The sequence below is a fragment of the Siphateles boraxobius genome, unplaced genomic scaffold, assembly GCF_051911475.1.
Source record: "Siphateles boraxobius isolate OS27281-9 unplaced genomic scaffold, OSU_SipBor_1 5, whole genome shotgun sequence".
Classification (NCBI taxonomy): Eukaryota; Metazoa; Chordata; class Actinopteri; order Cypriniformes; family Leuciscidae; genus Siphateles; species Siphateles boraxobius.
The window spans coordinates 7,708,014-7,840,000 of record NW_027509141.1 but is presented as its reverse complement, the minus strand read 5'-3'; the positions used below and the strand labels follow the sequence as shown (position 1 = coordinate 7,840,000).

Sequence of the window (131,987 nt, the reverse complement as noted above, 5' to 3'; positions counted from 1 at the left end):
CGTACGAATGACTTACCCCTGACCCCGCCCCTAAACCTACCCATCACTGGGGTTTAGACAAATCCTACGAATTCATACAAATTAGCCACCTTGTACTCTATTCGTGGATTTTTTTGTGAGATAGCATTGTTCAGATCATTTGTTTGCCCAGTGTATTTAGTCCTGTGTTTTCCTCAGTTCTTGGTCTATCCTTGTCCGTACCATGTTGGTTGTTCAGTTCCATGATCTCTTCAGTGTTTTGTGAAGTTAAGTTTGTTTAATAAAACGTCTCAGGTTACGTATGTAACCCTGGTTCCCTGATAGGGAACGAGACGCTGCGTTTGAGACGCGGTGGGAACGCTCTGCGTGATTACGTCGTGAAGCACGTGTAAAATCAGTCCAATGGAAGCCCGCTACGACATAGGTGACGTCATAGACCAGGAAACTATAAAGCAACCCTGAAATCAGACCGCGATAGCTTCTGAAAAACCTGAAGCAACTCGATCAGGGCATGCAGGAAGTATGGCAGGCAAACGCAGCGTCTCGTTCCCTATCAGGGAACCAGGGTTACATACGTAACCTGAGACGTTCCCTTTCAAGGGAACTCGAGCTGCGTTTGAGACGCGGTGGGAACCCTATGCCCACTACGCCATAATGACAAATGCCCGTTCTGTGTGAGGTCCTGCGCACACTAAGAAGCAAGCAACCTCGCCCCAGGAGTGGAGAGGTCAAGGTCATAAAACCTGACAAATGTATGCGGAGAGGACCATCCTGCCGCATTACATACGTCAAGAAGGGAAACTCCCGAAATTAAGGCCATAGAGGCCGCCATACTCCGAGTAGAATGGGCCCGCACAGCCATAGGTGAAGGCTGTCCGGCTGCTTCATAAGCCAATGAAATAGCCTCGACTATCCATTTACTCATAACCTGCTTAGATGCAGGGCATCCTCTCTTGAGTGACCCAAAACAAACAAATAGTTGCTCAGATTTACGCCACAGGGCAGCTCTGTGAACGTAGGCATCTAAAGCCCGGACTGGACATAACAGGTTAAGCTGTTCCTGGTCAGGGGTATTAAAGGGTGGAGGATAAAAGGCCTGCAGCACTATTGGGCATCCAACATTCAGTGGGACCTTAGGAATATAACCCGGCCTGGGGTAGAGAAATGCCTTCACCATACCAGGTGCAAATTCCAGACATGAAGGAGCAACCGACAAAGCATGTAAATCACCAATTCTCTTGATAGATGAGATAGCAAGGAGAAATAAAGTCTTTAGAGTGAGTAACTTTTCAGAAACCTCCTCGATGGGCTCAAAGGGAGCTAAAGCCAGACCCTCGAGTACAATGGCCAAGTCCCAAGCCGGTGCTCTAGAGTGCAGTGCAGGTCTCAACCTCAATGTACCACAGAGAAAGCGCGTAATTAGAGGGTTTCTCCCAATAGAAGTACCCCCCAGAGGGGTGTGGTAGGCAGATATAGCCGCCACGTAAACCTTTAGGGTGGAAGGAGATAACCTGGCCGAGAAACGGTCTTGCAGAAAATCAAGAACTGAACCAACAGGGCAGTTAACAGGATCTAACTGACGTTCAACACACCACGTGGTGAAAAGTTTCCATTTTAGCGCATACAGCCTTCTCGTGGAAGGAGCTCTGGATTGAAGAATGGTTTCTACAACATCGGTCGAAAGACCGGTCTCCCTGAGCCTGGCCCCCTCAGAGGCCAGGCCCACAGTTTCCACAACTCCGGCCGAGGGTGAAATATCGTGCCCCCGGCCTGAGACAGGAGGTCCACCCTGATTGGGATCTCCAAGGGGGAGCCGTCCAGAAGAGACACCAAGTCCGAGAACCAAACTCGGGTCGGCCAATAAGGGGCTACTAGAAGCAGACCAACCCCTTCTCGGCGAACCCTCTCCAGAACCCCCGGAAGCAAAGATATCGGGGGAAAGGCGTACAGGTGCAGCCTCGGCCACACCTGCACCATAGCATCCAGACCGAGAGGAGCTGGGTGCGTTAGAGAGAACCACATGGGACAATGGGTTGAATCTGATGATGCGAAAAGGTCTACCTGAGCACGACCGAACTTTTCCCACAGGAACTCCACCACTTCTGGGTGAAGTCTCCACTCCCCGGGCCTCAGCCCCTGTCTCGACAGAATATCTGCTCCCACATTCTGACGCCCCGGAAAATATATACCGCCTTGAGCGACAGTAACTTCCCCTGGGCCCATAGGAGGATCTGATGGGCCAATTTGCAAAGGTGACGTGACCTCAGACCCCCCTGATGGTTGATATAGGAGACCACCGAAGTGTTGTCTGTGCGGACCAACACGTGATGGCCTCTCAGGTCTGGCAGGAAATATTTGATTGCTCGAAATACCGCCATCAACTCTAAACGATTTATGTGCCAGGAACATTGATGGTCCTGCCACAGACCTTGCGCCGAGCGGCCACTCATGACCGCCCCCCATCCCGTGAGGGAAGCATCCGTCGAAAGCGTGACGCGTCGACAAGGAGCCCCCAACACTGGGCCCTGGGCGAGGAACCAAGGTTTCTTCCACAAGGCCAAGGCACGAAGGCATAGCCGCGTGACCTTGATCTTGCGGAACGGATTTCCCCTCGGAGAAAACCCCTTGGTCCTGAGCCACCACTGCAGGGGTCTCATGTACAGAAGGCCAAAAGTAATAACGTTGGACGCAGCTGCCATGAGACCCAACAGTCTCTGAAACTGTTTCACAGTGAGTGACTGGCCTAGTTTCACATTCTTTGCGGCTGTGAGAATCACAGAAATACGAGCAGGAGACAGGCGTGCCTGCATTGTGGTCGAATCCCAAATTACACCTAGAAAAGTGGTCCTCTGAGCAGGGAGGAGCACACTCTTTTTGGTGTTTAGCCGCAACCCCAAACTCTTTATGTGGGACAGAACAGCATCTCGATGCTGAACCGCCACCTGCTCTGACTGAGCTAAAATCAACCAATCGTCGATGTAATTTAATACGCGGATGCCCTGGAGTCTCAATGGAGCCAGAGCTGCATCCACGCATTTTGTAAAAGTGCGGGGAGATAAACCTAGGCCAAATGGAAGAACCCGATATTGGTATGTTTCGCCCCCGAAAGCGAACCTCAGGAACCTCCTGTGATGAGGATGGATAGATACATGGAAGTACGCGTCCTTCAAGTCTATTGTGACAAACCAGTCCTCGGACTGAACTTGTGATACAATCTGTTTTGGTGTAAGCATTCTGAACTTGAGTTTCTGAACCCTGCTGTTTAACTGGCGCAGGTCTAGAATAGGACGCAGCCCTCCATCCTTCTTTGGAACAATGAAGTAACGGCTGTAAAACCCTGACTCTCTGCTGGGAGGAGAAACCCTTTCTATAGCTCCCTTTCGAAGAAGTGTCAGTACTTCTTGCTCCATTACCAGAGCCTGCTGTGAGTCCACCACCGTGGGGAGGACTCCTTGAAATCTGGGCGGACGAGAACCGAACTGAATTCTGTAACCCTTTTCTATTATGTGCAGGACCCATAGAGAAATATTTGGCAGAAGTTTCCACGCTGCCAGAAATTCCGATAAGGGAACCAGTCTCTCGAGACTGGCCTCTGGATTTGATTGAACAATCGTTTCGGCGCCCTGAAGCGGCGAACCGGCAGGGAACAACCGAACTGACCGTTCTACAACCCTCCTCAGAGGATTGCACGGGTACGCTGACACCTCGGTGCCCTGAAGCGGCGAACCGGCAGGGAACAACCGAAGTGGCAGCGCTGCGGCTCTCCTCGGAGAGTCGCCCCCCGGAGGGTGCCAAGAAGGGACGGTTCCTCGGAACCGTTCCTCCCTGGAGGGGACCACCCTCAGAAGCCTGATAGCCTTGGCGTCAGGACTTCTTCTTAGCCCAAGCTCTCCTAGAGATAAGAGTCCTCAGATCTTGTCTACCCCTAACAGGTCTGGGCTGCGAGCGCCACTCAGGAACCGTAGATTGCTTTTTTTTTCTTTTTTTTTTGTTTTCTTTCTTTTTTTATCATCTTTCTTTTTTCTTTTTTTCTTTTTTCTGATAAATTTAACCATAAATGGCTCGGAGAGATAAATCTGTTGTGCGACGCAATTCTCGAATTGCGTCAGCACTAACTTCCTCACTATCGTCTATGTCCTTCAGCAGGTCAGCCTGGTACGCTTGGAGAATCGACATAGTGTGCAAACATGCTGCGGCCTGACCTGCTGCCGAATACCATTTACCCACCAACAAAGATGTGTTTTTTAATGGTTTGGTGGGTAACGTCGGGGCTTTCAGAGAAGAAGAAGACTCAGGGGAGAGATAGCTCGCTAGTGTGTCTTCAGCACGAGGCATAGTCAAATAACCATAATGATCAATCCCTTGAACTTTACTATAATTCTTAGTTTGTGGGTTATGCACTCTGAAAGACGCCGGTTTAATCCACGATCTCGAAACCTCGGCGTGGAGATCGGGAAAAAACGGGAGTTCCCGACGAGGAGGTCGTGATCTAGATGGTAAATAACGTTCATCTAAAAAGACTCTTTCTAGATTCAACATCGAAATCATCGGCTGGCCACTCAATATTTAATTTAGTAACAGCACGAGATAAAACCTCCATAAGCTCCTCATCAGCAGGGGTATGAGCTGGCGAACACTCAATATCCCCCATACTACCGACATCCAGATCCTCAGAACTGGATAGCCGTAATATTGGTGCCTCAGCCTGGGAAGGAGAAGCCGCAGAGCGGGCTCCTTCCTGGGCAAAGACACCGAATCCAGTAGGTAAGGGCTGAGAAAGGGCGGGGCCCGTCTCAAACCCCGCTACTAGATCCATCTGCGAACCCCAAGATGAAATTCGACGCTGTGCCTCGGCAGCAGCGGGACCCGCACCTCGGGGAGCGCGAACCGAACCGTCCTCCTCAAAGAACGCTCGGCGAGAGCGGAGAGTTTTCATAGACAAACTCAAGCAATGCTCACAGTCAGCCCCCTCGAGGACTGACTGGGCATGCTCCACTCCCAAACAAGCAATACACATAGGATGTGTGTCCCCACCCGTGATATAACGAGGGCAGGGCACAACACAAGGTTTATAACTTTGCTTGCTCGCCATAGTGATATATATATATATATATATATATATATATATAGAAGGGGCTTGACAGACAACAATAAATAGACAAGGACAGATATACAGAGAGCGCTTGCTGAAGGTGCAGAAGCTATCGCGGTCTGATTTCAGGGTTGCTTTATAGTTTCCTGGTCTATGACGTCACCTATGTCGTAGCGGGCTTCCATTGGACTGATTTTACACGTGCTTCACGACGTAATCACGCAGAGCGTTCCCACCGCGTCTCAAACGCAGCTCGAGTTCCCTTGAAAGGGAACTAGCTGCTGCATCTAGATCCTGCCAACTTTCCATTGTGCTGTGACCATGACACATATGCTTACATATAAATTCCTTTACGGTGCTTTCATTCCTTGTTTGAATCCAGCAAATTTGTGAGGAAGTAAAACTAAGATTTAACATTTTGGTTGCTACATAATTCATATTCTTTAATGTGTCATAGTTTTGGTGGCTTTACTGTTATTCTCAAATGTGGAAAATATAATAATGAACAACAATTAAGTGAGTTCAAACTTTAAAGGATACTAAATACGTGATCCATGATAGAGATGATGCCTCTGACAGTTCGCCAACAACAGGCCTCACCCCAGTATGTGAACCCCAGCATAGGTGTTGCTGCACGGGCACTTGCACAACTTCATAGATGAGAGCCAAGTATAAATGAGGCAGAAAAAGAAGCAGATAGAATAGAGGAAAGAAGCACATCTTTGAATAATGAGATCATCATAATGACCGATTCCTCTGCACGAAGCCGAGTTTCATACTGACCTAACAAACAGCACTGATACAGTAATTAACGTCAGATTGGGAGAGAAGCACTTGAAAAGGGGCTTTTAACGAGTCTTGCTGTGCAGGCAGCCGAAAGGTCCTCTTGACAAAGAGCAAAGCTGACAGTAATTAAGTGTGCATTGCTGGCAAAGACAGGGCCACCGCTCTCTGAACATTTCATCTAAAAACAACAGTGAGACGTCCTTTAGCGTTAAAGATGTGTATGCGTGTGTGCTGGTTTAAACTGCTAGTTGCTACTTAGTGCCAGAATGTCTGTTTGTAATTCAGCTGTATAAACAGTAGATGACTTTACAGAACTCCAGGTGATGTCTACAGGAAGGACACACAGGTTATGACTAAAACAGAAATATAACTCTATCATTCAGCCAGTTGTCCTCTAAAATCAGCCATTCGTTTTCTCTGAAAACATGTAATCTCCACCTGATTTCCCTAGATCAGCCACGTGTAAAAGGTTCTATGTAGCCTCCACCTCCTTTGTTCAGGATTAAAAAAAGATGGACAATGCACCTTCACTCTCTTTCACTGTAGTAAGTGAAGCCGCCAGTGTCATAATATGGCGCCGACATCTTGAGTCTCGAGTCTGCGCAGTAGTGAACTTGAACTTGAATCATTATGTCGGTGTGAAATAAATGAAGCTCAAAATGTATAAGTTCGGGAGGAGCCATAAACATTCAGTCCTGTCAATCATCATTACCAGCATACTATATAAGCAGCATAATGCCACCACATCATTCTTCCGGCAGCCCTCCTCCTCCCCTTCTTCTACAGTAAATTATCTCTATCCACATATGTGCAACTCCATCATGGGATGGGGGGGGGGGCTGGTTGGGTCGGGGGTGGGCGGGGGTAACTCGGAGCTCAAGCCGAGCCTCGGGTTAAAGCCTCCTCCAAGGATAGCAAGCCAAGTTAGTTTACTATTAACCTTCAAGGTTGAATGGGCAGGCGAACTAGTGAAACAGTTATGGAAATATAGATATTAAAGGTAAAGCTCTAATCTCCTCCTCCTGAAGTTCCAGAGAAAAGTCTGTGGGCGCCTCAGTGACTACTTCACTCAGAGAACCTGTCAATCTCAGCTGTCGATCCTGACGTCATAGAGAAAGAGCACATTTAGGCCACGCCCACACCGGAGGGGGCGGGACAATCAAACCGTCTCTATTGACTTTGCATTGCGAGAAGCTGCCTCCTTGTCATTTCTGACTTGTAATGAAAAATAAAACAATGTCTAAAAGCTGCTATGTGACAAGGTGTACAGCAAACAAGCTAAAAAACCCAGAAATAAGTTTTTATAATCTGTCGACCCCAAAAAAACAAGCATTTAAGGACACAAAGGTGGATACCTTTGAAAGAGCGTAACGTGTCATATTACTCTGAAAACTACATCCACTGGAGGGGAATGTTATCGGCGACAGGGATAGCTAAGCTTACAGAAATACAATATATAAAACTGGCATTTGGATATTGGACTTACCAGTGACAAAATGTTTATTGCACACGTTGTGTATTTTTAGTGCATACTGAGTGTCAGGATCCCAGAATTTATCCATTCGTTCCAGCCTGTATCCACTTTTGTGTCCTTAAACGCTTGTTATTTGGGGTCGACAGCTTAGAAAAACGTATTTCTGGGTTTTTTAGCTTGTTTTTTGTACACCTTGTCACATAGCAGCTTTTAGACATTGTTTTGTTTTTTGTTATAAGTCAGGGAAATGACAAGGACGCAGCTTCTCGCAATGCAAAGTCAATAGAGACTTGTTGTTCACCCGGTGGGCGTGTGTAGCAAGGTTAGATGTTATGGGAAGAAGGAGGCGGGAACTGGCGAACATTCAAAGACTTTAATAAACCTAAATAAACAAATACAAAATTAAAGTAAAGACAGCAGCCCCTCACGGACGACTGCTGTCACATATAACAAAACACAACATAAATCCAGGCCTGGCCTCTCTCGTCCTTCACCGTCGTCGCTCCTCCTGTGTGAGAGATACGAGACCGGTGCGTCGCACAGGTGTCGCTCATTATTAATCACGCCTCCGGCCTCGCTGTTCTCCCACGGCCTCATCCTGCTCGCCACAGCGTGGTTTTAAGATTATGACGCGTGTTGTTCTGTCTCTATACCCCTTTTTTATAGTATCAAATAACTAACTAAAACCCAATTTTTTTAAAAATTGAACACTTGAATTAACATCTGCGTGATAATAAGTGCCTAAAATGACAGAACCCATCTTTGGAATAAATGAATTGAAGTGTAATTTGATTGCTTCGTTGCCCTTAATTTTTCAGGACTCCTAGCTGAATTTTGATGTGAATTTGGTAAACCTGTGCTGTGTGAAAGGAACTGCAGTCAAACTGGTTGTCAGGTTTTAGACCTAATTGCCGTCTTACCATCAGAACTGATGTCATAGATGTTGTGGTCAAATGATGCCAAATGATACTATAAATAACACTTACACCAATAAAAAAAAAGAATTTGAAGCTGTTGTCAGTTAATTAAGGTTTGACAGATGAACTCACACCTCATTTGGACTTGTTTATTAAATAACGTTGTGTCGATTATGACAAGTCTTTTTTATTGTTATGAAAATCATCTTGACTTTTTTAATCACTATGGTTACAGATGTTATTTACAAAAGAGAAAAAAACACTTGACTTTAGTTTTTTTTGTTCATGCCACCATTCGAGTGTCACACCAATTAGTAAACACTGTCAATTATAAACACTGACTGTGTGAATGTAGCCTTTGATATTCTGGTTCCTAGATATGTTTCAAGAACCTCTTCAATGTAAGTCCATGGGACTGTTTACATGTTTTATCATCTACCAATTGAAAAACGAGTACATAGCAAGAAAGTACTTTAAAAGAAAACGCATCAAAAACACTGTAAACCAAACTCCCTCTCAAAACAATATGATAATTTCCAGCAGGGTATCACTCTTGTAATCTGTAGACTTAACTGCCAGCAGCTTCAGGAAAGTTATTAGAGGCTGGGTGTGTCTTGGTTATCACTACCGTGTTCTGGGTCCCAGACCTCTATGGCTTTTAAACTGCACCAGTGTCTCACTAAGGACAGTCAGAATCTCATCAGCCCAGACAGAGTACCCGAGATGGAATCCGCTGATAAGTTTTATAGCCCTTCCCTTAGGATATGGACCCAGAAAATCTGACAAGAGGAAGGTAGAGACAAGCGTGGGGTGATTTCTTTTCTCCAGAAATTGACAAAATAGGCCTCATCCTAAAGTTTTTCTGTGGAGCAACAAGACTTTGCGGGCAGTTAATGTATTCAAAGGGATACATTTTACTTGCCGAATGAGAGAATAGACCCATTGTGCTCAAAATTCGGGCTCAGATTGTCATATTCAGTCCCCTTCGAATTTGCTTTGCGAAATGGTGAATGGATTATGCTTTATTTGGCAATCTTTATCTGGCATGCAGTACATCTGAATAAAAAAAAGGACAAAATGGGCTACAGCATAATAGAGCGCCCAAATCAGTTGCTGGTTTTGCCAGTTTGGATTAAACATTATCTATTCAGCTCATTTTTATGGAACTATTCAGAGGCATTTAACCAGGCTTTTATAATGGGGAAAAAGTCATGTTTGCAGTCATGATTTGAGCTCTTACAGCTTTAAATTTTTTACCATAGAAGGCATCTATAAGCCTTTACTATAATAGGTTTTTTTTTTGGGGGTTTTTTTGCCGTGCACTTTGTTTCTGTGGTAACAGTGATTGTTCTGTCTCAGTAGCCTTATAATAAAATACAAGGTCACCTACATTTTATTCTTCCTCTCGTTGTTTTACTTTTTATATATAAATGGAACATTTCGGTACATCAGTGTATATATATGTTTATGATGCTTTGAGTTGTTTGGTCTGTATGTAAAACAAAAAATAATAATAAATTCTGGAAATCCAACCCTGTCTAATACATGACAACAGTGACACCACTGGATGAGAGATGGCTATGAATTTATAACATATTACTTTGAAATGTAATCCACAGGGCCTTGTTTGTATATTAAATACATTATTTACTCCAATACAGTTAGAAAATATCTCCTCAAATGACATGCAGCGCACGTATGAAGGTCCTTAAAAGCACAATGGACACTCTGTCATGGAAATTGACATATAGTATATTCATCATTGTGTTGATTTCTAATGAGCTCATGTAGGGGAGACTGGGGACATATTTTGTTTCATAACTCACAGCCTATTACAAATATACCTGGCATCTTTTGTTATCAGAACCATTTAGGTGCCTAAAATGACTGTACCACTACTAGATTTACAACCAGAAAGACTATTTGATTATATTGAATTTCTATTTGAATTTTATATTTGGCTGTAGGGAATTTTGGGTGGCAAAAATAAATTATATGAAACCATTTCATAAAACGTATGTCTCAAATAAAAGTAACTGCTTTTATACGTATTATTGCTTTTAATATTGCAGTATAGTTTCATTTGTATGAATAATTTAGCTGTCAAGAATAGGATTATTTTTTTTAAAGGATTTAACTAATTTCTTCTTATTTTAATCATAATCATAAATGTGTGTGTGTGTGTGTGTGTGTGTGTGTGTGTGTGTGTGTGTGTGTGTGTGTGTGTGTGTGTGTGTGTGTGTGTGTGTGTGTGTGTGTGTGTGTGTGTGTGTGTGTGTCTGTGTGTGTGTGTGTGAATTTTTTATTTATTTTTAATTAAATTGCATTTAAAACTATCCAGACACATATAGAGCCTTAGACTTTAGACATTAGAAAAGAGCAAACACACGTCTGAGAAATTGGTGCACGGCAACATTTGCTACTGATCAGTAATGTTTTTAAGAAAGCAAAGGGTCAACTGCCTTTAGTTAGAACTGTTACTTACATTTAAATGGAAGATGTATTTAAAACCAGTCATGATGAGTACACTCAGTTGTTAATTTTAGTTGTGAACATATTGACACACTTTAACAGGATGTTCACATTTTCCTCTTTGGTGAACGTACAGTATCAGCACGTCTCACATCTGCTGGTAAGCTTTATGTTACAGTTGTCTCATCTCAAACTGATTTTCTGACCGTTTCTGAATACACATCCAAACGCAAATACAAGATGATAACATTAGACCCGTTTCCAACAGGTGGTCTTTGCTATCTCTGTCTTTCTCTTCTTAAATGTGGTGTCTGGCCAAGATTTAAAGAGCTATCCGAGGGAACTGCAAAAGGTAGATTAGGTTTGTTACTCTGTGAGCAATCATTCTCCTTTCCCTTTCTCGCATAGACAGCTAATCAGCACCTTCAATTACCCAAATAAATGAATCTGCTCTCTTTCCAGCCAGCATGAATTAAAGTTCACCATCCAGTCTCAGCAAAATAAAGACCGCTCTAATTAGCTTCTGCACTTTATTTTAACTGTCAGAGCAGTTGAAATTTCAGGTCTATCTGTTTATCCAAATCATGTGATGCACCATGACCGTTTCAGAGGAAATGCAGTGTTTCAATTGCCTATAGGCGTCCTGTCGATATACAACAATGTTCAAAATGATTTCATTTTGTTTAAAATTTATTTGTTGTACTATTGTTTTTTTTTCAAAATTAAAGTTTTTTTTGCAAAAGAAGAGTTCAAATCAAGTCAAATCAAACTGAGCAAAAAAGAAAAAATAGAAACTTTATGATCACATTATGATTGGCTATTGCGCTGTACACATGATAAATCCTGTCTCTTTTAGTTCCGCATTTACAAAATGGTCTGAATTAATAAATAATGTAATTAAGGGGAAGACTAACTAAAACTGTCATGATTCTGCCATCATGTCTTTTGATTTCTCTGGTCTTGTGGCAGAATCATGACAGACCCATGTTTTGTGTTGTCTCGTTACGTAACCTCGCCCCCTTGTTATCCTCGTCTTGTCATTATTGTCTAGTCAGTTTCACCTGTCCTCGTCATAAGGGTTCCCTATTTAATCCCCTTGTGTTTACTGTCCTGTGTTGGTTCACTGTGTCAAACAATGTGTGTATCATTCTCCGTGCTTATCTTACCTGTGAGTACTTTTTGGAAGGTCGTGTCGTTGTGAACATTTTATTAGTAGTATAGTTTGTTTTCGTACAGTCATAGTCTAGTCTTGTCAGTCTAAGTTTCCCTGTCTGTATTTTGCCCCCTCGTGGGTTTTATTTTCTTGTTTGTTACCAATAAACCTTGTGTTCATCGCACTCTGTCTGCATTTGGGTTCACCTCCTGCATCCACATAACAGAATGAACCGACCAAAACCGAACCCTGCAGACCGTTTGCCCGTCCCTGCCAAGTGTTATCCGGACCCCCTTAGAGAAGTCTGGTTGTCTTCTCCCCTCAACAAGAGGAGTGTCACCCTTCCAAACTCACCCGAGGGTGAGTGCATCTTGTCGAACTTCTCTCGTCTGTATGACCACTTCTCCCGGGAGGAGTCCGAGGCGGCATCCTCGAGGTCTTCACCTTCTGCCCGCCTACCTATCATTCCCGAGGGTCGAATGATAGGGGCTGCGACGCTTGGGGACCAGGCTGGTTCCGCCACGACTCCAGAGGCGTCTTCCACACCCGCTGACCTCCGTGGGAAACGAGGGTGACGGGTTTCTTGGGATTCCTCCTTGGAGTCATCGTCATCTGACCTCACCCAACCAGAAGTGGCCTTCCCTGTTCCCGTTTCGTCTTCTGTTGAGCCCGGCCAGCCGATCGCGAGCCCTGCTGTGACCACTGCCCCGCGGCCAAAGAGAAAGAGGAGAAAGAAGGGAGCTTCCCGTTTTCCATCGCCATCTTCTCCTGAGTCTGCTGCCGCGAGTGCTGTTAATGAAGCTGCGACTAAGCGCTGTTCCTGAATCTGCAGCCGCGACCGCTGTTCCTGAGGCTGCAACAGTAAACACTGTTCCTGAGGCTGCAACAGTAAGCGCTGTTCCTGAGTCTGCAGCTGTGACCGCTGTTCCTGAGGCGGCATCTGTGATCGCTTGTCCTGAATCTGCTGCTGGAAGCGCGATTCTTGAGCCCGCGGTTGAGAGGGCGAGATCTGATGCAGTGAAGCCTGCCATGAGAGCCGTCTCCGATCGAGGGGCCGATGCAGTTTTGCAGTCTGTTTCGTCTCAACATGAAATGCCTGTCATCATAGCTGCCAGGACACTGTCTGATTATTTGTCGTGTCTAGTCAAGATCCTCGAAGTCCCTGTCCGTCCTGTCTTGCCCTCAGTCCCCGAGCCTGCCGCCGAGAGCGCTGCACCCGAGCCTGCCGCCGAGAGCGCTGCACCCGAGCCTGCCGCCGAGAGCCTGCCGCCGAGAGCGCTGCACCCGAGCCTGCCGCCGAGAGCGCTGCAGTTTCAGAGCCTATGGCGGTCACCGAATCGGAGTTCTGGAGCGTTGATTCTGGGTCTGCCTCTGGGAGCTCTGTTCTTGTTCCCGCCCCCTTACAGCCTGATAATCCCCTTGTCTCCGTTCCACTACCTGCTGCGGCAGTCCCCGCTGTCTCCGGTCATCCGTTTGTTTCCTCTGTCATGTCCAATCCCCGGACTGTTTCCCCGTTCGTCCCTGTCGCCACTAGTCCCCGTACTATTTCCCTTGTCGCCACTAGTCCCCGGGCTGTTCCCCCTGTCACCTCGAAACCCCGGACTGTTTTGCCCAAGTCTCGTCCTTTATGTGTCTCCCTCCAAGCCTGCCCGGATTCTTCGGTCCCCGCCCTCATCTCGTGGACCTAAGACCCCCAGCACACCCATCCACCCTGGACCAACCCCCATGAACTCTGTTATTCCTCCACCTCCCCTGCCATGTTTGTTTCTATTGTTCCATCCCAACCCTGTTGTTGTTTTTTCTTGTATGCCTTTATTAGTGTTTTCCATGTTTTGTTGGTTTTTATCCATGTCACGGTATGTCTTGTGTTTAGTTTTCCTTTGAGTGTCTGGTAGCCGCTCCTTAAGGTGGGGGTTCTGTCATGATTCTGCCATCATGTCTTTTGATTTATCTGGTCTTGTGGCAGAATCATGACAGACCCATGTTTTGTGTACAAGCACATGGCCTTTTGTTTGGGCCATGTGCTTGTGTTGTCTCGTTACGTAACCCCGCCCTCTTGTTATCCTCGTCTTGTCATTATTGTCTAGTCAGTTTCACCTGTCCTCGTCATTAGTGTTCCCTTTTTAATCCCCTTGTGTTTGCTGTCCTGTGTCGGTTCATTGTGTCAAACAATGTGTGTATCATTCTCTGTGCTTATCTTACCTGTGAGTACTTTGTGGAAGGTCGTGTCGTTGTGAACATTTTATTAGTAGTATAGGTTGTTTTCGTACAGTCATAGTCTTGTCAGTCTAAGTTTCCCTGTTCTGTCCGTATTTTGCCCCCTTGTGGGTTTTGTTTTCTTGTTTGTTACCAATAAACCTTGTGTTCATCGCACTCTGTCAGCATTTGGGTTCACCTCCTGCATCCTCATAACAAAAACATGAGTAGACAACTCAACAATACTAAAAACGTAAACCTTTTTCCTTTGCGTTTTTCACATACAGACGACAACATTGTCAAAACGATCTCCGTTATTATCCACAATAATGACTAAAAATGCTGTATTCTGCTGCCAGGCCAGTAGTTGGCGATGTCAGTTTCTAAAGAAACACTACGCACGAGGGGTTTGCTCACGAGACGAGGCGTGATATTGAGTTTACAAGAACGAGACAAGATTTTTACACAGTATTTTTAAGAAACCCTTAATTTTGAAATACTAGAATATGTAGTCAATATGAATGACTAGAAAAAAATAGTCTGCAGGTGCATTTGAAATGTTTTAACTAATCATTTTGCAATAAATGTCATTTCAGTTCTACTTTATGAGTATGAATTATCAAATGCAGTAAAAGACAAAAATACTCAAGCACGTTAAAGGGGTTTGCCACAAACTCAACTAACTGGCTTCTCTCCAGATTTCACACGAGTCTCTTTAGACCTCACTGTATGATTTATGAGCTTCTACAACTTTTGACCTTAACTAAACTCCTTTCCCCAAATTGATCATAGAAATAAAAACAAATAACAGTTTTCTATTAGTCTTATTAAATGCAAACAAAAAGTGCAACCTTAATTAAAAGTACTCTCTCAATATTCAAAGTGCAAATAGAGCTTTTGAATGTGCGCTAGCGTTTTACTTTTGATTTCGCTATCATGCATACTCTTGAATGGGGAGCGGCTTTACTGAGCGTGCATTCTATAAGATAAGACATTTTGTCAGACGCTTAGGCCGTGTGTCCACCAAAGCGTTTTTAGCCAACTGAAAACGCCTTGCTATGGTCCCTTGAGAGCGTTTTGGCAGCGCAGCATTTTTTTTTTTTTTCAGTAGAGACACTTTGCTTGTTATGATACGGAATATCCGCGAAAGTTTTACTAGTATCTCATTTCACACATATTTTGTTCCCTTTCGTTCGGGAACTCCTACGTCTCGTTGGGAGAGTTACCAACGAATTGGGATCACGCTAGGGAGACCAATTGCCTTCGAGTAAAACTAAAACGAGCCAATAAAGATTGACATGCAAGACTTGCATTCCGCGCCCCGCCTGCCACTGCGGGTATAAAGCGGAAGCGAGCGCACACACATCTGCTTTTTGCTTCGGAGCCGACTGGTTGTTTCCTCTGAGTGGATAAGCTTTACGGAAGAATTTCCCTCACGCTCTAGGAGTCTCTGTGTTGGTGTGACGGCGCTTCAGTGATCTTCGTGAGCTCCCAGGTGCCAGTTGTGACTACACGCGTCTGTCTGCATCTGCATCTTTCAAAAGAGCTGTTTTCACAGCTGGTTCTCGGTTGAGTGCGCACAGCGGGCTTGCAGTTTCCCCGCTGTGTTGCCGCGTTGATCCCTGTGTACTTCAGCACAATAGAGAGTATTGTTCTGTGAAAGAGCAACACGGGTGAAGATCGCGTCCTTTTCAGGATGACGTTTCATCCGTGTGTTTCTGGATGCGGTCAAATTCTGCCGCAGGTTGATGGTCATGATCACAGCCTCTCGTGCTTGGGCCTCGCGCACGCTGAGGCAGCGTTCGTGAACGAGTCATGTTCTCACTGCGGGAGCATGACCGTTGCGGTGCTAAGATCGAGACTGAGAACCCTCAAGCGAGAGGGAGTCCCTTTGGAGATTCTCCGATCTAGTTCTTCTTATGGTTCACTTCAGAAGAAGACTACTTCTGCTAATCCCATTGGTGGTCTGAGGATTACAGTGAGGAATGATCCGCCGGGGTGAAAGACCCCCGCGGGCTCCTCACTCCTCTGCATCGCTGCCATTGGAGCCTCTGAAGCAGCGCGCTGGGCCATCTCGTATGGTCCCAGTCGTTTCCTTCGGGGCTCCGCCGGAGGACCAGATGTCGATCGCTGCATCGGAGAGAGAGCGGTCATCTTCTGGAGATGACAACCCAGCTGCGCTGCCCCCTTCGGGTGTGGCAGCGTTGCCCGAGCCGGATCCACAAATGGTCGCTATGCTTTCCCGGGCGGCCGAGAGTGTCGGGCTCGTGTGGAACCCTCCATCGTGTCCCGAACCCTTACGGCCCGACGATTGGTTCCTTTATTTACGGAGGTGCATGAAGAGGTGACGAGATCACAGCCAGACACAGGTCGACCAGACGCAGGTCCTCCTCCCTCACCACTCTCGATGGCGGGGCAGTGAAGGGATATGAAGGCGTCCCCCCAGTGGAACGGTCGGTTGTGATGCAATTGTGTCCTAACACCGCGTCCACCTAGCGGGGTAACCCTACGCTCCCCTCCCGCGCATTTAGCTATCTTCCAGTCTGACTGGGAAGGCTTACAGTGCGTGTGGAGAAGCTGCTTCTGCCCTGCATGCCATGGTGCTCCTCCAGGTCTACCAGGCCAAGGCGCTCTGTGACATGCAGGAGAGTGGTACCAACCCAGGGGTGCTCCAAGAGCTGCGCCCTCCGGGCGATGAAAGTCACCGGCCCGTTCCCTGGGCCGGGCGATGTCCACTCTTGTGGTCCAGGAGTGACACCTGTGGCTCACCCTGGCCGATATGAGGGAGTTGGACAAGAGTAGGTTCCTGAACTCCCCCAAATCCCAGTGTGGCCTCTTCGGCGACGCGGTGGAGAGCTACGCCCAACAGTTCTCTGCCGCCCAGAAGCAGTCAAAGGTCATCGGAGACAGGCTGCTGCTACCCCGTCCCTGTCGGCTGTGCCTCCGGCTGCTCATCGCCGAGGGCGCCCCCCTGCTGCCGCCTATGCCCCTGCCCAGCCTAAGCAGCAGTGTTCAAGGCAACAGGGTGCCGGCCGCACACCAGGGTGCCGGCCGCACACCTCAACTGCATTGGCACATCAACTGCCTAGAGTTGCAAGCAGTATGCCTAGCTTTGTGCCGCCTCAAGGGGCTGCTCCTGCACAAGCATGTACTGGTCCGTACGGACAGCACTGCAACAGTTGCGTACATCAACCTCCAAGGTGGTCTACACTCCCGTCGTATATTGCGACTCGCCCGCCATCTCCTCCTATGGAGTCAGAAGCATCTGAGGTCGCTTCGGGCCATTCACATCCCTGGTGTGCTCAACCGTCTAGTCGATGAGCTCTCACGGCAGCTGCCTCTTCTGGGAGAATGGCGACTCCATCCCCTGGTGGTTCAGCTGATATGGGGAATCTTCAGAGCCGCTCAGATAGATCAGTTTGCCTCTCCGAACACGACCCATTGCCGGTTGTTTTATTCCCTGACCGAAGGACCCCTCGGCAAGGATGCACTGGCTCACAGCTGGCCCCAGGGCCTTCGCAAATATGCGTTTCCCCCAGTGAGCCTTCTCACACAGACTTTTTGCAAGGTCAGGGAGGATGAGGAGCAGGTCCTGCTTGTTGCGCCGTATTGGCCCAACCGGACTTGGTTCGTGGAACTCATGCTTCTCGCGACAGCCCCTCATTGGCCCATACCTCTGAGGAAGGACCTGCTTTCTCAGAGACGGGGCACCCTATGGCACCCGCGTCCAGACCTCTGGAATCTTCATGTCTGGTCCCTGGACGGGACATGGAGGTTCTAGGTGGCCGACCACAGGCCGTGGTAGACACCATCACTTCCGCTAGAAACCTCTACGAGGCGCCTCTATGCGTTGAAGTGGAACCTATTAGTCGATTGGTGTTCTTCCCACAGGGAAGACCCCCTCCTTCCTGCAAGATGGGTTGGAGCGAAGGCTGTCTCCCTCCACCCTCAAAGTGTATGTTGCCGCAATAGCCGCTCATCAAAATGCAGTAGAAGGTAAGTCATTGGGAAAGCACGACCTGGTCATCAGATTCCTCAGGGGTGCCAGGAGGCTAAATCCGCCTCGTAATCTGCACCCCTTACCCTCTTGGGACTTAACTCTAGTGCTCAGACCACTCTAGAGGCCCCTTTTTGAGCCCTTGCCTACGGTTGAGTTAAATATCCTGTCTATGAAGACAGTTCTCCTGTTGGCTTTGGCCTCTTTTAAGAGGGTAGGGGATCTGCAGGCTTTTTGGGTCAATGAATCGTGCCTTAAGTTTGGGCCGGGCCTTTCTCACGTTGTTCTGAGACCCCGGCTCGGATATGTGCCCAAGGTTCCTACCACTCCGTTTGTACATCAGGTTGTGAACCTGCAAACGCTGCCCCCGGAGGAGGCAGACCCATCCCTGGCTTTTCTCTGTCCCGTCCATGCCCTGCGTTGTTAGGTGGACAGAACGCAAAGCTTCAGGACCTCAGATCAGCTCTTCATCTGTTACGGAGGCCAGCAGAAGGGGAAGCCCACTGGCTAGTGGATGCTATAGTCCGGGCTTATGAGTCCCAGAACATGCCTTGCCCACCCAGGTTGACGGCACACTCTACTAGGAGTGTCGCCTCCTCCTGGGCGTTGGCGCAAGGTGCCTCGCTGACAGACATCTGTAGAGCTGCGGGCTGGGCGACACCTAACACGTTCGCTAGATTTTATAGCCTCCCTGTTGAACCTGTTTCCTCACGTGTACTCGCTACAGCCAGTAGCGCAAGGAATTAGGTTACGTCGGCTTGCTACGCCATACCCGCCAAATGGCCGGATACGTGCGTCTTTTGCTCCGTTGGTTCCCAACATATGGTAAACCTTGTGAGTTCCTCCATCACCCCTTCGGCTCCAGGCAAAGCGGATTGCCCGGCGGTTGGTCTATTACCTCTCGTAGGAGTTGCTATTAGATTGGGTGGCTCAGTAGTCCCTACGGCGACCCATTTTTTCCACGTTCCAGCTACCTTCCGGGTTAGCATCGTGTCTTTACCCAAAGTTGAACATTTTTCAACTTTCGGCGACCAGTAAAAAATGCCGGGCGCTCAGCGCTTCAGCGTGAAAAAACGCTCAGCGCCTCTTTACGCTCATGGCGTTTAAAAAACGTGGCGCTCCTATTGAAAACAACTGGAAAAATACGCCAGCTGCGTGAAAAACCGCTTTGGTGGACACGCGGCCTTAGGCTCTGTTTTAAAACGCTTTGGTGGACACACAGGCTTAGGCTCTGTTGTGCAACGAATCCTCTGCCATGGTCTTGTTAGACATCTCGTCACGTGATCAGTGAACTCTGATTCCTGCTGCACTATGTACGAGACAATAACAATATAGGTTTAAAAAAAACATGCACTTTAAAAGCCCTTTTCAAAAGTTTGCGTTTCCTGGTTTACAAAGGGTGTTACATTAACGGCCAAAGCGCATAAAAGTTTTCCGTTTTTAGTTGAAAATGTAATTGATTTAACGGCCCCTAAAAGCACATCTCCAATTTTCGGCATTTATGAGACAACACTTCCCAGCCATTGACAGAAATTTCCGTCATTTATGAGACAACGCTTTCTTGCCATTGACGGAATTTTCCTGTTTTCCATGTTTTCACTTATATACGGTAGGAGGTACTATGACACATCTTCTGAAAGAACACAGAATCTTCTGATCAAAACACAGGCGAAGAAGAAGCAGAATCAAGCGATAGCATATGTAAGCAGATGCTATGGCTGGGCAACTAGATTTTTCGATTAATCGTTTTTGAAATTCGGTCGGTTCAAAATCGATTCTCAATGGTCACGAATCGATTTTTTCCATATTCAGCGCTCGAATTTCGGCGAGCGCACAATTTTATTAATTCCCGCAGGTCTACCATTTAAAATGTGGGAAATTCACGCAAACATTTATTCACTTGTAGATTGTGAGTAAATTTAATCCACACAGATTATAAAATCAAATCAGTCATTTTAAAACTTTCTCTGAGACGCAATTTCACAAACAGGATGTGTGTTCAGCAGTGCTGTGTCCTCTCAGCACAAGGCAAGCGTCAAGCGCTGCAGGTGTCGATAAACACTCACGTTTGGGAGTCGGGGACATGACAGAATATTCACTTGCACAATCAGGCCAGCATTGCATCGTTTATCTTTTTCACGTCTTTTTAAGTTTTACCAGTTTAAACATGCAAGCGATTTTAAACTATCCAGTGCTCGCGCGCTCTCAGAGATATTTTTCACTGCGTGCACATACATTAAAGCCTAAATCCGCCTCACAAACAGCTTGACAGTAACAGTAGTACAGGCAGTAACAAGAGTTGCAGTAACAAAAGGTTTTTTTCGCGGATTATATTGCTTTAACGGTCAAAAACACGCAAAATTATGTCAAAACTCTGGTCTTGGCGAGTAACCTCGTAAAGACAGTCGGTTAGGTCTTAAATGAGCATAAAATGCGTATGACAGACAGTAGTATAATGAAACAGAAATGGATCCGTGCACTAGTTCCTATATTAATTGAGTCGAATCAAGAATCAAGAATCGAATCGTGGGGGGGGGGGGGGGGGGGGGTCGAATCGAAAATCGAAATCGAATCGAATTGAGAGCTTGCGAATCGAAATCGAATCGAATTTGAACATCTGAATCGATACCCAGCCCTAGCAGATGCATATGTAAAATAAGGTGATTGTCAACATTAAACAGCATATAAATCAAAACTTCCTAATGTTACAGAATGAAACGTAGACCTAAGACGAGTGTCCATCTGTGTTTTGATCATCGTTCTGAATCTGATATGGATGTAGTCTTTGACAAAAACATGTTTTTCTCAACTTTTTGCTCAAAATGTTGTTGTTTTTTATGAAACTTACATACATTCAAGTGTTGATAAAAAAAGAATGTATTAAGCTAGAATAAAACAGTTTTTTTGTTTAAAATCAGAGGTGCTGTTTTTTCTTTTGATATATTGCATGTTCAGATATTCATACAACAAAATATTCTGAGGACCATTACATTTTTGTGAAATTGATCAAAAATGCTGGCAGTGGCTGGCAACTTTTTTTTAATGCTGGCGGGGGAAAGAGTTAAAAAAGAACAGCTGAACATGAATTAACAAATAAAATATGAAATTATTTATGCATTGTTATTATTTATTATTATTTTGGAATAAATGTAAAAATGAGAAAGCTTGATGAGAAATAAATCTTCTTTAATAAATAATAAAATATGATAGAAAATTTGATAGTGTAAGTGCTGTTTATTTAACCTGATAAAAAAATGTTTTTAAAAAATCATTTAACTTAATAGAATACCACCTAGATTTAATATCTACAACCACAAATCAGAAAAAGTTGGGACATTTTGTAAAATGCAATAAAATCAAGAATCTGTGATTTGTTCATTCTATTTAACCTTGTATTAACTGACAAAAGTACAAAGAAACATTTTCCAATGTTTTCACTGGCCAACATAATTGTATTTTGTAAATATGAACACATTTTGATTTTGATGGCTGCAACACACCCCAAAAAAGTTGGGACAGAGACCAAATAAAAGTGAAAAGATTATCCAAATTAGATTATCCAACTCTTTTGAAACAGTCCACAATGAGCAGGTGAATTGGTAATAGTTTAGGGTATCATGTTTGGGTGTAAAAGTGCTTCTCAGTCTTTTTAAGCAAAGATGGGTCATGGCTCATCACTTTGTGCCAAATATCATGAGAGAATTGTCACACAATTAAAAAATCACATTTCCCAATTCAAGATTGAAAAGAATTTATGCCTTTCATCATCTTCCATACATAATATTGTCACAATATTCAGGGAATCCAGAGAAATCTCAGTCTGTGTTGGTTAAGGCAGTAGACCTCTGTTGAATGTGTGTGACCTTTGAGCCCTCAGATGGCATTGCACAAGATACCGTCATGCTAATCCGTTAAATACAGCCACATGTGCTCAGGAGTAATTTGGAAAACCGTTTTCACTGAACACAGTCTGACTCTGCATTAAGAAATGCCACTTGAATCTCTGTTACGCAAGGAGAAAGCTTTACATGAGTTCTATGTGGAGATGCCGGCAAGTTCTCTGGGCCTGAGCTCATCTCAGATGGTCTAGAAGACAGTGGAAATGTGTGCTGTGGTCAGATGAGTCCATGTTTCAGCTTGTTTTTGGGAGAAATTGGACATCGAGTTCTCAGTCCTAAAGACGAAAGGGACCAACCAGACTTTCACCAGCGGCAGGTGCAAAAGCAAACATCTGTGCTGGTATTGAGGTGCATCATTGCAAACGGTATGGGTAACTTGCATTATTGTGAAGGTACCATTGACATGGAGGCATATATTTGGATTGTAAAGAGACATAAACTGCCATCAAGATAACATCTTTCCTGGGAAGCAAGACAATGCCAGGCCTCATTCTGCACGTGCTAAAACTCAGAGGTTTCTAGACACTCTGCACCATAGAAGGGATGTCCCTGCCTGTTTACTGCAGTCCAGATATGTCTCTTATGGAAAATGTATGACCCATCATGAAAAGGAGAATCAGGCAAGGATGACCATAGACTGTTGAGCAGCTGTCATGTATCAGACAAGATTGGGCAAATATTCCATTAGCAAAACTCCAACAATTAGTATCCTCAACTCCCAAATGATTACAAAAAACAATTATGTTGGTCAGTGAAAACATTGGAAAACATTTCTTTGTACTTTTGTCTGTTAATAAAAGGTTAAATAGAATGAACAAATCACAGATTCTTGATTGTATTGCATTTTACAAAATGTCCCAACTTTTTCTGATTTGGGGTTGTACTTTAATATGTACATTATTCAACTAAATTATTTAAATTCCATATTATTAATGTGCTCTCCAATTTTTGGATTTCTGTCCGGATAATGATAAAGAAATAGATAAGCATGTCATTGTTGTTTATTTGTTGGTAGTCTGGCACTGTGGGAGTGTCACTGAAATGGGAACAAATGCAGTACATCAAATTCAGGGACTGTATGGTGTAATCTCTCTCCCCTGATGCAATGCGAAAATCGAAATCCTGCCACAACTGGGGATTAGCCAAGGCCAAGAGAAAATAATGATAATAATTACAAATATTGATCTCCTGTACCGTGTGTGCAAATGGAGTAAACCAGGGTCTATGCTGCTCATTCTCCTTCCACCAGTGAGAGTTTGCAGCTTTGGTGGGATAGATAGTACACTACCTTAAGCATTAGATGTCATACTTGAACATTTTTGATAAACACATAAAAGGAGAAAGAGAGAGGAGGGAAAGAGAGCAGTGACTTGGTTAGCCAGACTTTTCACTGTTGCCATAAAGTCTGGGTCACACTGTAAATTAACCCACAAGAAGAGAAAATCTGACATTTATCTGACAGTTTTGTTTTAATGTGTCATTTACGTCTTTTGTACGTTTGGATGTACTCTGAAGCAATGTGGATGTGCTAACAGCATGAAAACATAATTATTTACATATTTACGGGTGTGTATTTATTGGTTCAAAGAATGAAACCATAATAATGTCAAATTAGGTAAATATATTACAAATATGTGGTGGTATTAAACATTTAATAATCTCATTGATTAAATACAATACAATCATGAATTCAAGATTATGTGATACGAAAATGATCCAGATTTATATCCTATATTGTTTGTGCAGCACGACTTGTGTATGCTGTGTTATGGGTAACATCAACATAGAGTTACTATAACTAACTTATAGATATCAATGTGAGAATGACTGCATCATAAATCATTCAAACCATTTGACTGGTCATAAGCAGCAAAGCATAGCATTTCTGGTATTGAATTCACAAGTAAAACAATATAGAGATTCTTCATATTCACACAAAAACTCTGCATGCATATCAAGACCAAAACAATAAGCTGATTAATAACAACAGTGCAACCATTTTGTCAACATAACAAGTGCTTTAGGTTAAGTTTAATGTGAAACAGTGATCCAATAACAGAAACTGGAGTGAGGAATGAGTTTGGTGGTTTCGAGCCTGGAAAGAGCTTCACATTAAAAGACATGTTCATTCAGTCAGTCATGCAGAGACTGTTTTATAGACAGCAGATGCCCATCTTCCTCTGTATGTCTCTTTCTTTGTCGCCAATGACTTGGAGTTGCTGAAATTTGAATGTCACAGTGCTACAAACTGAAACATTGAGTACCGTCTGTAAGTCTGGTTTGGTTCAATAGACTGAAAAATCAGTCACTCAAACAGGTGAATGAATGTTTGGATGAAGGAATAGTTGAAGGACATCAAGTAGAAACAAACGAGTAAATGAATAGATCAAAATAATTAATATGTTAATATATTGTATTTTAAACAAAGAGTAAACTAATGAAGACAAGGTGTTGCATGACGTTCTCAGCTCTGTCAAAATATAAGTCCCACTTCTGGCACTTGTCAGCCAAACAGTAAAACTCATCGGCCGATGTGATAATTAAAAAAGGGGCAAATATCAGTCAACCACAATTATTTTTAATCATTTTTAAATAGACAGTAACAATTGACCTTTGTACATGAACATATATAAATGGATTGCTTTCATATTTGGGGATCCTTGGCATCAAACGCAAAATTTAAATATGTTGGGTGTCACATTCAAATATGGCAGGCTGAATATTGCAGTATATAGTCCTTAGGTTTAGAGGTTTGTTCAAATCCATAACTTGCTGTATTAGGGAAAATAATAGCGATTCATGTCTTATCAAGCACCACACTAAAAAGTCATGACAACATATTTTTACATTGCTTTAACTCATCAAAATAAGTTAAGCAATTTTTGACTTTTTTATAAGTTATACAAGATTCAAATCATCTTCATAAGTTAATGTAATATAAGTTGAAATGTTTAAGGCAGTAACTTTTTTTTACAGTGCAATAATAATCGAAAGAGTCATAGAAACAAATGAGAGATAGTTTAGACTTAATGGCTATCTATTTGCCATTTTGCAGGAGGATTTCTTTCAAATCTTATTTCCTGCTCAAATTAATGTGGTTGAGGAAATCTGTGCCTTCCAAACGCACCTGACCTTTCTCTGATGAGCTAGCTGTGGTAGCCCACTGTTTTCCGGTGCTTCCGACGAGGCGAGAGGAACGCGCACTGATCCATAATTTAGAGAGCAGACCAAAAATCAGACGACAGGGACTGCTTTGAAAACAAAAAGACAGACAAACAAGAGTTCACTGAACCACAGGAAGGAAACCACAACAAATGGCAGACACTGGCTCAAACACGCAGAGCCTCATCGAGCTCTGAGAGGCCCAGAGCTGGAGGCATTGCACAACAACACCATAGATGAGGTCACAGAGTTTTGAAGCTAAAAGACTTCATATCTGGAGGACACCATTCAGTTATTTCGGACAGCAGACCTCTTCACCCTGTCTGCCTTTATCTCACTCACATATGAAGAACAGTCGCTTGCCTTCAGAATTGTAATACGAGGCATTCGCCTCTCGCATCCCAAGTGGCTTTGCTCAAGATATCAAGGGGTATGGCTGTAAAAGCGCTTGTTTAGATTCAACTCCAGCCAAGCATACATTTACTCCACGGGAGCTGATCTACTGCGTTCCAAGAATGCAATTAATGCTTGGGTAACCCTGCATTTCGTTTCAGGCTCTGAAGGACGGCAGCCCGAATCCGAAACCATTCCATTCTTATGAGCCTCTACACACCTGATTACTTCAACTTCTCTATCTTAAGTATCCGGTTCTGTCACAGCGCCTCTGCTAAAGACTTTAGCCTTGCTAATTAGCCAGCAACCACTACGTTCGATGAATAAACCGTAGCCAACGACCTTGACTGGTTTACCTTGGTTTACCTTGTGTCTGCAAGCAATACGATTCAGTCATTAAAGGGATAGTTAACCTGAAATGAAAATCCTGTCATTATTTTCTAACCCTCATATTGCTCAAAGCCTGAATTACTTTGTTTCTTCTGTGGAACATTAAAGATATTTTGAGAAAATTGTATACATATTTTGGTTTGGTAACCAAAATTTTCTTCAAGATATCTTTTGTGTTCCACAGAAGAAATAAAGTCATTCAGGTTTGGAGAGGAAATTAGGTGAGCCTCAGATTCCAAACCTGAATTACTTTATTTCTTCTGTGGAACTGAATTACTTTAAATGTTGTCAGGATTTTCTTTTTCTTTTCTTTTTTCTTCTTTGTTCCCCTTTAAGATTGAATCTAAAAGGCAATTTAAAGGTCAGAAACAATATTTCACTTAATGGAAATTAGGCATATTATTCACAGTATTATATTGTGAATTGTATTGTATCACAATATTTTCAGTGGTGATTCTCATTAGATTACCCTTCATATAATACAGTATTTGTTACTGTAAATTACTTAATTAATAAATTGATTGGTTAATTAATTTTAAAAAAAGAAGAAGAAAAAAGGAAGAATGTGATTTTGGCAGAAAAAGGGCTTAATTTACTTACAATGCAAATTTATTTATTCATTCATTCATTCATTTATTTATTTATTTAAATGCGATTTCAGGACATATCTTGACAGTTTTTGCGAGTCAACCATTCAAGGGCTGTAGCTACAGCAATTATATTTTGCATCGGTCACTGTCATTTGATTTGCATATTAAAGAGGTGACCAAAGTAGCCTTCTTTCATCTCTGAAAAATCGCAAAGATTAGATCAATATTGGCACTGAAAGATGCTGAGGCCCTTATCCATGCCTTTGTTACATCTAGGCTGGATTATTGTAATGCACCTTTCTCGGGGCTGCCTAAGAAAAGTTTGCGAGGTCTGCAGATAGTCCAGAATGCTGCAGCTCGTATTCTGACTAGATCATATAAATACATGCATATAACTCCTGTGCTGGCCTCACTGCATTGGCTCCCTGTTCAGGTTAGAGCTGATTTTAAGGTTTTGTTGTTAACATACAAAATAGTGAATGGCCTTGCACCATTATATTTGTCTGATCTTCTAAATTCTTATGGGCCTACACGGTTGCTGCGCTCCCACGGGACAGGACTTCTGACTGTACCTAAGGTTAGGAAGAAAACGGTTGGTGAGCGAGCCTTTTCGTTTCGTGCTCCAACACTATGGAACAGTCTTCCGGCAGATATTAGGCTGGCATGTCCGATTGAGGTTTTTAAATCAAAGCTTAAGACCTACTTATTCACTGCTGCGTATGAGTCCTAAATGTTCAGTTATCTTTGATGTTTTTTTATAGTGGTATTACTTTTTACGGTCTTAATGTACTGCAAGGGACTGGTAACCTGTCTGGAGTGTACCTCGCCTTTTTCGTTAATGTGGGATGGGATTGGCTGCAGCCCCCTGCGGCCCTGTGTGATGGGTGGGATGAATGTATGGATGTCTCGATTTTAAATTGTTATTGTACTGTTTGTATTTTAACTATATTCTTTTTGTAAAGCACTTTGATTGAAAGCGCTCTATAAATAAATGTATTATTATTATTATTAGATGTTGCTACAGTAGATTCATTTCTTGAGCTGTTTGCTGGGGTTGTTTGTCAAGCCGATGGGACATAAAAGATCCTCGTGCCTGTATCTGTGTTGCTATCTTAATAACCTTACCCTGTCCATTCTCCCAGCACCACCCACCCTCATTACTCCCTGATCTGATGAGAATAACCTCTTAACCATCATTTTTGTGCCAGTATGTGTAGATACTGTTCTACAGTTGTGCGTATCTACATCATAAATCACAAGTTATTAGCAATGAATTGCAGGTTAGAGGAACGGCTACAACATATGTACAAAAAAAGAAGAATTGTGATGTAAACATTGCTTTATAAGTTATCTCAAAAAGTAAGTCACGTAAAAAAACGATCATTAAAGAAAACATTGTGATTTCTAGAACGATCCAATGACCCCTCAATCATTGTGATTCTTCATTTGTTTGGAATTGCGGCTGGTTTTAATGGCATGCTGCATCACTGTTTTCTGCAGTCTTGCCACAAAGTCCATTAAGTTGTTTCCATTCATTTTAAAGTAGGCAAACAGACTGGCAGCAGCGCTGGTATAGGCAGAATACCTAATAACTGTTATCTGCAGGAAAGAAACAGCCAAAGAGAGAGCAGGCAGATACAGAAAATGCCAATGGTGCAGAAAGCTGTTATATGGAACTTTATAGAAGACTAAGAGGTCAGAGACTCAGTCTCATGGTACTGTAACTAATCAGTATGGCTGTACAAATAGGACCTATTCGGTGAACGTGATTTCACCAAGTACCACATGTTCCTGGATCAACATCTTTGTAGATCCTGGAACAACTTTCAGATCAACCAATCAGATTTGAGTTTACAGTTTATGTCAAGTTTAGGCTTAGATCCAGGGTAAGGTGCTTCAACATCAGTGTTATTCACATATCATTTCCCTCTGATTTTAGGGAAAAGTTATGGGTAGGGTTAGTTTTAGGGGTAGGGATAGGGTAAGGACGAAATTTTGGGACAAAATGTTGTTCCAGGATCAACTAAATATGTTGATCCAGGAACATGTCTTGGCAAAATCACGATGACCGAATGTATTCATAAATGCACTGTAAGAATGCTTCTGAGTGCTTAATCTTGTTCTGTAGACACAAACTTTGATTATTTATGATACGGAAACCTGCATTTACATAGCAATCACGTAGTTTGTACAGAACCAAACTGAGCTGGTCTGTCTCTCACCATTGTAATTACTCCCATCAGCCACGTGTTCTAGGGGTAAAGCCCCTTATTATTCATCTTCTAGGTATGTAAAGATTAAGGAACTCTTCAGCTTTTACAAGTACACTATGGTAAAATGATGAAAATTTCATCATCATCATCATCATCATGATCATCATAGTATGCGCACAGTCAGATTTTCTAACCACACTTACAATGTTCACTTAGCTCGCACATGCTAATTATTTTGTCCAAAATGTAGCAACACTACCCAAAACAAGTAATTCAGTCTAAAAAGAAACCAGTGGGATTGAAAAACGTCTCGGTTACGTATGTAACCCTCGTTCCCTGAGTAGGGAACGGAGACGTTACGTCGGATGACGACCAATGGGGTTTCGCTTAGAACACCTATCGACTTCGGTTATTACAAAACGAGCCAATGGCAAAGAAATGCCATGGGTCTACGGAATTTGCATAGCGTATCTCCGCCTTACCTCGTGGGTATAAAAGGAGGACACCGGCAACATGCAGATATGTTTCTTCGCTGAGGAGCCGAGACTGAACTCAGGCGATCCCCGCGGCACAGCAGAAAGTGGCAGGAAGACGTAACGTCTCCGTTCCCTACTCAGGGAACGAGGGTTACATACGTAACCGAGACGTTCCCTTTCGTTGTCACTCCGGGTTACGTCGGATGACGCCGAATGGGGTTACCAGTCTAATCACGCCACCTTCACAGCTGTCTTCCAGTGCCCTGCGTAAATCTGAGATCCCTGTCGTAAGACTAGCAAGGACCCCTATTTAATACAGGAATAACAAGGTACACTGGGGAGCATATCACATAGTTTAGAGGAAATATGCAAATGTTGCCAGCCCAAATGGGGGGGACTTAGAGAATACACATATGACCCGAAGGATGCATATGGAGAACACTGGGGTGTCCAGCGGCAGGTGGAATATTTCAACCCCAGGGGTGGCAAGGTGGCTTGCCAAGGGAAAGACACATGCTCAGAGAGGCTTACAGTGGAAATACACATGTGGGGTCGCTCAGAGGAGGGACCATGCACACGGGAGGCACCTAGCCGACACGCAGGCAATAGACATTGGCGCCGACGTCAGGAGTGCTGGAGGAACACAGGGCTTTCGGAGAAGCTCACCTGAGGAGAATATTGCAAGTATCCAGTCTGTGGAGTGGAATGGCGAGCAAGCGAAGACACCTGAGCGGGTCCAGTACTAGCTGGTTGAAGCGAGTACATGAGAGGACACTGGCTCCACTCGGAGATTGTAGAGTCTGACGAATGTGTTAGGTGTCGCCCAGCCTGCAGCTCTGCAGATGCCTGTTAGCGAGGCGCCATGCGCTAGAGCCCAAGAGGACGCCACACTCCGGGTGGAGTGGGCAGTCACACCAAGGGGGCACGGTCGACCTTGCTGCTGGTATGCCAAGCAATGGCATCCACTATCCAGTGAGACAACCTCTGCTTGGAGAGAGCCTTTCCCTTCAGCTTCCTACCATAACAGACAAGAGCTGGTCTGAGGTCCTAAAACACTGCGTTCTGTCTACATAGGTGCGGAGAGCACATACTGGACAGAGCAGTGCCAAGGCTGGGTCTGCCTCCTAGGGGGGCAGCGCTTGCATGTTCACCACCTGGTCCCGGAAGGGAGTGGTAGGAACCTTGGGAACATATCCAGGCCGGGGTCTCAGGATCACGTGAGAGTAAGCCGGCCCGAACTCCAGGCACGCTTCATCAACTGAGAATGGCGTGCAGGTCCCCTACCCTCTTGATAGAGGCCAGTGCAACCAGGAGCGCTGTCTTCATCGACAGGAGCTTAAGCTCCACTGATTGCAAAGGCTCAAAGGGAGCACTCTGCAGGGCAGTTAGAACCACCGTAAGGTCTCAAGAGGGAACGAGAGGAGGGCGAGGAGGATTCAGTCTCCTCGCTCCTCTCAGGAACCTGATGATCAGGTCGTGCTTCCCCAAGGACTTACCTTCTACCAAGTCATGGAGTGCGGCAATAGCGGCAACATAGACTTTGAGGGTGGAGGGAGACAGCCTTCTCTCCAACCCTTCTTGAAGGAAGGAAAGCACAACACCGACCGAGCATCTCCGGGGGTCTTCTCGGCGGGAAGAGCACCAGCTGACGAAGAGGTTCCACTTCAACGCGTAGACGTGTCTCGAGGACGACGCTCTAGCGGAAGTGATGGTAGCCACCACCGCAGGTGGTAGGGTACTCAAACCTGCCTGGTCCCGCCCAGGAGCCACACGTGGAGGCTCCAAAGATCGGACGAGGGTGCCACAGGGTGCCCCGTCCCTGAGAAAGAAGGTCCTTCCTCAGAGGAATGGGCCATGGACGTGCTGTCGCGAGGAGTATGAACTCGGAGAACCAGGTCCGTGTGGGCCAGTAGGACGCAACCAGAAGGACCTGCTCCTCGACCTCCTTGACTTTGCGCAAAATCTGCGCAAGAAGGCTCACTGGGGGAACGCATATTTGCGGCCCCGCGGCCAGCTGTGCGCCAGTGCATCCGTGCCGAGCGTGCCCTCGGTCAGGGAATAATACAGGTCGCAATGGGTCGAGTCGTGAGAGGCAAACAGATCTATCTGTGCATCCCCGAACTGGTCCCAAATCAGCTGAACCGACTTGGGATGGAGTCGCCATTCTCCAGGGAGGGGCTGAAGCCGTGAGAGCACATCGGCTGCACAGTTCAGGACTCCGGGAATGAAAATTGCTCGAAGCGACCTCAGATGCTTCTGACTCCATAAGAGGAGGTGGCGGGCGAGTTGCGACATACGGCGTGAGCGTAGACCACCTTGACGGTTGATGTACGCTACTGTGGCGGTATTGTCTGATCGGACTAGGGAAGCTCTAGGCAGGCTCCCAACTGTGCCAGCGGCGTCAAGAACCACAGACGCCCCCCCGGTGGTGCAGCGAAGCGGAATGACCGGCCCAGATGTGGACGGCATAGCGGCCCGGTGTGGGGGAAAGGTCATAACCGCACCCTGACAGAGGAGGCCAGGGAAGGACCAGCGTTCCACGGGGGCCTGCTCTGTCAGGGGTCTGGCGACAGAGGGTGACAGGGGCCAAGCAGTCTGTGGACGGCACGCCGTGTCAACCGCCTCTGGGACAGAGGGGGACGAGGAGAGCATGGCTTGTGGGCGGCGCTCTGTGTCGTCCGAGAACTCTGTATGCTCAGAGACGAGAGAGTCAGCTCTTTCTGAATAAGGATTCATCCCCAGCCCTCTACCGGGGAAAGGAGTGGCCCTGCTACCAACTCCTGGAAAGAACTGAGTCTCATCTCAGAGCAGCCCATCTCAAAAGTGCCGCTTAACCCGGAATTTAGCGGGGGCAGGGCTGGAGAGGGCTGTGGCATCCCCCCTACTGTCTTCCAGAGCCAGACCCGGGTGAACGGGCGGGGTTGGAACCGTGGGAGGGCGCCTTCGGCAGTGGGCAGACTGAGGGATCTGAGCGGACGGCGGGGCCGTCGGGCAGAATAACCTCAATTTGCTCACGGGCGGTTGAGAACTGTTGGGCAGAAGCACTCAACCGCACCGCCGAAGAGGCCGACCTTGGAGATGGGGGTGTCGAGCAGACGGGTCCGCCCGACATTGTGAACATCAGACCGGTCAGCCCCAGACTGGTGAACATCACCTGACTCCGAGAGCGTACGGCCACTTTCGTCGCTCGGAGAGCAAGGTCAGTGGCGGCGCGCAGCTCAATGAAGAGCCTCGGGTCAGTCCCGCCCTCCTGCATGTCCATGAGCATCTGGGTCAGGTAGACCAGCAGAACGGTCATAGGATGCAGTGAGGCGGCTGCCTGTCCTATGGCACTATAGAATTTCGCCACAGGTAGTGTAGACGAAAAGAACTACAGGCTTAGGACGGGTGCTTAGGATTGCGCCGGGAACAACAGAGCGTTCAACCGGGGGGACCCCAGTGTACCCATGGGCAGCGGCCCCTGAGGGGAGGAAAGGCGGATGAGACCAACGAGAGGACCCGTGATCTCATCATGCACGTCCGGGAGGAAAGATATTGGGGTTTGCCGTGGACGCGGGTCGGCGGCCTCATCCAAAAACCAATCGTCCCGGGAAAGCATGTCCGTCATCTCCGGATCAGACTCAGGCACAGCCGTATGCACACCAGAAGGTGGCAGCTGTGACGAGTCATCATTTCCAAAAGAATCAAGCCCACCTAGTGATGCTGCTACAGACACAGCATCATCCTCTGTAGCTTCAAATGAAAACACACGGGCCACCCGAGGGTAGACTCGTGGAATCATCAGTTCGCTAGCGGGCACCGTCATTAAAGAGGGGGGGGGGGGGCTGGGGCGTGGACACAGAGTCGGCGCCTTGTGGTGGATGAGGGGCTCTCACTCTTGCGAGTTCACCGAGTCTCGACCTATATATGACGCGATGATCATCCACGAGCGCTGTTCAAGCATGATCAAAGCCCAAACATACTAGACAGCGCTCGTGCCCATCAGAGTCCTATACTAGTCCGCTGCAACCAGAAATGCACGGGCGAGCCGTCTTTAAAAAGACGTGATGCGTGCGAGCTCTTTTATGAGAGGAGAAAAAAAACTCTGCGATGTTGAAGCGCACAGGGAGACACACACACACTGGCAGATCACTGCACAGATCAGCAGGCACTGTGATCTCGCTGCCGATCGCCGTCACACCAACACCGGAGAGAGAAGCTCGTCTCGTAGAGCGAAGTCAGAGATGGCTGTGGAGTCAAGAAATGTTCTTGGCTCCGAAACGAAAACATATCTGCATGTTGCCGGCGTCCTCCTTTTATACCCACGAGGTAAGGCGGAGATACGCTATGCAAATTCCGCAGACCCATGGCATTTCTTTGCCATTGGCTCGTTTTGTAATACTCAAAGTCGATAGGTGTTCTAAGCGAAACCCCATTCGTCGTCATCCGACGTAACTCGGAGTGATAACGAAAGGGAACAACAAATTACTAGTGACGCGACATCAATTGACTAGTAAAAACAAAAAAATTATCGCTTATAAATTTGAAAGTTAAAAACTTTTATAACTTTTAAAACGCTTATAAAAATTAAACTTTCTATTTATTATGTAGTATGCGTTTTGGTCAACCGGATCATAAGTAGACGCGGGAGACTCATTCATGTTCACACCTGGTTTTAATCCATCTCTTTTGTCCACTTCCAACCATTTCTGTCCATCTAGTGGACAAAATAAGCCCACGCAATTTACATTTGAACATGACAGAGAGCTGCAGCTTTCGTTTCTACTCTGAGCCGCAAGACCACCGAATGCTGTGAGTGTGTGTTTGAAATCAGGAATGGTGAGACAACATTGTGCTTGGCACGTTTTTCATCTTTAAATCCAATCTTGTGTGATCAGTTGGCAAAGCGCCTTTCCCGTAATGTTTAGGCATTAGGTCAGTAGGCGGAGAGTAGACGGTCTTTTGTGGCTGTCCAAACACATTCAACCACATGAGCGTTTACACTACGAAAGTGGTCAAAAGTGGACAAACATAAAACATTTTAGACCTTGTTTACACCTGTATTTAGCTTCGTCCAATTGTGATCCAAACAACCAAAACACATCTTAATACCAGGTGTAAACAGCGCCTTAATGAACACTAACAAAACATGTGTCTAAACGGTTCACTCAAAATTGCGAAACAAATCCAGTCATTAACATTAGTTTTATCAAAAGCATCCATGTTTATAGTTTAAAGTCTAGATGATGACGACACGACGACAACGCAGTCCTGAAGTGTCAACTAGGCTCTCCCCTGTGAAGGCCTCCTTCCCTTCCCTTCACCTCCGTACAGATAAAACGTTGTTGGGATAATTCCGGTTCACGTGGCTACGCGGAAGCGATAAATAATTGTTTATTATACATTTTTAATGCCAGACAAGTAGTTTGTTGAGGGTTGGTTTGTAAAAAAGGACTACATGCCTGCGCACATATATATTCAAACGTGCATACCTATAGAGTAAACATGATGCGCATGTGCACGCTGTCTGCGTTTTCGCGGGTTTGCGTTTTTGAGGTTTGTGTAAAGATAAACTTTTTTTTCAAAAATGTTCAAGGCTTGCACCTTGGAATCTATTTCAGGGTTTGCATTCTCGATCCACCAGGCACTGTTTTCAGCGGATGGGCGGCCGGAGTGCGTTGAGTCTTTAACTAATGATCTCCGCAACGGAAGTGAATCAATCAATCAAAACTAACTTTAGCTGGACAACAAATTTATTCTAGAGCTCCTGTAAAGCCAAAATAATCTCTGTTACTGTAATTTCCTATTATCACTGTAAAGCTGCTTTAAAACAATCTATATTGTTAAAAACACTATATAAATTAAGGTGACTTGACTTGAATTGACTTGACTTCATAATTGCAAAAATAATTCGCAATAAATGCGTTGTTAAGGCCTGTTCACACCAAGATAAATGTTTGTGGTGACAATTTGTGCACAATTTGAATGAACTGCTTAATGTGTCTGTTTAGACTGATGCTAATATTTGTATGCCATCTATGCAACAGAAATACAGAGAGGTGTAATAAACAGATTTGTCTTGCTGTACGCTATCTAGGGTCTTTGGGAGGATATTCTATACGATTTTCTTGGTGGCAGCGGTTGTAGGCTGAGGCTGTGGAGGATAATGCCAATCAGATTCACATGTTTGGTCACATGCCCAGAGCTGCTGCTGGTACATAAACCTACAACTTGGTGGCCCTCATGAACAGTATTTTGTTAAGCGATAATGAATGGCAGGGATATTTCCAACGCTACACGACTGAGTGAGTACGAGGTGGCTAAACCCCAGTGATGGGTAGGTTTAGGGGCAGGGGTCAGGGGTAGGTCATTCATATGAATTCATTAGAATTGGGCAACTCATAAAATATGTACGATTTAGCAAACATCATACAAATTCGTAGGAGTATTCGTCGTTGTATTAATTTGTACTAATTGGCCACCTCGTAAAATACGAACGAATTGCCATGAAATCGTGTTGGTATTTATGCTTTTCAATAGGCGGCACCTACTGTCAGAGAGTGAATTTGCATTTTCATTCAGCCTGTCTGACGTTTATTATGCATTGATTTGATCAGATAAATTGCATGCAAAAAATCAGACCAAAGTTTGTGTTGGTATACTCTCCAAACTTTGCAGTAACCTAAACATTTTTAGAATCAAACAGGGTAGCAACCATTGTATCATTATATAGAGAGGTGGGACGCTGCAGTCAATCTGAGAAATAAAAGGAAATTTAAAAAAAATCAATTTTTAAATGTACAAAATCCAAAATGTTAAATAGTTTACATGTGTCATCATTTTGTTGGATTAGAGATTCTGTGTGATGTAAACAAAAATAATTTTCCAACTGACAGAGCTGCGATTTTGTTTTAACTACAAAAAAAAATCTTTATAGCACACAGAATATTTAAATATAAATTATATCATCTATTTAATAAAAATATCTTAAGAGTTTTAATTTTGGTTGACAGATTAACATGAGTGAAGCATTACTTCACCTAATTAATATTCATGCCACAGGCTTAAAATATGCCAAGTTTTTGTTGCAGGAAATCACTGTAGGCCTATATAAACTCCACAGCAATGTGGAACGAACCAAAATGACAAAATGTGACAAATTTCCTTCAGCCTAATTCATCATCATGACTAACTAAATAAGACATTTTTTTTATGCATAACTATTCAAAGAATATCTCAAAATGGCATAACGCTTTACAAATTATATGATGTTTTAGCCTGCAAAGCGAACATTTCAACTCATTTTATCATCATAGGTCTGCTTTGCTTCCATGTTAGTCTACCATGACAAACCCAATACCTGCCTCTTTCAGCGCTTCACTGGAGGCTTCAGAGTTGCTACGTGATAAAAATAACCCATTTGCAGCTTTGAGGAGCCTACCTCTACCTGTGTCTACAAAGCAGAAACAATTCTCTTTCAGCGTCAGGTCCTTTCAGTCTGCCATGAATTAGAATCTGCCTCTGGCTGATATGTAAGGGTTCAGTGTCCCAAAAATGCTGTGGCTGGATCTCTGTTATCTACTCACGATGCCTAATGCTGAGAGAAGCCCTCCTCTGGAGCTGCCTGAGACGCGGATCACTGTAAACTCACACTAACACTTCCATTTACTGCTACCTTGTTTAATAAACTTGTCGCAGAGAATAGGCCTGAAAAAAACACAAACGCTCTGAATTTGTTTCTCTCGTTGCTATTCAATCTCCCTCTCTTCAACCTATTGTTGTTTAGCATAGTGTTTGTGCATAGGAACAGGAGTGTGGGTGTCTCCACAAGGGCCGCCGAGTTGTGAAAGCACTCTTTGCATCTTAATGTCCTTGCTTTCAATAAATGACCGGAGAGAGCAGCACAGCGGTGCGACTAAAACAAAAAGCATAATTTTGCATTGTGCCGAAGCTTGTCCTCGTTCCAGCTGTGCATTGAGAATTAAGGCTCACTGGTTCCCCCTGCTGAATCAATAGAGATGTACAGGCAGACAAGTTTGCTCTTTGTTACATCTCTTCAAGGCACAATACATCTCTCAGGTCTTTGTATTGTGTATACTGTACATAGTATTATCATTATTATTACAAGGCTGCATTTATTTGATCAAAAATACAGTAATTTTTAATATTATTAAATATTATTACAATTTAAATTAACTAGTTTCTGTTGTAATATATATTAAAATCTAATTTATTCCTGTGATTGTAAAGCTGAATTTTCAGCAGCTATTACTCCAGTCTTCAGTGTCACATGATCTTTCAGATGTCATTCTAAGATCATTTCTTATTATTATCAATGTTAAACAATTTTTTTGAAAAAAATCATGATACACTGCCATTCAAAAGTTTGGGTCGAGATTTAAAAAAAGAAGAAGAAATAAATACTTTTATTTAGCAAAGACACAGTCAATTGTTTAAACATACATTAAAGACATGTATTAATTAATAGAAATGAATAAATATTTTTAAAAAAATTATATTCATCATAAATGCTGTTCTTTTGAACTTTCTATTTATCAAAGAATCCTGAGGAGGGAAATCACAGTTTCACAGGAAAAGCAGCTCAACTGTGTTTATATTATATTATATTATGTTTTTTAATACAATTAAAAAAAATACATTGACATTAACCTCTGGTATATTAACAAAAGGTTTCTAACAACATTCAGTGCATAACATTAATTTTAAATGACGAGTCAAACCTTCATTTGTGTGATGTGAGTTTCTGTATGAGGATTATCAATGTCTGACTGTGTGAATGATTCTCTTTGACGGAGTGCATGATGGGAAGGAGACAGGGAGAGATTACACATCATCAAAGCGATGTTTGCCAGAAGAAATGTGTTTGCCTTTCAAGCAAGAGATCTATTAGAAAAATGCAGAGGCATATCAAACGTGCTAGCCCTCCCTCAGTTTAATGCACGGAACCAAATTGCTGATTCAAAATTGCAACTTTTGTAATTACATCTCCAGAAATACCTCCTCCACCAATTACATTACAGAAGGAGGTGAGAAATGAGATTCTATATTTATCTTATTAGATTTATCTTTTAATTACACATTTGATCACAATCGTGAGACTAATCTAAGCGATTTCCATTTGGATCATTCAAATCGTTGGCCCATTTCCGAGCGAGTTGTAAAGCCCATAGGCCTGCACGTATTCAACATGTTTTCAGATGTTGGAAACAGGGACTGAAATGCATACTGAGGAGATGGAGAAAGAACAACCTTCACATCAAAGCAAAGAGGATATTGCTGGGAGCCGCCGCTTGGAGCTCCAGGCACAGGAGAAATATCTGATAATCACTATCTCAGAAAGCAAGTGAACTTCAGCCAGCTTCAGAAAACTCAAATCGGTGCAATTACACAGACCATGTCCCGAGCTTCCCACACAATGTACTTTTGAAAACAAAAGGTTAGTTCTTTCTGTATTTATCTGAAGGTCTATCTAAGGATTCAACTTAGGAGAGTGAGAGGCTAAGTACTTTCTTTTTTTTCACGTGTAAGCCGCTAGAACAGTCTTTCAGCAACAACAAAAGACATAATACAATAACACAGGAATAATGGGACAGTCTGTCTCTATACCATATCTGTCATTTTTTAAAATGTATGTATTACCTTACTCTATACGTATTCATTATCTGAAGGTAGGACTAAACTTCTCCAATGCAACAGACTAAACTTTACATATAGTTCTGGCTTTTTTTTTTCAATGCGGAACGAACACATTTTTAATAGATTGAATCCATTCTATGCTGAGTCTGTCATGGTTGCAAAAAGTGTGTGATCATTTTTATTAAAGAAAGAATCAAGGTTTGCAGTTGCATCTTTCTCTGTCTTGGCCATTCAAAATGCATTTATTTCTATCAAATCATTTTGCAAGTAGCATATATTTAAAATACTATATATTCATCTGTAGTTATGTATTTGTTTCTATTCATTAAAGAATCCTGAAATATTAAGCAGCACAACTTTTGTCAACATCTATAATTATAAGAAATGAGCACCAAACCAGCATATTAGAATGATTTCTGAAGGATCTTGTGACACTGAAAACCGGAATAATGGCTTTGCCATTACAGGAATAAATTACATTTTAAAATATTTTATGCATGTGTGTGATGAAAAAGTGGCTAGGACTATGTTAGTACTTGCAATGCCATCATCCAATCACATTGTTGTGATATTCTGTCTCCTGGGTAATTTTTACTGCTCTTTCTTTATTGGAATATCTTATTGGTAGCTATTCAAAAAAAAAAAAGGTATGACGGCCATACAAATGTGAGATGTTCTCTATTCATGTAAAATCAAGTGAGAGTGCTACAGTTCTCCGTTTCTGAGAGGATGACCTCCAAACATATGTCATCTCCCTGAAGAAGGAAGTGGTAAAGTAATGACCTTGGGAGCCTGCTGTCCTCATATCAGTTTCCTTTCACTTTAGGTTAATATCAGGATGCTTCTGGGCCTTGCGTATTGATTCAGTGAGATTTGCGCAGCAAAGTGGTAGTCAAAATGTTCCCGTTCTAGGAACTATAATGCACATTTAGCAAACACTGACAAAATGTTTTTAGATTTTTTTTTCTCTGTGAAGAGAAAGAGAGCATGAGGGGAACGGTCTAATTTACCCACACTGCCTGTGTGATGAGGGTCCATCCATTATACCCAGCACACACACACACACGCATGAGTCCTAAGAGGATCTTCACGTAATTACTGTGGGTACGCTAGATTAAATTGGGCCCGTGTCCAGCTCTGAGCAAAAATACTGAGGACCATTTTCAGTCAAACAATTCAAGCCAGCTGATAAGTCATTCAGCACACAATGCTTGGCAGGGCAGGTTAGTGCCCTTAAATTATCCGTTTACATTTTCATTGGATTTCACATTGAACCCAGTCACCCTCACCCGATTTCTCCTTCCTTTAGATTTTCTGTATTGCTACAAAAATGTGTGATCACATTGTTCTCGTGTGTGTCATATCTGTCTCTCACACTAGCTGTGGAAAATGGCCTTGTTAGTTGAATTACATATCACAGTGTTTCTCATTGCTTTATTTCCTCTCTAGATTGGATGTTTTCCATTACATCTGGAGAGCATACATCAAAACCTTCCTGTTTGTCAGGCTATTAATGGCTTGTACTCTGAAACTTCCCCTATCCTATTCGTCTGTCAATAATCCCAGCTTTTCACTTTAACTGATTGGATTTGATGGGTTGTATTGAGGGTCCAGAGTTGAAGTTGTAGTGAGCAAAGGGGAAAAGCTAATAGGGTTGCCAGTTGAGAGTGCACTGTAAAAAACGAAAAACAAAAACGGCAGCTGTGGTTGCTAGACCTTTACCGTACAAAATACGGCAAAATTTTAGGTTTTATGGATTTAACTTAAAGTGCCCCTACTATGCTATTTTAACGGTTCCTAATTTTGTTTAGGAGATCTCCTACATCCATCAAGCATCAAAGCTCAAAAAACACTTTCATTTTCTTATAATATATTGCACATCACCATATTTTTCAAAGTTTCTCAAAAGTCTAGTCCAGATTCAGACTTCTGATTGGCCAGATGGCCCAGTCTGTTGTGATTGGTCTAACGCTTACAGCACGTGTCGGAAATGTAACGCCTATTATCGTAACCGAACTTCAGCTCCATAGGCTTCCTCAGTCCCCAGCGATTGTACACACTGTGAGGACAACAACAATGACGACGACTTGAGCAGGACGTTTCTCAGTGATACGCAGTGATCATTTTGAGGTACATTATTATATGTTTCAACTGTAATTTCTCACCATCAGCCTTTAACACTTTTATCTTTAAACATTTGCAGACCTTTTACATACACAAACAGCTATATTACAAACTGCATGAAAATTAATATCTAAAAAAGCATAATAGGGGCAGTTTAAAATTACATTTAAAAAAAACATATTTGTTTAACTGATATTATGTTAAAATGGCAAGCTACTAAAGTACTAAAATCTGTTTTGTACCATTATAATACACTAGCAACCACTAAAAACCACAGGTGGTAATAAGAAAACCACATAATGAACCAAAGTTCATTTCAAATGGCTTGGCCACAAGCTGAGGTAATTACTCATTTATAACAGGGTTTTTTTCATAGCATTTTTATTCTTTTACCATATAAAATTACAACAAGTTTTTTTCATATACTCAGCTTCATTGTTGGTCATATTGTGCATGATGCTTCAGCATACATTATACCACAGAAAAATAAATATTTGTCTTTGTAATATTTTATTAAACCACAATAGCTTGCCCCACTTTTGAAATAACTTTCTATTCCTATTTATGTCATTCACGGTAGCTACTTGATCCCACTGTAACAAACCTGACTTTCTCACTTGTATTTGTGTCATATCAAAAAGCATCACAGCAGGTTTGATATCATTGAATGATCTATGACGTCAAATCTTGTAATGCATCTTGATGCACCATATTCAATTGCACGCAAACATGAATGAGAATTGAAAATAAATGTAATTGTAGAAAACCTGAAATAAAGCACAATAGTTTTGTTTGATAATACATTTTTGGCGCTTGACATCTCCGGTCCCCATTCACATGCATGGCATGGAAATGAAAAGCTCAGACATTCTTTAAAATATATTTTCTCTTTTACGGAAGAAAGAAAGTCTTACAGGGTTCGGAATGACATGAGTGTGAGTAAATAATAAAATAATTATAATTTTTGGGTGAACTAACCAATTAACTTTTTGATGTATGTACTGAAAGACCAACAATAATGTAATAGTTGTTACATCAGACTCTTGTCTTTGTTCAAAGCAATAAGGCACCACTGAGACTGAGAGGGGAAACGATAGAGATTGTTCTTTACAGTGAGACTTGGTTATATAGCTATTTCTAAGAACACACCGACTTGAAAAGTAAATGAATTTTTACTGAGATCTGACTCACTCTGTGTGGTGTGATGGACCTGAGGCACTGGCCTGGTCTGCAGTATACAATGTTAAACTAGTTGTGAAGGCAACGCAGATCTCTAGAGATCTTCCAAACATGAAATGAATCAAAGTAGTGTATGTGTACGACTGTTGTATTATATTAAAAAGTCCTATTTGGATGCTTTACACAAGAACTTGATTTCTTAACCTCTGCTTTTGAAATCACTGAAGAGATATTCAATCAAAAATCACAGTCTTGATGCATGTTCCTGGTCTTATTGAGCACGATTCATAAGAATTCACACAAAAAAAAGATCTTTTATCATTATATAATAACTTGCTCGACTTTTAAAATGACTTTCCATTGATGTCATTATCTGCCACTATGACAAATTCACATTTATCGTGGCTCCATTTTTGACCATCCAATCAATTCTTGATGGATAAAATCTAGTCCTCTCCTATGATGTTGTTCTTTTTCATTTGAAAATGTGACATTACAGAAATAAATGATTTTTGAATGCCATTTATTGTTTACTGTTAAAGGGACAGTTAACCCCCAAAACAACTGAAAAGCCCATGATTTACTCACCCTCAAGCCATCCTAGGTGTATATGACATTCTTCTTTCAGACGAATACATTAAAAAATGTCCTGTCTCTTCCAAGCTTTATAATGGGGGTTAATAAAGGCCTTCTGAAGTGAAGCGATGCGTTCGTGTAAGAAAAATATCCATATTTAAAACTTTATCAACTAAAATAACTAGCAGACGGCAGACGGCTGTACGCATCGATTTACGGCGAAAGAGTAAACCTTCACCTTGACGGACAACGTAATGACGAACGGGGAAGTTTAGAGGATAGACCAAAACGAAACTCCAGTCATTACACCAGCCAGTTTAATTAGACGTCCAAAACGAGAATTTTTAAAGAGAAATGTCGGAGGAGCTTGAGTTTGTTGCCCAGCCCTGTTTGTTTGAACTGCGAGAAGCGTCAAAGCTTACGCTACATCCTACGGCTACGTCATACATCATACATCGTCAAGTTACTGTATTGTTGTTACTGTATCATGTTACTCTTTTGGCTTAAGTCGACTTGCGTAGGCCGTCGGCTGGAAGCCAGTTATTTTAGTCAATAAAGTTTTACATATAGATATTTTTCTCACACGAACACATCGCTTCACTTCAGAAGGCCTTTATTAACCCCCGGAGCCGTGTGGAGTGTTTTTTATGATGGATAGATGCACTTTTATGGACTTCAAAACAGAAACAGCCATTCATTGCCATTATAAAGCTATGAAGAGCCAGGACATTTTTTAATATAACTCCGATTGTATTCGTCTGAAGGAAGAATGTCATATGCACCTAAGAAGGCTTGATGGTGAGTAAATAATGGGCTAATTTTCATTTTTGGGTGAACTATCCCTTTAATGTTTTTTTTGTTTTTTTTCTGTAGCAAAATATACTTTTGAATAGTAGCCATATTGTACCCGCCCTCTAAATCCTAACAAACATCTTTTTGTGAAATTTTGCTTGAAAATTGTTCTTGGGATTTTTCTTTGAAATAAATGACATTTGTTTTGATATTTTATCTAATGCAATAACATTCATTTTTAAGTGTACACAAACTCATGCTCATTCAATATCCTGCATTAGAGTGCATGTGTTTACTTGTCTGACAAAAAAAAAAAATGTTTAATTGTATTATTCATCTACTGAAAGGTCTTTCTTTATAGCCCTAAAGGAGAATTTATCTAGTGGGTTAAATATAGCCTTGCTAGTGGTAGAAGTTTTAAGACGGTCTCAGAGGGGCAGGTGAGTCTGACACCGGTACCACTGGAACTGATTATTTCAGCAAGTCAACAGAGAAAAGGGTTTCCCTGCAGATATTCTCAGTCAAATTCAAAAAGACAGTTAGATTGAATTGCTAATGTACTTGGATATGATGAGATATAATACCTAAAATGTACTTCCCAATGCTTCACTTTTCGGTGTAATAGGTAAGTAGTCTATAGGCTGCTGAAACATATAATAAGTAATGAGAGTTTTTTGTCCTTCTGCTAGTTCAAGGACAGGGAACATAAAATAAATCTCAGACCAGAAGGGTGAAGTGAACAGAGTTTACTTGTAATGAGCAGTCAAATTATATATTTTATATATTTCTTCTTAAAGAGAAAGCAACAGGAATCTCAGAGGAATGTCACGGCATTTCCGATGTGGGACAAAATTAACGTCTGTATTGACTTTCAGTGCAAAACAAAATGAACTGTCTTTGTAATGTTGAGCTGTGCCAACATGTGTTTAAATTGAGAGAAGGACTGCATAATACGGCTGAAGGATTCACATTTATTACAGATTAATGGATGATGTCCACGTGGCCTTCCATTTTTTTAAAATGTTCATGTTCTTAGTGCATTTCATATTCTTGTGCTATTCCCTGAGTGATAAATTAGCTTGATTTCGGTCCCAAAAGCAGCTTGTATGAATTATTGCAGTATGTTGCAATGGGAGAGAAAAAATTGCATTTGTGTCATTTTCACTGGCAAAGACACAGAGACTCAATGCATGTACATGTGCATTTGCTTTGCTTTTTTTCATGATGCAATTAAAAAAGTACTTTAGTTTGGTTAAAAAAAAAAATTTGTGTGTTCATAAATCCGACTTCCCCTAAGTACAAGTGGCAAAGCAAAGGCAAGAACAGGATTTTTGTCCTCATCAGTGATGCAAAGGCATGTTAGAGTCAATTATGGACTGTGTCGCTTTTTAAATGCATCCGAGAAGCAGAAGGGATGTGAGAACAGAGGAGAAAAAAGGTGACTTAACATCTACTAAAAGCCACGGTGATCTAATAGGCCTAGACTTGCAACTGATTTTGACTAAACATGTCCCAAAGTTTTACCTGTCATCAGTTTTGGAAACAACAACATTTCCACTCTGACATTAATAAATTGACAATTTATTTAAGTTGTTATTTCTTAATAACTTGTGCTTATTTTGTGTTTCAAAACCTGATAAATCAAGATATTGAGAATCATTTGCTGATTTTTTTTATTTTAAGTATTTTAAGTATAAACAAAACGTCTCGGGTTATGACTATAACCCTTGTTCCCTGAGAAGGGAACGAGACACTGCGTCGAGAACTCAACACTTTGGGGACGCTCCCTTAGCGTGCACCTCTGAAGTAAAAATGAAACTATTCCAATCCTGATTGGCGTTACGTCCTGACGTAACATGTGACGGCATAACCGGAATTATAAAGGTGACGCTGAAACACACACATACCAGCCTCGCGATGAAGCAAGACGCTCTAAGGCCTCGATGGGCGTGGCAGAGCGACGCAGTATCTCGTTCCCTTCTCAGGGAACAAGGATTATAGTATAAGGGTTATACACCACTCTCAAGGCTGGCCTCAGGTGTTTCTCGAGCACTGTTCTCGACCTTCTGAAGCAGCGAACTGGCAGGAAGCGGACGAGAATAATTTTTCGACCATAGGTGGTGCTCTTTTGCAAGCTCTTGGGGCGAGCGCCACGGTGGGCGTTCGCTGGAAATTGATGCGACCCGAGGCGTCAGTTACGGCGGGATAACATCTTTTTCCGAAGGGCTCCGCTGGGAAAACAACCTCGGTTGCCTCACAGCTGGGGGGACAGCCCTTAGAGGTCCTATTACTCTGGCTAGGACCTCTTTCCTGAAGCCCTCTTAGCCTTAATGACGGCCCTCAAGTCGCCCTTCTGGCCAGCGGATTTAGAATGAGAGCCTTTTTCTCTGTTGCCAAGCTCCCGTAGGAGGGGCTCGAGAGGAAACGCTGTCCTTTTGCTCCAGGCGATGAGAGGAGCTGGCTGACGGCTGAGGCTGGCCACTTGGACCAGCCCTCCCAGATCTAGAACGGCGGGGGAGGTACTGCTGAAAAGCTGCCGACTGTTTTTTCGCCTCCTGAAACCTGTCGACGAAAGTAGATACTGCGTTGCCGAACAGGCCAGAAGGCGATATCGGAGCATCTAACAAAAAGGAACGATCTTTATCTTTTGTGCCTGACACATTTAACCACAAATGCCTCTCCGTGGCCACCAAAGCTGACATGGATTGGCCAATAGCTCTTCTTAGCTCAGCAATATTAGAAGGTGTTGGTCCCTCCCCCTCATCTAGATCTTTGAGAATATCGGCTTGGTACGCCTGCAGAATAGCCATCGAGTGCAGGGACGCACCAGCTCGACCAGCCACCATATACGCCATGCCCACCAATGCAGAGGTGTCCCTACATGGTTTGCTGGGCAGCGCCGGGGCTTTAAGCGAGGATGCCGCTTCGGGAGAAAGGTAGCTCGCTAAAGCTTCCTCCAGACACGGCATCCTGCCATACCCCGCCTCTCTCGCACACACAACATTACTATAATCACATGATGTATTATGTGAGATGCTAGACGAGTGGGGCTTTTCACAGGATCTAACTATCTCTTTATGGAGATCTGGGAAAAAAGGCAAGCCCTGCCGCTGAGGTTGTAAACGGTGCTGAAGGAATCTCTTGTCTAAATTACTCTGACGAGATTCCTCCTGCTTATCTTGTGGCCAGCTGATGTTGAGTCTGGCCACAGCACGCGTTACAACCTCCACCAGTTCCTCATAAGCGGGAACATGAGCTGGTGAGTGAGACTCATGTTCCGCGCTCCCGATGCTGAGCACATCCACTTCCTCGGAAGCAGACAGCTCAAGCACCGGGCACTCGTCACGGGCAGAAGAAGCCGCAGCGCGGGCTTCTGCACCATGAGCGAGCATTATAGAATCCGCAGATGACGAACGAGAAAGTGCCTCGGCAGTCTCGTTCTCATCTGCTAGATCCTTCTGCGATCCACACGATCTAAGCCTCCACGCCGCCTCAACAGACGCAGGACCTGAACCGCAAGGATCGCGAGCTTGGCCATCTTTACAAAAAATTGCCAAACGGGAGCGCAGCACTCTTAGTGGGAGTGCTTCACAGTGTTCACAGGGCTCACAAGCAGCTCCCTCGAGAGCTGCCTGTGCGTGCTGCACTCCCAAACAATTTACACATAACGGATGCGTGTCTCAACCCGTAATAAATCTAGGACAGGGGTGCACACATCTCGTAAATTGTTCACTCGCCATACTTTCAAGGACAGACAACAGTAAATAGCACAGACAGTTTCAACATAGAGCGCTTGCTGAAGAGCGATAGCTGGTATGTGTGTGTTTCAGCGTCACCTTTATACTTCCGGTTATGCCGTCACATGTTACGTCAGGACGTAACGCCAATCAGGATTGGAATAGTTTCATTCTTACTTCAGAGGCGCAAGCTAAGGGAGCGTTCCCAAAGTGTCGAGTTCTCGACGCAGTGTTGAGTTCCCTCGAAAAGGAACCACATTTGTGAGAGTTCAAAAAGATGGAGCTGAAAATATTTTTTTTTATATTGCAAATGAAAGGATACAGACATTAACAGTGAGAAGGGGGAAAAAAAGGTTACACTTTATTTCGATAGTCCACTTTAGACATTCTACTAACTATAAGTAACTTTGCAGCTACATGTCAACTAACTGTCATTAGAGTATTAGTAGACTGTACTAGACTGTCAGTAGACTGTTAGGTTATGGTTAGGTGTTAGGGTTCGGGTTAGGAGAATAGGTTGACTTGTAGTTGCCAAGTTACTTATAGTCAGTAGAATATCTGTTGGAGGAACAACAAAATAACGTGTTAGCAGATATTAAGCAGACAGTCTACTAATACTCTAATGACAGTTAGTTGACATGTAGCTGCAAAGTTACTTATAGTTATAGAATGTCTAAAGTGGACTATCGAAATAAAGTGTTACCAAAAAAAATAATACAGTCCCAGTTGTAAATCAGGTCTCAGCATTCAATCAAATGCTAAGTTTGTAATTATTTCTGATGGGGGGTTTGAGAATATGCCACAAAAAAAGTTGTTTAATATATATGTATACACTATTTAGTTGCTTTTGCCTCAGTATTCTGTTTGTACTGGTCTATCTCAGGTAAACATGTTTTTCTCTTAATGCCATTCTATTTAAGGAGTAAAACAGTGTTTCAGAGGTGAAAAGAAAAGAAAAATTACTCTTTAATGAGGCTTTCAAGGTAAATTGGCTCTATGAATGATTGGGTACAGAATGGCGGTGGCAAATATTGTTAATAATGAGTTATGTTTTTTTCAACACACACTCGTGTCATGACCCTTTAGTATTAGTTGTCTTACTGTAACTTCAAAATCAAAATAAAATCTCCATGTGTATTCATTGCAAATTAATGCAAGTCACAATATGTGGGATTGAAAAAAGAGTGCCATTTTACTGCTTGCTTCATATTTTCTCAGTGGTCCATTAAAATGATAGGTGTACTATAGGATAGACCAACCAAAGACACCCAAAGATGACTGATGATAGAGTAATGTAAACTAAGCAGTTTTTTTTTTTGTATAAATTTGTATTACAGTTTTTCTCCATTGGTTTGGCTCATTTCTTGAAACAGAAATTACATTCTCAAAACAACATGGACAAACCTCCAAACCACTTGGCAATTGTTCACAACAGAATTTAATTTCTCATTCATTTCATCAAATTGCCAATGTCTAAGTACATGTCTCAATGTCTCAATTCATCTTTCCAAATGATTAAGTACAGGTAGCCTACATTTAGCACAATTTCCAAGTGTATAGATCTTGTTGATTGTTAATTCTCAGTCTAATGGTTGTTCGCTCCAAAACATGTCAGCGTCATTTCATTGTATAAGTCATCACATGCACAATTATCTGTTCAATTGTCAAAATTAGGCAAGAACATAATACCATGAATACCATATATGAATCCCTTGGAACATTTGATACATTTATTACAACAATTGACAGTCAGGTGTAACTAGAACTTGACTACGAAGGAGGAGTTTCACACAACTCAGATGACCAATCTAACCGTATGTTTAGTTTCCATGACTGTGAATGCTGCCAAACATGTATGTAAAGAGCTTGACTATGCAGGACTAGTACAATTTCTGAACATGGAGGCACTTGGCCAAGTAAATGAAAAAGGGCAACTGCCTGCTTGAAGGAAGAGGAAGAAGAAGAAGAAGAAGAAGAAGAAGAAGAGGAGGAGGAGGAGGAGGAGGAGTAAGGGTGTGGAATGGGGGAAGAGGCCGAGGAGCATGAAGACACCATGCTTTCCCGGATGAAATTCGGGCCACAATTATAGACCATGTCATCAACCATGGCCTCACAATGGCGGAGGCAGGTCGCCGAGTGCAGCCTAATGTGCCTCGCTCTACAGTCTCCTCCATCATCCAAACCTTTCGCAGGGAAAACAGGTATGTGGTCAGTCAGTGATGGAATTATATGTTGTAAAGGACAGGACACTGTGCATAGAGCAAGAAATATATTTATTTACACATTTACCTATTCATTTAGTGTGTGTGTGTGTGTGTGTGTGTGTGTGTGTGTGTGTGTGTGTGTGTGTGTGTGTGTGTGTGTGTGTGTGTGTGTGTGTGTGTATGTTTGTGTGTGTGTGTGTGTGTGTGTGTGTGTGTGTGTGTGTGTGTGTGTGTGTGTGTGTGTGTGTGTGTGTGTGTGTGTGTGTGTGTGTGTGTGATAGGCCTACAGTAATATCTTACTTCAATGGGATGTTATGATACTAAAAATGACAAGAAAAAACACTGGAGAAAATAAACTATGGAATAATTTATTTTCTACAGTATTGATGATACAGTTTACAGTAGTATTCCAGTCACTGTGCAGTGATGCATTAGAATTGTTGTAAAGTTACTGTAAGTAAAACAACAATACTATTACATAGGTAACACATTCTGTAAGGAATACATAAGGAATGCATTATGAATGGAGTGTTGTCCTTTGAATTCTATGTCTAGGATTGGACGACAACCTTACACGGGTGGCAGAGGAAAACTTCTCAATGAACAACAAGAACAAGAGATCAAATAATGCCATCACATTGAGACAGATCCGCGCTGCAATCCTACAAGACAATGCCATATTCCAAAATGTCAACTATATAAGCATCTTCACAATAGACCGGATATTGAAGAAGCATCAGATGACAATTTAGCAAATTTATAGGGTACCATTTGAGAGGAACTCTGATAGAGTAAAAGAGCTGCAGTACCAGTATGTACATGTAAGTCAGTTACTGGTTGTCCATCGTTATAACCATTTTACAATTAAACAGTGGTTCCCAAACTTTTTTGGCTTCAGTACCAACTTTACCTGATTTGTGTATCCAGGTTATCCAGGTATGCAAGTATTTGATTTATCTGACTTCAACATTTTGCCTAAAAACTTCAGCTTACTGTATGATGAAATTATCATTATAATCCTTATTTTGAAGAATTTAACATACAATAAGAAAAGGGGTCAAAGAGCTGCAATTAGTACCTCCCATGTAAATCTATCTAATACTGTGGGTTTTCCTGTTACATTTCAGTAAGTCTAGTCATTGATGATTTTACCCCTCCCCTTTCTGTCTAATACCCTCTGTAGTACCTCTGCATAGGGGTACATGTACCCCAGGTTTGGAGCCACTGGAGTAGTGGCCAGTAGTATATTGAAATTGTGGAGAACATATAACATTCTAACGCATTCTCATCCTTTGGCGTCATTTTTGACGCCATATGACAAAACGGCGAAATACTACGCACATGGCACCCTTTATCGTCAATATAACACGCACTGTGATGGGTAGGTTTAGGTGTGGGGTAGGGTCTGCGTCTCATATTCACGCTAAAGGATGCCAGTCAACTTTATGACGCCTTGGGTTCGCGTGTTATATTCACGCTAAAGGGTGCCATGTGCGTAGTATTTCGCCGTTTTGTCATATGGCGTCACATATGCCGCCAAAGGATGAGAACGGGCTCAACATTCCTATGTAATTGTCTGTAACTGTAGTGTATGACTCTTCTGTATGACTGATTTGATATTTTCTTTTTTTTACGCCATTGTAGAGAATAATGGCATTGGAAGGAAACGAGACCCATCACATCCTCGTGTTTGTGGATGAAGCTGGCTTCAACCTGGCCAAGGGCCGAAGACGTGGCCGTAATATTATTGGCCACCGGGCCATGGTGGATGTCCCAGGTCAGCGAGGGGGGCAATATTACTATGTGTGCTGCCATATCTGAGAATGGTGTGGCCACTTACATCCCCAGTCTTGGCCCATACAATACACAGAATCTCCTCATCTTATAGGACTGCCTTCATTTTGTTTTGATCCCTGAAAATGAGAGAGGTTTCGTAGGCCCTCACCTACCATAATATGCCATTGTATGGGACAATGTGGATTTCCACCGTGGCCCGCTCATCAGGGTCTGGTTCACTACTCATCCAAGGATGGTCATGGTGTTCCTACCACCTTACTCTCCTTTCCTCAATCCTATTGAGGAGTATTCCGCTTGGAGGTGGAGAGTGTATGAGCATCAGGCTTAAGATCAGAGGTCCCTGCTCTGTGCAATGGACGCTGCGTGTGAGGATATTACATGAGATCAGTCTAGGGGATGGTTGCGACATGCACGCCGTTTCTTCCCTCGTTGCATCGCAAGGGAGAATATACGCTGTTATGTGGACGAGGATCTGTGGCCAGACAGACAGCAGCGTGTGGATGGCCAGGAGGGTGAGGACGGTGGCCAGGAGAGGGAGGGTGAAGACAGTGACCAGAGCGAACTGTTAGTTGTGAAACTCCAGGTTTATTTATAGCACTGTAGGCTGCATATAATTTTCATTGTTTTTTGTTTGTGTGTTTATATTACAGTATATTATGCTATATACATGTTCTTTTTTCTCTGATGTATCGAAGTTACTTTATGTGTGTGAATGATAATGGATACAATTTCCTTGGCAGTATGAGTGCAATGTGTGATGTCAAACCTTTCAGTTTTATACACAATTGTATTCTGTTAGCTAGACAAAAAACAGTACAGTAACCATTGTCAATAAAGGACAGGGCTAAGACTGAAAGGTGGACATGAGGGATATTTCAATGGTCTTCTGCCATAGTGACAAAACATCTAAACATTTTGACTTGCAGTGCTTACACAATGCCAAAGGGACGAAGCACTTTGGGGGCACTGACTGTTTAAATGAGAAGGAAATTTAGTTTTGACACAAGGGGGTAACTGTTTTGGAAGAGGTATAAGCTTTTGCAGGTGAACCATGGTGTTGTGCTGAACCATCCACGTTATTTTGGCAAAAGCACCAAGAGTGTTGAGAATGTCCGGTCTGTTTCAAAAAATGAGTCAAAGCAAATGAGAAGGATCGTTGCCATTTTCATGGCACTGACTCTTTATATGGGAAAGGAATTTAGTTTTGAAGCATGAGTGAAAAGTTTTGGGAGAGATATGAGCTTTTGCAAGTGAGCTATAGTGTTCTGCTGAACTGTAAGACCGTTTTGCCAAATGATGAGGTTTGAGAATGTAATTTCTGTTTCAATAAATGAGCCAAACCAATGGAGAAAAACTGTAATTACATTTACAGTAATTAGATTGAAGGTGCATGTGTCCATCATATTTCATTACAGTAATTCACCTCTTATACACCTGCCTCTAATTTCCAAATCACTTCAATCTCAATAAGCCAGTTTTTCTGTGTTTGATTACTAGGATATGCAAACTCTGCACGGTTAGTTTGGTCTCAGAAGCAAGTGTTCATCAAAGAGAAATCTGTCCATCCCCAGCAGATGGCAGCACTGCTCTGTTTGTTTTTGTACGATAGATAGATAGATAGATAGATAGATAGATAGATAGATAGATAGATAGATAGATAGATAGATAGATAGATAGATAGATAGATAGATAGATAGATAGATAGATAGATAGATTCTTATTACAATTAATTAAACAATTAATTTGTTAAATAAAAGCATCTCATGAGAAAAAAAAAACATGTTTATTCATGTTAGTATTTGTGCAGGATGGCAAAAAGAAATAATGATAAATGTGTGAACTGTACTCGGCATATCCTACTTTTAATTAAACTGTTGTTTAAAATTATTATCGCACTTGCAGGTGTCAGACTTGTGTCTAAAATTAAATAGTTAAATTATAAAATTAAGTGGTTAATTTGTTTTTGTTTTATGTGTATTGCATAAAAAATCATACAAATCAGCCTTTTAAAATGTATTACGGCACATGCCGGATTATTCTATACAATTTTATTTTATCACCTGACATTAATGTGATTAGAATGTGATTAGACTGGCTCACTTTCCTGGGCCATGGCTGGATTCCCAAAGTAGAGGACATTGCACATGTCTCCATATGTAAAACAAAGCAGACCACCCATGCCTTGATTATCCCGGCAAAAATCATAAAAAAAAATCAACCCCTTCCCTGAATTCTGACAGTTATTCTGAGTCCGTCCCACCATGAGCTTTTCCCAAGACTTGCTTCTCTGTCACCGCCAATTAGCATAATCTTGAGGCAGTGGATAAATCCTGTAAGGAAAGCGGAGTAACAGGTGCCACGGATGGTCTGGTTTACTCTGACTCAGTTTGATTCCAGTTTGTTTAAAGCTTAGAAACCCAAGATGACAAACTAGCTACCTCATGTTTACAAGCTGGTCCTTTTTGTCAATCCAAAGAATGTCAGAGAGACTTAGTCATTATAATCTAACCCAACTGGTCACTTTTGCCAGACTACCCCACATCTGATCTGCCAGAGGGAGCGAGAGGGTTTTTCTGTCTTCACCCCCTCCCTTCCTCCTCCTCTCCCTGGTGGAGCCCAAGTGGACACGGATCAAGTCAAGGAGAAGAGTAGAGTTTGGACTCACGAAGAAATCTCTGACATCTGGGCCTAGCGGACATACAGCAACCTCATCCCACCCCAAAGTCTCAGCATGGGGGCGTCCTATGGAAAAAAAGTAAGTATGCTTTGTTCTTTTTGTGGAGCAGTTTAGGTAACTGATGTAGTGAGTGGATGACACAGGCCATGGCTTGTTTTCAACACTTGACGTGTATTAAGAGTGTCTTGTTCTCATCAGAATCATCACCAAGCATTCAAGCCACTGCTATTTTGTCTTTAATTATTAATATTGAACAATTAAAACATCTAAAGTAATAACTTTTTTCAATGTAACCATTTAATGTGTGAATGAGTGCTGATTTTAACGTTATTTTGTTTGTTATAGTCAACATTAATGATAATGCTTTGATATTTTCAAATGATGCATTTGAGTCCAGGACGGTAAATGCTGTTTACGGTTGGCGTAATATAAAACAGAATTGCTCTCATTTCCACGAGTTTCGGATTAACCCAAGAGCCCAGTGTTGGTCTTTTTAATGTTTAGCCCATTTTCAGTGAAGTATTGTAGTAGTAACACTGACACATATTTGAGCTATGTGGGAAGGGGTGCATGCTGGGAAGGTGTGGATGGAGGGTGTGGTGGTGACTGAAGTTGACTCATTGCTGACAGCTGCTGTAGAGAGGGTTACTAGAGGATTATAAGATACAAGAGCCTCTTCTGATTACCTATGTCTAAGCCATTTGTCTGTACAATCAAGCGTCAGGTTTATTAGGGTGAAGAGTCACAGTCAGAATTAAATAGATCTTGATCCATATCATGGATAAGGAACTGTTCTGTATAGGCATGTAGCTAAATGTTTTGTAAATTGGCCGGTTATGGATCAATCTTCATACAGAACAGGGCTGTGTTTCTTAAAAGCATTGTGAGCTAAGTTGATCATATTAGAGACCATTGGTGGCAATGATTCTACGATCTTAGTCTTTGCCCTGGACCATAACTGGTTGTCTAATTGTAAAATATTTTCTAGTATTGTGTCTCTGGGTGTCTCTTTGGGCACTTTTATGTTACTAAATTGAATGTCTTTCCCCTTTTTTCTTTTTGTTATATGAGAATCACATTAAAAGTAACTTTATCATGCCTTGATCATTTATTTGTGCTACTTTTCATATGACTTTTATGTATAGACTTGTTTTTCAGACCCAGATTTTTAATTTTTAATTAGGAAATGCGTCATGAAATGTTAATTATTATATATGAATATATGAAAATTATGATAATACAAAGAGTATAATAAACATAAACCATTTCATGTGCTTACTTACACCTACTTTCTTACACCCTCACTCAGACACTTACTTACACTCACACTCATTCAGTGACTTACACTCACACACACACACACACTCACTCACTTACTTACTTACTTACTTACTTACTTACTGTGGTGTAATTTCCACCATACAGCAGTTTTGTACTAAGTAGAACGCAGTCAGTCAAAAGCTTGAGATTAAATATGATGTGTGAAAAAACAAACAAACAAAAGAAAAGACCAAGTAAAATTCCCTTGCAGGCAGAATATTTAAAGTAATTATAGTCAAATCTGAAATCATTTGGTCATATTGGAAAGAAGTGTGAAGTTAATGTAGAATTTTGTGCATTTAGGATGCATAAAAAGCTAGGCTATTAAGTTGTCATGGGGTGGAGAATTTTCTTTTTTTATATATAACTTTCAGAATAATAGTAATAACAATAAACTGTGTAAGATTCAGAGTGACAGAAAGTGTGTTTTAAGAAGTATATCCTTTGAAAGAAATATATATATATATATATATATATATATATATATATATATATATATATATATATATATATATATATATATATATTCCCTTAATTCTAGCAGTGGGGCAGAAGTCATGGATTTATGATGATTTACTTTCAAGACACAATATCAAAAAGCAGCCAATAATAGTCTAGCAATGACCTTGCAAATTCCTTTAGTCCCACATGCAAACTGGTGCCAGACCAATTCAGTATCCCATAATCTCTCGAAATATCGACTTAAGGTTCACAGCCGTCTCATTCTGTTCAACCAGCATGGCGGATCATACAGCCTGCACTTCAAAACTTACAGTATATCTGAAGTAAAGCAAGAACGGTGGCCCCCCGGTGAGCAGATTGTTGCTTTGATAGTCCAGCAGTTATTGGAATGTGAGTTGTTCAGTAATGTATAAGGTGCAGCAGAGAAACCAGTGCTCAGTGAGAGCTGAAAATGTCAGCTTGTCAGAGCTGTAATTTCACCCTCTCTGCCAGCTTCCGGGACTCTTGGCATGAGCTGAATACCTAGACAGGACCTCGCAGTTATAGACGCTCACATTATAAGACCCCTCTTTCCCTTTTTCAAATAGGCTGTTGAACGGAGGCCTAACTGGAAGAGAGATCATCCAAACATTTGTGATTGTTAAAGTCCCCCTGTCAATCATTTTATCCCTTAAAACTCAACTTTAATCACCAAAATTACATATTTAAAGTTTTTTCTTTGATTTTTTTTTCATTGCTTAAAGTAGCTTGATTGTAATGCTACACCCTTGCCTTTAGTATACGTGGTTCGATGAATATGCAAATTAGCCCCGCCTCCACTCAGCTCCAGCTCAGAAATTCACTCGTTGATGATCACACGTTGACCTGATTGGTTGCAAGGTTTTTTATGACGTCAGAAACAACATCAATTTCAAACTGCATTTTTTTGAGACTGTCTAATTAGTTCACTGCAGTATTATAGAGAAAATGTTCAGCAATAGTGTTTGAATAGACTTATGAATTTGCACATGTTTTTTTTTTTTTTCTTAAAGCACATTAAAAACACTACACAGACATATAAACAACATTAAAAGCTTGATTTTCACCACAGGGGGACTTTAATAAAACCTAATGCGGCGACATAATCTGTTTTGTTGTGTCTTGTAAACGCAATTGATTTTGATTGGAACTTTGTTCTGTGTTCATCCTGTTACAAGCTTTCTTCCACTGAAGCGTGTGTCTCCACTGTGACATTTCATGCATGGGTAGGATGAGACTGCACAAAGCTCACTCAAACACGAGTGAATATGGAGTGATTAGGAAACTGGTTGTAATCCAAGCAAATTAAATCATACGAAAAATAAGTGGGCCTATACTTTTTTGGTGTATACAAGTATACTTTTGAAGTATACTTTAAGTATAAAAGTAGTAAACTGTGAGTACACAACAAGTTTACAGCTAAGTTTTTATTTGTATTGCTACTATACAAGTGAAATTATAGGTATACTGATAGTTTTCTAGTCTAATACTTTTGCACATTTTTTGGTTTATGAAAGTACACTTTGAAGTATACTCTCTACTCCCAAGTATACTAAGTTTTCATTAAGTGAACATAACATCATTCGTATAATTTGCTATTTATATATTATTTTTGCACTTTAAAGTATCTACTATGTTCCTATTTAGGTATTACTATTATTTTATATTTGAAACATACATTTAACTGTGCTTTTACTCTTTTCCAACTCTTTTTATTCTAGCTTTATGCATTCTTTTTTTATCAACACTGGAATGTGGGTAAGTTTAATATAAAAAGCAACATTTTAAACATAAAGCTGAGAAAATCACAATTTTGTCAAAGACTACATCCGGATCAGATTCAAAACGATGATCAAAACACAGGTGGAGTAGATCGAGTCCAAAGCTTCACAGTTTCCTCTTCATGGGTTCAACATTTCATTTGGTAATGCTGGGCAGTTTTGCTGTTTATATGCTGTTTAATGGTGATGATCGTGTTATTATACATTTGTGCAGACAATCTTCTATCACTTGTCTCTGTTTCTTCGCCTGTTTTGATCCGGAAGATGTGTCATAGCGCCCCCTACCGTATAACAGCGTAAAACATGGATAGCTGGGAAAATCAGTCAATGGCAAGGGAAGAGTAAAGTAGATTTGCAGTCAATTCCTGTACACTACATTGGACGTTCACACCAACTATAGTAATGTTGACACATAGGAATGATATATTTGGAATCAATTTTAGAATGATTTTTCTCCCCAGATGTTGTATCTGGGGCCGGCCATTACCAGAAGCCAGTGATTATAGTTTATAAAGTTATAAATATGGATATTTTTCTTAAAAAAATACATCCCTTCACTTCAGAAGGCTTTTATTAACCCCCTGGAGCCGGTCGGATTACTTTTATGATGGATGGATGGATGGATGGATGGATGGATGGATGGATGGATGGATGGATGGAAGGATGGATGGATGGATGGATGGATGGAAGGATGGATGGATGGATGGATGGATGGATGGATGGATGGATGGAAGGATGGATGGATGGATGGATGGATGGATGGATGGATGGATGGATGGATGGATGGATGGAAGGATGGATGGATGGATGGATGGATGGATGGATGGATGGATGGATGGATGCGCTTTTTTGGGCTCTACTCACACCCATTAAAAAGCTTGGAAGAGCCAGAATATTTTTTAATATAACTCCGATTGTTTTTGGCTGATAAAAGAAAGGCATGTACACATAGGATGGCTTGGGGGTGAGCAAATTAAATTTTTTGGTGAACTATCCCTTTAAAATAAATACTTACATTGGTGTGGATGCATATGTAGTTATTGTTTTTGATGTGAATTGGTCTTTATTCTATACTGGACACTGTTTGTATACGGAGCATTATGTAGTAAACAGCATACTCGGTTTCATTCCAAACATAGCCTCTGTTTTGGCATTTTACGTGCTTTGGGTGGAAACTATTTAGGAACAATAAAGCTCAGACTGATCTTGAATGTGCATCTCTGCTCCTAAATTATAATGAGTAACAACAAAGCTGGTCTAGAATCAGGATTAATACGGTTATATCAGCCAACTCCTGAGCAGAGCACTTGCATGTGATTTCCCTACTGCTAAATGGGATGTCAAGTTGTGCTAATGCTTCCTGTGCCAGAGACCTACTGAGGAAGATTAGACCAATCAGACAAATCCTTTCTAAATGAACCAACAGTCAAGCTAAAAATAATTACACACTCTGGGGCGGAATTTAACACTGAAAGTACAGGTGTTTATGTATATTTATATAAAAGTTATCTGAGACAGTACAAATGTCTAAAGTTTTTTTTTTAAAGTTTATTCAGGTTTTTTTTATTTATTTTTTATAAATGGATTAAAGTAGCTTTTGTAAAGGTGTACAAGGTCTGTCTTCCGCTCACTGAGTCACCAGTGATGTTGGACTTCTGACATCTAGTGGTGTGGATGAAGCATCAGGCAAAAGCAAGTTTTCAGTTGCCATTGCCATCGGAATACAATGACGGTCGTATTTGTCACCCATGATTAATTTATTCCACAATTAAAAGTTAAGCTGGTCATGTGATCTCAACATAACAGCCACCGTGATGAGGCAACCCGCTTTATGTTATACTTTTATTGGCTACTGATATGACTGGTCTTTGACTGTTATAGTGCATCTATAAGTTACACCAGGTTGATTTTATAATTAACTAGTTATAATTAGCCATATAAAGATTATATTATATTATATTATATTATATTATATTATATTATATTATATTATATTATATTATATTATATTATATTATATTATCAGGTATTATAAAACAACATGCTTTGCTGGAGGACAGCTTGAAATCCCCTAATATAGCTTTTTGAAAGTTTTATTTGTTGTGTTATTTTTCTGCTATACACCAAATATGGGCTTTTATTAATAATTGAAAGCATTAACATTACAGTAGCTTTTTGTTTTAATGTAATGTTAATTGGATCACATGTGTGTTTTCACAGTTGTTGTAACATTTTGTTATAAAAAAAAAAAAGAGGAATCCTAAATAGTTAACTGCTGAATTCTGGAGTTTAGCAGCTTCCGGTTGGTTGATGCCAGACAGTGAATGTGTAGGAGAAAAAGTGGGTCAGATTCAAAGTAAGATGGGTCCAGACACCAGAATGTATAAGAACCCTGGAGACGAGTAACTGAACCTGTCCGAGCTGTACTTCAGCCTCTGCAACAAATGAGTCTCTTACACAGCAGAAATCCTTTTCTCTCTCACTGTCTCTCTCTTTCAGCATTAGCACAGGTCTCATTTCACTCCATTAAGAGAAAAACAAACCTCTGAAATAAGAAACAACACTTCAATTTGAAGGCTAAACTGTGGGTTGCAGGCAGAGATAGAGGTTCATCTGAGACTCTGGAATGTTGAAGTTTCAAATGACTGCTCGGATGTTTCACTTTACATTAGATATTTGTTTCACTAAATTACACTTAGTTGTCCTTGGTTTTAATTTATGTACAGTTAAAAACTTTTTAAATACTTTCCTTTTGCTGTATGTTCTTGAAAATGATGTAAAAGACAGAATGAATGATCAAGCATGTCAACATGTCCATTAAACTCGGTCAAATTATGGAATTTATACAAAAGTGAAGTGAGGGAAAAGGTTCACCACTCATCATAAAAAAAGAAAACAATGTAATCAACTTATGAATAGTGTGGCAGACTGTTTAAAACATGAAATATTCTAGAATGTCTACAGCAATGCATGATCATGGTGTTATGAATATAACTTTGCATATGGTTTTTAGGAATTTTTATTGTGGTCAGATATATTTGCAAAATCCTAAAAGTTGATTTGACCATCTAAATCTGTACTGATAAAGAGCATGTTTGTCTGCAAGTTAATAATTCCAGCCTAAAATCAATTGTCTCTTTCATTATTTTGGTTTTGACCTTAAATATTATATACTAATGTGTTCCTCCCACACGGTTTCCTCCAACACAAAGCAGTTGTAGCCTAGAACAAATTGGGTTTCAGATATTGTTTTTGAAGGATATTTTTCTCATTTTCTGGAAAAGAATCACTTATACTATGGGAATCATACATTTGACCCAGTGCAGCTGATCAACTGTTGATCAAAATCCATGCTCGCATGCATTGCAAGTAAATGAGTAGTCTATAACTCGTTAATTGTCGTTACAGAAATCCCCAGAGCTTTGTAACTGACAAGTCGTGATTCATTGAGAGCTTAAAAAGCACAGCTGCATATGGCTGATTTGCCCTTTGGCATATGTTTGATGACGTTTGACGCAGTTCAGGTTTTATTTATAACCGTTTTTACTGCATTTACATGTATAGCATTGAATGTCTCGGTTTGGGGCATGACGTAAGCTGTGTGGAGATGTACTGATCTAGCACTTTATTCCCCACCAGGTGGCACAGTCGCTCCAAATGTTAAAATGCCTTCAAGTATTACGTATCAACATATGACATTTAAAAACTGTGGTTTACTATAAAACAATTTTGTGTAACAACATAAGGCAAATATCCTACAGCTAAAAAAAAAAAAAAAAAAAAAAAACTTTTTTAGCAGATTTTACTTTACATTTAGCATTATACTGTTCATAGAAATTTGGGAATTCCAGGCTAGGTTAGGCTATATTATTTTTTAAAACCCCTGCAAACAGCATTCAGTATATTTAGGCTCTGTGTCATGATTCCTGTCTTGTGTTCCACTTGTCTTGTGTGTACTTTTGTCATTTCCTGTCTTGCGCTAAGTTTTGTAGTCCTATGTAGTTTTTCATGTTGATTAGTCTCCCCAGGTGTATCTTGTTTCCTCGTTATCTAGTTAAGCTTGTTTGCCCCTGTGTATTTATAGCCCTTGTTTTTCACTTTGGTTGGTCAGTTGTTGTAAGTGTATTGGTTGTCTCTGTGATCCCCCTGGTTTTGTTCCTTTGTTCTTCAAGTTCTGTGTTCTCAGTTTTATGTGTTACTTTATTAAATAACCCTGCGTTTAGATCCTCGTCTTCGCCTGCTTTCCTCAGCTCATCACACTCTGTTTCCTACAGAATGATGTCAAACATCACTTTTTACAAATATATGACCAGGATATTAACACAGGATATTATTTTTTTTTTATTTTTCTTTAATGTTAAATCAATTTAATGTTTATCCAACTGCAACCATACATAGGACAGTTGATTTGGAGAATGGATGGATAGATTAGTGTTTATTCACTTATTTTATTTTAATTAATTTGTTTGGGATAAATTTAAAGATGTAAATTCAATAAAGGTTTAAAATTGGTTACAGTTTAACATATCCAAATTCACCCATTTTTAGGCAGTCAAAAAATATTACTGCCAAAAAAAAGTCTGTTGTTGTACTGCTATTACAGTACAGATATGTTCTCTAAAGATGAGCCGCATTTGAAGTTGTGATGAATAAAAGTCTCACATTACAGTTAAAAGACCCCAAATTTTGTCCGTTTGTTGTAAAACATGCATGTGCATTAGCTGGACAAGCCTAAAAAACATATTTTTCTTATTTTTTGTGAGTGATTGACTTGTTGTTTTGGATGCAAATTTGAGTCTTTCCATAGTCAAGTAGATAAAAGATATATTTGTAGTGTTGAAAAATGCCTGCTTGGGGACATTACGGGTTGGTTTGCACAAGGACAAGTGTATGCTAGTTATATGTGCACACACTTGACTACACACATGTACAGCTGTTTAATAGAGTGGCTCCAAGCAGCCCAAGATTTATCACCATTTCCACTTACTTTCATCTCAACGGGAAACGGGAAGATGGATTCTGATCTTGTGTAGTTTACCAGGTCTTAGCTCCCATTAAAACACATAATGACCATTAGGGGAATGGAAAATGCTTAACTGTGTAAGGAAAGAAGCATTTAGGGGTCTTTAATGTCTGTTTCATTGCAACATTTAGATTCATATTCATATTCAGGCCCAGCCAGCAGATCAGGACCATGGGAATCTGCAGAACGGTGTCACATGTCACAAACAGAATGATAAACGAATAAACAATATTTTATCGTACATGAAATCATTCCTTATCATTGTTTGTCTGTGTGCCACATCGGGTCCCAGCAGAAGACTGGAGCGTTGATCCGTGCCCATGTTCTCCAGTAGGTCCCGTGGATAATTAGCAGGCTGTCTCTCCCCTCCGTGGCCTCCGCTAATTGTTTGTGTTGTCTAGGAAACCTGAGAACCCTCAGCTTGAAACCAGAGCTGCAACGCAGGGCCAAAATCTATTAAAAACACCCTTTTTGTTTGTGGCTTATGCGTGAGGATGCAATATCACTTTGCAGTATATGGGTACAGAGACAGGTTCTGAACAGCGTAAATAAAACATGAGAGATCAGAACGGGCCACAAGCAGAAAGGTCAAGCGATCACTTCGGCCAGTAACTGGACACTACAGGTGAGGCGCTGTGGCATTCAGCCCATCTTGGAAGACAATGGTGCATTCTGGAGGAGGTCACGCTTGGAGGGCACGCAAGGTTTAGTGATGCCAGATTGCTTTGGCTGTGGCCTATATTCTGTCCCTTGTGATAGACGAGAGGACAACTTTGATTTCAGAGAGGTTGATGTTCTTTTCTACATTAGGCTACTACATCATACTGCACTAGATGAAACTACACTGTAAAAAATGATCATGATTTTAACGATAGAAAACTGTAAACATGCTATGGGGAAAAACTGTTAATTGGTTAATAGAAAGTTTCCGTACTATATACGGTGAATAACTGTGATAGATCTAACCGTACATTTAATGTAATTTTACAGTTAAATACAATTACATTTATAGTTTTTGGAAGTGAAAAAGAATAAGTCATTGTATCATTTGCAGTGAAGAAACGTAAACGTGACAAGTCCCTGCGTGATGCTTCACATTTGATATATTTTTGTTGAAATAACTGTTTCCTCAGTTTTTCTTAGTTTTTTTCTAATCAGTTATGTACATTAGGTGTTATTTTACATTGAATGTTGTTAAATTAATGTTTATTGCATTTTTAAAATGTCATGAGTGTTATCATGATGGTGTAAATATGGCTCTCATCACCACTGTGATTTGTGGTTGTCATTGTATTACAATGGTACAGAACAGATATTAGTACTTCAATAGATCGGTAAATCGACATTATATCAGATAATGAAATAAGTGTTTTACTGAAAATGTAAGTTAAGTCTGTAAAACCTAAAATGTTGCTAGCATATTTTTTACAGTAAATTTCTGCCAACCACAGCTGCAAGTTTTTGCCGTAAATTTAACGGAATTTTTTTTTGTACTGTATCTTTATACACTTACCCATAATATCCTTCATTTTGCTACCATTGTAAAAAAAAAAAATATATATATATATATATATATATATATATATATATATATATATATTTATGGTTGCCAGAGATTTGCCAGAAATGTATTGGTTACACGGTTTATGATTTTACTGGATGGCTATAGCTGGGTTTCCATCCAAATGTGAAGTGAATCTTTTCAAAGTTCGCAAAAAAACAAACAAATGCGAGTTAGGTGTGTTTCCATCAAATTGTTCGATTGGATCACGGTGGTATTTGTAACCAAGAAACCAACAGTAAAGAAAACATCATCATTGGAAAAATACCATAATAAGTTTACATAAATAACATAAAATGCAACGCAATACACAATATAATTCCCAGTGTGCATTACTAACAAAAAAAAAAGTTATTTTAATAAAACATAATATATGTTGTGTTTGCATGGGAATGTCCTTGTACTGTTTTTCACCATAAAATAATATGGTTATTCATATTTTTTGCTTCTAAAAACGTCTCAGGTTACTACTGTAACCATAGTTCCCTGAGAAAGGGAACGAGACGATGCGTCACTTGACGCTTTGGGAACGCCCCCAGCGTGCATGCGTCTGAGCATCAATGTCAACTAGTCCAATGGAAAAAATGAGCGTCACGGGCGGGTGACGTCATGACCAGGAAGGGATAAAGGCTCACCCGGTGAAACGCGGCATTAGCTTCAAAAAGTCGAAGCAAGCCGATCACAGGGAATCAGGAAGTATGGCAGGGTGACGCATCGTCTCGTTCCCTTTCTCAGGGAACTATGGTTACAGTAGTAACCTGAGACGTTCCCTTTCGAGGGAACTCGCGATGCGTCACTTGACGCTTTGGGAACGAGAATACCCAAAACGCCAGAATTCCAAGTACCTGAGTGTCAGTCTGTTGGAACTAAGCACTAAGCACCTGAGAACCTGGGGCAGCATCCAGGTCCAAACTGTAAAACCTGACGAATGTGAGCGGTGAGGACCAGCCTGCCGCATCACAAACGTCTTGGAGGGAAACCCCAAATAACAAGGCTTTAGAGGCCGCCATACCCCTCGTTGAGTGAGCTCTGACCACCAAGGGACACGGATGGTCAGAGTACTCGTATGCAAGTGAAATAGCCTCGACTATCCACTTGCTAACCGTCTGTTTAGAAGCAGGAAGACCCTTCTTAGGTGATCCAAAGCAAATAAATAACTGGTCGGACTTCCTCATAGAAGATGTCCGATGAACATAAGTATCCAGTGCTCGCACTGGACACAAGAGGTTCAGCCTTTCCTGGTCCGCAGATGTAAAAGGAGGAGGACAGAAAGCCTGCAGCACGATAGGCCTCGGAATCAAGGTCGGCACCTTAGGGACGTATCCCTGTTTTGGATATAAGAATGCCTTGACCATCCCCGGTGCAAACTCAAGGCAAGTGGGGGAAACCGAAAGGGCCTGAAGGTCTCCAACTCTCTTAAGGGACGAAATAGCTAGCAGAAAGATAGTCTTAAGGGTAAGAAATTTCTCTGAAACCGAATCTAAGGGCTCGAATGGAGCCCTAGACAGGCCTTCTAGTACTAATGCCAAATCCCAAGCTGGCACCCTAGTGCGAGTTGCAGGCCTCAGCCTCAGTGTGCCACGAAGGAAACGTGTAATCAGGGGGTCTCGACCCAACGATGTACCCCCAACCAGGGCGTGGTAAGCCGCAATGGCCGCCACGTAAACCTTAAGTGTGGAAGGACATAAACCTGACGTAAAGCGCTCCTGCAAGAACTCGAGTACTGTGTTTACAGAACAGTTAACCGGATCCCACTGATGTCGGTGACACCATACAGAAAAAACTTTCCACTTCAGCGCATATAGTTTCCTAGTAGCTGGAGCTCTGGAGCTTAGGATGGTCTCAGCAGCCTCAGCTGAGAGACCACTCTCTATGAGTTGGGCCCCCTCAGAGGCCAAACCCACAGGTTCCAAATCTCTGGCCGAGGGTGAAATATTGTGCCCCCGGCCTGAGACAGAAGGTCTCTCCTGATCGGGATCTCCAAGGGAGGACCGTCTAAGAGATGGATCAGGTCCGCAAACCAGATCCGACTCGGCCAGCGTGGTGCTACAAGCAGTAGGCTTATTCCGTACTGGCGGACTCGTTCCAGAACTCCTGGGAGCAGAGCAACAGGGGGAAATGCGTACAGACGTAGCCTCGGCCACGTCTGCACCATAGCATCCAGCCCCAGGGGGGCTGGGTGAGTAAGGGAGAACCAAAGTGGACAGTGCGTCGTGTGCTGAGACGCAAACAGATCCACCTCTGCTTGGCCGTAAAACTCCCAAATTTTCTCCACCGCCTCGGGGTGGAGTCTCCAGTCCCCTGGCCTCAGCTCCTGCCTCGACAGGATGTCTGCCCCCACATTCTGGTCCCCAGGAATATACACTGCCCTCAGGGAGAGTACCTTCCCCAGAGACCACAGGAGGATCTGGTGCGCCAGTTTGCAGAGCGGACGCGACCGCAGACCCCCCTGACGGTTCAGATAAGAGACCACTGATGTGTTGTCTGTTCGTACAAGCACATGATGGCCCCTCAGGTCTGGGAGAAACTGTCTCAACGCATTGAAGACAGCCATCATCTCCAGGCAATTGATGTGCCACGAAAGATGATGACTTTTCCACAGACCCTGAACCGAGCGGCCTTCCATTACCGCTCCCCAGCCGGTGAGGGAAGCATCTGTCGAGATCGTAACACGATGGCAAAGAGCTCCCAATACCGGACCCTGGGTTAAGAACCAATGTTTCCTCCATATAATTAAGGCACGAAGGCACCGCCGTGTGACCTTGATCATACGAAGTGGGTTTCCCCTCGGGGAGAACCCTCTGGTCCTTAGCCACCACTGTAAAGGTCTCATGTACAGCAGGCCAAAAGGAATCACGTTGGACGCTGCCGCCAAGAGACCCAACAGTCTCTCGAACTGTTTCACAGTGCGTGACTGGCCTAGCTTTAGCTCTTTGGTGGCTGTCAGGATAGCAGCTACACGAACGGGCGATAGAGTGGCCCGCATCGTCACTGAATCCCATACCACACCAAGGAAAGTGGTTCTCTGTACTGGAGAAAGAACACTCTTCTTGGCGTTGAGCCTCAACCCCAACATCTGCATATGAGCGAGAACGACACCTCGGTGCCGAACCGCCGACTGCTCTGATTCCGCCAGAACCAGCCAGTCGTCGATGTAGTTCAGAATACGTATGCCCTGAAGCCTGAGAGGGGCTAGAGCTGCATCCACGCATTTCGTGAACGTGCGGGGTGATAAAGCTAGACCGAAAGGAAGAACCCGATATTGGTATTCTTTGCCCCCGAAAGAAAACCTTAGGAACTTCCTGTGCTGAGGGAGGATGGAGATATGGAAGTAGGCGTCCTTCAGATCTATCGTGACAAACCAGTCCTCGGATCTGATTTGAGTCGCGATCTGTTTGAGTGTCAGCATCTTGAACTTGAGTTTCTGTACTGAACGATTCAACAGACGAAGATCTAAAATGGGACGCAACCCCCCATTCTTTTTTGGAACAATGAAATAACGGCTGTAAAAACCCGACTCTCTGTCGGGTGAGTACACCTGTTCTATAGCTTCCTTTGCTAACAGGGCCTTTACCTCTTGCTCCATTACCAGAGCCTGCTCGGGATGCACCACTGTGGGCAGCACCCCGTTGTAACGAGGAGGACGAGAACCAAACTGGATTCTGTATCCTTTCTCTACAATCTGCAGGACCCAATGAGAAATATTCGGCAGAAGCTTCCACGCTGCCAGAAAATTTACTAAGGGAACCAGCCTCTCGAGGCTGGTCTCTGGTGTTATCGAGACAGCCAATTCCGGAGCCTGAAACATAATGGCAGGAACTACCTGAACTGGCCGCTCTAAGGCCCCCCTCAGAGGGCGCGAAACCGATGCTGTGCCGCAGCATAGCATCAGCGACTCGCTGGAGACCGCTGCGCCCTGAAGCACCGAGGGTGGCAGGGTTGGCAGAACGGTCTCGTGAGGACCCCGAAATGGAACAGGCACCGTAAAATCAGGTTTACACCGCTCCACTTCGGTCGGGGCTGTCCTCACAGGCCTGATGCGTGAACATCAGGACCTTTTTTTTTTTAACCGAAGTCTTCTTCGCCTGAAGAACGGTCCTCAGATCCGGCTTCGACTTAGAAGACTTCGGTTGAGAGGGTTGCGTCCGTCTCCAGTCTCTACGTGGAGGTGCACGAGATGCAACACTCTCTTTCTGATGCACACGATATGATGAGCTCGACGGCTGGGGCTGCTCACGCCCAGCAGCCCCAGGGGGCTGGACCCGGCGAGGGATAAACTTTTTAAAAACGTCCGCTTGTTTTTTTCTACGAATATCGTCATGACTGACTCCCTCACTACTATCCAGATCCCCCAGCAGGTCAGCTTGATAAGCCTGGAGCACTGCCATAGTATGCAGACATGCTCCAGCTTGACCTGCTGCCGTATAAGCTTTGCCCACTAACACCGAAGTGGCTTTAAGCTGTCTAGTGGGCAAAGCCGAGGCTTTCAGAGACGATGCGGGACCAGGGGAAAGATAACTGGCTAAATTCTCTTCCGCCTGGGGCATCGCCTCATAACCATACTCTTTCAGCCCTCTTATTCTCGAATAAGTGTTAACATGAGGGCTGAAAAGACGTGATGAGTATGGTTTATTCCACGATTTAGAAATCTCATTGTGCAAATCGGGAAAAAATGGAAGCCCTCGTGGTGGAGATAATGTGGTTGAAGATAAAAAGCGCTCATCTAATTTGCTTTTAGGACGAGCGCCCTTATTCTCAGATGGCCATTCAATATTTAACTTCTCTACAGCCCGCGACATAACATCCACCAGCTCATCATATGCTGGGGAAATAAATTGTGAATCCCTTTCCCCCATGTGTGTGCTTACACTCTCCACACTCATCACATCAACCTCCTCGGAGGAAGAGCAACAAAGTAGTGGAGGGCTCTCTCCCCGGGCGAAAGAAACCGCAGAGCGTGCTTCCGACACCGGGGAGAGAGCACTGGATCTCTCGGGTAAGGAAGGAGAAAGAGCCCTCGGACCCGTCTCCAACCCCTCCTAAAGATCCTTTTGCGATCCCCAGGAATGCATTCTCCGCGCCGCCTCAGCAGACGCGGGTCCTGATCCCTGTGGATCGCGAGCCTGCCCACTCACTTTATCAAAGAGTGACAGGCGAGAGCGGAGCATGCGAAGCGGTAACATCTCACAATGCTGGCACTCAGCCCCCTCGAAGGCTGAGACCGCATGCTCCACTCCCAAACAAACGACACAAAGCTCGTGTGTGTCCCCACCCGTTAAATAACGCGGGCAGGGAGAAACACACTGTTTGTACACTTGTTTAGTTTCCATCCTTTTCCGCAACAGACAACAGTAAATAGACAGAGACAAAATGACACAGATCGCTTGCTGAGACACAGAAGCTAATGCCGCGTTTCACCGGGTGAGCCTTTATCCCTTCCTGGTCATGACGTCACCCGCCCGTGACGCTCATTTTTTCCATTGGACTAGTTGACATTGATGCTCAGACGCATGCACGCTGGGGGCGTTCCCAAAGCATCAAGTGACGCATCGCGAGTTCCCTCGAAAGGGAACCATCAATTTGACTGTATTATACAGTGAAATTACTTATATTGCAATGTTGAACAACTTGTAATTTTACACCATATATGGTAAGGCATTTTAAATAACAGGTTTAGCATTTTAACAGTGTTTTTCTGTAAAAATTACAAACTTATTGTACTATACTGTCCTGTACTGTGATGGATGTTTAGATGTTTAGAGTTTGTTTTTGTTCTGTTCATTTCTGTGTTTCAAGGTTGTTTTTTCTAGCTTGTTAATTAGTTCAGTCTTCCTCCGTATGTCTTCATGGTTACTGATTGGTTTATTTCTGTTCAGGTGTGTTTAGTTAATTATCCTCCCTTGTTTACTGTCTATTTAAGCCCTGTGTTTCTTTCAGTTCATTGTCAGTTCTATTACTATGTTGGTTGTTCTGTTCCAAGTTCCAGACATTCATTAGTCTTTTGTAAAGTGTTGAGTTTGGTACTGGGGTCTATATGACCCCAATCGACTTTTCCTTAGTAAAAAAAAATGGTTCCCTTCATCTCAGTGGAACAAGATTTTGTGAATTTTCCTACATTATCTATCTATACACACACAAAAAAAACTGGGCTTGATTCGGTTGTTCTATAGGCATGTAAAAAAAATTTTTACACTTCTTGTCTTCGGGGTCAATATGACCCCACATTGAAATGAATGGGAAAATCGAAAAAAAAAATATTATTTTTCATTTGTCAAAAATAATTAATAAATCCAGAATAAATCTGAAAATGTCCATACCGCAATGAAGTCCTGGTACTAGAGAACAAATGCAATGTGGAACGAAAATGATCACTTGCACACACACGTGTACGCGCACACAAACACACATAAACGTATGACTCCAATAGAAAGCATTTTTATTGAAATTGGCAAATAAAATCAATAATTCCTGCATAAATCTGAAAATTCTCACACATAAATGAAGGCCTGGTACTAGATCACTAATACAATGTGGAATGAACATTATCACACACACATGTGCGCCCACACACACACAGACACAAATACACACACAGATAGAGAGAGGTGTGACTGCAATAGAGAGCATTTTTATAGAAATTGGGAAATAAAATCAAGAATTTCTGCATAAATCTAAAAAATTTCACACACAAATGAGGGTATGGTATGAGAGCACAAATGCAATATGGAAAGAACATGACTACACACAGATCACATGCACACAGAGAAACACACAAACAAACAAACAGGTGTGACAGCAAAAGAGAGCATTTTTATAGAAATTGGGGGAAAAAAACCAATAATTCCAGCATGAATCTAAAAATGTTCACACATAAATGAAGGCCTGGCATTAGAGAAAAAAATAATGTGGAATGAGCATGATTACACACACACACACATGCACGTGCGCACACACAAACACACACAGACACACAGGTGTGTTTACTCTTCACTCCTGTTCATATCTGCCTATAGCTGTTTGTTTTTTGTTTGTATTTACTTTTTAAAAAATAATTTCTTATTCTAAAGTTAATAATTTTGTACATTTTGATTATTGAAATAATATGTAATTGCAATCAAGTATTTTCATTTAGTGGTAACTTATGTGGCATTATTGCAAATTTATTTGGCATTACTGCAAATTTATATAGCATTATTGCAATAACAATATACTTCAAAAGACCCCAAACAACAACAAAAATAATTCTAAACTTTGACAAAATACTGATTTAATGTATTTTAAACGTTTAAATATATATATTCATAACAAAAGCTGTTATAAGAGCAGGAAGTCACATCCAGAAAAATGAATGGATCTCTATGGGGCCTCTGCTGGAAGTATATGGTAATTACACTTTAAGGCTAAAAATATATTATCTACAAAAAAACAGCTAACCAGCAGATGGCAGAATTATGCATCTAACAACTATATCAATATCTAGAAACAATTCATATTTAAATTTGATCATCATTAATGTGTTTTTTTTCATAAAAAATTTATATTTCATACATATGCTAATGGTGTAGTGGAGGAATTCTGCAGTAAATAGGTAAAAAAAGTACTTCATATCCCACAAAACACAGCATTAATGAATAGATGAGAAGTAAACAAAAAAAAATTATATATTATTTGTATGATTAAAAATGTATATTTTTTGTACAATTACTCTATCAATTGTTGGGGTCATATGGACCCCAAAGCCAAGATTTGTAAACAGGAAACGAAGACAACATGAGTTAATAAAAGAAGCTGCAGTATCTAGATCCTGGCAACTTTGTTTTGTGCTGCAACCAGCGATTGTAACACATTGTTTTTCATATTTTATTGTTTCATTTTAACTTTCAATGGAAGTGCTGTCATTGCAGCTATAACTTTGATTTCAAAGTGCCAGATATTGTTTCTACATAAAAATTCATAGTAGGGCATACTATAGTATAGTTTAGTGCAGTGTATGACTTTAATTCCGCAGTGGAGCATATTTAAAAAAAAAAAGTCTTTTGAGAATAAAAGTCAATAGGGTCCTGAGTAGAGATGCGCGGTTGGCGGTTATAGCCGCGGACTCCGCGGAAAAACCGCGGATAGGGCGGATGACGTGACGAATTTTTTTTAAAATTAAATTCGGGCGGGTGGCGGGCGGTTTCTAGTCTCGCGGCTGTCATCAGCAGCGCCTTGTATCAGCGGCTGGCGGGTGGGAAAATTGGTCAAAAACGTTGGTGTGGGTGGATGGCGGATGGATGATGAGTTTTGTGATTCGGTTGCGGATGAAATAATAGCCCATCCGCGCATCTCTAGTCCTTAGTTGTTTCGGAGCCCATTAACTTGAATTATATGGACAAAAACTATTGAAACATTCTTCAAAATATCTCCACTACACCATAGCCTCACTATACTATAGTAAACTTAAATATGCACACATACATATGTCAATGCTGTATTGGACTGTACTGGAACTTGCATTATACTGCAAGTCAAGTCAGGTCACTGGCGAGGCAAACACACATTGTGGATTCTAGACTTTAACCTATCCGGCACTGTTCCTATCAAAAAGGTGATTAGCCCTTTAGATGGAAACATCCATTCCTACTATTGCAAAGCATTATGATTTCGACCATTTATTTTTTTAAATGGTCTGTCTCTCGCTTACGTCTGCACTGCACTGATCTATCACTACTATGCTATACTGTACTTTACAGTATGCTATTTGTTCATTCACAATTTTAGAGATGGCCTGTATTGTTTAACATTTAATTGGTTCATTTCTGTCTGTGTTGTCTCAATAATCACAGTCATAATGACACACATTGACTGGCTTAAGAACCATTTCACCAGAGAATCAAGATATATGAAGCCCAATTCCACACTTAATGGACTGAGGGGCATTCCATAATTAAAGGAGAGCATTCACCGCCGAATAAATCCAATTCAGATCTCATTCATACTATTAAACACCACTCTACCATTCGCAGAACGCTGCTCCAAATATGGATTGACTCTTAGTGAGCATAAGCTTATTTCAACCTGATTCCATTGTTACTTGAGGAGGCTTTGCATCTTTCAGCCTCTTAGTAAGTCTTTGTTGATTATAATACAGTGTAAAGCCTCTCTCCCAATGAGAGGACACAAATCCCCTTTAAATACAAGCAAATTAATTACATCTCAATAAAGCTTCCTTCTTTTTTAGGTCAGGCCTGAGAGCTCGCTAAGAGGAAACACACTGATATTTGTGCAGGTGAATAAAAAATCCTCTGTTGGTTTGGTTTTAAAAAGGGTGTGTAAGGGACAGCTAAACAGAAATTATTGCACTGCATTTTTCCTCTAGGTTGTAAGAGGTCTATGTAAGCCTGAAATTAAAGACATTTTTTATTTCCTCAGAATGTCACTCTCTTTTATTTCCCAGTTTCCATGGCCTCGCTTTGAGTGATAAGACAGTGAGGCCCTTGTGAAGACACCAAGCCTGAGCAGACTTCTCCTAGCAACTGCAGCTACAGGATCCATTCACTCAGCTAGAGGGTTCTGCACTGAATATAGCTCAGGAAAGAGCCGGAAAAGAGTCTTCGGGCATTAATTTGTAATTGTGGGCTGTAGAAAAGCTGGGTCCACTCAAAAAGAGAAGGGGTGCATGCTTCCAGTGCTGGATCACAAAACTTTAACATCTGAGACCAAGTGGTTTCATTGAGTATAAATACTGGGGTTGAATATGAATATGTTTTGGTTTGGTTCTTTTTCTGTTTGCCTGTGTTTCTTGTCATTGTTAGTTGACCTGTGTCCAAAATCACCCCCTATACCCTTAAATAGTACATTTTTTGAGTGGACAGCCATTTGTAGTTGTGTCCGAAACCATAGTGGATGTTATCGAGTGCACTCATTCAATCTCACAATGCACCGCAATAATGAGTGTACAACCGATGTATGTTCAATGGCTAGAAAATACCCATAACGCACCATGACGACAGTGCTGAATGAATTCCCACGTCCCGCTAGATTATGGCGACTGTGGCTCAATCATCCATCCATCCATTTTCCAAACTGCTGGTCCAACGTGGCTACAGCATGATATCATACAGGTATAATTTCCTTTTTAAATTATTTAATTAAGGTTCATACATAGTTTCCATAACAGAGTTCAAGATAAATCTTTTCATCTTACTACTGGAGCTGCCGGTTTGCCAAGTTTCAAATGATTATTAAACGGCAAGCACAAACTATGCTAAGGCGACAGACCTTCAGGCCCAATTAGTATCCAATGTATCACTCGTTATGTCACTCATTTTCCTTCACTCCTTCAAGTGGACTATATTAGTGGAGTAATGTAGGGAATAGGGAATAGGGTATAGGGGGCGATTTCAAACACAGCCCTGGTTTCCTCTTGTGTGCCAGTTAATTACTGATCACGTTCACCTGTGGTTCATTTTGTTCCCTCGTTTACCTCTGTGTTTTTAAGTCCTCAGTTTCCTTTGTTCAATTGTCTGTTCTATGTTACGTAAAGTAAGGTTAGCCTAAGCTCCTTCTCATTAATCTAGCCTAGAGTTGAACTATTAGATGTGAGTCATGGACTTAGCCAAGTCTATGTCGATTTACTGGTGGCTCTGCTCTAAGGGATCTAGACTCTCTTGGGGCATAGCTCAGACTAGCTTGAGATTCTCATTTCAGCATTGAAGATTAAGGGCCCTTCCTAACATGGTTATATTAGTTACTGGGAGCAGTGTTGTGCAAGGTGTGTACCCCTGACACATTATTGGCTCAGGGCTCAGGCCTTTGAGTTTAAGTCCCTAGGTTTTTAGATTGGTTAGAACCAAAAGAGGGCAGGTATTGGTCACTATGGCGTAGTTGATATTGGCGTCCCCATAGTGTCAGCAACTAACGCAGTGTAGTGTTCCCTAAAAAGGGAATGTCTTGGGGTTACCTAAGAAAGGGAACGAGACATTGCGTCACATTGCCATGCTTCGGGCATCCCTGCATGTCTTTCTTCAAACAATAGAAATCTGATGATGTATTTTCAGGCGCCCTTCCTATTTGCTAGGGCATCCCTTGTGACATCATCACAATGCGTCAAAGGAACATTGTATGTAAAATGTGGTGTTTTCCTCACACAAAACCATTTCATGAGTCATGCAGACATGGTATTATTATGGTGTTTTTGGTCCATCTTCATTTTTTGGCGGCAGTGGCTCAGTGGGTCATGTAGGTTGTCTACAAACTGAAAGGTTGGTGGTTCGATCCCCGGATCCACCTGATCAAGTATCGCGGTGTCCATGAGCAAGACACCTAACCCCAGCTGCTCCTGATGAGCTGGATTTTAGAGCCTTGCATGGCTGGCACTGCAGTCGGTGTGTGAATGGGTGAATGTGAAGCAATATGTAAAGCGCTTTGGTGGCCATGGGTCTGTTAAAGCGCTATATAAATGCAGTCCATTTAAATATCTATTTTTGTGTTCTACGGAAGGAAGTAAGAACATAAAAGTTTGGGACGACATGAGGATAAGTAAATGATTTTTGGATGAACTATTAACTATTCAAGAATGATCCAAAACTATTGTATTAAACTCAAAAACATGTGAAAATGTGTTCTTAGACGGTTCTTTTCTGACCCTAAGACCCTAGAGCATTGAAATGCTATATGCTAGAATTGCACGGCAAGAGAAAAGGACTGGAACAGCCGGTTTCATGTTACATCAGCAGAAGCATAGTTAATGTGCTTCCACCTTTCCTGGATTCATGACAACTGACCTCTCCCATAATATATCCTAAATCAATTGGAGAAAGGAGCAAGCAGACAGAAAGTCAGTAATGCTGTGATTGATGAGAGCGATCTGAATATTTGTAAGCTGATAAGCCTCTTTTTTTTCTCTCTCTTCTCTGTCTCTCTCTCGCACGACGCACGCATCAGAAAGGATACAACATTGAGCAGCAGAGTGTGAAAAACGGAAAACACCTGAATGGAGTGGGTAAGTCTACACTCACGCGGCCTTGAGAACAATGAAAGCCGCCCAACAGCCCTGCAGAGGAACAATGTAATGTTGCCACGGCTCCTTCTGTTCAACGCAAATGTCTTTGACCTTGTTTCTTGAAACGTCACGGCTGAGTCAAAAAGACTTCAGAAGTTACATGCTCCCTGAGGTAAAATAATAATAAAGGCTTTTAAAAGTGTCATGTGCCACTGGCCTTGAAAAGTTCTTCATTTGATCTAGGAGCGAAGACAAGAAAGAATCTGTTTTTAATAGTTTCGCAGGCATCTTATTCGCAGCTTAATGCTAAGCTTAATTGTTTGGCAAGAAACCCCAAACTTGTGCAATAAATATAGAGTTAGAATTAAGTTGAATTTATTTAAATAGGGCTTTTCACAATACACATTGTTTCAAAGCAGCTTTACAGAAAATCATGATGTTAATGTTTATAATATCTTAATATATTCATGCCTTCTATTGTAGTCGCATTTAGCAGATAAGAGCTAGCCGATAATATAGTTCACGTTTTGGGATACAAGGAATCAAGAAGTTGAGCTATATTGGTGTTACATGCAGCTGAATCAGAGGCAAAAGCAGGATCCACGTGCAGCAGTGTTTTATTTAAATAAACTCAAAACTAAACAGACTTGGTAACCAGACTCAGGAACAGGACAGCCTGCATACAGCATTACAACAATACAAGAACTCACAAAGACTGGACTGAAACGCAGGGCTAAATACAGGGGCAAACGATCTAAACAGGATAACAAGGGGGCGTGGTTAACGGGAAACACCTGGGAAGACTTAAACAATCAACCAATGACACAACAGACAGGGGAACACAAGGCAAGATCACATGACTAGAACAGGGGATCACATGACAGACAAGAACCAGGGACAAGAAACAAAACCCAAACCGTGACATAGCCCCCCCTCTATGGGCGGCTCCCGACGCCTATCAAAACAAAAAAAACACAAGTTCAGGAGGGTGGTGAGTGGAGGCGGTCTTGGGGGAGGGACGGAGGGTCAAGTCTGTGCAGGGGGCAAGGCAGTTCAGGCGGCCAGGGTGGACCAGGCAGTGAAGACCCCTCGGGCGGCCACGGCGGTGAAGACCCCTCGGGCGGCGAGGGCGGTGAAGACCCCTCGGGCGGCCAGGGCGGTGAAGACCCCTCGGGCGGCCAGGGCGCTGAAGACCCTTCGGGCGGCCAGTGCGGAGAAGACCCCTCGGGCGGCCAGGGCGGTGAAGACCCCTCGAGCGGCCAGGGCGGTGAAGACCCCTCGGGCGGTCAGGGCGGTGAAGACCCCTCGGGCGGCCAGGGCGGTGACTCAGGCGCAGGAACAGCAGACACCGGCTCAGGAACAGCAGACACCGGCTCAGGAACAGCAGACACCGGCTCAGGAACAGCAGACACCGGCTCAGGAACAGCAGACACCGGCTCAGGAACAGCAGACACCGGCTCAGGAACAGCAGACACCGGCTCAGGAACAGACGACAACGGCTCAGGAACAGACAACACACACACTGGCTCGGGAACAGACAACACACACACTGGTTCTGGCTCGGGAACAGACAACACACACACTGGCTATGGCTCGGGAACACACAGCACACACACTGGCTCGGGCTCGGGAACAGACAACACACACTCGGGCTCGGGAACAGACCACACACACACTGGCTCGGGAACAGACAACACACACACTGGCTCGGGCTCGGGAACAGACAACACACACTCGGGCTCGGGAACAGACCACACACACACTGGCTCAGGAACAGACAACACACACACTGGCTCGGGCTCGGGAACAGACAACACACACTCGGGCTCGGGAACAGACCACACACACACTGGCTCGGGAACAGACACTGGCTCCGGTTCTGGAACAGACACCAGAACAGAAACAGCCACAAGGACAGACGTAAACACAGAAACAAACATAGAGCGATCAGGTTCAGGCGTGACTTGAACAGTCTCTGGATCGGCAGACGTGACTTGAACAGTCTCTGGATCGGCAGACGTGACTTGAACAGTCTCTGGATCGGCAGACGTGACTTGAACAGTCTCTGGATCGGCAAACATGACTTGAACAGTCTCTGGATCGGCAGACGTGACTTGAACAGTCTCTGGATCGGCAGACGTGACTTGAACAGTCTCTGGATCGGCAGACGTGACTTGAACAGTCTCTGGATCGGACGGGACCAGCGGCGAGGACTCTGGGCTCTCAGAAAGTACAGGGAGGACTTCCAGGCATTGTAGGACGCGGGAAGTCCTCTTCCTCCTCCGTCTCCGAGAGCGAGAGGGCGCTGGGCTGGACGGAACCAGCGATGAGGGCGCTGTGCAGGACGGGACCAGCGGTGAGGGCGCTGTGCTGGACGGGACCAGCGGTGAGGGCGCTGTGCTGGACGGGACCAGCGGTGAGGGCGCTGTGCTGGACGGGACCAGCGGTGAGGGCGCTGTGCTGGACGGGACCAGCGGTGAGGGCGCTGTGCTGGACGGGACCAGCGGTGAGGGCGCTGTGCTGGACGGGACCAGCGGTGAAGGCTCTGTGCTGGACGGGACCAGCGGTGAGGGCGCTGTGCTGGACGGGACCAGCGGTGAGGGCGCTGTGCTGGACGGGACCAGCGGTGAAGGCTCTGTGCTGGACGGGACCAGCGGTGAAGGCTCTGTGCTGGACGGGACCAGCGGTAAAGGCTCTGGCTGGACGTGGCTGACGTGAAGCTCCGGCTGGACGTGGCTGACGTGAAGCTCCGGCTGGACGTGGCTGACGTGAAGCTCCGGCTGGACGTGGCTGACGTGAAGCTCCGGCTGGACGTGGCTGACGTGAAGCTCCGGCTGGACGTGGCTGACGTGAAGCTCCGGCTGGACGTGGCTGACGTGAAGCTCCGGCTGGACGGTCTCTGGCTGGACGGTCTCTGGCTGGACGGTCTCTGGCTGGACGGTCTCTGGCTGGACGGTCTCTGGCTGGACGGTCTCTGGCTGGACGGTCTCTGGCTGGACGGTCTCTGGCTGGACGGTCTCTGGCTGGACGGTCTCTGGAAGACTGGCCCCTTGAACGACGGTCCTCTTGGCCCTCAACACTGACATCAGCGGTGGCTGTGCCACGGTGGACATCAGTCCTGGACGCCCATAGACTGATGCCATGGCTAGCTTGATGGCTGAAGTGATGAGAAGAACAGGCTGAGGGGGTACTACGGGCTCACGGAGCTCCTTTTCCTCCACGCCCACAGTAAACGGAGAACCGCTCAGCAAAAGAGCCAGGTCGATATATTCTTCCAACGAGCCGTGTGGATCATGGGCAGGCATCACAGACCAGAGTGGTTCTGATAATCCTCCACGGAAAAAGATCATCAGGCATTCGGTGCTCATTTGCACGAGATGTGCCAGTTCGACAAAATCTGCCACGTAGTCCTCAATGGATCGATCACCCTGACAGAGACGCAAGATTTGGATATCTGGGCTCAGGGTTGGCATGGCTGCTGCTGGATCTCGGTGCGGTGAGTTCTTCTGTTACCTGCAGCTGAAGCAGAGGCAAAAGCAGGATCCACGTGCAGCAGTGTTTTATTTAAATAAACTCAAAACTAAACAGACTTGGTAACCAGACTCAGGAACAGGACAGCGTGCATACAGCATTACAACAATACAAGAACTCACAAAGACTGGACTGAAACACAGGGCTAAATACAGGGGCAAACGATCTAAACAGGATAACAAGGGGGCGTGGTTAACGGGAAACACCTGGGAAGACTTAAACAATCAACCAATGACACAACAGACAGGGGAACACAAGGCAAGATCACATGACTAGAACAGGGGATCAAATGACAGACAAGAACCAGGGACAAGAAACAAAACCCAAACCGTGACAATTGGCTTGTGTGTATATATATATGTATGTTGTATGTATGCAGAACTTATATATGTACCTTTTTATAAAGAGCTGGGTGATAATATAGTTATATTTTATGCCGAAATAAAAAATCAGTCAGACAAGGTTTCCTGTATCGCTTGATGTTAGGGCACTGTATGTATGTGAACACACTTGGATATATCCAACTTTATATATAGAGCTTTGCGATAATACAGTTTACATTTCTGCGACGATATATAAACAATCACACTATATAGTACAGCTATAGTACAGTATAGTACAGTATTGCTATATATGAGTATACTCTATGTATGCAGATAAATTAGGATGCACTATACAACTTTTAATATATCCCTGACGATAATATAGTTTACATTTTTCGACGATATAACAATCAAGCTGTTAAGACTTGCTATATAGAATAGGCTACATACCGCTTAACGTGAGTTCACTGTATGTATGCAGGTAAGATTGGATATACTTAGTAGATGGTACTTATTCTTTATTAATTATTAAGTTGTTAATTAATCTGATCACAGGTATGATTGTATCTGATGATTTGCAATAGCTTCGAATGATTTGGCCCTATGGTGGCCCAGTAGTGCACAACACAACGAAATTTCAAAAAGCAAACAGAAGTTAACAACACAACGAAAACAAGCCACAACAAAACAAACTAAGTACTAAGCTCATCCAATCAGAATTTAGAGTCAGAACTGCAGTGTCTGTTTTTATAAAATTAGTTTTGAGTCTTTTATTTTTAATTTAAAAAAAAGTCACGGACCGTAAAGCAGTCGCAATAGCAAAATCACAAAATAGAAAATATCGTGATTGCTTTCATTGTTTTGGTTTGCACCAAGAACACATGGTTATTTAATAGCCTATATAAAACTTTTTTTTTCTGACAAAAATACAAATATTGTGATATACTCTTACAATGATATGAAATTCCTCATACCATGATATGCAATTTTATAACTATCATCCAACCATAACATATTCATATTAGTTTTAATATTAAAATTATTTTCTTATATAACTAACAAATCTCCCACAGAAGCCCCATTTCCAGTGTGAAAAAAAAAAACATTCCATGGATTATCAAGTTAAAATGAGCCTGATGGTCACGTCCAGAGATGTTGTTTTATGTAATCTTGAATGTTAACATGAACATTGCGTGATCGTAAGATGATTCACTCTGTATGTGTGTTTTTTAAATTTTTGTATTGCCTAGTGAATGAGTTTTTTGGTAGTCTAATAGTTAATGTGAGATTTAGCAGAAGCGCGAGAGAGGGAGAGATTAAGCCCTCCACTAATCCCATCGGACTCCTGAGAAAGATAGAGAGAGGAGGGCTGTGTGTGTGTGTGTGTGCGTGCGTGCGTGCGTGTTTGTGTGTGTGTGTGTGAGTGTGTGTGTGTGTGTGTGTGTGTGTGTGTGTGTGTGTGTGTGTGTGTGTGTGTGTGTGTGTGTGTGTGTGTGTGTGTGTGTCTGTGTGTGTGTGTGTGTCTGTGTGTGTGTGTGTGTGTGTGTAAAAAATAAAGTTGGGAGGAGCAGGAGGGGCGTATCTTTGATGCCCAGTGGTCACATGACTGTTTACACTGTGAGAGAGGAGCCATGTGTGTGAAGAGCAGAAACTCAAAAGAAACGGCTCTCACATAAACATGTAGGATATCTCACACACACACATAAACGAACACAAAGGCAACCGCAGGATGGACCAGAGAGTTGAGCACAGTTTGTATCCCCCTGAGGGCCAGCCCAGCAGACCCAGAGATGTACTTGTTAAATCAGGTAAGAGAGATACAACAGACTGTGGCTGAGATTACAGGATGCTGAACTGATGATGCTGTATTGTGCAGAAAAAAATTACTAGTGGTCTGTATTTGAATACCAAGGATAAGATAGAATGAATTAATAGATTTGTAGTATTTATTGAGTTTCAGTGTATTATTACTATGTAACAACTCAGTTACAATATAGTAATTACAGATGCACAAACTGTTTTATATCAAGATACATTCACACTGATGCATTTGTTATGCTTTGCAACAACAACAAAAAAGATCTGTGCCTGCTTTAAACATTTGTTTCAGGGTTAAATGTATAATGTTTTAAGAGCAAGCAGGTGTAGTATATAAAATACAAACTAAGAAGGCAAAAGAATGACATGAATGACACTTAAATAAATCAGTTTGGTGAGAAACAGGAAGCCTTGCTTTCTCCGAGCAACTTGTTACTCATGGAGTTTTGCTGCACAGTGAGGCAACAGACTTGATAAACTCTTTGATTGCCATTAGAAATACACCATTTGACATTTTCTGAATTGTATTTTTGTCAGCTTGTGGTAAACGTGTGGCATTTTTTAGGTGTCAGTAGCATAGGTTAAGTGACAAGCAGGATCATCTTTCACAATTTTGTTGTTGTAATGTTTTACCAGCAGTATCTTACTTTATGTTTGTTTTAGCTGAAAAGCACAAGGTCCACAAGGTATTTTTGCCTGATGGACACCAATAAACCCTGCTTTGTGTATTTGAACAGTTATCTTAAATCATCCATCTCAGAATACCCAGCTTTTAAACAAACACGCCCTTCACCAACATATCTTGGAAGTCTATTAAGCAATTTCTATGTGAATTAAACCTCAAAGGGATAGTCACCCAAAAATGAATACAATACATATTTTACACACCATAATGTTGTTCCAAAACCGTATGACTTTAAATGATTTAAATGAACCGTAAGAATATTTTGAATAATGTTTAACTGTTTTAGCCCATGAAATGGAGGTCAGTGAGGTCCAAAACATCATTGCACCCCACTGACTTTCATTGTATGTTTTTCTTCTAAATATATTTTTCTGTGTTTTCTACAGAATAAAGAAATGCATGCTGGTTTGGAACTACACAAGAGTGAAAAAAATGACAGAATGTTCATTTTGGAGTGAACTATCCCATTCGATTCTATTATATTCTGTTGTATTCAAGTATTCTGAAATAAAATAGCTTAGGAAAAAGATAACTCTTTTTATTTACTCTTCCAGTCTAGATTTAGATGCTTGAAATAGGTTATATTGTGCTATTGTCCTTAGAGACTGCTGCGTTGTTTCTTGCTGGGCACCTTTATAATGCTAATTCCCTGTCTGAGAGCTGTGCCTAAATTTTATGGCTTGCCAAGGACTAGTATTCAGCAGGGATTATGGGAAATGGCACCGCACTTCCACACAAACACACCCACCCATGGGAGAATGGGATCCCAGGGCATCCTCTGAGAATGCTGACGTCGCCATGACAACTGTCAGCATTCTATTTGTATACAATCCAATGTGGGAACAAACTAACTTCTTATGTAACAGGGGATTTTTTTTGTCCAAACAAAAATGGTATTTTTAATACTGAATGCCTGGTTATCAACAAGACAATACTGCATTTGATGTGATGCAGAGGAATCTAAACTCTGCTACCAGTATTGCCTTAATGGGATAGTTCACACAAAAATTAAAATGTACTTACCCTCAACCCAGGTGTATAAGACTTTCTTCTTTCAGCCAAACAAAATCTGAGTTAAATTGTAAAATATCCTTGCTCTTCCCAGCTTTATGATGGGGGTGAATAGTAACTGAGTTTTTGAAGCCCGAAAAACGCATTTATATCATTATAAAAGAACTCCATATGGCTCCAGGGGGTTAATAGGCCTTCTGAAGCGAAGCAATGCTTCTTTCCCAGACAGCAACATAGTGTCGGCCCAAATCCGGCACACATGTGGTACATATAGATTCCACACGGCCCAGATGTGGGCTGGATCTGGGCAGAGACTATGTTGCTGTCTGGGTTGTAAGAAAAATATCCATATTTATAACTTTATAAACTATAATCTCTGGCTTCCTTTAACGGCCGTCTGCGAGTCTAGTTCTGGTGGAGGAGTGACCTCTGAATGCCTCTCACGGTTCAAACAAACAGGGCTGGGCAACAAACTCAAGCTCCTCCGACATTTTTCTTTAAAAAATCTTGTTTTAGACTTCTAATTCTTGAGCGGTGTTTTGTTTTGCTATATCCTCTGCGCTTCTGTTTTCGTCAATACGTCATGCGTCAGGTCAGAGGTCACTCCTCCGCCGGAACTAGACTTGCGTGCAGCTGTTACCAGAAGCCAGTCATTATAGTTTATAAAGTTATAAATGTATATGTTTCTTACAAAAACACAACACTTAGCTTCAGAAGGCCTGGGAAGAACCTGGATTTTTTTTTTGGCTGAAAGAATGGCTTATACACCAAGGATGAAACACCTTTAACTTTTTTTTTCTTTTTCATGTAATCCTAAATGAATTCAGATTCTTAAGGCACATTTCAGAGTGTTTTTGATCGGAAAATAATAGTGGATATCTGTTCATACTCTGCCAGGACACCTGTGTGATTCTGAGGGGAAATGACTCCATACATCCACTAAATATCAAAGAAAAGTGCAGTTCTAAGAGCATCATTTATTTGCCACTTTGTCTGGTGTTTTGTAAGCTAAAGCAATAAAATTCTGAAATGATCAGAAGTGTCTAAATACTTATTTAGGACCATTGTATTTCAAAGCATTGCCATGGTACTGTACTTTCTTGAAAGGGTTAGTATATTAGCACACTTTTAATTTTAGTAGTCCTACTTAATTACTTTTGGTTATGCTGGGTATATAAGGAAACACCTGCTGTAGCCACACAAACAGACACCACACAAAATCGAATTAACCCCACAATGTATCATGCAATTCTTGGAAATAGACTCAGATCTGATCAGCAGAAGCCCTTGCCTTTCCTGTCTGTGTGACTCCAGGGTATGTGGGGGATGTTGATAAATACATTATGCCCATAATAGAGGGATATTCACTTTCAGGGCAGACACAGTCCACCGTCTGTTGCTCTTCACCATGTTACTGATCCCTAATCGATCAGATCAAGGACAGGCTTCCAGAGACACGGATTATGTAGCAATACAAAACATTTTGCAGCGCTTGTGTATATGTGTATGTGTATGTACTTTTATCCCATACTGAATTTTATCTGTAAGCTCTGGATTAATACACAGATATCATTTGTATTTCATAACCATGACGCAACATTCTCGCAGCACATAACATTGAAGTGGGCCACACACGCTAACACAGTTTACTCAGTTAACAGCAGGCAGACATTGCAACACATTCATTTGCAAAAAAAGTAATATTTGAACACACAATCATGAAAGGAAACCAAATGAAAAATATTCTGGTGATGTTACAGGCTTTAACTCTAGTGTCCACTGAACAAGATCACTTGAAATATACTTAACTGTCTCACAGAGACAGATATTTGGCCAACACTTTACAATAAGTTTCATTAGTTAACATTAGTTAACTCACAATGAGCAATACATTTGTTATTGTATTTATTAATTCTTTGTTAATGTTAGTTAATTGAAATACAGTTTGTTCATGTTACTTCACAGTGCATTAACTATAATGTTAACAAACACAACCTTTAGTTTTAATAACGTATTAATAAATGTTAAAAATTAATATTAACTAAGATTAATAAATGCTGAAGAAGTATTGTTCATTGGTAGGTCATGTTAACTGAAGTTTTTAACTAATGAAACCCTATTGTAAAGTGTTACCGATATTTTTTTGTAATAATTATGTAAATATTTATATTTCATATGACTTTTTTATTATTCCTACCTAAGCCCACATACTGTGTATACTCTCTGACTTCCTTGTGCCAAAACGCTCTCTGACCAATCAGTGCTTATAGATTCACAATCCTCATAAACATGAAATATCTCTTTTAATGGATCAACAGCATTCGGTATGAACAAAATAAGGTCCATATCAGCAAGGTTATTCCAATGGACTGTGAGAGATTTACTTTTAGCTTAATTTTTTCTGATCCATATGACATTTTCATATTTTAATATTTTAGCAAAATTGTGTTTATCTTTTGCCATTAGAGGAAGTGAAAACAACAATTTCGAGAGCAGTCGTCAACTGTGCAATATATAAAACTTCTGTAGATCTAAAACTATTTTTTCATTTTCTGAAAGAAAATGTGGTGTTTGTCCCAAATGTATGCTGCCACATAATGTATTGTGGGTTGCATGCATATCATTCTTATCATTCATCTGTAGCATGAAGTGCTATTGAGTGAAGTGATACGTATAGTCTTTGGATGGTTTGTTCCCTTACAGAGAGTATGAGCAATAATAATACTGATAAAATAAACTGAGAATATAAGAAAAAAGGATTTAGTGCGCAAGAGACGCAAGAGTATTATTTTATAACTTAATACTTAGAAAAGGTTTTAAAAAAAAAGGGGGAAAGCTTTAATTACCTGTTTGAAAAAAATCTTTGGTGTAAACTTGATAACCTATGGGCTACAAATACTTTCACATGCATGAATTCCCTTCATCATCTTTCCTGTCATCATCAACATCATTTCACCCCTGTACTCTTCTCATGCACTCTGATTGAGAAGTGCTAAGAATTGAGCTCAGCTTTTTGAATATTGAATGGTGGAGACTGTCTCTGGTTCCTCCTCCAAGCATAGCATTGTTCTGAGCAAGCTTCAATGCATATGACACCTGATCTGCTGTCACTTTAACACGGATCACTGCACTTTTAATCTGTCCTATCCTGAGAGGAGTGTCTTTATGCAGTTGAGCTGGCTTGCATTATGGGCCTACAAGTTTGTTGTTTAGTGGTGATGAATTACAAATTTGTCTGAACCAATACTAATTTAATATCCGCCTACTTTTCTAAACATACTGACTACACTGCATTTTCTTTAAGCAAAATATTTCTTCTCTCTTTTGATTTTTAGAGTGAAATATGCCAGAGTGTGTTATTTATTCAATTTCAGGGGAACAAAAACACAAGAGCAAAACGTCTCGGTTACGTATGTAACCCTAGTTCCCTGATAGGGAACGAGACGCTGCGTCAAACGCTGCGGGAACGCCCCTGCGTTGTGCGTCATGAAGCACGTATGGAATCAGCCCAATGGAGAGATGAAACGTCATAGGCGGGTGACGTCATCGACCAGGAAACTATAAAGCACCCCAAAAACACAAGCGCATTAGCTTCTGATAGGCTTGAAGGAAGCGCTAACGGGAGTGCCGGGAGTATGGCGGAGCGACGCAGCGTCTCGTTCCCTATCAGGGAACTAGGGTTACATACGTAACCGAGACGTTCCCTTTCAAGGGAACTTCGAGCTGCGTCAAACGCTGCGGGAACGCGAATACCCACGTCGCCATAGGACCAAATGACCGTCATGTGAGACTAGCGCACAGAGGACGAGAGCACCTGTGCCCCAGGGGTAGAGCTTAAGTCTAGGTCATAGAACTTAATAAAAGTATGCGGTGAAGACCATCCAGCCGCATCACAAACATCACTCAGGGAAACCCCCGACAAAAGAGCTTTAGAAGCAGCCATACTCCTGGTAGAGTGAGCTCGGACAACCAAAGGTGAAGGCTGGCCAGCCGACTCATAAGCAAGTGAGATAGCCTCAACCACCCACTTGCTCATTCTCTGTTTAGACGCCGGACACCCTTTCCTGGGTGGCCCGAAACATACAAAAAGTTGTTCTGATTTCCTCCACAGGGCAGCTCTATGGACATAAGCGTCTAATGCCCTAACAGGGCAGAGTGAATTAAGTTTCTCCTGGTCCGATGACATAAATGGAGGAGGACAGAAAGCCTGCAGAACCGTAGGTCTAACAATATTAGTAGGAACCTTAGGAACGTAACCTGGTCTAGGATGCAGAAAAGCTTTAACCATGCCAGGTGCAAATTCCAGGCACGAGGGTGAAACCGACAGAGCCTCTAAATCTCCGATTCTTTTTAGTGAAGAGATAGCAAGCAAAAAGATAGTCTTAAAAGTGAGAAACTTCTCGGGAACTTCTTCGATAGGTTCAAAAGGAGCTAGGGAAAGACCTTCTAATACAATGGCCAGATCCCAAGTCGGCACCCTCGTACGAACTGCTGGCCTCAGCCTCAAAGTGCCACGGAGGAAACGAGTTATAAGCGGGTGTCTCCCAAGAGAAACTCCACTGAAAGGGACGTGGTAAGCAGCTAGTGCCGCCACATACACCTTTAGTGTGGAGGGGGATAACCCTGTGGAGAAGCGCTCCTGCAGGAATTCCAGCACTGCACCCACTGGGCAGTTAACTGGGTCCTGCAGGTGTTCTCCACACCAAGAAGTGAAAAGTTTCCACTTCAAGGCATAAAGCTTCCTCGTGGATGGAGCTCTGGAGTTAAGAATGGTCTCAACAACCTCGGTTGAGAGACCGGAGTCTATGAGCTGGGCCCCCTCAGAGGCCAAGCCCACAGTTTCCACAATTCTGGGCGGGGGTGAAGTATCGTGCCCCCCGCCTGGGAGAGTAGATCCCTCCTGACCGGGAGCTCCAAAGGAGAACCGTCCAGGAGAGAAATCAGGTCCGCAAACCATACTCGGGCCGGCCAGAACGGGGCTACTAGTAGTAGACTGACCCCGTCCCGGCGGACCCTCTCCAGAACTCCTGGTAACAGAGCAATCGGGGGAAAGGCGTACAGACGTGACCTCGGCCACGGCTGCACCATAGCATCCAACCCCAGGGGGGCTGGAAGAGTGATGGAGAACCACCGATGACAATGAGTGGTCTCCTTGGAAGCGAATAGGTCCACCTCGGCGCGACCGAAACTCAACCAAAGGAGCTCCACCACCTCGGGGTGGAGTCTCCATTCCCCTGGCCTCGGCCCCTGCCTCGACAGGGAGTCTGCTACCACATTCAAATACCCAGGGAGATACATTGCTCTCAGAGATAGTAGCTTCCCTTGGGACCACAGGAGGATCTGACGGGCCAACTTGTAAAGCCGGCGAGACCGCAGGCCCCCCTGATGATTTATATAAGAGACCACCGACGTGTTGTCTGATTGAACTAACACATGATGGCCTCTCAGGTCTGTTAGGAAGTGTTTCAGAGCCTGAAACACAGCCAACATCTCTAGACAATTTATGTGCCACGAAAGATGATGATCCTGCCACAGACCTTGGGCTGGGCGACCACTCATGACCGCCCCCCACCCTGTGAGGGAAGCATCCGTCGTTAGCGTTATGCGACGACAAAGAGCCCCCAGCACAGGACCTTTGGATAGGAACCAAGTTTCTCTCCACATGACCAGAGCACGAAGGCAGCGCCGCGTGACTTTGAACGTGCGGAGCGGATTTCCCCTCGGGGAGAATCCCTTGGTCCTGAGCCACCACTGTAGCGGTCTCATGTACAACAGGCCGCAAGGTATAACGTTGGACGCTGCTGCCATCAGACCCAACAGTCTCTGAAACTGCTTGACAGTGAGTAGCTGGCCTAGCTTCACTTGTTTCACAGCTGAGAGAATCGAAGCGATGCGGGTCGGAGAGAGTCGCGCCCGCATCGATACCGAATCCCAAACGACACCCAGAAAAGTGGTCTTCTGGGAAGGAGATAATACACTTTTCTTTGCGTTCAGCCTCAACCCCAACCTTCTGATATGAGCGAGGACGACATCTCGATGCCGAACCGCCATCTGCTCGGTCTGAGCTAAAATCAACCAATCGTCGATGTAATTGAGAATACGAATGCCCTGAAGCCTCAGAGGCACTAGTGCTGCATCCATGCATTTCGTGAAAGTGCGGGGAGATAAAGCTAGGCCAAACGGAAGAACCCTGTACTGGTACGCCTCGCCCCCGAAGGCGAACCTCATGAACTTCCTGTGTTGTGGAAGGATGGACACATGGAAGTATGCGTCCTTCAGATCTATCGTGACAAACCAGTCCTCGGACCTGATTTGAGACACGATCTGCTTGATAGTGAGCATCTTGAATTTTAGCTTCCCTACCGAGCGATTCAATATGCGCTGGTCTAAAATTGGACGCAACCCCCCATCCTTCTTTGGAACGATGAAATATCGGCTGTAATAACCTGACTCCAAACTGGGAGGAGGAACCCGTTCTATAGCCTCTTTTTGAAGGAGCGTTTTCACCTCTTGTCCCAATACCAGAGCCTGCTCGGGGCCCACCACTGTGTGCAGAACCCCTCTGAATTTTGGTGGACGATACCTGAACTGGATAGCATAACCCTTTTCTACTGTCTGCAGGACCCAATGAGATATTTTTGGAAGGCTTTTCCACTCTGCCAGAAATTCTACTAAGGGTACCAGCCTCTCGAGACTGGCCTCTGGTGTAACTTGAGCAGCAGACGCAGCGCCCTGTAACGGCGCACCGGCAGGGAACAACTGGTCTGACCGCTCTGAGACCCTCCTCAGAGGGAGCGAGCGTCCCTCGGGAAAGCGCTCGCTGGGATCGTCTGTGCCCCGGCATAAAGGCGGGGTTGGCAGAACGAGCCCCTGAGGGCACCGAGGAGGAATGGGCACCGTAAAAAGAGGTGAACACCTTTCCGCCTCGGTGGGGACCACCCTCAGCATCCTGAACGGCTTGGCGTCAGGACTTCTTCTTAGCCGAAGCCTTCTTAGCCAATATAACTGTCCTCAGATCAGTTCTACTGGGAGAAGGCTTCGGCTGAGAGTGTCGCGGCTGAGCCCACTGTCCAGCAGGGGGAGCACGAGACGCGACACTCTGCCTCTGCTGCGCTCTATGTGATGAGCTCGAAGACGGCCGGGGCTGCTCCCGCCCAGCAGCCCCAGGGACATGAACTTTAAGGGGAAGAAACTTTTTAAAAGCTGCAGTTTGTTTCTTTTCTTCTTGGAATTTATCGATAACTGAATTCACAGCATCACCAAACAACCCCATGGGAGAAAGAGGAGCATCTAAAAGAAAAGCTTTTTCTCTCTCTTTAATATTAGTCTGATTTAACCACAAATGTCTTTCTGCGGCCACCAGAGCTGCCATAGAACGACCCATTAATTTGGCCGATTCTCTGGTGGCACGCAGGGATAAATCAGCAGCCTGACGCAGTTCGCGAACTACGTCAGTACTGACCTCCCCACTCTCACTCATGTCCCTTAGCAGATCAGCCTGGTATGCCTGCAAGATTGACATAGTATGCAGACATGACGCAGCCTGACCTGCTGCCGAATATGCTTTACCCACCAAAGCCGAAGTGTTCCTTAAAGGCTTGGAGGGTAATGCCGGTGCCTTAAAAGATGATGCTGCTTCGGGGGAGAGATGGCTCGCAAGCGTCTCTTCCACACGAGGCAAAGCACCATAACCATGAGCCTTGGCTCCCATAATATTAGCGTATGTTGAAGTCTGGGGACTAAACACTCTATATGACACCGGTTTTCTCCATGATTTCGACACCTCGGTGTGGAGATCATGGAAAAACGGCAGGCACCGGCGTGGAGGCTGCACACGTGACGGCAAAAATCTCTCATCCAACTTTGATTTAGAAACAGACTCCTGTCTAGTCACTGGCCATTCAATATTAAGTTTTTCAACAGCTCTTGTTAACACCTCCATAAGCTCATCACTCTCAGGAGTGTGGGGTGGCGAATCCTCCACATCTCCCTCAACACTAACAACATCAAGTTCCTCAGAACTGGATAGCTGCAGCATTGGTGCCTCAGCCCGAGCGGAAGAAACCGCAGCGCGTGCTTCCGAACCCGGGACTGAGGCACTGGATCTCACAGGTGAAGGGAGAGATAAGGCAGAGCCCGTCTCAAACCCCGCTGTGAGATCCATCTGCGATCCCCACGATAAGCGCCGCCGCTCTGCCTCGGCAGAAGCGGGACCCGAACCGCGGGGAGCGCGCACCGAACCGCTCTCCTCAAAGAGCGATCGGCGGGAGCGGAGCGTCCTTAACGGCAAACGCTCGCAATGCTCACAGTCTGCTCCCTCGAGAGCAAACTGGGCATGCTGAACTCCCAAACAAACAACACAAAGATCATGTGTATCCCCGCTCGTTAAATAACGCGAGCAGGGAGGAACACACTTTCTAAACTGCTGTTCGTCCGCCATAATCTCTCAATATATATATATATATATATATAGGGATAAATTGTTTGTGTGGTGCAGGGTATGTAAGACAGACAATATCACACAGGGACAGATTCACATGTAGCGCGACTGAAAGCACAGAAGCTAATGCGCTTGTGTTTTTGGGGTGCTTTATAGTTTCCTGGTCGATGACGTCACCCGCCTATGACGTTTCATCTCTCCATTGGGCTGATTCCATACGTGCTTCATGACGCACAACGCAGGGGCGTTCCCGCAGCGTTTGACGCAGCTCGAAGTTCCCTTGAAAGGGAAATGTTTTTTTAAAAATGAGTTAAAGTAAACTATCTTTGGGGTCAGAAAAGATCATTCACATCAGTGCATCGTCTGTGTGTGATTGTGTGTTAGTGGTCTGGTGGTGCAAGAATTCTCCAAATATCTGGAGGAAATGAAGGTAAGGAATTTCCTCCCAAACTCAGAGGACCGTTAACACTCTGAATGTCCACCTGCTACTTTCAGGAAACCTGCTCCGGCTCACATGGAATCATTTAAACTGGAGCAGAGACAAGTAGTGTTCTCTGATGAGGGTTGTTTATGCTCCACCATCCCACTTACTGCTGTTGATTATGTTCTTCTTTTGCGTCAATCTCTGCCTTTCTTCTCGCAGTTAAAAGAAGTCAGGAAGGGAAATGTTACTTCCTTTCAATAAAATCCTTCCTCTCACATTGTTTTCTCTCTGTTCTCAGCCTCAGCGTATGCCGATATTCAATGGGAACAGCCTCATCAGCCGAGAACCCCGGACAGGGATCCATTTAGTTACCCTCGTCGCGAGATCCCCCCATTGGCCAGTTACGCTCCTCAGCCTGATTACATGACAGCGGATGATGATCTCATCAAGCCTAAAAAGCTGATTAATCCTGTGAAAGCCTCTAAAAGCCACCAGGAGCTTCATCGGGAGTTGCTTATGAACCAAAAACGGTATGAGGATACACAAGTGTACAGTATATACACACTCATCTGCTAAATGACAAGTTATACTCAAATACAGCATGAGGAAACATCTTTAAATGTTTCTGGGGGTATAGGTGATGTAGCATACCAGATGTGGCCCGGATCTGGGCCGACACTATGTTGCTGTCTATGTTAACAATGTAACAAAGTTAAAAGCTCAGGGAAGAAGGAGGCGGGAATTGGTGATCATTCAACATAGCTTTATTAATAAAACAAACAACAAAACGAAAGTAAGGCGGCGGTTCCTCACGGTCAACTGCCACATTCATAGTTACATGTTACATCTCTGTATTCATGGAATGGCATAGTTTTAAGAATAGTTTAAGCTTTAGCAGCATGTTAGAGTTTATCCACCACCTGCGCAACTTGGATTTAAACCTGGCTAATCAATTATCCAAATATTAGAGATTAAAATAATAGCAGATTTGTTTGATTTTAAATTAACACTAAAATTAAGATGAAAAATTAACTTCAGAAAGAAATGTACTTTTGCTATGGTTAAATAAATGTTCAGTGATATCTTTAAAAAATTCTTGATTTTTTTCACTCTATGCAGTGTTGATATGGCAACTAGTAAATACGTAAATAAATAAATAAACATATTATGTCACTCTAGCATGTGTGGAACCTTTTAAACCATGTTAGTTTCAACTAGCACCGTTAGTTAGCTTAAGACAGATAATCAGAAGTCCGTTGCAAGACATGAGCTATCATCTCTGTGCTCCTGAGCAAGATATTTAACCATAGGTTGCAGTCTGTGTAATACATGTTTTGTAAGTCGCTTTGGATAAAAGTGTAAATGCATAAGTCACATAGCTACAGTTCAACCAGAGTTGGAGATTAGGACATGCTGATCCTGGAACAACCAATCAGGACATAGAAGTTAGGGTTAAGGTTTAGAGATGCTAGGGTTTAAACAACAGTAGTATCAACCTTTTTTCCCTCTTATTTTACGGCGTGTTAATTTGCAGTTAAGGATATGCTTAGGACTGTGTTTTTGGACAGGACAAACATGTACTGGAATGATGGTCACGAGTTGGGTACTTACTTTCTCAACACATCTGGACAAAAAAACAAACAGGCATTCTACTGACTATAAGTAACTTTGCAACTACATGTCAACTTATTCTAACCCTAACCCTACAGTCCACTAATACTCTACTAATATTTTAATGAGAGTTAGTAGACATGTAGGTGCAACATTACTTACAGTCAACAAAATGTGAAAGGGAGCATCAAAATAAAGTGAAACCAACTTAATAATGTCATTAATTTTTGTTGTTTTCAGCAACAATCAATCAGTAAGTAAAAATTAAACCAAATTCTCCAAGTACTGAAACAGAGGGTCTTCAGTTTTTTCCCCTCAGATTCCATGCTGTCTGTGCTAGGACTTTGATTAGCATTGCACAGTTGCTTAGTAATGTCACCCCCCACTTCTTTAATACCAGAAAATGTGGTAAAGGTGAACACACTCCCTCTGTCTTAGCAGAGGCGTCTAAAGCCCTCAGGAGTGGCAACAGAGCCCCTTTATCCTTCCCCCTCTTTCCATTACTCTCTTTCCTAGACACTTTAGTTTAGGAGGTTTAAGATTTAAAGAACGCAAGGCTCAGCCAATCAGAGATATAGTGTTCACATCCCACGCGGGTCCTGCATTGTGTTTTCACACAGGGGAAATGAGCACTTATCTAAAGTGGCCAACGATAGAGCTTTGCTGTTTATGCCACAGATCCTGTGACACAGCAAACCCAAGAACTCAGAGTGCTCTTGAGTGCGTTGTCATTTTCAGCTGTGAGATTTTAGACAGAAACAGGTCTGTAGTGCACAACAATGTTGGAGAGTAATTAACTAAGTCCATGTACATATTGTGGCTACATACTGTTGTCACTCCTCTTCATAATCTTGTTCTGGTTATCCATGCAAGTGTTAAGTGCATGGCAGTATTTAGCCTAAAAGTAGCATCGCTAATTTGTACTGCGATAAAACATCAGTTTCCGAACTGGGCAAAAGGGCATTCTGAGTCATTTTAGCATTCTTGTAGTGTAGCTAAATCCTTTTTTCCTTGCAGCTATTGGTGCATTCAAATCATTTTGGTGTGATTGTATATGCAAGTTGATAACAATGAAAACAAAAAATGAATAACAATTTGTTTGACTTATCATAAGTATTCTAATTATAATGTTGATGTGACCATTTTGTTTGTAGCTCAGTTATAGCTAGCCAGAGCTCATTCAGCTGGTTTATGAGGAAACAAATTTGAGTAAATTAAATTTCCCATCATTCTCTGTGACAACAGAAAAAGTATGAAATACAGATATAAAACATTAATTAAACACCTAATATTAGCCTGTTTGGTAACACTTTATTTTGATGGTCCCTTTTGAACATTCTGTTGACTATAAGTAACTTTGCAGCTACATGTCAACTAACTTTCATTAGAGTATTAGTAGACTGTCTGATTAATATCTGCTAACACGTTATTTTGTTGTTCCTCCAACAGATATTCTACTGACTATAAGTAACTTTGCAGCTACATGTCAACTAACTCTCACTAGAGTATTAGTAGACCGTCTGCTTAATATCTGCTAACACTTTATTGTGATGCTTCTCCAACAGACATTCTACTGACTATAAGGAACTTCGCAGCTACATGTTAGCTTATCCTAACCATACCAGTCTACTAATGCTCTACTAACACTCTACTGAGAGTTATTAGACATGTAACGTTGCTCATAGAATGTGTTAAAGGGACCATCAAAATAAAGTAAAACCATCTTTTTATTCTTATTTACATCCAGAAGTAAATATGAAAATAAAATTCTCCAGCAAATCCATTTTATCAATTGACCAAAATCACCTGAATGCCTGCCATGTCATAGTTATAAAAATCATATTTAGGAACTTTCCAGGTTGGCTTAAATGTGGCATATCCTCATGCAGTTCTCAGCTGGTTTCCAACTGAAGATAAGCAGGAATCAGCCTGGTCATTTCATGAATGGGAGACTGGTTCCAGGGTTTAAATTAAGCCAGGATTAGGCCTTAGATAAATTAGGACATTTAAGTAGCTTTTATAAACGTGCCTTAGAAAAAGCATTACTGGTACATTTTAGTCTGGGACTACATTTAAGCCTTGTCTGTGAAACTGGGCAACTATTGTGAAAATGCACTGCCAAAGGGCTTAAACCAGGATCCTGTAGGTTGTTTTTTGATCTGTTTCCTGGCAAAATTTGCCGACTGGTCTCTATCCATCATGGCTTCCTAATCATTTCCATGCACATAGATTAGCTAAATCACAGTGTCCCTGTCCCAAACAGCACCCTAACCTCTCATGGTCTTCCACTGAGTCTATATTTTCATGACATAAAGCTGCTTTGACTGTAGGGTAGAAGTCTGCTGCGGAGCTCGTATGGATTAAGGGCAGATAGCAAAGGGGACACTCGTGAGCACCCTTCTGAAGCCCAGAATGATAAACAGTGTGTTTCAGGGCTTTTCAGTTCCGTTCCTAAAGGGTCGCGACCTGCAGAGTCAAATAAACCGAACACACTTGACTGTAATGATCAAGTATTCCTAAACACATTGATTGGCTGGTTCTGATGTGTTTAATTAGGGTTGAAACTAAACCCTCCAGGTCATGGCCCTCTAGCCCTGTCCTAAGGTCTTGTGGACTTAACACACATGCAGCAGCCATTGTATGCAAGTAGGGATGGCCCGATACCGATACTGGCATCGGGGATCGGGTCGATACTGTCCTCATATACTCGTACTCGTACTCATAAAAATTCGCCGATACCACGCCCCGATACCACGTACATTTTGCGAAACGAAACTGGCCGCCGCGAGTGCTTTGTCGAGGTGAACTGAGGCATAGGGACGTGCACTCCCAACGCAAAAGAGTGCGGCGCGGCACTAGATCTGATGGCCGAGCGCGAGCGCAGGCGCGGGCGGTAATGCACTCACTCTGTGTGTGCGGGTTCCGGGAGAATAAAACGATTTGCGGGACTCCCGCAAACTAGAAATATCTATGAATACAACATATTAAAACTAATAGATTTTCATTCATCTGTTGCAGAAAAGCAAGAAGAACAACTAAAACAAAATAGAAACGATTTACAGGCCAGAGTTTCTATTTATAACATGTTTGCAGCGTTGAGAGATGTAGCCAATCACAGACATGTGTGTTGATTTCTTGAACGCAATGGCTAATCAGAAGCATTTAAGATAGACTCCCCTCACTGCTCAAAACTTTTTTGTTCAGTGCTGAATTCTGTATGCTGGCAAATCCTCTAATTATAACAAACAAAGTGTGGATATTATGAAAGATTCATTGTGCAGTCAGCTTCATTGATAATAACAGATGTGTGAGATCGCGATGAACTGTCAGCTTTTTAGGAATTAGACTTTTAAGACTATTAAGGGAGCGCACTTTGGGCGCATTCAGTCATGTCAGACCATGCACGCAGTAACTGCTTGCTTTTATGTTAAATTAACAGTGGTTTGTGTGTTAATACATTTATTATTTTACTCATTATTATTTATTTTTAGACTTGTTAAAACAAGCAGAGAAGAAAATAAAAACAGTCTTCTAACCTGTGTTCTAAAATAGTCTTCTGTCTTCTTTTCTGGGAGCCTATAGTTACTTTTGCAGTAGAAATATCGGTATCGGTACTCGATATCGGCAAGTACACAAATGTAAATACTCGTACTCGTATCGGTTTGAAAAAAAATGGTATCGGGCCATCCCTATATGCAAGGATGCAAGTGCACATGCCATTTGGGACAGAGCCTCTGTTTCATCTTGACCAGTGGTCGGTGGGAGTTTCTATGCATCATCCAGGGGTGCGTATGCCGAAAGCATTGTTAGCCAACAACTATGTCAGCATAGTTCAATGAGTCTTTGTTTCCCGAAACCATAGTTCCAACGAACAGTCGCAAACAACATCGCAAAGTTGTGTGGTTGGAATGACAGCTTTCGACCTGTGGTTAAAAGCATAATTTCTTGTTTACATGACATCTGGACTTAATAAATACTTATCTTGGGCAAAGAAGCAGGCTGACATTCAGAACAATCTGTATCTTTTATTTATAATGAATATATACAAATGTCATTTAGGTCTTTTGGTTTGTCAAGAGATTTAAAACACTGTTTTTGAAGAGTGCGTATATGCGCACAAGCTCTCGAACGTAGGAACGAGCCTATGATTGAATTAACATTTCATATAATGTATAATTCCAAACCTCATTACAAGTCAGATTGTTGATTGATAACTTTAAAAATGTTCCATTGGTAAGAGGAGGAGTTGCAGTATGTCTAGCAGGTTGAATCAAGGTATTTTAGCTATTTTCAATTATAGCTTTTCAGGCTATCGTTTTAAAATAGCTTCCCCAACACTTTAATAATTGCCGGAGAAGAAAAATTCTAAGGAAGGTGGCCCTTCAGGAGCAGGATTGGACACCGTTGACTTTGACCAACATGTAGTACCAGTACTAATCCAGCTATCTCATGTGCTAAGACTAATAGGAACCGATAGAGTTGCAGACAGCATGAATGGAGGGCCGATTTATTAGAGGCTTTCATTACAGAGAAAAAGTCACCGTTTGTGTGGGTACATTCATTAGTGGGTGCACTCTGTTCCACTACCAAACACTTTAAGCCACAGAGAGCTTTCTGGCACAGTGCCGTGTCGGCCATTAAGCAAGTATCTTTTAGTTACTGTTGGCCTCTTTGGTGCTGAGAGACCCCGCAGAAGACAGTCAGTCTGTGGAGGACATGAAAAGAGAGAGAGAAAGGGATGGGGATCTCACATCCACACAGATAACAGTGGGCATCAAAGGTGGCACAGTGAGCGCAAGGGTGACAGAGGAAATAGGTCCCTTTCAGAGCAGCGCCTCTTTTCTCAAGCCTTCTCTAGATAAGCCTTCTATGTGGCAGTGATGTAGCAGAGCTCTTAACGAAAAGTTAAACTAAACACTGAAAGAAATCAGTCAGGAGAAGTGATGCTAAAAGAGGGCACTAAAAGAGGAGACAAATTTGGCTCATATGTCACTGTTAGCCATGATAGGAAAAAAGACACCATCTATGGATCATTTCAGGAACAGGTCGATGCCATCGATCCGAGCAAAGGTTCAGCAAGTGAGTATTCATAGCCAAGAGCTGAGATAGGGCTAAAGAGCAGCGTGTTATTATTATGAGGAGCTTTCAGGAGTCGCCCGGGGGCCTGATGTCTCTCTTGTTATCTTCATTAAATGTCCCTTGTGTTTATTTGTTGTTGTCTGGCTGTCTCTTCAGCTTGAAGGACACCATCTAAATTAACTGGGATGCTAATTGGGACTCCCACATCTGCTGAACTCCACACACACACACACACACACACACACACACACTTCCTTCCCCTCCTCTCAGCACCCGTGGCGCCACCTCCCTGTGGAGAGAACAAGCTCACACGTAATTTAATTATCAGTCTGTCTGTATGTGTGAGTGTGGGTGTGCATATGTCTATCCTGGCACTTAAGTTAATAATTATCATGTGTGTGTTAACAGCAGCTCGGCACCTTGAAGAAACGGTTGTGAGAGCTTAGGCAGCATTGGTCAGAATTGATGGAAGAATCATATTTATTCAGCCAAGCTGCACTTAGACAAACAAGCACATAATTCTGATGTCAGGTCTGTCAAAATGAGCCCATTGTAAAAGTTATTAGCCTTGACTATGACTAAGATGGAAAGTCACTGGCAACATTAAGGTTTAAAACAGCAGGAAACTAATGGATATTCTGCCATGTTTTACAGTCAAACAGCTCTACATATTTTCACAGGCTACAAATATAACAGATTTTCATAATACATTTTTTTTGTACATTCACACTTTTTCTTTTATAAAAAAAAAAAGCAAACAAGTTTTACAAAGCAAACTTATCTGATTAGTGACACTAAAAAGACAATACTGCCACCTGCTGTATTAGCCTGCATCAGCTAATGATGTGTTTTCTATTCTATTCCATTCCATTCTCGTTTTTTTTTTTTCGTTTTTTCTACCTTTTTCTATTCTGTTTTATGCCTTTTATCTACTCTATTCTTTTTTTATTCTGTTTGCTATTTTATTCTTTGTTCGTTTTTACCATGTTTTTGATATATTTGTATTGTGATATTTAATTCTTATTTTTAGTTGCATGTTTTCTATTCTATTTATTTATTTTTTCCTTTCCTTTGCTCTGTGTGCTGTATTCTAATCTTTGATATTTACATTCTACAGTGGTCTTCCTTTCTATTCTATTCCTTTTCTTTCCTTTGCTCTGTTTGTTTTATTCTAATCTTTGTTTTTTTACATTCTACTGTGGTCTATTGTTCTCTTACGAGAGTATCTCTCGTACTGCGTACTATCTTACGCTATGGGGAAAACCTCTTTTCCACGAGATATTGAAGCCAAAAATTATCCTTTAATTTTGATTAATGTAAAACGCTGTGCGGCAGCGTGCAGACATAGGCAAGACGGCTCGCGCGCCTATTGGCTGCCCTGCGGCCACAGCAGCAAGCCTATCGAGAGAGGCCCTGCGTGACATGACATCCAATGGGGGTGCTTCGCGCCCATTTCGTCGCGTCCCGCCAGAATAGGCGTGGCCTTGGCCTATAAATACGCTCGACAGGCTGATACAAACTGATTTTCAACTCTTCAGCGAAGCACTACTGCATCGCTATATCCAGAGTGAGAAGCCGCGCCGTCTGATTGTAAGCCTTCTGCGGGACGAGCCTTCGAGCCTTAAGTCGCTGGCCTGCACCTCGCCGCCTTCAGCTGCCGTACCTGCTACGCTTTCCGGCGTTCATATCCTTTTCACTGCTGAGTGTGTGTTCGCCGCTGCGACTCACACTCTATCTCTGTTTTCTATCTGTTCTAAAAGAGCAAGCGTCTTTTTAAAGATGCAAAGATCCTGCGGCTCGTGCCGAGCCACACTCAGCGACGGGGACCGTCATGTCATCTGCGCTTCCTGCCTGGGTGAGGATCATGCGGCTCTCGCTCTCGTCGAAGGCGGATGCCCTCATTGCGAGCTAATGCCTATGGTGACTCTGAGGACTCGCCTGGCATCCTTCTCAGAGCCTGCACTTCAACCCGCTGCGACGCCGCGCCGTAAAAAGCGCCGCGCTCAGCGCGTTCCCGAGCCCTCTCCTGCCCGCCTAAGCTCGCCGGTTCGCCCGCTAGCTTCGCCGGCATCGCTCGAGTCACTCACCGATGGACAGCGGCCGCCGTCTGCCACCGCTTCCGCCATTGAGATCGACGAAACAGCCGAGGCTTGTTCTATCCTGACGTCGGACAGCGAAGATTGGGCGAGCTCTGTGGACCTCCCCTCCGCTGTTCGCGAGCCTTCCGGGAAAAGAGCGGGCATTGAGTCTGAGTTGATGCGTCTGCTCTCTCAAGCCGTCGACAACCTCGGCCTCGACTGGGAGGCGCCCGCGCAACCCCCGCGCAACCGACTGGATGGATGTTTCCTCAAGAAGGACCACGCCCCATCACAGTCCAGACCCGCGCCTTTTCTTCCTGAGCTTCACGAAGAAGTCGCGAGGTCTTGGAACGCCCCCTTCTCGGCCAGAATGCGTACATCTGTCTCTGCTGCATTCTCCACTGTGGACGGTGCGAAAGACAGAGGGTACCTTTCTCTTCCTCCTGTGGAAGCAGCGGTAGCATCACATCTCTGCCCGCCCTCTGCTGGACGGCGAGCACAGACGGTGTTGCCATCTAAAGCCTGCCGAGTGACGTCAGCCATGCACGGTCGCGCTTACACCGCCGCCGGGCAAGCTGTGTCGGCGCTACACACAATGGCCATCCTGCAGATCTTCCAGGCCGACCTTCTCCGAAAAATGGACGAGGAAGGCGTGGGATCGATCAGCGTTGCGGATTTAAGGAGCGCTACAGACCTAAATCTGCTGCACAGGCCGTTGGGCGGAACATGGCCTCTCTCACCGTGGCTGAGAGACACCTATGGCTAACGCTGTCTGAAATGACGGATTCGGAGCGCTCTGTGTTTCTCGACACGCCCATTTCGCCAGTGGGCCTCTTTGGATCTGCCGTCAAAGATTTCGCGGACAGATTCCAGGAGGTTCAGAAGACATTGCAGGCTATGAAGCACTTCCTCCCGAAGCGCTCTAGCTCCGCAGCAGGTCGCTCGAAACAGCCGTCTGCCCGTAGCTCACAGCCACAGCCTGCACCACCCGCCACCGCTTCTCAGCGCCTCCATGGCCCGAGAACAGAGACCGCGCTCTCGCTCTGCTGGACGCCGCCCCCCTCAGCGCGGGCCCCGGCCGAGGTTTGAGATCAAGCCCGAGGTCTCAAAGCCTTCCTAGCCATCCTAGGAAAGCGACGGTGTTCAAATCTCGCTGCGGCCGGATTTTCACCGAAACATTTCGCTCGTCCAGTTCCATGCGATGTGACTGTTCCAGTGTATTTAGCAGTCAACAAGTCGGTTCATTTGCCCGCTTGCCTGCACACAACAGCCGTTTTTACGGCTACCCAGATAAATCCAATCAAGAGTGTATTTACTGGTGTCCCGGCCATAGCCGATGGTGTTATGAGTGTTGTAAGAATGCCCACGTCACAGTGCCCATTCCCACACACAGACACAGCCCGCCACAGTTCAGGGCTAGCACAAATAAAATCGACTCATGTCGATTGTGCAAACGTAGTGAATGTGCCCACGACACAGTGCCCACAAACACTACACAGTGCGTGTCCCACGGTTTCTGTAAAAACAAAACCAACACATATTCAGTCAACGCAAGCCGACGGTGTTTTCAGTGCAGTAAATGTGCCCGCTGTCCCGCGCCCACATTCACTCACAGACACGCTGAACCCTACGGGGTTTGTCCCGCTCGTTCTCTCTCCACAATTTGTCATAGAGAATGCGAGTGCGAACAGCCTGCCTGCCGTGATCGGCGCGCCCCCCGCCTCGCGCACTTTAAACACAGTGTTCATGTCTCAGCACACCGAAGCTCTGCAGCCGCCGCTGTGCCGCGGCCAGAGCCCGGATATCATTCTGCCTCTAGCTATCGACGCGAATGCATGGGCAATGCTTCCCGGGGTATCAGAATGGGTGTTGAACACTATAAAGAGAGGCTATTCGCTACAGTTCGCTCGACGTCCCCGCCGTTGCACGGCGCGTGTCGAAACCACGGTGGACAACGAAGTATCTCATCTACTTCGAACCGAAATAGCGAAACTACTGAGCAAAGGGGCCATAGAACCTTTATCTCAGGCTCAGAGCGAAGGGGGTGTATACAGCAGATATTTTCTGGTACCGAAAATAGACGGGGGTCTCAGACCCATTCTAGATCTGCGACAATTGAACAAAGCGCTTCTGAAACGCAAGTTCAAAATGCTGACAACCAGCAAAATCCTCGCGCACGTGCGCCAGGGAGACTGGTTCATGTCAATAGATCTGAAAGACGCCTATTTCCAAATACAGATTGCGTCACGTCACAGGCGATTCTTGAGATTCGCCTTCGAGGGCCAGGCATATCAATACACAGTCCTACCGTTCGGCCTGCCTCCAGCACCCCGTATATTCACGAAGTGCATGGACGCGGCTCTCGCGAAGAGTTCGCTGTCTCCCAGCCAGAAAATCTCCTTCCTGGGAACAGTGATGGACTCGCTGTCTATGACAGCACGTCTGTCGCCGGAGCGAGGACTGAACATTCAGCGCGCCGTGAAATCCTTCCGCCGCGGCTCTATAGTCCAGCTCAAACGGTTTCAGAAAATGCTGGGCCTCATGGCCTCAGCATCTTCAGTACTTCAGCTGGGCCTGCTTCGCATGCGCCCACTGCAGTTATGGCTGAAAGCACGAGTTCCGCCCGGGGCTTGGGCCGCTGGTCTGTTTCGCCTCAGGGTCGACAGGAAATGCGTCTCGGCTCTGAAACCTTGGAAAAAAGCCGACTGGTACCAGTCAGGCGTGAGTCTGGGGACTCCCTCGAGTGTGATGGTGGTGTCCACGGATGCCTCCACCTCGGGGTGGGGAGCGCTGCTCGAGGGCAGACCGTTCTTTGGCCAGTGGTCAGAACGGGAGAAGCTCCTACACATAAACTGTCTAGAAATGCTGGCAGTAGACAACGCGCTAAGGCGTTTTTGTCCCCAGATAAAAGGCCGCCACCTCTTAGTCCGGTCGGACAACATGTCAGTGGTGGCGTACATAAATCACCAGGGCGGCGCCAGGTCCCGAAGCCTTTACAGGCTGACGAAACGCCTCCTGGGCTGGGCTCAGCACAACCTGCTTTCACTGAAAGCAGCGCATGTGCCTGGTCACCTGAATCTGGGACCAGACAGACTGTCCAGAAACAATGTCCCAGCAGGGGAATGGTCACTGCACCCGCAGACGATCCAACTGCTGTGGGAGACATTCGGCAGAGCGCAGGTGGACCTGTTCGCGTCCCAGGAAAACGCTCACTGTCCGAACTTTTTCTCCAAGAGCAGGGACGCGCTGGCCCACGTATGGCCCCGACGCCCCCTCTATGCTTTTCCCCCCGTCTCGCTCCTGCCTCAAGTGCTGGATCGAATCAGGGAAAATGGATGCCCAGTGCTGCTCGTGGCTCCGCTATGGACGAACCAAACCTGGTTCCCAGTCCTGATGCAGCTGGCCAGCACTGCCCCGTGGCCGATACCGGTGAGGAGAGACCTCCTCTCTCAGGCAAAGGGCTCGATTTGGCATCCTCGCCCGGAGTTATGGTCCCTACATGTGTGGGCCATCAACAGGTACCCGCTAACCTCCCGGAGGGAGTGTTAAACACGATCACGCAGGCTAGGGCCCCGTCTACTAGACGGCTCTACTCCTCGAAATGGTCAGTGTTCTCTACCTGGTGTCAAGCTCAGGGCTTTTCACCCGTAGACTGCGGGGTTACGGAAGTGCTCTCCTTCCTTCAGGAGCTGCTGGATAAGGGTAGAACCCCGTCCACGCTCAAAGTATACGTGGCGGCCATAGCGGCGTTTGCAAAACCGACGTCTGGCCAGTCACTGGGGAAGAACGACCTCGTCGTGCGATTCCTCAGGGGAGCTCGGAGGCTGAATCCTTCCAGACCTCCCTCAGTCCCTATGTGGGACCTTTCTACGGTTCTGGAAGCCCTGAAAGGTGCCCCATTCGAGCCAATCCATTTGTCAGACATGAAGCACCTGTCTTTCAAAACGGTATTTCTTGTGGCTCTTGCTTCAATGAAGCGCGTGGGGGACTTGCAAGCGCTTTCAGTAAGCGCGTCCTGTATTGAGTTTGGGCCTAATGACTCAAAAGTCATACTCATACCAAGGCCCGGGTACGTGCCAAAATCCCTCAACACACCGTTCAGGGCCCAGGTTATTTCCCTGTGCGCCCTCCCGGTGAACAATGAGGAAGCGGATGCTAATCTCCTTTGCCCCGTCAGGGTGCTGAGAGCTTATGTGTCCCGCTCGTCTGTCTTCAGGCAGACCGAGCAGCTCTTTGTTTTGTTTGGCGGACGCTCCAAGGGACTGGCCGCATCAAAACAGAGCCTATCCAGATGGATAGTCGATGCCATAGCGCTGGCTTACACTTCTAAGGGCCTGCAGTGTCCTTTGGGTGTCAGAGCGCACTCTACGAGAGGCGTGGCCTCTTCGTGGGCGTGGTCTAGTGGGATTTCCTTGCATGATATCTGTATGGCGGCGGGCTGGGCCTCGCCGTCTACATTTATAAGGTTCTATTACCTAGAAGTTCCCGCCTTACAGGCCAAGCTGCTGTCGGTCTAGAATTCAGTACTATCTGTCCCGCTGCGCCGGTGCAGAATGCTGAGTTTTGATTGAGTATCGCTCACTGATCGATGGAACAGCTCCATGGGTGTTGAATAGCCCGTATTTTTGCCCAGTTCAGGCTGAACGCGTTCACCCTGTCTGCGGGATATACTGTTGACATAACTAGCTCCTATGGGATGCTATTTCGTGGGGAATGATGCTGGTAGCCTCTCTTCTCCGACTCTCTGTGAGTCTACGGTGATTATGCACTATATGAGCCCCGGGCTACTGCCCTTGGGACTTTGGTGTCGGATCCCAGTACGCACGGCGTCTTACATTGTGTTCCCCATAGCGTAAGATATTACGCAGTACGAGAGATACTCTCGTAAGAGAACGTACTCAGTTACTAACGTAACCTCGGTTCTCTCTAGAGAGGGAACGAGTACTGCGTATCTTGCCGTGCATACAACAGCGCTGGTTCGCTTCAGCATTGAAAACCAGTTTGTATCAGCCTGTCGAGCGTATTTATAGGCCAAGGCCACGCCTATTCTGGCGGGACGCGACGAAATGGGCGCGAAGCACCCCCATTGGATGTCACGTCACGCAGGGCCTCTCTCGATAGGCTTGCTGCTGTGACCGCAGGGCAGCCAATAGGCGCGCGAGCCGTCTTGCCTATGTCTGCACGCTGCCGCACAGCGTTTTACATTAATCAAAATTAAAGGATAATTTTTGGCTTCAATATCTCGTGGAAAAGAGGTTTTCCCCATAGCGTAAGATATTACGCAGTACTCGTTCCCTCTCTAGAGAGAACCGAGGTTACGTTAGTAACCGAGTACGTTTTCTATTCTATTCCATTCCATTCCTTTCCTTTCCTTTCCTTTCCTCTGTTTGTTATATTCTAATCTTTGTTTTTTACATTCTTATGTGGTATATTGTTTTCTATTCTATTCCTTTCCTTTTCTTTCCTGTTTGTTGTATTTTAATCTTAGTTTTTGACATTCTACTGTGTCTATTGTTCCCTTTCGTTGTCACTCCGAGTTACGTCGGATGACGACGAATGGGGTTTCGCTTAGAAAGCCTATCAACTTCGAGTATTACAAAACGAGCCAATGGCAAAGAAATGCCATGGGTCTGCGGAATTTGCATGGCGTAACTCCGCCCCACCTCGTGGGTATAAAAGGAGGAAGCCGGCAGCAAGCAGATATGTTTTCGCTGAGGAGCCAAGTGTATTCTTCTCTCCACAAGCCATCTCTGAATTGTCAGCTTTACAAACGAGTACCTCGAGTGTTGGTGTGACGGCGATCTACGGCGAGAGCGTGCTTCCTGCTGATCTGTTGCAGTGGTCTGCCAGTCTGCGTTTCTCCCCGGGTGCTTCAACACTTGAGTTTTCTCTCACTAAAAGAGCTTACACGTGGCACGTCTTTTTAAAGACGGCTCGCCCGTGCATTTCTGGTTGCAGCGGACTGGTATCGGACTCTGATGGGCACGAGCGCTGTCTAGTGTGTTTGGGCTTTGATCATGCTTGAACAGCGCTCGTGGGTGACTCATGTTCTCGCTGGGAACGTGATCATCGCGTCATATATAGGTCGAGACTCGGTGAACTCGCAAGAGTGAGAGTCCCCTCATCCACCCCCCGATCTTCGGCTGGTGGCCAGGGTGACCTGAGGGTTACGGTCTGGATCTAGGCGCCGACTATGTGTCCGTGTCCCCAGCCCCCCTCTTCAATGACGGTGCCCGCTAGTGAACTGCTGATTCCCACGAGTCTACCCTCTGGTGGCCCGCGTGTTTCAGTTGAAGCTACAGAGGAAGATGCCATGTCTGTTGCAGCATCACTAGGTGGGTTTGAGTCTTCTGGAAGTGAGGGCTCGTCACAGCTGCCACCCTCCGGTGTGCATACGGCTGTGCCTGAGTCTGATCCGGAGATGACGACCATGCTTTCCTGGGACGATGGGTTTTGGGTAAGGCCGCCGACCCTCGTCCACGGCAAACCCCAATACCTCTCTTCCCAGACGTGCATGATGAGATCTCGAAGTCCAAGAAGACCCCCTTGTCTTCTCGGGACCGCTCGCTGATCTCATCCGCCTTTCCTCCCCTCGATGGGGCCGATGCCCATGGGTACACTGGGGTTCCCCCGGCTGAACGCTCTGTTGCGATGCTATGTGTCCTCAGAGTGCTTCTTCTCGGCGCAATCCTAAGCACCCGCCCGTGGCCTGTAGTTTTTCGTCTACGCTTGTGGCGAGATCCTATAGCACCACGGGACTGGCAGCCGCCTCACTGCATGCCATGGTCATTCTGCTGGTCCACCTGACCCAGATGCTCATGGACCTGCACGAGGGCGGGACTGACCCAGGGCTCTTCACTGAGCTGCGCGCCGCCACTGACCTTGCTCTCTGAGCGACGAAAGTGGCCGTACGCTCCCTGGGTCAGGTGATGCTCACCAGTCTGTGGCTGAACCTGTCTGATGTGCTGGATGTCGCGCGGACCAGTCTGTCCGACATTCCCATATCCCAGGTCGGCCTCTTCGGCGGTGCGGTTGAGGGCTTGCCCAACAGCTCTCAGCCGCCCATGAGCAGAGTGAGGTTGATTCTGTCCCGACGGCCCCGCCGTCCGCTCAGATCCCTCGTCTGCCCACCGCCGAAGGTGCCCTCCCGCGGCTCCCACCCCGCCCGTTCACGGGCCGGCTCTGGGGGCCGCGGGCGGACGCCACAGCCCTCTCCAGCCCCGCCCCCCGCTACACGCCGGGTTAAGCGGCGCTCGTGAGACGGGCACCTCGGCGATGGAGCAGACTGAGGTTGATTCTGTCCCGACGGCCCCGCCGTCCGCTCAGATCCTTCCGTCTGCCCACTGCCGAGGGCGCCCCCCCGCGGCTCCCACCCCGCCCGTTCACCCGGGTCGGCTCTGGAGGCCGCGGTCGGACGCCACAGTCCTCTCCAGCCCCGCACCCCGCTACACGCCGGGTTAAGCGGCGCTCTTGAGTTGGGCTCCTCAGAGATGGGACTCAGTTCTTTCCAGGAGTTGGTAGCAGGACCGCTCCTTTCCCCGGGGAGGGCCGGGGAAGAATCCTTATTCTCCAAAGAGCTGATTCTCCCGTCTCTGAGCACAGAGTTCTCGGACGTCACAGAGCGCCGCCCACAAGCCGTGCTCTCCTCGTCCCCCTCTGTCCCAGAGGTGGTTGACATGGCGTGCCGTCCACGGACCGCTTCGCCGCTGTCCCCCTCTGTCGCCAGACCCCTGGCAGAGCAGGCCCCCGCGGGACGACCAGCCTGGTCCTCCCCTGGCCCCCTCTGCCAGGGCGCGGTTGCTAACTGTGCCCCCTCTCAGGGCCGCTATGCCGTCCACATCTGGGCCAGTTACTCCGCTTCGCTGCCCCTCCAGGGGGACGCCTGTGGCTCGCATGATCCCGTTGGTTCAGTTCCTGGGAGCCTGGCTAGAGCTTCCCCGTCTGTCCCACTGGATCGTGCGTACCGTCAGGCTCGGCTATGCGATTCAGTTCGCACGGTCTCCTCCCCGCTTCAGGGGAGTCCGCTCCACTTTGGTTGGTGGCAATGCCCCTATCATGAGAGCAGAGATTGCCACCCTGCTGGCGAAGGGTGCAATCGAGACTGTCCCTCCAGCCGAGATGAGGTCCGGCTTCTCAGCCCCTACTTCATTGTCCCCAAGAAGACCGGTGGGTTACGGCCAATCCTGGACTTGCGCGTGCTGTACCGCTCCCTTCACCGGATGCCGTTCAAGATGCTCACCGCCAAACGCGTTTTCGAATGCATACGGCCCCAGGATTGGTTTGCAGCGATCGACCTGAAGGACGCCTACTTTCATGTCTCCATTCTTCCTCGACACAGACCGTTCCTCCGGTTTGCTTTCGAGGGGCAGGCATACCAGTACGCGGTTCTCCCTTTCGGGCTAGCCCTGTCTCCTCGCATCTTCATGAAGGTCGTCGAGGCGGCCCTTGTTCCCCTTCGAGAACAAGGGGTTCGCATCCTGAGTTATATCGACGACTGGCTGATCCTAGCTCACTCTCGAGATCAGGTTTGCGAACACAGGGACCTAGTGCTTCGGCACCTAGCCCGTCTGGGCCTTCGGGTCAACTGGGAGAAGAGCAAACTTTGCCCCGTGCAGAGGATCTCTTTTCTCGGTATGGACATCGATTCGGTCGCCATGTCCGCGCAGCTTACGAGCGAGCGCGCGCAGTCACTGCTGACTTGCCTAAGACAATTCGAGGGCAAGAGTGCGGTTCCACTGAAACTTTTTCAGAGGCTCCTGGGGCATATGGCATCTGCAGCCGCGGTCACGCCGCTCGGATTACTTCATATGAGACCGCTTCAGCTTTGGCTTCGCGACCGAGTCCCGAGGTGGGCATGGCAACACGGCACGTTCCGAGTACCAGTTACTCCGACCTGCCGTCAGTTCTTCACCCCGTGGGCGAACCTCGGTTTTCTCAGGGCCGGTGTCCCCCTGGCACGAGCTTCCCGGCATGTTGTTGTCTCAACAGATGCCTCCACCACGGGCTGGGGCGCCATGTGCAATGGACATGCTGCTGCGGGCTCCTGGACAGGACCCCAGCGGCTGTGGCATGTCAATTGCCTCGAGTTGTTGGCAGTACGCCTTGCCCTGCACCGCTTCCGGGCGTTGCTCAGGGGTCAACACGTACTAGTCCGTTCAGACAATACCGCCACTGTGGCGTACATCAACCATCAAGGTGGTCTACGCTCCCGCCGTATGTCACAACTCGCTCGCCACCTCCTCCTATGGAGTCAGAAGCATCTGAGGTCGCTTCGAGCCATCTTCATTCCCGGAGCGCTGAACTGTGCAGCCGACGAGCTCTCACGGCTTCAGCCCCTCCCTGGAGAATGGCGACTCCATCCCCAGTCGGTTCAGCTGATTTGGGACCAGTTCGGGGACGCGCAGATAGATCTGTTTGCCTCTCACGACTCGACCCATTGCGCCCAGTTCTATTCCCTGACCGAGGGCACGCTCGGCACGGATGCTCTGGCGCACAGCTGGCCGCAGGGCCGCAAGTATGCGTTTCCCCCAGTGAGCCTTCTTGCGCACACTTTGCGCAAGGTCAGGGAGGACGAGGAGCAGGTCATTCTGGTTGCCCCTTACTGGCCCAACCGGACCTGGTTCCCCGAACTAGTACTCCTCGCGACAGCACCTCCCTGGCCGATCCCTCTGAGGAAGAACCTTCTTTCTCAGGGACGGGGCACCCTATGGCACCCTCGTCCCGATCTTTGGAACCTCCACGTGTGGCTCCTGGATGGGACGAGGCAGGTTTGAGTACCCTACCACCAACGGTGGTGGCTACCATCACTTCCGCTAGAGCGTCGTCCACGAGACACGTCTATGCGTTGAAGTGGAACCACTTCGTCAACTGGTGCTCTTCTCACCGAGAAGACCCCCGGAGATGCTTGATCAGTGTTGTGCTTTCCTTCCTTCAACAGGGGCTGGAGCGAAGGCTGTCTCCCTCCACCCTGAAGGTCTATGTTGCCGCCATTGCCGCACATCATGACCTCATCGAAGGTAAGTCGGTGGGGAAGCACGACCTGGTCATCAGGTTCCTGAGAGGAGCGAGGAGACTAAATCCTCCTCGTCCTCCTCTCGTTCCCTCTTGGGACCTCTCAGTGGTTCTAACTGCCCTGAAGAGTGCTCCCTTTGAGCCCCTGCAATCAGTCGAGCTTAAGTTCCTGTCTATGAAGACAGCGCTCCTGGTTGCACTGGCCTCCATCAAGAGGGTTGGGGACCTGCACGCATTCTCCGTTGACGAAGCGTGCCTGGAATTGGGCCGGCTTCCTCTCACGTGATCCTGAGACCCCGGCCTGGATATGTGCCCAAGGTTCCTACCACTCCCTTTCGGGACCAGGTGGTGAACCTGCAAGCGCTGCCCTCGGAGGAGGCAGACCCAGCCTTGGCACTGCTCTGTCCAGTACGCGCCCTCCGAGCCTATGTAGACAGAACGCAGTGTTTCAGGACCTCAGACCAGCTCTTTGTCTGTTATGGTGGGAAGCTGAAGGGAAAGGCTCTCTCCAAGCAAGGTTGTCTCACTGGATAGTGGACACCATTGCCTTGGCTTACCAGCAGCAAGGTCGACCGTGCCCCCTTGGTGTGACTGCCCACTCCACCCGGAGTGTGGCGTCCTCTTGGGCTCTAGCGCATGGCGCCTCGCTAACAGACATCTGCAGAGCTGCAGGCTGGGCGACACCTAACACATTCGCCAGATTCTATAATCTCCGAGTGGAGCCTGTGTCCTCTCGTGTACTCGCTTCAACCAGCTAGTACCGGACCCGCTCAGGTGTCTTCGCTTGCTCGCCATTCCACTCCACGGACTGGATACGTGCGATATTTTCCTCAGGTGAGCTTCTCCGAAAGCCCTGAGCTCCTCCAGCACTCCTGACGTCGGCGCCAGTGTCTATTGCCTGTGCGTCGGCTAGGTGCCTCCCGTGTGCATGGTCCCTCCTCTGAGCGACCCCCACATGTGTATTTCCACTGTAAGCCTCTCTGAGCGTGTGTCTTTCCCTTCGCAAGCCACCTTGCCACCCCTGGGGTTGAAATTTTCCACCTGCGGCTGGACACCCCAGTGTTTTCCATATGCTTCCTTCGGGTCATATGTGTATTCTCTAAGTCCCCCCCCCTCCGGGCTGGCATTAATTGCATACTTCCCCTAAGCTTGGGATATGCTTCCCAGTGTACCTTGGTATTCCTGTGTTATATGGAGTCCTTTGTCCAGGCTGACAGGGATCTCGATTTACGCAGGGCACTGGAAGACAGCTGAGAAGGTGGCGTGATTAGACTGGTAACCCCATTCGTCGTCATCCGACGTAACTCGGAGTGACAACGAAAGGGAACGTCTACGGTTACGTATGTAACCCTCGTTCCCTGAGTAGGGAACGGAGACGTTACGTCTGCCTGCCACTTTCCGCTGTACCGCGGGGATCGCCTGAGCTCAGTCTTGGCTCCTCAGCGAAGAAACATATCTGCTTGCTGCCGGCTTCCTCCTTTTATACCCACGAGGTGGGGCGGAGTTACGCCATGCAAATTCCGCAGACCCATGGCATTTCTTTGCCATTGGCTCGTTTTGTAATACTCGAAGTTGATAGGCTTTCTAAGCGAAACCCCATTCGTCGTCATCCGACGTAACGTCTCCGTTCCCTACTCAGGGAACGAGGGTTACATACGTAACCGTAGACGTTTTCTATTCTATTCTTTTGTATTTTATTTTTATTTACTTTAATTTTAAATATTATTTTTTTAATTTAATTTTATAATTTTTATTTATTTTATCTAATCTAATTTCCTCTGATTTCTATTGTATTCTTTTCTCTTTTTTATTTATTTTCGAATGTGCTCTATTCTATTATGTTCTATTAATTATTTTTCCGGTTCATTCTGTTTCATTCTCTTTTTTTTATTGTATTTGAAACTCCTCAGAGGTATAAGTGTGGAGAACAAGCCAGAACTGCAGCGTGTGTTGGAGCAAAGGAAGAGAGAGCAGATGATAAAACAGAAAAAGCAGGAGGAGGAAGCCAGGAGGAAAATCTCTCCACTGGAACAGGAGCTTCTCAAGAGACAACAGAAACTAGAGGAGGTAGAAACCATAAAATCATACATTATTTCATACAGCTCAATATCCTCTTCTTGTATATCAGAGATCTATCATTCTAAACCCTCTTATATATATATATATATATATATATATATATATATATATCCTGCAAAACACCCACCAAATATGCGCTAAATACCTGACAGATGTATGTATTTATATATATATATGTGTGTGTGTGTTTTGTGCTTTAGCTGGAGAAGGAGCAAGCAAGTGTGGAGGACAGCAACTGCAGCGCCCCGGAGTTCATCAAAGTTAAGGAGAACCTGAGACGAACGTCCTTTACAAGTTCTGGAGAGAAGGAGGTGTAGGGACACAGACTGGATCCAGATGTGTGTTTGTGCACAGCCAGTAACATAGAGACCTAAACACTGAGCTTCTCTACTGCCTGTCTCACACCAACAACACGTTCAGCGCTCTCTGGAGCAGGTTCAGAGAGGACAGAGATAAAGACACGACCCAAAGAACCTTCGGCTACATCTTCACTTCATGAAGAGCTTGATGCTCAAGAGGGTTAAAGAGACTGCGACCAGAAAGAGTGTGTTGTTTTTTTTTTTGCTCTGGATTGGACACGATGGGTTAAAGATTAACTGTCCAGGCTGCTTGTGTGTGTGTGTGTGTGTGTGTGTGTATGTGTGTGTGCGTGCGTGTGTGTGTATGCATGGATGGACAGCTATGTTCTGGTTCTGTCACATTAGATAAAAAAAGTGAAAACAAGGTACAAGGTGTAGTTTCAGAGTGAATAAACAGTCCATTTCTCTCTAACTGAAAGGCTGAACAATTTATAAGGCGACAATTGGACAAACATATCAGTATTATAGACAAATTGCTTATTGCTTACCAAACCGCCAAATATTTGTTCATCGCCTAATTTTAAATGTTGTCTCTTACACTTAACAATCAGCACTTGTCACTTTTAAATAAAAATATAACTACTATTGTCTTCAGCCTTCATCGCCCTTGATTTTAATCTGAGAAAAAAAAAGAACATAACCAGTAAAGATTGATAATTACTACAATGATGGCTAAAATAATGATGCACCATTACATGAAGCTAACTATTTAATTCGACACGTCAGAGAATTAAACCTGTGTGAAAATAGAGTTGTCTGGTTTATGCTTATTCCAGTGCCTTTGTTTAAGTAATGCAACAGTACGGGCTGTCCGACTGTTAATGTGGTTCAATGTATGTTGCACAGAATTTCCTTCAAAATCTTTATGAATCTTTAAGAAATGTTGTGTAATATGCCTGCGTATCAGAAAAAGTGAAGTTTCTTTCAAAGGATTTGCTGCTTCATTGTTAAAACAAACATTTACAAATGAAAAATTTAACACAAAGCACTAATGACTGAAACATTTTTAAAGTGCTATATGTTCACTCTCAGACCATTTATTTTATTATTTTTATTTCACATAAGTCATGTTTCCGTTATTTCCCTGTTTTAGATTGTTTTAAAGTAAAATTGAAATAATATGCAATTGCTGCCTTTTCTGGCCCCTAAAGCCATTGGATAATACAACAATCAATGTGTTACTTGAGTACAATTCAGTGTTTATTTACTTACAGTATGTCAAAATCATAAGGAAATAAGAGTGGGCTATATTTTTTTCGTAGCTTTAGCCATGACCTTTTGATTGTTATAAACAGAGAACTTACACAATAAATAAAAGGTAAACATGCTTCGTATAAATAAAACAAAAAATATAGTAATAATAAATGTACATTTTGATTTTGTGCCCCTTATTTCCGCCCCTAAAATCAGCTTTTTGCTAAACACACACTTGCAAAGAAAACCATCTACATGCACTAGTTAACAATAAGCTATCAAGTTCAACTCTGTTCTATTTAGATAACGCCAGCTCCGTGTCCGCAGGGCCAGGCATCGAGAGTGTGTGCGTGCGTGCGTGCTTGTGTGTGTGTGTGTTTGTGCGTGCGTGCGTGCGTGCGTGCGTGCGTGCGTGTGTGTGTGTGTGTGCGTGTGTGTGTGTGTGTGTGTGTGTGTGTGTGTGTGTGTGTGTGTGTGTGTGTGTGTGTGTGTGTGTGTGTGTGTGTGTGTGTGTTTGTGTGAGTATGTGTGTTGTGAATTTTAACTAGCCGCTCTAAAAGTGAAGTGTCTTGATGCTACAGGAGGTCACAGGGCCCGGTTCAGGGTTATCATGCTCGGTTTCACTTTAGTGGGTCCTCGGGGGAGTTGTTTTTTTTCCACTGATGGAAATTCTCCATCTTGCCCTCCATCCAGCTTCTCGATAGCTTCTTAATTAGAGGGACAGGTAACACTATATCCCGAATCACAAGACCCTTTGTCCACAAAAACACGCTATCCACCTCTAATCTGTTTAATCCCTAAGAATCTTCAGGATCCGATTTGTTGTGCTCTAGTAAACAAGGGCTAAATTGTTTGACGCGAGGCAGTTGTGAACCTAAACTGAACGATGGCACACCTGAACTACATGCAACACAACAGCCTGAACGTGAACACTGTATTTTCGGGAGACGCTACAGGTGCAAATGCAAACCGGCCCAACACACAATGCATCTGCTATGAATCATTAATATGATTCATTTTCATTTTAAACCAAATTAATTACTGATCTGAATCCAATATGTAAGCTTCAAAAATTATAATCAATTGATAAGCACATTTAGCCATTAAATGTAAAAAAGCAGTGACAGAAGCTAGTAATCACCTTTCAGTGAATATCTCTGTTTTATTTTTAATGGATATTTTGTTCACACAAAACCTTAAAGTTACACTACCATTCAAAGTTTGAATGGTTGGTAAGATTTTTTAATGCTTTTGAAAGTCTCTTATGCTCACCAAATCTGCATTTATTTGAGCAAAAATACCGTAAGTATTATAACAATTTCTAATAACTGTTTTCTATTTTAATATATATTGAAATGTAATTTAATCCTGTGAACAAAGCTGAATTTGTAGCATGTAACATGATACTTTAGAAATCATTCTAATATGCTGATTTGCTGCTCAAGAAACATTTATTTTTATCAATGTTGACAACCGTGTTTTTTTAGAATTATTTGATGAATTAAAAATTCAATAGAACAGCACTTATTTGAAATATATATTTTTGTAACCATATAAATGTCTTTACTGTCACTTTCGGGTCAATTTAATGCACACTTGATGAATAAAAATACTAATTTCTAAAAAGAAATTCTTACTGACCTTCATTTTTGAAGAATATTCAGCAATTCAGCATATAGCATTTAATCTGATGATTTCAATAAATGTATTAATGATTTGTTATATTAAAGGTACGGAAGGAAGAAATACAATTTTAATTATCTGGAGAATAATCAGTGAACAAGATTTTTCTGATTTTTTTATACAATAGAAATCTGTATTTATAGTTTCCTCCCTCATAGATTGTGAAAATCCATGACATTATTGCCCAGGAAACGGATAAAGTTTAATGAACATATAGTGCTGTGTGTAGTCAAAGAATCCTTTTATTAAACAGCTTATTAGACTTGTCAGCAAAATATACACAGTACAACAATTATGAAACACAAAATGATCTATGAAACACCGAAAATGTAAAAGTTAGCATACAAAAATATCACATTTTGACCAAAGGATATAATAATTTAAGAACTGTACAAAAGTATAACATCTAAAACAAATATAACGACATACCCCAGAATTTAGTTGAAAAATTGCTTTAATATCAATGGTTTTATTGTATTCATATTTGCCCAGCGGCTATTACAAAAATGTGACTATTTAAAAACAAGCATAGGCAGAGACATTTTAAGCCTATATTTAAATATGATATGTTATCATAATACTATATGTGTCCCAATTCACCACATCTAAAATTGACGGAGAGTAGCATAAGATTCAGTGACACATCTGAAGACAACAGCTTCTTGTGTGTTTCTTGCAGCTGGCTTGCCCTGTGTCCAGTGTTTACCTCACATAGTTTCTGATAACATCTTAAGATGTGCTGTAGTTTGCCCAGTGTTGGCTAAACTGCGCTCTGGTTTATGTAAATGTCCGTTCCTGTTTTGGGCCGGTTCCCTGTGTCCGGATGGATGCTGAAGGTCACACCCCTCTGCTGTGGGACGGGCTTGAGTCTCAGCTGAGGTAAAAGCAGCAGAATCTGAACTCAGAGCTGAGATGAGACATGGAGCCACACGGACAGATGATACCAACGCTACTCTTCCTGATGCTTGTGACCTACATCTGTGAGGCAGGTATGGGAAACTTCTCCTTTTTAGGTTTTTCTTATTTTACTTAATCTTTTTTTTCCGTTTGTTTATGAATTGTGAGAACATGAAATAAATATTTTGTTTATTTTTATTTTTGGAGCTATGGTGTGCCAACTTTTCCTTCCTTTTTTATGATAATGAATTGACAATTTTTTATCATTAATAAAGGTAGTTTATATATATACACTACCAGTCAAAGGTTTTGAATCGGTAATATTTGTAATGTTTTAAAAAGAAGAAAATTCTGCTCACCAAGGCTGCATTTATTTGATTAAAAATGCAATAAAAAATATAATTATGCATAATTAAATACAAAAAATGTAATCTTTTGTAACATTATAAATGTCTTTACTGTAACTTTTGATTAATTTAATTCATCCTTGATTAATTAAAGTATTGATTTATTTTATTTCTTTCACTCAAAAAAAAAAGATATTCTTACTGACCCCAAACTTTTGAATGGTACTGTTTAACTTTCTATATCAAAGAGTACTGAAATAACTGTTTTCAACATTGATAATAATGGGAAATGTTTCTTGGGCATCAAATTATCATATTAGAATGATTTCTGAAGGATCATGTGACACTGAAGACTGTAATGATGAAAATGATGAAAATTCAGCTTTGATCACAGGAATAAATTACACTTTACTATATATTCAAATAGAAAACAGGTATTTTAAATTGTAATATTTCACAATATTACTCTTTTTATATTTAATTTTTTTCTAATCAAATATATGCAACCTTGGTGAGCAGAAGAGACTTATTTTAAAGACATTAAAAATCATACGATCCAAAACTTTTGACTGGTAGAGTGTGTATACTATTATTTATACTATTATTTATACTACTGTATTTTTATATTTGTATTAACATTAATTTTAATTAACATTTGAATTGATAATTTGATGCAATGCATTTATGGTGTACATACATGTTTTTACATTGTACTTATATTTTAAAAATACCTGCTGTACATCTGTAATTAATTTCTCTTACATCTATAATTACACTGTTGACCCTTCACTCAACCCTTAACCTACCAATACAACCAAACCTGTCCCTAACCTCACCCGTATCCCTGCTCAATAGCTGCAAATGTCTTTTGAAATACAACATGAAAAATTCTTTTTTTTTTTTTTTTACTTAATTTAAAACAAACTAAATTTAAAAAGTTATCTGAACGTTTGGAAGGTTTGACAAAGGAACAGGTTGAGATATCAACCGTGTGGAAGATTCCCTGTGATAAACTGATGCTTTGATTGGGTTGTTTTGTTTCAGCGCTGCTCCGGAAGTCTTCCGCAGTGGATTTTCTGAGGCCTGGGAGAGAGAAGCGTGCGGTGAGATGTCAACATGGAGGCTGTAGCTCTGAAGACAGCGAGGCAGAAGAACTACTGGAGGCCAACTCAGATTACGTGAGTGGACTACAGCTAATACCAGATCTTTTTTTACATTATAGCCGCTAAACTGTAGATATCACATTGAATATCGGCCATTCCAAACCTTTTATTTGTACAATATTGGTGCTTTAGTGAGACAATCTTATGGGTTTGAACCCTGTTTTACTGACAGATGTATTATGTGATGTAAGATCAATTAAGTTGATTTTGAAACTGAAAAGTACCTCATTAAAACAGCTAATCTATTTTCACTCATCAGGAACAGGACAACTCAAAGATGTTCTTTAATGGTGGATCTCAAGTAGGGGTGCACATGGTAAGACTACAACGATGGATGGATGGATGGATGGATGGATGGATGGATGGATGGATGGATGGATGGATGGATGGATGGATGGATGGATGGATGGATGGATGGATGGATGGATGGATGGATGGATGGATGAAAACATCACAATTCCAAATACTTCATGTACTGTATTTAGGGATAATGTTCCCTGGATAAGAAATTGTACTGCAAGTCCAGTGCTTGCTCACATGTCTCAGTTACTAACATGTAAAGTAGAATGTAACTCAATCCATCCAGTGGGGGTTTCTCTGAACTTCGTCTTTCTTCTTTTCTCTCAGAGACCTGACGCTGAGCCACAGGGAGAAGGATCAGGAATGTAGCCCTATATGGCGCTTCACTGGGGGAAACTCACGATCGCATACAAGCACAGGTGCTCCAATGTGGAATAAAGTCAGATACTATAATAATATCTTATAGTGAATCATCTTAAAAAATGAGAATAGACTCCTAAAGTTTTTTTGGATGTTAGAAATTCATGAATATTATGATTCAGTCTGAGATGGATACGTTTCTCATGTAATTCTAACATAGATGTGGTGATGCCAACTTTGGTGCTTTTTAAAGAATGCTGCTGTACAACCTGTTATTACACTATATCATGGTGCTAAATTGACATTATTCATTCTAGAGGACAGTATTTATACACTATATAAACATAATGAATGAACCTAACACAATATAACTTCACTAAAAAAAACTCAATGCTACAATGTTACATATTAGATTACTACTTTTTTTTATGGTGGGAAAAGGGTCAATATATTCAGTAGACTCAGATGTAAAGATTCAAAACAATTCATGTTTTATTTTCCTTTACAAAAAGGTTGTCATAAAGAAAATATTTTTTGGACTGCATAACAATAAAATGTAAATGCCATGGTATATGAATATGCTAATCAGTCAGTACCATGGTATATGTCAAAGTACCAGGGCATTGCCATCTAACACTATCATGTTTAGGCCTGTGTTGCTGTTTATGTCAACTTGTCAAAACACATACAATAATATATTATTAGCCATACTGTATTTCATTTACAGTGTAGATCATAAAATAATGAAAGCTGACTATATTTTTACCAATTTCTTTTCTTAAAAGATCATCCTATTGATTTTTCTCAGTGCAAATGCTATTAGACGAACTGATTTACAAATATTACATATTTCCCTTTTCTGCTTTGTATTCTGGTTTTAATGTCTATATTGACAACATACAAAAGCTTGCTGACATGCTAACATTAATAAACAACATTATCTGCATTCTTGCTGGAACATTTAATTCAGAAAACAATATTAAATTAATATATTGTTGTTGTTTTTCTTTTGTGAATGAGTGGGCAGGATGAAAGAAAAATTCAAACATGTACATCCATATTGCTAGCATATTATTGTAGCAGAGTTTGTGCTGAATAAAGAATCAGACTTCAGGACAAATGTCAGGGCATGTCAAAACACCTCCAAGGCCCAGAAACAGTTCAGACCCCAGAGGGTTAAATGTGTTATGCAGACTAAAGGCCCTTGCACACTGAGTCCGAAATTTTCGTATGCGTTTTTTCGTATTTGTGATTCGGTGGCTCTGAATTGTCCAAACACCATTAAAACTGCTTGCTACGGATGCGAAAAACGCAGAAAATCGAACCCGATCCGAATTTTTTTTTATGACGGACGAAAGTTTCGTAGACAGTGTGCAAGCGTGATTGACATAACGTGAGGTCGTATTTATTTTTTAACGTGCGAAAATTTCGGACGCAAATTTCAGACTCAGTGTGCAAGGGCCTTAACAATAACATTAACCTTGACCATCATGCTTGGCGGGAAAACTATTTGCTATGGTTTTAATTGTCTTCAGATGGTTTTTAAAGTGTTTGTGCTGCCACCTCATGGCTGTAATTCATACATAACTGCAATACCAGCGAGTGCCACTCAACATGCAGAGAAAAAGGAGAAAATCGTGTAGAGGGAAGCAATACTTTCAGTTTTGATATCTGCACCTGCTCTATGGGACAAACAAGGACACTTTCTTCTACCTGAGCAGGAATGTTTAAGAATGTTGAGAGGTAAAGCTTTTTTCACAGAAACACGGCCCACCTGACACCACTTCTTGCATCTGTGTGTGGCGTCCCTGGTGGCAGGTTGCTAGGCGATGCCAGACATGTACACATGGTGAGGTGTCAGCTATACCGTGGGAGACCGAATGCTTCAGTGATTTGAGGAACCAGAAGGCAGGAGGGCAAGTCGGGGCCATATGAACACATTTCAGGAGGAAATGGAACACCCTGGCGCCCAAGAGCAATACAAACTCAGCAGAGAAGATTATGTATACTAGCCTTCTGCCAAATTATACACATGCTAAAATGCAACAGATGGTTATATATTCTTCACATGAGAAACAGAAATATAAATGGTTTGTAAGAGTAGTTTCATGAGACAAAAAGCAATAGTCTGACATTTTAAAATAAGCCTTAAAATAAGAAACGATGCAAAACCTGAAATAAAAATATAATCCACCTGGATGCGATTTGCTCCTGTAAATGTGCCATGAAAATATAGCTTGCAAGACATAGCTGTAAACATATTAAAATGCTTGACAGATGTTTGTAAATCCATCAGTGTAGTTCTACACTAGTTTCTTTTCAACCAACCAGACTGTACCATCTGTCCCTCACCTAGTTAATTGCTCTTATAAATATAAAAGGTATTCTACATGCAGTACAATTTTAAACATTTTGGAAAGTTTAGACATTTTACACAAACTTAAATTACAGAACAACCATATTAACTTTTGAAATGATAACACCACTTGCTAAATTAATGCAATGAGGTGAGGTCATGTGACAATAATGTAGTCACTACTGTTTGAAAGGGGACCTATTATGCTCCTTTTTACAAGATGTAATATAAGTCTCAGATGTCCCCGGAATGTGTCTGTGAAGTTTCAGCTCAAAATACCCCACCTATAATTTATTTGATTGCCCATTTTTTCAGTAGCACCTCATTGCAGTACAGCAGGTCCCGGGGGGCGGAGTTCGATCCAGATCTAAGGGGTGGAAGGAAAAACATGCTGTGCATGTATCTTTAAATGCAAATGAGCTTCCAGAAGAGGGTGGAGCCTTTATAGCTCAATTATCGTATTTGTAGGATAATTTTGACCTCTGTACGATCAATAATGAAAAAAATCCCATAACCTACGATCATTTTGTGATACTTCACATGATGGTCATTGTAATCATAGGGCTCATTGATCTAGCTGTGGATTCTACGTCTACTGTCATGATTGTGAGGAGAACGTGAACTTGGTACGCATGTCTTCCATCTCATTCTCAACTCACGTTATGTCTTCTTGGCCAATCATCATGGAGAATAATTCTCACGAGCAGTTAACGTTCCTTTTGTATATTGTAAACAAAGTTGTATATCTTAAACATGTAATTTCTGTATGATTTGCAAGAAGAAAATAAAAAAAAAGTTAATGTTCCTGCCGCAGTGTTTAGGTCAGTTGTTTCCAAGCTGAGGTCGATAATTTAGCAATAAAGTAATTTGCAGGTCATGTCAAAAGTTGTTGGTCTTGATAAATAGCTGCATTATGTACGTTGCGATAATTTTCTTCCAAATATGATAATTTGTGGCTTCTGGTACGATACTTGGACATTTCCAATCTGGCAACACTGCCTCCGATACTCTGCGTAAAACTAACTAAACATCCGTTTGCTTTTGATTATCATCTCTTTTGTGGTCAAGCTAACATAAAATTACAGTTCTGCATCATCATGAAAGTTTATTGTCTGCAATAAAGCCATATCAGTCTAAACTTCTGATATATGCTTTTCTGAGCGCACACATCTGAAGCACGGATTCACAGAAAGCTGGATGTCAGATGGCACATCCCATGAGTATTAAACTAAGTTCTCTTTCACATGTTATTGAGCTTAAACTTTCAAATACACACAAGGTTATGTCAAAACACAAAGTTCACATAAATACAGTCGGTTATGTCTTTGGACATGAACAGCAGGGAAAGAAATCACATGTGTATATTAGATCTGTGTATTAAAGTGAAAGTAGAATTGAATGCTGCTGTCAAATGTTCTGGCGAGAAGATAAACATGACGGACTGTGTACTTCTCACTTTGGGGCGGGTTTATGCTAATAGGGCGGAGATTGTCAGCGGTTGTGGGCGGGGCCTAAGCATTTGTGATATCACAAAAGCTACAATCAGCAAACAGCTTGTTCTGAGACACTGCTTATTATTTTCAGGGGTTAGCCTTCATCCTTCCCTCACACTGTGTAACACATCTTTCCCTCGTGGGTCAAGATGACCTGAAGCCCTGAAATTATATATATATATATATGTACAGGTCCTTCTAAAAAAATTAGCATATTGTGATAAAGTTCATTATTTATCATAATGTAATGATAAAAATTAAACTTTCATATAGTTTAGATTCATTGCACACCAACTGAAATATTTCAGGTCTTTTATTGTTTTAATACTGATGATTTTGGCATACAGCTCATGAAAACCCAACATTCCTATCTCAAAAAATTAGCATATCATGAAAAGGGTCTCTAAACGAGCTATTAACCTAATCATCTGAATCAACTAATTAACTCTAAACACCTGCAAAAGATTCCTGAGGCTTTTAAAAACTCCCAGCCTGTTTCATTACTCAAAACCGCAATCATGGGTAAGACTGCCGACCTGACTGCTGTACAGAAGGCCATCATTGACACCCTCAAGCAAGAGGGTAAGACACAGAAAGAAATTTCTGAACAAATAGGCTGTTCCCAGAGTGCTGTATCAAGGCACCTCAGTGGGAAGTCTGTGGGAAGGAAAAAGTGTGGCAAAAAACGCTGCACAACGAGAAGAGGTGAGCGGACCCTGAGGAAGATTGTGGAGAAGGACCGATTCCAGACCTTGGGGGACCAGCGGAAGCAGTGGACTGAGTCTGGAGTAGAAACATCCAGAGCCACCGTGCACAGGCGTGTGCAGGAAATGGGCTACAGGTGCCGCATTCCCCAGGTCAAGCCACTTTTGAACCAGAAACAGCGGCAGAAGTGCCTGACCTGGGCTACAGATAAGCAGCACTGGACTGTTGCTCAGTGTTCCAAAGTACTTTTTTCGGATGAAAGCAAATTTTGCATGTCATTCGGAAATCAAGGTGCAAGAGTCTGGAGGAAGACTGGGGAGAAGGAAATGCCAAAATGCCTGAAGTCCAGTGTCAAGTACCCACAGTCAGTGATGGTCTGGGGTGCCATGTCAGCTGCTGGTGTTAGTCCACTGTGTTTTATCAAGGGCAGGGTCAATGCAGCTAGCTATCAGGAGATTTTGGAGCACTTCATGCTTCCATCTGCTGAAAAGCTTTATGGAGATGAAGATTTCATTTTTCAGCACGACCTGGCACCTGCTCACAGTGCCAAAACCACTGGTAAATGGTTTACTGACCATGGTATTACTGTGCTCAAGTGGCCTGCCAACTCTCCTGACCTGAACCCCATAGAGAATCTGTGGGATATTGTGAAGAGAAAGTTGAGAGACACTAGACCCAACACTCTGGATGAGCTTAAGGCCGCTATCGAAGCATCCTGGGCCTTCTTAACACCTCAGCAGTGCCACAGGCTGATTACTTCCATGCCACGTCACATTGAAGCAGTCATTTCTGCAAAAGGATTCCCGACCAAGTATTGAGTGCATAACTGAACATAATTATTTGAAGGTTGACTTTTTTTTGTATTAAAAACACGTCTTTTATTGGTCGGATGAAATATGCTAATTTTTTGAGATAGGAATTTTGGGTTTTCATGAGCTGTATGCCAAAATCATCAGTATTAAAACAATAAAAGACCTGAAATATTTCAGTTGGTGTGCAATGAATCTAAAATATATGAAAGTTTAATTTTTATCATTACATTATGGAAAATAATGAACTTTATCACAATATGCTAATTTTTTGAGAAGGACCTGTATATATATATATATATATATATATATATATATATATATATATATATATATATATATATATATATATATATATTGTCAATTAAGCTTATTTTATTTTATTTTGATAATATTTTGTATCTATTTTTAATGCAATTTTTTTACCTTTAAATTACTAGATTTGATCAATGAATAATAAATAAATAGTAATTTAAGCACATTCCTCCCATTCTTTCAAATTAAATTCAAATGAACTCCCAATTTCATGCATAACCCTTTTAAATCAAGCTCAAAATATCTTACATCTTTGCCGACCTCTTGTGGAAAAAAAATAATGTAACATGATATTTCATGACTCTAGCCACTAGATGGCCTTATATCTCTATAAGTCTATATGGAGAAAAGGAGCAGAGTTTCTTCAGTATGCATTTTTTTTTTATTTAACCTTTATTTAACCAGGAAAATCCCATTGAGATTACTAATCTCTTTTTCAAGGGAGTCCTGGCCAAGACAGCGGTACAGATCACAACAATTCAGTACATTACAGACAATTTCATAACAATTTCATAAGACTATTTAAAAACATTTACAAACCATAGATTTAATTTCCAAACTTTTAAGCAAAAGTTTAAACTGGCCTATTGAAACCAGTTCCTTTAATTTCCAGAATTTTTGTAAGTTTTTCCATGTTGTGGGGGCAGAATAGTGAAATGCCACCTTACCCGCTTCAGTGCGGACACTTGGTACAGACATTAGCAGTAAGTCTTGTGAACGTAAAGAATATAGACCAGCTCCTTTTGGTTGAATATATTCACACAGATATGAGGGGAGCAGACGCAGAATACCCTTATAAATAAACATATACCAATGACTGAGTCTACGATTCTCCAGTGCTGTCCAGCCCACACATGTGAGTAAAGTTCACAGTGGTGTGTGTGAGGCTTACAGTTTGTGATAAACCTCAATGCGGCATGGTAAACAGAGTCCAGTAGTTTCAATACTTGGGTCGGGGCATTCATATAAATGAGGTCACCATAATCCAAAATGGGTGTAAATGTTGCAGCTACAAGTTTCTTTTTTGCATTGAAAGAAAAACATAGCCTATTTCTAAAATAAAAACCAATTTTCAGTCTCAGTTTCCTAACCAAATGTTCAACATGTTCTTTAAAACTAAGAATGTCATCAGCTAAAATACCTAGATATTTAAAAGATTTAACTCTTTCAATTTCTGCCCCTTGAAGAGTGACAATTGGAGGACTTATGTGCAGATTGCTCTTTGCATTTGTGAATAACATCAACTTGCTCTTATTTGCATTTAAAGCAAGATCCAGTTGTAGAAACATATTCTGAACTTTGTTAAAAGCGTTTTGTAATGTAGGGACACAGGCACTAAGAGTTTTTGCAAAGCTGTAGATAACCATATCATCAGCATAAAAATGGTAATTGGTGTCTAGATAGTAAATAAAAGTGGCCCCAAAACAGAGCCTTGGGGCACTCCTTTAGTTAAAGAAAGAATATTAGAACAGTTATTATCTGATTTAACACATTGGGACCTGTCAGTGAGATAATTACGGATCCATCCAACTGCCTTTTTAGATAATCCAATATTGATCAGTCTCTTTGAGTAAACTTTGGTTTACAGAGTCAAAGGCTTTTGACAAATCAATAAAAAGCGCTGCACAATGTTGCTTATTGTAAAGAGCTGTTGAGATATCGTTAATCACCTTCAATGTTGCTGTTATGGTACTATGACCTTTCCTACAGCCTGACTGGAATTTATATAAAATGTTGTTGGAATACAAAAATTCTTTCAACTGTTCATTTATTAAAGATTCCAAAATTTTTGATAAGATGCAAAGTTTTGAAATTGGCCTATAGTTATTAACAATTTTTCGATCACCACCTTTGAATAATGGTGTGACAAAAGCTGATTTCCAAATTTTAGGAATGTGCATAGTAGTCAAACTTAAGTTAAAAATATCAGACAAAGGTTTTGCTATTAAATCAGCAGCAATTTTTTAAAAATACGGATCAATTAAGTCAGGTCCTTGTGGTTTACGTGCATCCAATGATTGTAGTGCTTTGCGGACTTGACACAAAGTAAAAGGCTGAAAACTCAATGCTGATGCATCAAAGGGTTGTTCCAGAACAGTCCCAGTGTTGCTTAAATTTATGGAGGGTGTAGATAAAATAAAATGTTGGTTGAAACAATTTACCATTTCAACTTTGTCATAAATATTTAATGAGTTATAGACAATGTAATTTGGCAAGACCTGTGAGTTATTTTCTAAAGGGAGAGATTTTATTGTTTTCCAAAATCTTTTAGGGTCATTAAGACTATCAGTTGTAGTTGACAAGTAGAATTTAGACTTGGCTCTTTTTAATTTGGGAGGAACTTTTATTTCTTAATTTTCTGAAATTATCCCAATCGCATTTTAAACCAGTTTTTCTTGCTTTCGTCCACGCTAAGTTCCTCTCATGTAAAGCATTTGCCAAATCTGGAGTAAACCAAGGATTATCTCTACCTTTAACTCTAAATTTCTTAAAAGGAGCGTGTCTATTAACAATAGCCATGAAACACTCATAGAAAAATGACCAGGCTGTTTCTACATCTGGAATGAGATCAATTCTATTCCATTGGCACTTAGAAAGGTCATGGTAAAATGCCTGTTCATTAAAAAAATTTAAATCTCTTTTTATGATGACGCGTGGTTTTCTTTTATCCATTTTGGTATTTCTAACAGTGGCAACAATACAGTGGTCAGATACTCATGTACTTTTCAGATACACATGTAGACATTATAAAATAATTTTTTGCTAAAGTGTTTTCTCATCAACACTCATTTTTCAAAATGACCCGAGAAGACGAGTGGGTGGATTTTGACCATTATAGGGTGGTTGTATGTATACACACACTGATGACACATTTATGTTCAAACACCATGTAAAAGGGAATAGGTCCCATTTAAATGTTTATCTTTGCATATTGCGTAATAATTAAAATAACTTCCCCACTTAAATGATAGTTGGTAAACAGTATTGTGCAGTATGTAGAAAGCAGAATGCTAGAATTCCAATTCGAACACAGCAGCTACTGCTATTTTGACGAACAGATGCAATTTAATAAATCAGACTTTCAGTTGGTAAAAAAAGAAGCTTTTATGAAATATTCCATGTGTTACGACGATTGTTTGCTTCATTTACAATTTGATATTTCAGAGAAGTGTGTGTAGTGGTGACACACCACAGGTGGCAGTAAAGCTCAGAATAAACACAAACACATAATTTAACACTGTGTAGTGCACTGTAATAGATACAATGAGTCATTTTCTGAATTAGATCTCTTTGCAACTGAAAACAAATGTGCTGAAATTTTGTCCACATAATGTGAGATGACATTGATCGCTCCAGCCTGGAATTAGACTGTGAATAATTTCACCTTCAGCCAGAAATAAAAGCATCACAGCAGTGTGTATATCTGCAGCTAGATCCGATGAATGAGCCGTGTGGCTGATCAAAGTCTGAGTGTCTTGGTCCAGCGTGAAAGTCCATTTTGTGCGCTAGATCTGAGCTTCAGGAATCTAAATCTCTTTTGAAGCCAGCACAGACTGGATTAAACATTGAGCAAACGATGGACTTTATCATCTTGACACAAGAGTTAACAGTGGATTATCCAAAAACTCTTCTTTGTCTTAGGCTTTAAGCTTAATTTTTCATTTTTAGCACAAAGATTTCTTTCCAGTGAAACATTATTTTATTTAAATATGCAAGAAAGTCTTACAAAACATGTTCCTTTAAAGTTCAAGATGCTGTCTCAAAACATAGAGAGCAGACTGTACCTTGACATGATAGGTGTGTTACTGCAAGAACATCTCAGTTGACCAAAATTTGTGGCAACATCACATGCATCCTTTTTAAATTAGTAATTCTATCCCTATAGTCTCAATCCTGTCAGTCCTGCAAGCAACAGGAAGATGTTTGGTCTAATTAACTAAAATGCATATTTTCATCCATTATTGAGTGATTTGTTTTGTCATTATCGAGCTATGTGCATTTAATGTTAAAGTGCCCCTATTATGCTATTTTAAAGTTTCCTAATGTTGTTTTGGAGTCTCCTAGAACAGACACGAAGCTCCCGTTCCACCACATCCCAAAGATGCTCTATTTGGTTGAGATCTGGTGACTGTGGGGGCCATTTTAGTACAGTGAACTCATTGTCATGTTCAAGAAACCAATTTGAAATGATTCAAGCTTTGTGACATGGTGCATTATCCTGCTGGAAGTAGCCATCAGAGGATGGGTACATGGTGGCCATAAAGGGATGGATATGGTCAGAAACAATGCTCAGGTAGGCTGTGGTATTTAAACGATGCCCAATTGGCACTAAGGGGCCTAAAGTGTGCCAAGAAAACATCCCCCACACCATTACACTACCACCAGCAGCCTGCACAGTGGTAACAAGGCATGAATGATCCATGTTCTGATTCTGTTTGCGCCAAATTCTGACTCTACCATCTGAATGTCTCAACGGAAATCGAGACTCATCAGACCAGGCAACATTTTTCCAGTCTTCAATTGTCCAATTTTGGTGAGCTCTTGCAAATTGTAGCCTCTTTTTCCTATTTGTAGTGGAGATGAGTGGTACCCGGTGGGGTCTTCTGCTGTTGTAGCCCATCCGCCTCAAGGTTGTGCGTGTTGTGGCTTCACAAATGCTTTGCTGCATACCTCGGTTGTAACCACTGGTTATTTCAGTCAAAGTTGCTCTTCTATCAGCTTGAATCAGTCAGCCCATTCTCCTCTGACCTCTAGCATCAACAAGGCATTTTCGCCCACAGGACTGCCGCATACTGGATGTTTTTCCCTTTTCACACCATTCTTTGTAAACCCTAGAAATGGTTGTGCGTGAAAATTCCAGTAACTGAGCAGATTGTGAAATACTCAGACCGGCCCGTCTGGCACCAACAACCATGCCACGCTCGAAATTGCTTAAATCACCTTTCTTTCCCATTCTGACATTGAGTTTGGAGTTCAGGAGATTGTCTTGACCAGGACCACACCCCTAAATGCATTGAAGCAACTGCCATGTGATTGGTTGATTAGATAATTGCATTAATGAGAAATTGAACAGGTGTTCCTAATAATAATTTAGGTGAGTTTACATTTGCACATCACCACATTTTTCAATGATTCTCAAACGACTCTTCAGATGAATCAATCTTGCTAAACCCCTCCTTTCCGCGAGCTACTCTGCTCTGATTGGTCAGACAGCTCAGTCTGTTGTGATTGGTTCACCACGTACAGCGCGCGTGTCGAAAACAAAACCGCAATTGCCATAATGTCAGCTCTGCGTGTCCTGAGGATTCCTACACCGTAAAATAAAACAGTAGCGAACAATGACGTCGATTTAACCATATCAATCCTAGCGCAAGTCCAATGATGAAACACTGGAAGAACTAGATATTAAACCCGAACTTCCATCGCAAGGACGCATCGAGCAGAACATTTCTTAGTGACACTACTCAGTTTGAGGAACATTATGAGATGTTGCAACTAATTCCTCACCATCAGCATTAGTGCATGGCCATCAACAAACCGATTATTTTACTTGTACTAATTTATTTACAGAGTATTTTTCTAATATATTGCGGTGAACACGTGGCAACTGTATCAATAAGGATGTATGTATGCAATGTATACATTAGCCGAGCTCTAACATGAATGACTGATGTAACAAATGTTGTTAAAACAAATCTTGCTCCATGTTTTATCTTTCCTCAAAGTAGTGAGAATGACAGAAAATCTGCATTAATAGACAGAGTTTTAGGTAATGGTGGCCCACAACTGATTAGCAGAAGTATTTCAGTAAGACAGTAATAATATGAGTTAACCATTTACCAGGAGACCTACACAATATAAAACTCAAACGAAGCTTTCAAGATCAAGCGGTTTGCGAATCCTGCATTGAACTCCAAGATTTGAGAAAAAGTCAGAAGTAAAATAAAGGGAACACAGCAAAAGTTTAGGATTATTACTGCTGTGGAATCGTGGTAAAGATGAATTTCAACCACTGATTTTTCGCATGCTTGTCCTTGGGTTAGTGAAAAAACCCAAAAGCGTCTTATCGACATGATCCACAGGAATCAGCTGCAGGTTTGAAGGGGTTTCAAGTTTCCCTCGTGTCTGCGCGGGCAATATACTAACGTTTCGCCTTGACGTCACAACGAAACGGCTTATGACTCGTTTGAAAAACGATTTATTTCATTGACTCAGAGTCGACTCTTACTTTTGAAAGACAATAACTTTATATACGGTGCACTTTCAGATTTAAAACGTTGCAAGATGTTTTCATTTACTTAGAGCTATGTTACGCACTACATGAAAGGGTTGAGAAGGAAGGTCGAAGAAGGAATAAGATATTTGAAATTTGAAATATTTTTGACAGCTAAAACATCTGCACCTCACAGCATTCCTGCAAACACAGAACTCAAAATGCCCCTATAATGTGTGGAAGTAAAGGTTCCCTTGGGGTTTGTGCTGTCCTGTAGGGTGATAAATGTTCTACGGGTTATTACATGTTATGTGATAATGATTTGCTTCAGGGTACACTTTCCTGTCAGCTTGGACCTTAACCTCATGTAATGTGCAATGGTCCATTATCCTCATTTATGGTTTATTGGCCTTCACAGCTCACCATTATTTAAAAAAAAAAAAATTATAACTTCAAAAAACTTTTTTTTAATTGGTCAAATCCTAATCTGTACACACACAAAATAGACTCAAGAAACAAAGGTGAATTTTACATTAGGAATTGTTTAAAAAAAATACATCATGAACAATTTTATTACCCATTAAAGAAATATAATACTGATTACAAAACACTGTAAACTACATTTATAGACAATACATTTTTT

The 131,987-nt window shown here is 43.0% G+C and overlaps 2 protein-coding genes across 3 annotated transcripts; both read left to right on the top strand.

Annotated features, from left to right (window-relative positions):
- The first annotated feature begins 53,831 nt into the window (after positions 1-53,831).
- Positions 53,832-116,332, top strand: LOC143711244 (protein FAM107B). Of its 2 annotated transcripts, XM_077202570.1 has the most exons (5): positions 53,832-53,989; positions 76,002-76,059; positions 92,590-92,821; positions 112,981-113,137; positions 113,350-116,332. In XM_077202570.1, the coding sequence occupies exons 1-5, from the start codon at positions 53,966-53,968 to the stop codon at positions 113,464-113,466; spliced, it is 588 nt and encodes a 195-aa protein (XP_077058685.1). In that variant the 5' UTR covers positions 53,832-53,965; the 3' UTR covers positions 113,467-116,332. The 2 variants fall into 2 exon arrangements, with proteins under 2 accessions (XP_077058685.1, XP_077058686.1); XM_077202571.1 differs by lacking the exons at positions 53,832-53,989; positions 76,002-76,059 and adding an exon at positions 81,250-81,721.
- A 956-nt stretch (positions 116,333-117,288) lies between these two features.
- On the top strand, positions 117,289-120,398 carry LOC143712018 (uncharacterized). The gene is made up of 4 exons (XM_077204247.1): positions 117,289-117,374; positions 118,674-118,807; positions 119,052-119,108; positions 119,420-120,398. The coding sequence occupies exons 1-4, from the start codon at positions 117,305-117,307 to the stop codon at positions 119,459-119,461; spliced, it is 303 nt and encodes a 100-aa protein (XP_077060362.1). The 5' UTR covers positions 117,289-117,304; the 3' UTR covers positions 119,462-120,398.
- Positions 120,399-131,987: the final 11,589 nt, after the last annotated feature.

What these genes read in the sequence shown, in the direction of transcription:
- LOC143712018 (XM_077204247.1), top strand. Translation starts at nt 117,305, where the DNA reads ATGGAGCCACACGGACAGATGATACCAACGCTACTCTTCCTGATGCTT. An exon ending in TGGAGGCCAACTCAGATTAC is followed by an intron (nt 118,808 to 119,051) that starts GTGAGTGGACTA and finishes TTCACTCATCAG; the next exon opens with GAACAGGACAACTCAAAGAT. An exon ending in CTCAAGTAGGGGTGCACATG is followed by an intron (nt 119,109 to 119,419) that starts GTAAGACTACAA and finishes CTTTTCTCTCAG; the next exon opens with AGACCTGACGCTGAGCCACA.
- LOC143711244 (XM_077202570.1), top strand. Translation starts at nt 53,966, where the DNA reads ATGGGGGCGTCCTATGGAAAAAAA. An exon ending in GGGCGTCCTATGGAAAAAAA is followed by an intron (nt 53,990 to 76,001) that starts GTAAGTATGCTT and finishes CGCACGCATCAG; the next exon opens with AAAGGATACAACATTGAGCA. An exon ending in AAAACACCTGAATGGAGTGG is followed by an intron (nt 76,060 to 92,589) that starts GTAAGTCTACAC and finishes CTCTGTTCTCAG; the next exon opens with CCTCAGCGTATGCCGATATT.